Source organism: Leguminivora glycinivorella, chromosome 25 (assembly GCF_023078275.1).
Source record: "Leguminivora glycinivorella isolate SPB_JAAS2020 chromosome 25, LegGlyc_1.1, whole genome shotgun sequence".
Taxonomy (NCBI): domain Eukaryota; kingdom Metazoa; phylum Arthropoda; class Insecta; order Lepidoptera; family Tortricidae; genus Leguminivora; species Leguminivora glycinivorella.
In genome coordinates, this window is record NC_062995.1 from 5,115,360 (window position 1) to 5,259,538 (window position 144,179).

The 144,179-nt window shown below is 38.0% G+C and overlaps 6 protein-coding genes across 7 annotated transcripts in view; 3 read left to right on the plus strand and 3 right to left on the minus strand.

Moving 5' to 3' along the window:
* Positions 1–1,496, minus strand: part of LOC125239391 — a 5,442-nt gene extending 3,946 nt beyond the window's left edge. Inside the window, exons 1-2 of the mRNA XM_048146960.1 lie at positions 1,347–1,496; positions 1–86 (exon numbers count right to left, since the gene is read on the minus strand). The exon at positions 1–86 is cut by the window's left edge and continues 3,946 nt beyond it. Coding sequence (XP_048002917.1) covers positions 1–50 — 50 coding nt within the window. The 5' untranslated portion in view covers positions 51–86; positions 1,347–1,496. The remainder of the gene's footprint in view (positions 87–1,346) is intronic.
* Positions 1,497–1,626: 130 nt separating this feature from the next.
* On the minus strand, positions 1,627–4,362 carry LOC125239339 (RNA pseudouridylate synthase domain-containing protein 1-like). The gene is made up of 5 exons (XM_048146890.1): positions 4,162–4,362; positions 3,324–3,561; positions 3,053–3,229; positions 2,849–2,966; positions 1,627–2,675 (listed from the first exon to the last, which is right to left on the minus strand). Exons 1-5 carry the CDS (start codon positions 4,258–4,260, stop codon positions 2,420–2,422), a joined length of 888 nt encoding a protein of 295 aa, XP_048002847.1. The 5' UTR covers positions 4,261–4,362; the 3' UTR covers positions 1,627–2,419.
* Positions 4,363–4,702: 340 nt separating this feature from the next.
* Positions 4,703–10,652, plus strand: LOC125239338 (protein PFC0760c). Its single transcript, XM_048146889.1, has 5 exons — positions 4,703–4,982; positions 5,305–5,472; positions 7,254–7,413; positions 8,406–8,540; positions 8,712–10,652. The coding sequence occupies exons 1-5, from the start codon at positions 4,761–4,763 to the stop codon at positions 10,589–10,591; spliced, it is 2,565 nt and encodes an 854-aa protein (XP_048002846.1). The 5' UTR covers positions 4,703–4,760; the 3' UTR covers positions 10,592–10,652.
* Positions 10,653–14,898: 4,246 nt separating this feature from the next.
* LOC125239372 (zinc finger protein 425-like) lies at positions 14,899–32,539 on the plus strand. Its single transcript, XM_048146934.1, has 15 exons — positions 14,899–14,904; positions 15,542–15,655; positions 16,963–17,274; positions 19,029–19,209; positions 20,432–20,568; positions 21,185–21,313; positions 23,587–23,675; positions 24,432–24,551; positions 24,730–24,837; positions 26,355–26,475; positions 26,842–26,924; positions 27,587–27,704; positions 28,403–28,507; positions 29,123–29,257; positions 32,424–32,539. Exons 2-15 carry the CDS (start codon positions 15,599–15,601, stop codon positions 32,448–32,450), a joined length of 1,722 nt encoding a protein of 573 aa, XP_048002891.1. The 5' UTR covers positions 14,899–14,904; positions 15,542–15,598; the 3' UTR covers positions 32,451–32,539.
* Positions 32,540–44,518: 11,979 nt separating this feature from the next.
* On the minus strand, positions 44,519–113,313 carry LOC125239227 (putative uncharacterized protein DDB_G0282133). Of its 2 annotated transcripts, none has more exons than XM_048146758.1 (4): positions 113,182–113,313; positions 112,004–112,053; positions 70,235–70,307; positions 44,519–50,221 (listed from the first exon to the last, which is right to left on the minus strand). In XM_048146758.1, the coding sequence occupies exon 4, from the start codon at positions 50,207–50,209 to the stop codon at positions 44,579–44,581; it is 5,631 nt and encodes a 1,876-aa protein (XP_048002715.1). In that variant the 5' UTR covers positions 50,210–50,221; positions 70,235–70,307; positions 112,004–112,053; positions 113,182–113,313; the 3' UTR covers positions 44,519–44,578. The 2 variants fall into 2 exon arrangements, with proteins under 2 accessions (XP_048002715.1, XP_048002716.1); XM_048146759.1 differs by having other exon boundaries at positions 112,815–113,313.
* A 22,898-nt stretch (positions 113,314–136,211) lies between these two features.
* On the plus strand, positions 136,212–139,829 carry LOC125239283. The gene is made up of 2 exons (XM_048146821.1): positions 136,212–136,996; positions 139,795–139,829. The coding sequence occupies exons 1-2, from the start codon at positions 136,591–136,593 to the stop codon at positions 139,797–139,799; spliced, it is 411 nt and encodes a 136-aa protein (XP_048002778.1). The 5' UTR covers positions 136,212–136,590; the 3' UTR covers positions 139,800–139,829.
* Positions 139,830–144,179: the final 4,350 nt, after the last annotated feature.

Here is a 144,179-nt window from a genome sequence, read left to right on the forward strand (position 1 = left end):
GTTTGGAACTTATCAAAGAGACTTTTGTAGTCTACCTGATTAGATGCCATGACTAGTGAATAGTAGTCTGTATTTTCTTCTATTACCTAAAAAGAAGATAATGCATTCATTAATATTTCACATTGACCAAATTAAATAATACACTACTCAATAACAGCAGTTCTCGAAAAGTTTGTACAAAAATTAAGGAAAAAGTTAAATTTGTTTTTATTATTCCTATTTTGTTACCAAGATGAATTGAGATTTTAGTAAGTTTTATTTCGTCATTAAGTTTCTCTAGTATCTATATTTTCTTAATTATAACAATAATCCTGTATATATCTTACGAAAGTCGACTTATATGACTAAATGTTGGTAACAAAATAGGATCAATTAAAATTTGCTGACGTGGCTATGTACAAAGTTGCCGGGAACTGCTCATAAATGGTTTTAGAATGTATAAAGTCAGATCAAGCTGACGCAGCTAAGAGACCATTCAAGTATTACGTAAGCACTTGGTTGAGGTTTCTTTACTTTGCTTATTTTTGATGACATGGGGGGTAAGGGGGGACCTAGATGATGATTACGTCATCTATATTTTTTTTTAACAAATGGCAGGAGGTAAAAGCTGTGCTTACTTTTGCTCACAATACTTGAACGGCCCTTAAGTTATGAGGTGGGTCCTGAATTTGGCAGTTTCTGGTTAGGTTGGTCACCCTGTCATGTTTGAGAACTGCTCCCAAACAATCAATTGCATACTCTAAACTATCTAGAGCAAGCTATGCTTATAGTATGTCATTTTATCGTTTAACAGTGTTTTAGTCCTAACTGTAATGCTGTGTAAATAGTAAATAAAGAAATGAAATGAAATAAAGAACACAATTATATAGTGTATGGTCACCAGTAATAACACTAAAAGAAGGCTGCATTCATTTTGTAACTATACTCAATTAAGTCCCATTTTTTAACTTATTGCGTATTCTAGACAACTTTTGGTGAGCTCCAGACAATTAACTATACAATATATTATGCATTCTAGAAAACTTTTTGTTGCCTCTATACTGACCATTAATTCTATACTGTAGATAATCCTTTGTGTGCTCTACAGATCTCTCTCCTGCTCTAAAGTACGAGCTCTGGTCTGCATTATGTACTAATAAAAACCCACACTTTTTCTCTCAAAATCAGTGCATAGATCTCTTAGCACTTTGATCTTCGTATGTAATCACAGGACACATTAGCATGATTTATTACTTATTCCAATGTTTCTCTTAGTCGCTACTTCGGATAACAGTTTAAATCACAATATCACTGTTTATATTAAGACGAATACGCAATATCAAATAAAATCAGTCACCACTACATACCTTTTCGTTACATTACATTGAAAAAATAATCAGGATTGTGTCTAGTTAAGCTGGACTCGCGTACTGAAATTGCTTAGTTATTATAATTATAACAAAACACTAAATGTGAATTTCTGAGAACCTATTCAAAGTATTCAATGATTTCAATGGTAAAATACCAGGGAATCATTTTAGATAAGAGACATTGACAGTTGGGGTTGCCTGAAAATAAATGGTGATTATAATTTGTGGTAATTAAAAACAGAAAAATATGGTTATTTAAATATTTTTAATTTTTATTGTATACAGAAAAATATAATAGTTACAAGAATACAAAGGGACCAAAGTAACGACACAATATAAAACAGAAAATGAGAAAAGCGAGAAACACTTATCACTGGCAACATTGTACTTTTCAGAACTAGTGAAGTGAAAGTAAGTTACTTCATCGACAATTATAATTATACTATACGCAGTTACCGCATTTACAGCTGCATGTTTTACAACGTAACGTAAGAGATTTATGCAAAGACTTTCATATTTAAATATTTTTTCTAAGAAGCTTAGGGTAAGTTTTAAATACTTTCGTAAAATGAAAATTCAAGTGTTAAGTTCAAGTTTGCTTACGGACTCGCACGGGTCTAAACGTACAAGTTAGAGGCGTAAGAGCTTACAGCTTTTGGTTGTTATTGTGATAAAAAGTTGCATTATTATTAAGTATGACGTTTACGACTCCTACTCAATCTCAATTTTACAGTATATATGGTGGTATTTTCTCGTGTGCGAGTAGTACGCAAAGTAGTACTTATTGTACCTACAATACTTATGTCAAAACTTCAAAGGGCCATGATGTGCTGTAAAACATCGTACGATACATGTAGGGCTAGTAAAACTGTCATTAAGTTGTAAATCACAAAACTTCCGTCAGCATTATTTACGATCAGTTTTTCATAATTAATAGAAATGCAAGCATAAGTTACATAAGTTTTAAGTAACTTACAGGTGTAAAGGCGGTCTTCGATGATTGTAAAGCAGGTATTTATCATTAGGTAAATAATTTCACGAATAATGCCAAATTCCATTTGATGTTAAAACTAATTTTTATCTTGTTTATCAGTAACCGAGCTTGAAAGGCTAGAATCGTCATATGTATGTGGTTTGAATTCCTTATATTTTACACCTATCATAAGTGGCTGATCTGTAGCATCACAAACTTTTATAAATTCATTTTTACTCCAGAACGTGTGTAACTTGCGCAAAGAGCGGTACTTTGAGGAGAACTTTTCATCCGAGAAAAATGGTTCTGATGTTATAATATCCAGTGTCTCCTGTGGTAACGGTAAGACCAATCTGAAAAATATAATATTCTTGTTATTTTTGGGATCTTATGAGTTTATAGCTAATTTATTGTTTTCATAAGTGAAGCAGATGGAAAATATTTATGACATATAACAGTTAAATTCTTCCACATTTTTGTAACATCCTACATATTAAATATATTACTTAATTTATTATTTCATCACCTCATTGCATGTAAAAACATTCGAGGCGGTGCCGAATCTTCTGCATTACTGTAGGTGTAATCGCCAAGTATTGTGTGTCCAATGGCAGCACAGTGTACACGGAGCTGATGCCGACGACCTAGAAAAAATAAATTTGTAATACATTACACATTATTTCATATTTTAAAAGAGTAGAATCAGTACACAAAAATAAGTTAAAATTACCAGTGACAGGTTTCAACAATATCACGCTAACGGGATCGTTGCAATAGTAACCAGTTTCTAAGAGAAGGACACGAGTATGCGCCGGTCGTGGATGCACCGTTGTAGTTAATGAAGTTTCAGGAACCGATGTAACGGCCACCATTTTATGCGATGATGATGCTGTCAAAGCATCAGTAGCTAAAAAATAACATTCATATTTAGACTTCATTAAAATATACGAAGTTAATGAATATAATTATGCAGGAATATCAGATTGTTGATATTGACTTACCAACTGAATACACAATATCACACAATTCAAACTCAACATGCCCTCTAACAACCGCTAAATAATATTTCTTAGTTTCTCGTTTTTCAAATAATTTGCCTGCAATAGCTGATGCTCTTTTATTTCTTGCTATGCATAGAACACCACTGGTAGCATAATCGAGCCGGTGAACGAAGTGTAAAGGATCCGAAGATGAGGAATGGTGGGAGTCATGCTTGGCAATGTGGTAAGTAACTGAATTCTGTAACAAACAATTATTTGTTTATAAAACTTGGATGTATCGAAATGATTACGTAACCAATACATTTATTTAATGAATACATTTAACTTAAAATGAAACTTTAAAGCCGGCAACAGACAAGTCTTAAAATTCATAATCTTATAAAAATACTTGTATGCAATCTGTCAGGTCATACTGAAAATTCATAATCTTAAAAAACAAGAGTGTGTGTGGACACTCGATCAGATTTTTATAAGACTATGATTTTCATTTCAGAATAATTTCAGATTATGAATGTTAAGACTGTCTGTTGCAGACCTAAAAGCCTATAACGAACACAAGAAGTACCAAAACCAAATTGTTGCAAGTCGAATAAAAATTACTTAATTTGACTTTTTATGAACACATTAACCACTGCGAATTTATTTTAAAAATAAACAAGGAGGATATCGATAAAAATCTAAGTAGGCGGTACATCACTACAGTGTAAATAAACATAACCTCAAAATGAGACGATTTGAATCTGAAGCTGAACAATGATATTTATATAATCTACATAAAGTATAGAAACCTATTTTATTTAAGATCATTAGTCACGAATTATTTTCACGACCAATTTACCTTTTCGTTTTCATCTTCTGAGTTTATGTACATGTCGTATGGCTTATTTACAATAATAAAATCCTCGCTTTCATACAATTTAGGAACAGACATTTTCATGTTAGATTTTCTTTGTAATTCTTATTATTTTTGATACATGTAAAAACCGTAAATTTAGCTTAATAAATTATTTTTATTCTATACTTTGCATTTTGTGTCTTTGTGATTGTTGCTTTTGCTCTTGCTGTCATACTGTACGTCACGTTCAGAACATCATTAACGTTTCACTACGAATATTTTTTTGAGAAGAAATATAATAAATATTGATTTATTTATACTATTCTATATTATTTTCCCTTGCTTTTATAATTTATAAAATATAAAATTGAATTAGTCACTAAAATAAACTTTATACCACAAATTGGAACGCGCTCATCAGATGTCATGTTTGACATACCGCTATTGTATAATACGGCAAAATAGAGAAGCACTTGACTTTGCTATTAGAATTTACAATTTACATAACTTTCATAATTACTAGCGTTAATCCTTTTCCTAGGAATCCTAGGATGTGTGTCGGAATTTATTTTATTTAATAAATTTAGGAATATACTTTAAAAATGAACCGAATGAAGAAGCATAGGATCAAAGAGGAGAAAGCTACGACTTCCTCAACTAGTCGAAGACAGGAGGAACACGATTTGGCGTACTTCATTCACGATAGAGTAGAGTTGATGCATCAAGTGTTTTCGGTATTGAAATCGAAAGAACTCAAGTCTTTGGCTCCTGAATGTGTCAGACGTCTTTCTATAGACGATTTACAGGAGTTATGTTTGGAAGAAGTAAGTACCGGCGTCTTTTTTGCTGACAGAAGTAGAATAAAATTGCCATTTTGTAAGCTGAGTTTTCTTGTCTTACCTTTGTCTTGCCTTTGGGTACGGATGGGCATGAATATCTTCATGGTGCCTTTCAAGCAAATTTTTCATGCTTTATAATTTTAGTTATACCAAGTATGTGTGTACATATAATATAAACACTTGTTCAGTACACCAGTTATGAAAGAAACATATCAAAACAAGTTTAATAAGCAAAATACACTGTTCTAATAAAGATATAAACTTATTGGCATAGAATAACACAAAAATCCACTATACTTTGTTTCAGCTCCTTGGAATAAGCTCCAAACGGCTATGCGCTATCCTGGACGGTGCGGAGCCTCCATCCGACACTGACTCCTCCAGCGACGCAGCCGAGCAGCTGGAGACAATCTCGCTGGACAGCATATCTTCTGACGATGAGATACTTAGCCAGGCTAGTGGGAAGAAGAAGAAGGTTTGTAGCTAACTACCCTGCATGTACCTGTGTTCAAACTTTTGAATAAACGTCTTTATTATTATTATTATTATTATTATTAACTAACTAAATATTTATTAGAAAATATTAATAATATTTATAATATTTATTTGACGACCGGTCTGGCGCAGTCGGTAGTGACCCTGCCTGCTGCGCCGTGGTCCCGGGTTCGAATCCCGGTAAGGGCATTTATTTGTGTGATGAGCACAGATATTTGTTCCTGAGTCATGGATGTTTTCTATGTATATAAGTATTTATATATTATATATATCGTTGTCTGAGTACCCACAATACAAGCCTTCTTGAGCTTACCGTGGGCCTCAGTCAATCTGTGTAAGAATGTCCTATAATATTTATTTATTTAAAAAAAAAACACCTTTTATAATATGCAAGAGCTTTTTTGAAAGTTAAACTACATTAAATTTAAAAGAGATCTCATAAATATTACTGTAACTTATATAGTTATAAATAAAGATATATCTAGTAATAAGACTAATAAGTTTACTAATTAGAATTTAGATAGTAAGCTAGCAATAAGGATACAAATTTGCAGTGCCCTTACAGGGTTCATAGATGTTCACAAAATAAATACTGTAATAACTTTATGTACCTATGAATTTGCAATAAATTACTGATTACTGATAGCTTTTTTTTGAAATAAAATTTTATTTCTGGGGAGATGATGACTATGAAATTAGCGCAATGCAATTACACTGATTTCAGATTGATATCTTTATTTATGGGATACGGGCATGATTGTGTGTATGTGTCTTAAATACTAGAAAAAAATCCTTTACTGTGCTGTGGCGGGGGCAATTTTTTTTTCAAAGTTGTCCAACCCACTTTCTAACATGGGTATTTTTTAAGTGATTCATACTCAGAATCGCGAGCTCTTTCGATCCTGATAGGAGAAATAAAATTTCCCAAGATTTCCATACATTTTTCAAAACTTCCATTCCATTACCGCCATACAAAATGTATGAAAAATGGTGTTGGAATGGGAAAAAACCTTGGGACACTTTTCTCCTATTAGGATTGATTCTGAGTGGAAACCACATAAAAATTTCCAAATCCAAAAAAAAAGTGGGAGGGTGACAACTTTGAAAAAAACCGGCCAAGAGCGTGTCGGGCCACGCTCAGTGTAGGGTTCCGTAGTTTTCCGGATTTTTCTCAAAAACTACTGAACCTATCAAGTTGGAAACAATTTTCATTGAAAGTATTTATAAAGTTATATTTTTGTGATTTTTTTCATATTTTTTAAACATATGGTTCAAAAGTCAGAGAGGGGGGGACGCACTTTTTTTCCTTTAGGAGCGATTATTTCCGAAAATATTAATATTATCAAAAAACAATCTTAGCAAACCCTTATTCATTTTTGAATACCTATCCAACAATATATCACACGTTGGGGTTGGAATGAAAAAAAATATCAGCCCCCACTTTACATATAGGGGGGGTACCCTAAGAAAACATTTTTTTCCATTTTTTATTTTTGCACTTTGTTGGCGTGATTGATATACATATTGGTACCAAATTTCAGCTTTCTAGTGCTAACGGTTACTGAGATTATCCGCGGACGGACGGACGGACGGACGGACGGACAGACAGACATGGCGAAACTATAAGGGTTCCTAGTTGACTACGGAACCCTAAAAAAAATGACCCTGCTGGACAGCATAAAATTTCAGGCTGCTGGACAATGGACTTTCAATTCCATTATCCAATTTTATATTTTTTCTCACATTGAATTTGACTTACAGCACAAGCACAGGCATTCGAAGAAGAAACGCCGTAAGAAGTCAAAGTCGGGCGACGAGGGTGAAAGTCGAGCCTCTCGCGCCGGCCTGACCGTGCTCGAGTTGCTTGAGTTACAGGCTCGAGCTCGAGCCATCCGCGCGCAGTTACACAAGGAGCCAGCTAGTGAGTATCATACATACATACATACTTAAAGTCGAGCCTCTCGCGCCAGCCTGGCTGTGCTCGAGTTGCTTGAGTTGCAGGCTCGAGCTCGAGCCATCCGCGCGCAGTTACACAAGGAGCCAGCTAGTGAGTGTTATACATACATACATGAAGTCGAACCTGTCGCGCTGGCCTGACTGTGCTAAAGTTACAGGCTCGAGCTCGAGATATCCGCGCCCAGTTACCAGTTACACAAGGAGCCAGCTAGTGAGTGTCATACATACATACATAAAGTCGAGCCTCTCGCGCCGGCCTGTCCGTGCTCGAGTTGCTCGAGTTGCACCGCGCGCAGTTACACAAGGAGCCAGCTAGTGAGTGTCATACATACATATATAAAGTCGAGCCTCTCGCGCCGGCCTGTTCGTGCTCGAGTTACAGGCTCGAGCTTGAGCCATCCGCGCACATACTGGACTAAGAGCCCTGACCCGCCAGATCTTCATCATTTTCTCAAGCATGAAACTTTGGGATAATGTAGAGTTCGAATTTTTTGCTATAAGATTTTTTTTATTTTTACTTAATAAAAAAAAAACTTCAGCATACAGCACAGCAGCATACTAGGTGCAGCATACTAGGTGTGAGACTAAGGGACCGAATCCGGAACACTACGCTGCGCTCAAAAACTCAGATAATTGATGTGGCTCGGAAAGCGGCCAAGTTAAAGTGGGACTGGGCTGGCCACGTCTGTCGCATGCCGGATGACTTATGGGCCAAGAATACCACGCAGTGGGAGCCTCTCGAGTCAAATCGAGGATCCGGCAGACCTCGTCGGCGATGGCGGGATAACTTAGACTCCTTTTTGAGAGACTGGTCAGTTGTCGCACAAAACCGAGAGGAATGGAAAAAGAGGGGGGAGGCCTTTGCCCAGCAGTGGGACACAATAGGCTCATAATAATAATAATAATAATAATAAAAAAAAAACTTATTTTATAAATTATCGAACAACTTTCTTTCAGAAACCGCTGAGCCGGCAGCGGAGCCCCCGAGCTCGGACAACGACGAAGTCCTCATCAAGGAGGAGCCAGCTGAAGTGGTGGAGATCAGCAGCGATGATGAGAAACCGGATGTGAAGAAGCTCGACCAGCAGATTGGTAAGGAATAATTTTTGAAACCGTTGTAATATGGCTGCATTAGTTTCAATCATAGAGGAATAAGTAAGGGAGGAGTTGTGACTCCATACATCAGTAAATGCAAGTTATTTATAGTGTCATCCACGCGTCAACTAGCGTAAATTATCCTTATTTTATTTTGATTCCTTACAGGAGCGTCCACATCTCAATCGAATGACTCTGCATCAAATCACAAGGATGGCGACTCAAATACTGTGACTAAAAGAATAAATGATCTGGTAATAACAGTTCCACAATCCAAGCCGACGCGGAAAATTAAACTGAAAAGGCAAAAGCCAACTGAAACTGTTACCAAAGAAACAACATCTAATAATGTAGCCGAGAAAGAAAAGGTTGAAACTCGCAATATTGTTATTAGTACAGTAACTAATGTCAAAAATACTGAACCTGAACCTAAAAAAGTTAATAACGCTGAAGCTAAAAACAGAAGTAAGAAGAGTAAGAAGAAAAAGAAGAAGGTTCAAGAGAAAGAAGGCAGCGATGAAGATGAAATAACTATACAGTTGTCGGATACAGAGAAGATGGATCTGCTTGAAGATTTAGATGTAAAGAACTTCGACACTGTTAGCTCTAGCGATTCTGATAGTTCAGATGGTAGTGATAGTGAAAACCAAGATGATGTAAAACAGAATGATACTGAAAAACAAGTTGTCGAAGAGCAAAGTAAAGGTGATGATTTAGAAACTGCCAAAAATAAGGACACTGAAATAGAAATTGTAGCTGAGTCGAAGCAAGAGGGAGAAGGCAAAAAAGATGAACAAATGAATGACAATGAAGAGACAATAGAACTTAGTGATTTGCCAATTATAAGCGATGATACTACGCCATCAAACGAACGAAACGACGAAAAAGAAGAAGAATCGAATGCTACTAAAGTTGATACGACTATTGATGATAAGTGTGATAAAAATGACGAGGGAGTTCAGGATGTAAGTAAAGAAAAAACAGATGATGTTAGAAACGAACAAAATTTTGACCAAATTGAAATAGCAGATGAAGGTTCGAATAATGAGAAAAGAGACGATAAAGTGGAAAGTTCATCTGGTCTAGAAACTAAATCAGACGGTGAGATATCTGACAGAGAGAGTTCGGAAGTTGAAGCCTCCGATGTGCAACCGGAAGTAGTATGTATATCCGATGACGAACACAAGAAGAAGAAGAAAAAGAAAAAAGATAAGAAATCTAAGAAAGAAAAGAAAAAGTCGGGTTTTCGGGAGAAAACTGATGAAAACTTTTATAAAGATAAAGTCGAAGATACAGACACACACACTACTGTGATAGAAACTATAGATGATGACGATGATGACGTGTACGAATATCTAGAAATTTCTGATGATTCATCTTGTTACGAAGTTGAAGGCGTATCAGTTTTATCTAAAGAACCTACTGCAGAAGAAATTGAAGCATTTTCTGCTAGGATGGATGAAATAGACTTAGAAAAGGATGAGACAGTGATACCGATACCTAACGAAAACGTAGCATCGGAACCAGATACTAATGACCTTGAAAATGTTTCATGGAAAGATAGATATCTAGGAAGTAAGAAGGTAAAACGTGTATTGACTACATCGAATATACTAAATGCTATTAGAAAGAAAAATAAAGAGCTAAAAAAGAAGTTAGAAGAAGCTAAGAAGGCAGAGCTAGCAGAGAAAGAGGCACAGAAGGAAAAGGAAGACAATAAACCGACAGTTGAAGATGGTACTATAGAACAATATGAAACTCTTGTAGGTTCTACCAAATATGTAGATCCAGTTAAAGAAGTAAGAACAAAAGAAGACGGTAAAGAAGTAACAGAAGACACAGAAAATAAAGAAGATTCTGAAAACAATGCTGGCTTGAACAAAGATGAGAGTGAAGACGTTACAAGGGAAATGAAAAAAGACGCAAAACAGTTACTTAAAATGTATAAGAGACTATTGAAATATAATGACATTAATAAGCAAAAAGATCCAAATAAGAAGAAAAAGAAGAAACAAAAGAAAAATAAGGATAAAGAAAAAAATGCTTAAGAATAATAATAACATAGACAAGTACATATAAAAAAGTGGTTTTAAAGTAATAAAGGTAATATGTATAATGAATATTTTATTTGACTACTTTATTTTAATAAAACATGGCTCAAGTGCTTGATTTAAAAATAAATAAATAAATATTGGGGACACCTTACACAGATCAACTTTGCCCCAAACTAAGCAAAGCTTGTACTATGGGTGCTAGGCGACGATATACATACTAAAATAGATAAATACATACTTATATACATAAAAACATCCATGACTCAGGAACAAATATGTGCTCATAACACAAATAAATGCCCTTATCGGGATTTGTACCCAGGACCGCGGCTTAGCAGGCAGGGTCACTACTAGGGTATGCATACCGGTTAACCGGTTAACCGAAAAACCGGTTAACCGAAACTTTTTAGCCTCTTTTAAAAACCGGTTTTCAAAGTCTGTAACCGGTTAATAACCGAAACTATATTTATTTCCCAAAATGACCAAATTTAGGCATAAAAAAGGGTCAAAAGTACGTAATTCTTCAATGTTTTGTAACAATAATGATTTATTTATTACTTTTCATTGACAACATTACGCACCTGCACTGAATTTCTTAAAGAAGTCATAGTATAATCATGATTTTATAATCTAACTAAACGTGAAGATTAAACAACAGTCCCGAGTCCACTCAAATATACATTTTATACAGTATAGTCCGGTTAGTATTACGACTCCGCATATACCTAACGTCCAACCGCTTACAATAACCGAATAACGGAAGCACAGGTATTTGTTTGGTTTTCATATGTGATAAATATCTTATACTTTTAAACGAGCAATTCTTGTATATTTATTTATTTATATATACCGACGATCTCGGAAACCGCTCTAACGATTTCGTTGAAATTTGTTATGTGGGGGTTTTCGGGGGTGAAAAATCGATCTAGCGTAGCCTTAGATCCCGAAAAACGCGAATTTTCGAGTTTTCATGAGTTTTTCTTTCGCGTTAGTAAACGTAAAATATGGTCGTTAATTTCGCCGCGCGCACATCGATTCCGCTTAACTCAGTCGTACGAGGTCGTTCTAATGTACGCAGATAGATCGTAGGTGTCAGGGTTTCGAATCCCGGAAATTAAGTTTTTGTCTTTTTTTTGTTTTTGTATTTATAAGAGTTTTTTTATCTAAAGACGTGATATATTAAAATAGAACCGAGCGAAGCTCGGTCACCCAGATATTGTGATATTATGAAAGTACATCCGTTTATTACGACTCCCGTTTTAACAACCAACCGCTTTTTACGACGTAATTTTACGCAAAATCCGTCCGTCAAGTCCGGTAACAACGACGACAACGTTTTTACTAGTAAATTGAGGAAACAAAGCTATTTCCACCCCAAGCACGGCCCCTTGTTTTGCCTACAAGTAGCAAGATGAGATTGTGGCCATGTGACTTTTTGGAGCATTGGTTTTAATAATTTTAACAATTGGTTCGCCTCGGGTCTAATCTTATAAGCTAAATAGAATCCACTTTTTATTTTTCGATTGCGTATAAACTAGTTTTACTTAATAAAAAAATCGATTGTCATATTAATTACGTAAATCGAGGTTCAAGGAATGCGACTATTTATTATTACGAAATACGACAGTAATTTGTCGGTGATGAGCAAGCACGCATACTAAAAAATGACATATCTTTAAACCGAAATGAAATTCGTTTGTACGACGTCCAGTTAGTATGACGTAATATCAGCGGTCCCTAGGGCGTCGTTATATCCGGACTCTACTGTATAATTTAAAATTATATTTTTAAAATAAAGGGAAAATGTAGATCTTGGTTTTCTTACGTTAATTCCTTGTATTACTAGTGTCTCTGCGTCTCTGGGAGCTGTAGACCTCCGCGACATGCTTAGAAAACGCACAACTGACAAATATTTAGTTCTTAAAGTGATTATCACAGTAAAGTCACGACAGTTTTTAGCGCCATATACGCTATGGGCACTAAAGTCCTTTATGGCAACTTCTGCATTTTACAAAATTTCCAAAAACTGGATAAAAATGATCTTCATCGTGCAAGTAATACCTGCTACGATATCATAAACAACAGAATTCTTGAAGGTAATGGTAATATTATTGCGTAGTACGGTAATTTACTAAAAATCCGCAAAACCGGTTAAAAACCGGTTAACCGGTTTTGAAGGTATAGGTTCGGTTATTAACCGGTTTTTAAAGTTAACCGGTTTTTGTAAACCCTAGTCACTACCGACTGAGCCAGACCGGTCGTCTATTGATAATTATCAGAAAAACAAAAAGAAGTATATTTAAGTTTTTATTTCAATAAATAGCTTGTAAAGTTTGTTGGTAAGACTCTTGAGAGTTTGATTACAAGCCGGTTGCGGTGCCGAATGCGGCGTTCTTAAGGGCCCGCGCACACGGATGCAACAGTTGCACGGCGACATTTTTTGTCTCTGTCGTGCGTCTAAGGAGTGACGACAGAGACACGAGAACGTAACAGACTTAGCAGGGTGAAGTCCTGTCTTAGCGACGTCGGTCGGGTTTGCACCACCAGCAGCATTAGGGACGCCGTCAACTATGCCACCAGCAAATACTATATAAACTCTAATACGTGCAGCTTCTGACGTTTCCCATACAATGGAGCGGCAACAATTTTACTAGCGCCATCTAGCGGTACGAGTTGTATAAAATAGTTTGTCAAACTTTTATTTTCAATTTCAATTTCAATGCTTTATTGCAATTCATGTGTACACATAATGATGATGATGATGATGATTTTAGTAAATTAAAATAGAAAATGCGCATACTTTAGAGATGGGCCGAATATTCGGTAAATATTCGGTATTCGGCATATTCGGCAAGTTTTTCAATGTTCGTATTCGGCCGAATAATTCGGTTGCATTGCCGAATATTTACCGAATAAACAAAGTAAATAACTAATAAAGATCTTACGAATTCCACTGGATAATAAGCTCCTATTTTAGCAGCTTTTTAAGGAACTGCAAAAAAGAGAGAAACCTATGTCAAAATATGGTCAAAATATAAATACGATTGTTTTGTAAAAAAATTCAAAAACCGTAGGTAGTTTAAAAGTTGAGAAGAGCTCAGAGTTGTTTTAACTAAGTTTAAGTTATCCTCTAAATGATAAAAAATTAACTGTAGTAAGTAGTAACATATGTAACCATTATCAATCATTTAATAGTTTAAATTAACATCCCCTTTAAAATATGGCGTAACCGAATATTCGGCCGAATGTTCGGTTCGGTAAGAGCTGAACCGAATGTTCGGCCGAATATTCGTATTCGGCAAAGTCCATATTCGGCCCATCTCTAGCATACTTGATCTACTTTAACATTTTTAGACGGCTAAAACAAAAAAATAAGAATGTGTGACTTTTTTTAATTTTAAACATTAAATAAATGTCATATGTATACAAAGAAAAAGTGACCAAGGCCTCCAGTGTTCCGAGCTGGAATCGAACCAGCGTACTCCGCGCTTTTTTCTTTGTATATGACATTTATTTAATGTTTATAACATAATAGTAGTGTTACTACTTAAAAATACAAGTTAAAATATTTTCTATGAAAATAATTTAATTTGTTCTTAGAGTTTTTTTAATTTTATACTGTATGAACTAAACTATTACTGATCAACTCATGCCGCTAGGGGCGCTAGTGCGCGTGTTGCCAACTTTGGCACCAAGCTGCACGTATTAACTCGTAGAGTTTACATAGTATTTGCCACCAGTGCCTGCTCCGGTGCCGGGTGCGGCAAGACGAGAAAAAGAAAGACTCGAGTTTGCAATATTCTTGCTAACTAAGTTACACATCACTGTACCACACTGCCAGGTTTAAGCCAAAGAGCATTCTGAGTATTATACAGCGCATTGATTTGATTCCATACGGGCGTATAATGTAACCTTTGGTAGAGATTCAAATTCGAGGACCATGCGCAGTGTTGACGCAGACCATGCAATTTGTAACCTAACGCGTTTTGGAACACCATCGAAAACCAACATTTTTTAGGCTGGTAACAGTGCTGCTTATGTCACTGTCAACGTCATGTCAACCAATGTTTTGGAGTCTTGGATTTTTTGTTGTATCGTATCGTTTGGAATAAAGGAAATAAGTTAAGAACTTAATCAAAAGTTACAAATCATTCTGAAACTTCGTAACGTACATAATGAACCCTTCTAGCTTAAACAACGTGCCACTAAGTTATATTTGCGAGGGATGCCTGTGTGATGATCGCAAGCTAACTCCGATTCGCGATGAAGAATATAAAAAAGTGTTTATGGAAATTCTCGATTCAATAGTAAGTATTAAATGAAAGCCTCTATTTAAATGTATTTCAATGGTTCTATCTTCATGTTCTACCATAACGATCATTACTGCATTATTAAGTATACTGTATGTTGATGATTTTATGAAGTTTTAAAGACGTAGGTTTTCTTTTAATATTGTCGCTGAACGTAAAGCGCTGGCGGCCTAGCGGTAAGAGCGTGCGACTTTCGATTCGGAGGTCGCGGGTTCGAACCCCGGCTCGTACCAATGAGTTTTTCGGAACTTATGTGCGAAATGTCATTTGATATTTGCCAATCGGTTTTCGGTGAAGGAAAACATCCTGTGGAAACCGGACTAATTCCAATAAGGCCTAGTTACCCCTCGGGTTGGAAGGCCAGATGGCAGTCGCTTTCGTAAAACTAGTGCTTAAGCCAAATCTTGGAATTAGTTGTCAAAGCGTAGCCCAGGCTCCCATGAGCCGTGGCGAATGCCGGGATGACTCAAGGAGGATGATTGTCGCTGAACGTAAACATAGGGCTGTTTTGTTGTTACTAGTTACATATTCCTAATATACTTACCATATAAAACTCATGTAGTATGGCTTGAAAACAGTAAAAACCACCTTCTTTTATATACTTAAAACTTAATAAAAAAAAAGATCTCTTTAGGACCAGGTGAATCAAGATTGGTTGCTGTGCTGGGAATGTATAGCCAAGATACGGTCCATGCTGCGCTTCAGGAGAAAAGTCCGGACTGCCCGTACATGTCTGCTTCAGTATATGGTAAATATCTTTTTTTTTAATACCACATCAGTGGCAAACAGGTATACGGCCCGCCTGATGGAAAGCGGTCACCGTAACCTATGGACGCCTGCAACTCAAGGGGTGTCACATGCGCGTTGCCGACCCATTAGAAACTTGTACACTTCTTATAATTTTTGCATTACTTTAATTTTTTTATTTTTCTGTATTAGCCACTATCAAATTTTTGAAAACGAAATATGTTATAGTCACTACATTTATTTATTTATCTAAACTTTATTGCGCAGTAAAAAAAAAAACAAAAGGCGAACTTAATACCAGAAGGCATTCTCTATTAGCTAACCTTTGGGCCAAACAGCAATCAATAAGAGCTGCAAGAAATATAACAAGATGAGAAATTGAATATCTACTTAGTAAACCTAAATGGTTACATTTAACGGGTCTATCCAATTACTTAAACACTAATTTTACCAATAAATTGCTAAGCTTCTATAATCTTTACTTTCTTGCTGTATCCTCATGGTCATGTGTAGGGCCCGTTACTTTCATGCCGATGACATAAATTTGATGTCACCCTGCATATAGGATGATTCGAGAGTTTTATTTAATAATTAATCATTATTCATCAATCATTTTAATCATGGCTTCAAAACTAATCTATTCATACGTGAAATACTACTACTACTACTTACTAAAAAAACTAAAACTAACTATTGTGGCTCAGTGATCCAAAGTGAATCTTGGCCTCCGAAACGAGAGATCGCCACATGTCCCGATCCATGTCACTACTTACTACTTGTACTTATTTATGTATGTATATTGATGATGATGATGATGCATATAGTATTTAGATAGTGACTTATATCTATTTAAATTTCTGTTTTATTTTCCGCACCAATTGTAAGTTTCTGTTTGGTCCAATGGTTGACTGGTAGAGAATGCCTTAAGGCATTAAGTTCGCCATTTGTACTTTATGTTGTGCAACAAAGGTTAAATAAATAAATAAATAATTAATACCTACTTGATATGTTTAAAGTAAATGTAATTATTAATTAATAAATAGTTTTGTTACCATATATCAATAAATTGTAAAAACAAAACAATTTTTTTCCTTTTCATGTATGAGTAGCTTACTTTTGAAGTCATTTGTACATGATTAAATTGATATATGAATAATGATTAATAATTACAATAAAACGATTTGAATAATTATATATGCAGCATGACGTCAAGTTTATGTCATTGGCATGAAAGTTACAGGCCCTGCTCATCTGTATGTGGTAATGCAACTTACAATCATTTATAATGAATATGTCTCAATTTTACAGGTTTATCAAAGTACACAGATCACGCCACTATCAAATTTAAAAACAATTATAAACACAACAGAAAACTACCACTATCATCATACAGAAGATAAAATCTTATCAATTGAAACTACAACCTTCGGTGACAGTACAAATTTTATAAACATAAATGAACATACAAATGAAACAAATATTGAAAAAGATTTCACCGTCAAAGACGGTACAAATGAAAATGAAAGTCAGTGTTCCTTTACTATAAAAATTGAAGATAATGATTTTGACAATGACAGGTTTTATGATGATAATAGTTTGATAGATGATAAAGATGAATTCGTGAGTATTTTTAAATTACTTTTAGTTGTATGCTTTTGTTTGAGTATTATATTCCCAAGAAAAATTTTAGAGACCATAGAGGAATGAGTAAGGGAAGAGTTGTAACTCCATACGTCAGTAAATGCAAGTTTTTTGACTTATTTGTAGTGACATCTAGCGCCATCCACGCGTCAAATAGCATAAATTATCAGTACCACTACTCTACACTAGGTGTCAACAGTGTCGCGTCTGCCAAAAATGTAATATTAAAACAGTTTACAACTTATCAGCAGTTCTCCAAAAGTTTGTACAAAAATTAAGGAAAAAGTTAAATTTGTTTTTATTAATTCCTATTTTGTTACCAAGATTTTGTTGATGAATTGAGATTTTATTAAGTTTTATTTCGTCATTAAGGTTCTCTAGTATCTATATTTTCTTAATTATAACAATTAACCTGTATATAGCTTACGAAAGTCGACTTATATTACTAAATGTTGGTAACAAAATAGGATCAATTAAAATTTGCTGACGTGGCTATGTACAAAGTTGCCGGGAACTGCTCTTATATTACAAGCAGAAGGAATTGATTAATACTATTGTAATATTATCTAAAAATTGTTGAGCATTAAACTATTTGTTCGTCGCGACATCTATTGACAAGTAGCAGTACTAATAATTTACGCTAGTTGACGCGTGATTGACGCGTGGATGACGCTAGATGTCACTACAAATAACTTGCATTTAGTATGGAGTTACAACTCTTCCCTTACTTATTCCTCTATGGTGGAGACAGTGGTTATTCGTTAGTGGGAGGGTCTTTGCTTATTGATACGGGGGGGGGACTATCTTTTGTTCGTTTCTATGGCGGGTAGCTCATCGCTTGCTCGCTTCTATCAAATTTGAAAACTAAATGATTTGAATGTTGACTAGGCACGCACTGGTCCCACCGCGAGCTAGTAAGCTATGAGCTATCGGCTATAAAAACGAACAAAAGATAATCACTCCCGTGCAAATAAAAGAGACACGGCGATGTTTATAGTTACTCGCCCAGCGGTGAGCTATCAAAATCGCCGTGTCTCTTTTATTTGCACGGGAGTGCTTATCTTTTGTTCGTTTTTATAGCCGATAGCTCATAGCTTACTAGCTCGCCGTGGGACCAGTGCCTTAGGTGGTGGTGTGTCCAGAGCTGTATTTTCTTTTCTATATTCTATACTAGCTTTTACTCGCGGCTTCGCTCGCGCAAAATTTCTAAAATTGCGGAGTGCTCCATAAAAACTTCCACCTTCCATTTTAGGAAAGTGGGGGGTTAGAAAGAGACAAAAAGTAGCCTATGTCACTCTCCATCCCTTCAACTATCTCCAGTTAAAAAAACACGACAAATCGTCGCTCCGTTTTGCCGTGAAAGACGGACAAACTAACAGGCACACACTTTCCCATTTATAATATTAATAATATAGATCAAAGAGGATCGAGTATTAAAGAGAGTTACTGTCAAAGTAAAATGTGTAATCACAGTGCATAGACTGCCATCTCTCGACACAGGCTTAAAACTTTTGAACCTCAGTTTTGACAATTTGGCCCATATTCTTAGTTTGATATGTTTTAAAATGTCAAATATTAATATTAGCGCCATCTAGCTGAGCGTACCCCAAAGGTGTAATGCCATCTAGGCCACCGTACCTTTTTCTGTATGGTACTGAGGTACGTTTTTTTCTTAGACTTTATCTGTCTATACGGAGTTATATATGTCTTTGATATAGATAAATGATTTTCAGACTGAAACTAAGACTGACGACGTACTAGCCACAAAAGAGTGTGCTCTCATTAAAAAAAAGAAGAAAAAGAAAAAACGGAAAAAAGAGGAATTCAACGATTCTGACGATGAACCACTCAAACCTAGTAACAAGCAGAAGAAAGAGATGGAGATGAAGGAGTCTTTGGGAAAGGATGAAACAGGTACAAATCGTCACTACTTTTAAAAAATCTCATATCTCAACCCTGTTCCTCAAAGTAAAAACGCAGTAAGTCTATATGCATTCCATACATACTTACTACAATTTTCTTTTCATTGACAGACGAAGATACAAGTTTTTTTAAAAGTAGTGACGAAATGTAGTGTGAAAAGGGTTTCCTTCGTTTTTTCAATAAGTTTTTATTCAACTTCACTTGTTAGTAATGTTAGTGTGCATCAAAACGTAGAAGCTAAATTTGACCCACTTCCCGGTTTCCGATTGAGTTGAAATTTTGCACACATGTAAATCACGTGACAGTGCAATTTTATGGTATCATGGAGCTGACCTGATGGAGCAGAAAGGTGGTCATAGGAAAAGTCGTATCTCCATCTAGTAAGGGGTTTTTAGACACGTCTCGGAGAGCAGTAGATGTTTTTTTTATACTACATCGGTGGCAAACAAGCGTACGGCCCGCCCGATGGAAAGCAACTCAAAGAGTGTCACATGCGCATTGCTACCCCATTAGAAACTTGTGCATTCCCTTTTGCTGCGTTAAATACACCGTAAAAAGGAGTGCACAAGTTCCAAGGAGGGTTCGGGTTGCCGACGACTCAAAGGTCAATAGACGGAATAAGTCAGTTCCGTAAGTCCTCCCGTCATCAGCACACCGCACCCTCGTTGAGCTCTGGCAGCCTTACTCACAGGCAGGAACACAACACTATGAGTAGGACAACTATGATTGTTGAAGGAAAGGTACAGTCGGCGATTATAACGTTATCGACTTATTTAATTTATTTAGAACCAAAACAAATGAGTTGGTGTACAGTCAAGTGTAAAAATATGGGTGTACACATCTTACTCAAAAATATGTCCTATAGCATCTTAGTCCGGTGTAATAAGAGCGTAGTACCATATTTATGAGACGATTATTTCGATACGTATTTTTGCACTTGACTGTACTACAATGTAGATATTAGTAAATAGGATAAAATAATAAGTTTTTTGCCAAAAGTTCATTTATGGCACATTTAATATCGTCACTACTTTGAAAAAAAATTGTATCTTCTTCTGTCAATGAAAAAATAAATTTAATAAGTATGTATGGAATGCCTATAGACTTAATGCGTTTTAACTTTGAGGAGCAGTGTGAGATACGAGATTTTTTCAAAGTAGTGACGATATGTCTTTGATATCACTAAGAAAAACCCAAATTATTTTTTTTACAGAAGACAAATCGGTGAAAAAGCGCCGCAAACGAGAGAAAGCGCCGGGGGTGGTAAACAACCCCCGGGTCGACAGGAATTTAGCCCAGCTCAATGTGAAAGAAGGGCAGATAGAGATGGTAGTACTTAGTTGGGATGAGGTGAGTAATAACAATTACACAGAATATATAATAGTAGAAATACAAGTAGGTACAGAAGGCTCACTGCTTTGATGTTCACAAAATGCCGCCTTTCATTCTTACCTACATCAAAGAGGATCGAGTATTATAGAGAGTTACTGTCGAAGTAAAATGTGTAATCACAGTGCATAGACTGCCATCTCCTGACACAGGCTTAAAACTTTTGAACCTCAGTTTTGACAATTTGGCCCATATTCTTCGCTTGATATGTGTTAAAATGTCAAATATTAATATTAGCGTACCCCCCCTACATGTAAAGTGGGGACTGATTTTTATTTTTAATCCAACCCCAACGTGTGATATATTGTTCGATAGGTAATTAAAAATGAATAAGGGTTTACTAAAATCGTTTTTTGATAATATTAATATTTTCGGAAATAATCGCTCCTAAACGAAAAAAGTGTCCCCCCCCCTCTAACATTTGAACCATATGTTTAAAAATCGCTGCGGCTTCTTTAACTTCCTCTCAACTCCTTAACTTCCAAGAGTGGCACTTAAACTGGAGCAGTTTCATGTGCTCTGCCTACCCCGTTTAGGACTACATGGTTGAGTTTATTTATATTATGTATCGTTTCAGGTAGAAGCAGAAAGGCAACGCGCACGAGAAAGTATAGTTTTCACCCGCCACGAATATCGCTGTGACGATTGCATACTCGGGTTTAACCACCGGTTCAAACTGGACAACCACATGGCTAAACACGCCCCTGTAAGTATCAGGCACCTAGTATTTACTCATGAGTCTCTGTGACGTAAGTATTTCACAAGTCATCATCATCCTCCTTGCGTTATCCCGGCATTTGCCACGGCTCATGGGAGCCTGGGGTCCGCTTTGACAACTAATCCCAAGATTTGGAGTAGGCACTAGTTTTTACGAAAGCGACTGCCATCTGACCTTCCAACCCGAAGGGTAAACTAGACCTTGTTGGAATTAGTCCGGTTTCCTCACGATGTTTTCCTTCACCGAAAAGCGACTGGTAAATATCAAATGACATTTCGCACATACATTCCGAAAAACTCATTGGTGCGAGCCGGGGTTCGAACCCGCGACCTCCGGAACGAAAGTCGCACGTACTTGCCGCTAGGCCACCAGCGCTTTTAGTTTCGCTAGTATTTTACAAGTATCTAGTGCGAGTCACTGTGACTGCATACTCGGGTTCAACCACCGCTTCAAACTGGACAACCACATGGCTAAACACGCCCCTGTAAGTATCAGGCACCTAGTATTTTCTCGCAGGTAACAGGGACTGTAAGTATGTCTAGTATCTAGTATTTACTTGCGAGTCACTGTGACTGCATACTCGGGTTCAACCACCGGTTCAAACTGGACAACCACATGGCTAAACACGCCCCTGTAAGTATCGGATACCTGTAATATAATTATTATTGTAATACTTATCTGTAATTCTTAAGCTGTAATTGTTAATATTTTGTATGACATGTCAAAAGAGCTTATTTAATTAAGCCTACTTGAATAAATATTTGAAATTGAAATTGAATTGAAATACCTAGTATTTACTCGTAGGTAACAGGGACTGTAAGTATGTCACTAGTATCTAGTATTTACTTGCGAGTCACTGTGACTGCATACTCGGGTTCAACCACCGCTTCAAACTGGACAACCACATGGCTAAACACGCCCCTGTAAGTATCAGGCACCTAGTATTTACTCGCAGGTAACAGGGACTGTAAGTATGTCTAGTATCTAGTATTTACTTGCGAGTCACTGTGACTGCATACTCGGGTTTAACCACCTGTTCAAACTGGACAACCACATGGCTATTAAACACGTCCCTGTAAGTATCAGGCACCTAGTATTTACTCGTAGGTAACAGTGACTGTAAGTATGTCTAGTATCTAGTATTTACTTGCGAGTCACTGTGACTGCATACTCGGGTTGAGCCACCGGTTCAAATTAGACAACCAAAGCTGAAATTTGGTACCAATATGTATATCAATCACGCCGACAAAGTGCAAAAAAAAATGGAAAAAAAAAATAGGGTACCCCCCTACACGTAAAGTGGGGGCTGATATTTTTTTTCATTCCAACCCCAACGTGTGATATATTGTTGGATAGGTATTTAAAAATGAATAAGGGTTTACTAAGATCGTTTTTTGATAATATTAATATTTTCGGAAATAATCGCTCCTAAAGCAAAAAAAAGTGCGTCCCCCCCCCTCTAACTTTTGAACCATATGTTCAAAAAATATTAAAAAAAATCACAAAAGTAGAACTTTATAAAGACTTTCTAGGAAAATTATTTTGAACTTGATAGGTTCAGTAGTTTTTGAGAAAAATACGGAAAACTACGGAACCCTACACTGAGCGTGGCCCGACGCGCTCTTGGCCGGTTTTTTTATTTGAAAGGAGCCACCTCCAAGTTGGTCCCATATTAATCTGGAGCTGTGCTAATGATTCCCATTGATCCATGAAGAGTTGAGGGTACACCTCAATTTTTAAAGGCACATTTATGGTGATTTCGGTGTTTTCTTAAGTAACTTGAGCAGTTTCTCTCGAAAACTAGCACTGTCATAAAGTGAACCTCATGATGATGATTGTTATTTTTTTTATACTACGTCTTACACAATACAGTAGTACACTCCTTTTTGCTGTGTTAAGTACACAGCAAAAAGGAGTGTACAAGTTCTAAGGAGGGTTCGTGTTGCCGACGACTCAAAGGACAATAGACGGAACAAGTTAGTTCCGTAAGTCCTCCCGTCATCAGCACACCGCACCCTCGTTGAGCTCTGGCAGCCTTACTCACCGGCAGGAACACAACACTATGAGTAGGGTCTAGTGCTATTTGGCTGCGGTCTTCTGTAAGGCGGAGGTACTACCCCAGTCGGGCTCTGCTCTAGATTCGAGCGAGATGATATCCGCTGTGCTGTGCCCTACCACACAAAGCGGAATATCATTCGCTATGCCCTACCTCTTTCTTTATGTTGTATTTTTTTGTAATTTTTCTTTATTTTATATAACAGACTGCGGGTTCCGCGGAGTGTCCAGTGTGTCACGTAAGATGCCGCGACAACCACGCCTTGGTCGCGCATAAGAGGAGACACCGGGTCAGGTTAGTATTAGTACTAATACTAACTAGAATGTCTATTGAATTGTGACTAGAAATGTAATGTTTTGCTCGCAAATTATTGTGCACGACTTCAAATATTATAGCTAATCAAAACCTTTTGAGCATTGGAAAATTATGTACTTATCAAAGACATGTAACTCCGTGTAGACGGATAAAGACTAAGAAAAAAACGTACCTAAGAACCATAAAGAATAAGGTACAGTGGCCTAGATGGCGTTAACACCTTTGGGGAACACTCGGCTAGATGGCGCTAATATTAAAATTTTACATTTTAACACATCAAGCTAACAATATGGGCCAAATTGTCAAAACTGAGGTTCAAAAGTTTTAAGCCTGTGTCGAGAGATGGCAGTCTATGCACTGTGATTACACATTTTACTTTGACAGCAACTCTCTATAATACTCGATCCTCTTTGGTACTTATATACAGGTTGTGGCCCATAATTATTCATATATATGTCTTGTCTCGCCGGAAGATCAGTATTTATGCTGAGGCAAGACCATTCAATTTTCGTGATAAACCCTAGGTACTTTAAAAAATCTTATATTCGAATTTATATAATACTTAATGTATATAATTGTGTTTATAATTGAATGAATTGTTGAATTTGAATCTGATTATATTTTACTTGCTTATTTGGTCCGTACTCGGGCTAAAAATCAAATAAGACAAAAACGAATTGATTTTACATTCTTCACAGCCATATGGTTTTTCTCACTGTTGTGTTGTACACACAGATGGCGCTGCGTAGAATGCGGCGAGCTGTCGTCGCGCGCGGCCGTCGCGGCGGATCACGCGGCGCGCGCGCACGGCGCCGCGCCGACGCACACGTGTCGACGATGCGGTGTCACTCTTGAGTAAGCATGGTCTCATATAGTTACATTAGTTAGTGTAAACTATTCATAGATGACGCTGTGTACAATAGCGGCGGATCACACTAAAACTTTGGTCTGGTTAAAGTTCGCGCATTAGCCATTTTCTCATATACTCCATTCTCTTTAATATTACAATGTAGTAATGATGTTGTGTTGTCAGGTCGCTCGCTAGACTCCGCAACCACATGAAAAACCACGCGGAGCGGCAGAAATGCGAGCTGTGCGGCAAAACGTTCGGGGACCGCGCCTCGCTCAGGACGCATTTGTTGTAAGTTTTTAGGGTTCCGTAGTCAACTAAGAACCCTTATAGTTTCGCCATGTCTGTCTGTGTCTGTCCGTCCGTCCGTCCGTCCGTCCGTCCGCGGATAATCTCAGTGACCGTTAGCACTAGAAAGCTGAAATTTGGTACCAATATGTATATCAATCACGCCGACAAAGTGGTAATATAAAAAGTGGAAAAAAATGCTTTGTTAGGGTACCCCCCCCCTACATGTAAAGTGGGGACTGATTTTTTTTTTCATTCCAACCCAAACGTGTGATATATTGTTGGATAGGTATTTAAAAATGAATAAGGGTTTACTAAGATCGTTTTTTGATTATATCAATATTTTCGGAAATAATCGCTCCTAAAGGAAAAAAAAGTGTGTCCCCCCCCTCTAACTTTTGAACCATATGTTTAAAAAATATGAAAAAAATTACAAAAGTAGAACTTTATAAACACTTTCTTGGAAAATTGTTTTGAACTTTATAGGTTCAGTAGTTCTTGAGATAAATACGGAAAACTACGGAACCCTACACTGAGCGTGGCCCGACACGCTCTTGGCCGGTTTTTTATTTATTTAGACATAGAGGTATAAGTAAGGGAAGAGTTGTAACTCCATACATCAGTAAATGCGAGTTATTCGAGTTATTTGTAGTGACATCTAGCGTCAAACACGCGTCAACTAGCGTAATTTTTATCAGTACTGCTACTTGTCAATAGATGTCGTGACGAACGAAGTCTAATGCTCACCAATTTTTAGCTGATATTACAATAGTATTAATCAGTATTCTGTTGTCAATTCCTTCTGCTTGTAATATAAGTTGTAAACTGTTCTAATATTACATTTTTGGCAGACGCGACACTGCTGCCACTTAATATCGAGTAGAGGCACTGATAATTCACGCTATTTGACGCGTGATTGCCGCTAGATGTCACTTAACTATGCCTGTACAAATAACTCACATTTACTGATGGAGTTACAACTCTTCCCTTAATTATCCCTCTTTGCTGATATTACGGGAGTTTTAACTTTTTAAATCATTTTACAGTACAGATGGTGTTTTTTTTACGCACTAGTACGAGAAGTGGTTCATTATATGTCAGGTCAAAACTTCGGATGGCCATCTGTACTAAAAACGTCTTACGATACATGTGCGAAAAGGAAGTTCGAAACGAGTGGCGATAAATTAAAACACGACCGAAGGGAGTGTTTTAAATCAACACGAGTTGTGGGTAGTTTTTCCACATTGTAACTTTTCCTCAGTCACCCTCACTCACCCGTTGATCACGAACACTGTAAAGTGTTCGAAATGTCGGGATGAATTGTAAATTCATTATACGTGACTTAATCCGTTTCCATAGTTTTATTTCATGAGTAACTATCGCGGTAACCGAAACATAATATATATTAGATTTCTATTTTAACTATAATATTTTTAAATATTAGATTTCTACTTTGAATTTAAAATTGTAATAATAAATTTTTAAATGTACTATTTTAACACAAATACGTTTGTCTCTAGCATTCACCGTGGAGAGAAGGAATACTCTTGCCCGCATTGCGACAAACAGTTCCTGTTCAAAAAGGCCATGGAGGTCCATTTGGTGACGCACGCAGCCCCCGCCAGACTATATTGCCTTGAGGTAACTATTACAATTATACTCTGGCAGGCCTTATTAGTAGAAAAATACTGAAATAACCACAAAATTAAAATTTTGAAAAAACCCTCGATCGCGACATAGTAGACCGATTTTCATGAAACATGGATAAGAACACTCCCGACTAACTCAGCTTTTGAACAAAAAAAACTAAATCTAAATCGGTCCATCCGTTCATCAGCTACAGACAGACACACACACAGACAGACAAACAAACAGACAGACAGACAGACACGTCAAACTTATAACACCCCGTTGTTTTTGCGTCGGGGGTTAAAAATTTGAGGCGCGCAATGTGATGTTATGTAATGTATTAATTGTATTGTATTAAACTGCTAAATTATATTTCAGTGCGATATGACGTTCAAGAACCGCATGTCGTATTACCAGCACAAGAAGTATAATTTGAAGCATATAGATCCCGAAAAACTGAAGTAAGTATACATTTGAACTACAGTATGGGGTTCTTCAAAAAAGGAGTGTACAAGTTTCTAATGGGTCGGCAACGCGCACGTGATACCCCTTGAGTTGCAGGCGTCCATAGGTTACGGTGACCGCTGTCCATCAGGCGGGCCGTATACCTGTTTGCCACCGACGTGGTATAAAAAAAATATCATTCTCCTTGCGTTATCCCGGCATTTGCCACGGCTCATGGGAGCCTGGGGTCCGCTTTGACAACTAATCCCAAGATTTGGCGTAGGCACTAGTTTTTACGAAAGCGACTGCCATCTGACATTCCAACCGGAAGGGTAAACTAGACCTTATATCGTCACTACTTTTAAAAAAACTTGTATCTTCGTCTGTCAATGAAAAGAGAATTGTAGTAAGTATGTATGGAATGCATATAGACTTACTGCGTTTTAACTTTGAGAAGCAGCGTGAGATACGAGATTTTTTAAAAGTAGTGACGATATATTTGTTAATGGCATCAGTAATTGCTTCCAGTTTGCCAAGTTGCTATGCTGCTGACGATATGAAGATTTTACCAAAGTTAATTCATTAGATAATTCTGCTCTTTTACAAAATGATCTTACACATCTTGTCGCATATTGTCAAAATAATAAACTAGACTTAAATGTTTTTTGTGACACTCCAGGTACAAATGTCCCCTGTGCGACAAGAAGTTCCTGAAAGCATCGAGACTTGAGGAGCACAACGTTGCCGTACATTTGAAAGTGACGCCTATACGCTGCACGATGCCTGACTGTGATTTTGTGAGTAAATACCCATACATAACAGGCTAGTTTCCTACTAGTCAAATCAGCTTAATTCTTTTTAAGAACTGTCAAAACGATTTGCTAATATCAAAGACATATGTAACTCCGTATAGACGGATAAAGTCTAAGAAAAGAACATACCTCAAAGCCATAGAGAAAAAGGTACGGTGGCCTAGATGACGGGTAGGTGGTAGATAGCGTTACACCTTTGGGGATCGCTCGGCTAGATGGCGCTAATATTAATATCTGATATTTTAACACATATCAAGCTAACAATATGGGCCGAATTGTCAAAACTGAGGTTCAAAAGTTTTAAGCTTGTGTCGAGAGAGCAGTCTATGCACTGTGATTACACATTTTACTTCGACAGTAACTCTCTATAATAGGCTAGTTTCCTACTAGTCAAATCAGCTTCTTTTTAAGGACTGTCAAAACGATTTGCTAATATGGAATTACTATGAAATACTGAGGAGTGACGTCACGGTCAATTTATTTACTTTATATCTTTCTGCTTGACTTATTAAACAGAAATTATGTTTAAAAGTAATTACTGTCCACATTTTACTTTTAATTATGTGGTGCTTTATTTCGTGCACTGCATAAAATATTTTATTTTAAGTATAGCAAGCCTATACTTGAACCTCTTTGCAATGCAACCAATGATAATGATGAAAACATTGATCTATCCTTTTCAGGCGTGCTCGTCGAAACCGGTGCTGCGCACACACATACGCATGGTGCACCGTAACCTACGCTCCGTGCGTAATCACGTGTGTGACACCTGCGGCAAGGCGTACACGGTAACATATCGTCACTACTTTTAAAAAAACTTGTATCTTCGTCTGGCAATGAAAAGAAAATTGTAGTAAGTATGTATGGAATGCATATAGACTTACTGCGTTTTAACTTTGAGGAACAGCGTGAGATACGAGATTTTTTAAAAGTAGTGACGATATGCGACACCACACATTTCTTATATACTTAGTATTAGTCACCGGCATAAATATTGTCCCAGAGCAGTAAGAACCTCTTTTTGACACATGACAGCGTCCACAATACGAAATAGAATTTGATGAAATTTTTTATAAAATTGATAAAATTCTAATGAAATTTTAAATAAAATCCTGTAATAATATTTAAAAAAAATCAAGTACTTAAAAACAATATTTCGCTTGCTTTAAACATAACCTAACACATGTTACATTTTGCGGATCTTCGTTAGCGAGTATTTTACGTTCTTCTGCGCTTCACCACAAAATTTTGTAAGTAAAACTGAGGGTCAAAAGTTTTAAGCCTGTGTCAAGAGATGGCAGTCTATGCACTGTGATTACACATTATACTTTGACAGTAACTCTCTATAATACTCGATTCTCTTTGCTACATCTGTGAGTTTGATCCTTATTTATTTATTTCAGACAAAAAAGACCCTGGAGGGTCACATGCGGAGTCACACAGGGGAGAGACCTTTCCACTGCAGTCTCTGCTCGTCTACCTTCTCCTACGAGGCGGCTCTGTACAACCACAACAAGCTGGTGCACCTCAAGGGCAAGGTCAGTTGTTGACCTTCTCAAGGTCATGGTCATGGCTCATGGTCTGGCTCAGACGACCGGTCTGGCTCAGTCGGTAGTGACCCTGCCTGCTGAGCCGCGGTCCCGGGTTCGAATCCCGGTAAGGGCATTTGTTTGTGTGATGAGCACAGACATTTGTTCCTGAGTCATGGATGTTTTCTATGTATATAAGTATGTATTTATCTATTTAACCCTTTACCGCATATTGTTCCATATTTGGCCGTTAGAATAGAATAGAATAGTTTATTGTTAAAAGAAATTAATACAATCGTACATTATTTGTCCCGTGGCCCCACACTAGGCTAAGCCTGTCACGTGGCAGCCAAAATAAGGTGAACATAACATTTTGGTATTCTAGTAATATTAAAATTATGCGTTAACAATAAGATAGTTGTGTGTGACTGTGTGCGAGTGTGGGTGTGTGTGTCTGTGTGTATGTGTGTGTGTGTGTGTGTGTATGTGTGTGTGTGTGTGTGTGTGTACATTTGTGAGCGGTCAGGTGATGACTTTCAGCAGCATTTCAATTTGTCTATAGTTAAGATCTTTTTCCCCTCACTAGCTAGGAAACACGTGTTTTGTCCTTTAATACCAGCGGGTAAAAACTCATTTTATCCACTAGTGGGTAAAGTAATTTGACCTTAAATAAAGTCAAATTAGTTGTTTTAAAATTGATAAAAGTAGGTGAATCTAGTAATAAAGATGATTTACCACCTGTGGAACTACTAGAAGCAGTGATAAACGCATTTTTTGCGTTGTAGTTTCCTCGCTATAATGAGGGGAAAAGTTTTGTGTTACACTCGGGTGCAAATGTATTTTACTTCTCGTGTGTTAAAAAACTCGCAAGTTCAGGATTCTATTCTCGAACCACTCGCTTTGCTCGTGGTTCAACTATAGAATCCTTTCACTTGCTCGTTTTTCAATTCCACACTCGGCGTTAAAATACAACTTTGCCCCCTTGTATAACAAATAACTATTAACCAGTTCTTAATTACATGTTTAGCTTCTAAAGGGGACTTTTTAGATATGTTACATGATTTAACTACAGAGTTATAAATATGTGGATGGAGAAAGTTAGGGAAACGTCTAGCGAACACTGTTTTTGTGGTGGGAATAGGAATTTTAAAGGTTCTATTACGGATTAATGAGGTGTATTCTTCAGAATTTATAGTTTTTCGATGTGTGTGAATTGAGACGCGAAGTATTAGTAATTTCCTCACACTGAGGACGTCCGCATCCTTATAAAGAGTGACCGTTGGAAACCATCGGGGCTTTCCAAGCATGACTTTAAGCACAAACCTTTGGGCCCTTTCAAGGGGTAGTAGCGCAGAGCTAGAGCAACCACCCCATACGCCAATGCAGTACGATAGGATCGATTCACAAATGGATATGTAAATGAGCTTTAGCAGCTTCTTTGAAGCAGAATTTCGCAATAGCTTCATAATAAAAACGACTTTTCTGACTCTTGACGACAGGACATCGATGTGTTTTTTGAAATTTAGGTTTTCATCGAGTGTAATGCCTAGGTACTTTATGGTTCTGCTGTTACTGACTACATCGCGTGTCCTTTGAGAGAGAGTAGTAGAATTGTCACAGTAAAGCGTGAGGTTTCGTCGAGTACTGGGGGCAGAAGAAGCCGTTTTATGGAAACATAAATATTTCGTTTTTGAAGTATTAAGAGAGAGCAGGTTGTCTGCAAGCCATTTGGCGATCAAAGATAAACCTGCCTCAGCTACAGCAAAGCAACGCTCCCAGGAGATATCGTGGAACAGCAGAGCAGTATCGTCTGCGTAGCAGATAATTTCAGCGTGGCTGAGCGGTAAGGAGATTAAATCATTGAGGTAAATTAGGAATAGGGTTGGGCCGAGGATGCTGCCTTGTGGTACACCAAAGGTTATCGGAGTTGAGTCACTAAGTAGGGTGCCGAGTCTCACACACTGTCTCCGGCTTGTAAGGTAGCTTTTAAACCAATTCCATGCTATACCACGAATGCCCAGCAGTTCTAGCGTTATAAATTCTATTCTACTGACAGCTGTTACAGTTCCAATTTGAACAAATATTGCATACGTCACATGCGGTAAAGGGTTAAGTATGTATATCGTCGCTTAGCACCCATAGTACAAGCTTTGCTTAGTTTGGGGCTAAGTTGATCTGTGTAAGGTGTCCCCAATATATATAATATATGGGTTCCCTCTATTTAGCATACCTTTAACTGTCCGAAACGATTTTCGCATAACAGACTTCGCATAATCAGTTTTCGACAAATTTTAATTTAGCAGAAAACTTATTTGTCAGAATCTGTAATAATTCGAATATTGCTTTGTCCAAAAATAAGTTCGCATCATACTGTTTACGCCGATTGTATTTATGAATAAAATTGATTCGCATAATTGTACTTGGCATATTTCTGGAAATCAGAATAACCACCCATACTAAATGCTGTCAGGACAGTCGGCTAGGTTAGGTTAGAACTGCAACATTAATATAGTAGAATGACCTATGATAAACATTCTGCGTGGTAAATTTCGACTGAACAATGTTATGCACAAATAATGTATGCATAAAAACCATTCGACGAATAACCTTTATGCAGAAAATATATTAGGACAAACAAAAATATGACTAGACAAATTAATGCGTAACTATACTATGCCACAACAAATTATGCGAATGGTAAATTAAGCCAATATAGATTATGCCAAAAATAATTCTTGATTACAAAATTATGCCAAAACAAGGGGAACCATAATATATATATAATGGTTAGTTCTTCCACTGCAGTCTCTGCTCGTCCACATTCTCCTACGAGGCGGCTCTGTACAACCACAACAAGCTGGTGCACCCCAAGGGGAGGGCCAGATGTGTGATCTTCACAAGGTCATGGTCAAGTGTGTTTCTATCAATAAAGTTATTCGTATTCTCCTACGAGGAGGCTCTGTACAACCACAAGCTGGTGCACCTCAAGGGCAAGGTCAGTTGTTTGACCTTCTCAAGGTCATGGTCAAGTGTCTTTCTATCAATAAAGTTATTCACATTCTCCTACGAGGAGGCTCTGTATAACCACAACAAGCTGGTGAACCTGCAGATTGCAGTGATATTACTCACTATACAGTAATGATAAATTATTACATAGTTGCATATTTATTTGCAGGTAACTCGAAGAACAGACTGGGATTAGGAGTCAACGCCATCACACATTTTGTTAGTACTATTTTATTTCGATTTGTATCCATTGATATTATGATAGTTTTCGTCTTTAAACAAAATAGTATCTCATAATTACTTCACATTGGCATCAAAGTTGAACAATTTTAGGGTAAAAAATTGGTTTTTTGGTCATAACTTTTGTTTTAATTACTTTAAAATTAAAATCTCTTACTTAGAAAAGTCAAAGGTTAATCCAAACATGCTGATTTCATGTATTTAACACTGTTAAATAAAATCAAATTACTAAAAAAGTGTTTTTTTAGGCCATGTTTAAAAAATTCTGTCCCCACACGGTTTTCATCTATTTTTGACAAGTTTTGAGTTGAAACTCCTGAATTTGCACTACAGATAGAATCATAAGACCAACGGCCATCAGTTCTTCAATCTTTTATCTCTATTCGTAAGTGTATTTAAAAAAAAAACTTATATTTTAAAGATTTTTTCAGTACAGATGGTGTTTTTTTTACGCACTAGTTCGAGAAGTGGTTCATTATATGCCAGGTCGAAACTTCGAAGGCTCATCTGAACTGAAAAACGTCGTACGATACACGTGCGAAAAGGAAATTCGTAACTTCCTTTTTTACGCACTTGTATCGTAATGTACTATTTTAAACATGGCCTAAAAAACACTTTTATAGTAATTTGATTTTATTAACTGTATGAAACGATATATGAATATCGCTTGCTATATCTAAATGTAAGGTCTGAGTGGACGTGTGAAGCGGGGCGGGGTGGCCCCTGTGCGCGCTACGCAGCGGGGAGTTAGCACACTTGTATGAGCTTCAATTGTTTTGTTTGATATACACGCAGCACGCCCCGTCCCGCAAAACGCCCGATATAAGCGTGCACGAGGGCCGCACACTAACGGCTCAGCCACGACATTGGTCTAAGCGCGACAGCGGTGAGTGCGAATGAAAAGTCCCATCGCTGTGTCTCGCTCCAATGTATGGCCGCCGCTCACCGCTGTCGCGCTTAGACCAATGTCGTGGCTGAGTCGTTACACTAACATAACTTCATTTTTAAAATTATTGAAATCGGACCAGTCTCGGAGTAATAGGTGACATAAATAAAAAAATAAAATAAACACTAACAATGTCTTACTGGCGAGAGCAATGCTAGAGGGCCATGGTTGGTGGACTGTAAATTAAAATTCCTTGGTAGGAAAAAATTGGCTTTATTTAGACATTACGACCGATAGGTTTGGAGAGCAATTTAGAAGAGAAACATTATTGTTTTCATGGAAACAAGTAAACAATCGGAAACTATTTTGAATTAGGAATATTTCCAATACCAATGTTGCCAACACTTACTTAGCCCAATATCAGCATAGAGGAATAAGTTAGGAAAGAGTTGTAACAAATACTATATAAACTCTAGAGTTAATACGTGCAGCTTCTGACGTTTCCCATACAATTGAGCGGCAACAATTTTACTAGCGCCATCTAGCGGTTCGAGTTGATCAAAGTAGTTGTTCAGACTTTTATTTGAGTAAATTAAAATAGAAAATGCTATTACTTGATCTACTTTAACATTTTTAGACGGAATAAAACAAAAAAATAAGAATTTGTAATTTTTTTAATTTTATGCTGTATGAAACTAAACTATTTTGATCAACTCATGCCGCTAGGAGCGCTAGTGTGCATGTTGCCAACTTTGGCACCGAGCTGCACGTATTAACTCGTAGAGTTTACATAGTATTTGGTTGTAACTCCATACATGAGTAAATGCAAGTTATTTGTAGTGACATCTAGCGTCAATCACGCGTCAAATAGCGTAAAATATCAATACCACTCGACACTAGGTGTGAACAGTGTCTCGTCTGCCAAAAATGTAATATTAAAACAGTTTACAACTTATATTACAAGCAGAAGGAATTGAAAAAAGAGTAACTGATTAATACTATTGTAATATTAGCTATAAATTGTTGAGCATTAGACTTTCGTTCGTCGCGACATGTATTGACAATAGGGTGGTTCCCGAATGTATGGAGAGAAAAAAAAGGTTTTTTATTTTCGCTCCCCAGGTTTTTCTCTTGTTTCATTATGATCAAAAATTGATATGTACCAAAAATTAGCTTCTTATTGGCTCATTTAGAGGTTGCGATGATTTGCAAGTAGGAGCTCATTAGTATGGAAGTCGAAAATTTTCAATTGGGGAAGAAGAAAAAATAAAATAAATATTTTTTGAACCACCCTAATTGACAAGTAGCGGTAGGCTGATAATCTACGCCAGCCATTCTCAAAGTGTGATCCGCGGACCCCTAGGGCTCCGCAAAGCCTCTCTGGGGGCTCCGTGTGAATTTTGGGTACCTGATATGCAACTTCAACTCTCTTCCATAAAACCAAATATTCGCCAATTGATAAAAAATAAAAAACAGTTTCATGTAATACCTCACATTAGAATCTAGTGATTAGATTTTACTATCATGATTGCTTATTAAAATAAAGATTGCAATAAAAAAAAAATAATTTAAGGGTTCCGTCAGATGTTTTACTTTCTAAAAGGGTTCCATGGGAAAATAAGTTTGAGAACCGCTGATCTACGCTATTGACTAGTGTCAATCACGCGTCAAATACTTGCATTTACTGATGTTCCTACGCTTTCCTAACTTATTCCTCTGTGATATTATAAGTAGGAACTTTGCCTGACGGCCGGAGTGGCCGGACCAATGTCAGGTATATTTTTTTGGCCTTAATAATTTTAATACAATACAAATTAATGAAATAAAACTATGGAAACTGATTAAATCGCGTATAATGAATTTAAAATTCATCCCGACGTTTCGAACTCTTTACAGCGTTCGTGAATTCATTATACGCGATTTAATCCGTTTCCATAGTTTTATTTCATGAGTAACTATCGCGGTAACCGAAGACAATATTACAATACAAATTAATTTAATTTAGATTTTATAGCAATCGTTTGTACAAGCTAAACTGTAAGATTAATATTGTTTTTACTTTTTTTTAATATTTTAATTCCGACTTGTTTTATATAAATCTCAACTAGAGAAGCCGCATTAAAGAACGATTTGTAAAAATAAATAATTCTTTAAACTTGTAAACTTTTTTTAATATTTAAAACCTGATTTTATATTTTTCTTAATTTCAATATTGAGGACTATGTTTGTATGGAGAATCGATTAATTATCTCTCATTTCCTTTCAACCCTTTTTCAGACATAAATATATCAAACTCAATCAAACTGTATGTGGGTAAATCAACTTTTTCTTGCCTTGCCTGTTATTGCCATGGTTACGGTCCCCTGAGTCACGCTGGTTTTATGCAAAATTATGCTACTGAAATTATGAAAGCTTGCATGTAGTCCATGTTTGTAGGCAAGTTAAGGAAAGGGCTTATTAACACCAGAAAAATGCATGTTTGCATAGTTTAAGTAGCATAATTTTGCATAAAATCAGCGTGACACAGGGGACCGTAACCATGGCAATAACATCCAAGAAAAAGTTGATTCACCCATATATCTCAATCAAACTGTGATTGATGATGACTGTGATGATTTAAAATTTCACTTTATTTTTTCTTGTTTGGTGGTGGGCCATAAAAAGTGAAGAAATAAAATTGCCATTATTAAAAATAAAATACTTTATTATAATAATATATTGTATTATTTGAACAAAGTATACATACATACATATCAAATATTGTAATATCGTAGATACTTAAATGACATTTCGAGTTTCTTTAATCTGAAACTTTAGTACAAAATTAACACTAAAGCAAAATTGACCAATCGAACTGTCATTTAAGTATACACATACAGGGTATAAAAATAAGGGTTTATTACATATAGCTTTTTATCAGGGAATTTTTAAAAATTGGGACCCAACTAATTATCACTAATTAGTGAAACTTGTTAACAAATAACTCGATGTCAGGTTTGTGACTACAATAGGTACTAGTTTGATAGTTTCCTACTAGTCAAATCAGCTTCTTTTTAAGAACTGTCAAAACGATTTGCTAATATGGAATTACTATGAAATATTGACGACACGCGGTCAATTCATGTACTTTATATCTTTCTCTTTGACTTATTAAATATAAATTATGTATAAACATAACTACTGTCTATATTTTTCTTTTAATTTAATTTTACTTTCGTGCACTAAAACACATACAATTAAAATATTTTAAGTATAGGAAACTAGCCTGTTAAGCATGAAATTTCAATAAAAATATGGCTTTTGTGTTAACTACGTAAGGTAAACTATAAGCGATAATCTACATTAAGAACATGAAAAAAGTTGGTTGTAAACAAACATTATTCTTAATTGTCGTCACAAAACTGTCATCGAGTTAATTTTTGTTTACAACTGTCACTAATTTTGGGTCCCAATTTCTGAAAATGCCCACCAGGCACTTTATTCTACTCTTTAAATTCACTGGGTACATATTGTAAGGATGTCTACCCGTTCTAAGAAGTCCCCAACGATCGTATTGTTAAAATAGCTCTTATTACATTTAGGACTACCTTCAGAGCGACGAAAGCATAGCTTTTCTCATCTCTTTTTTAGTGTCTGTAATGGTCAATGTAATAAACCTTAAAACCCTTTTAAATTATATGTCATAGAGAAATAAGCAAACGAGTGTTCCACACACAGATGTCATATATACCATAGATCAAGCAAACGTATCTACTTAGCGTGTCAAATGAACTCAGTGAAATCCACTGAGTTGTCCGTCTTTAATCGCAGCTTGCAGCTTTCGGGCGTCAATTTTTGTAAGTTGAAGTCAATTAAAACATAAAAAATGCCTCGTTACGTGATATTCAATTGCAACAACACAAAAATTATGAACAATCAAGAGCCTGAGACATATTTAAAATTACAGGCAAGAAACAACTTCAGTACAAAATTTGACACGCTCGGTCCCTATACAAATAGATGAACTTGTTTCTTCTATATAAATAAAGTTCTGTGGTTCCACAACAGTTTTTCTTACCAAAATGCTAGACTTTTATAGTCACCATCTAGCGTCCAGTAACGAATTCATTAGTACTGCTACTTGACAATAGACGTCGTGACAGAAGTGTAATAATTATCAATTTTCAGCAACGGTTACATTATAGATGTTCTATCAAATCTTAACACTAAAAAGGCTCGAAATTCGTATATTCTATGGGACAATAAACCTTCGTTTTGACGGTGATTCCGCCAACGTCAAGGTTTAGGAAGGCACGCGATTTATGAAGACGATTGGCCGCTAAAACTCTACGTTTTTCAATTTTTTTTGTGAAAAGATTTGCTTAACCGTCCATAGTTAAACATTGTTGAGCGGTAGACTTCGATCATCACGACATCTATAGTTCAGTAGCAGTGCTGACACCCCACTACAAAGTGGATCACTCTATGATAGTCTATGCTTACTTATTTCTCTATAATTTGGGTACATGTCCGTCACTACTAGCGCTTCCAAAGCTATGGCTGATGAGAAGAAACGCCGGAACAAACTCACCAGCTTTACTATCTTAACCTAAATCTATTCTATTATATTAATTACAGAATGGTAAAAAAGAGTATAAATAAAATTGAACTATTTTTTTTATCATAGCAGCATGTAATATGTGACCGATTTAGTAAAATTTAATGCGCGGCGTTTTTTTATATAAAATTATTTCTAATGAGGTAATGAGAAGAACGTTACATGTTACATACAAGAAACTCAATGTAGATTTATAAAGATACCAAGCTCAGATCACAGACCCGCCGGTGTAAATGTTATTTTAAAAGTTAAACTTGTAAGTATAACGTATACTTAACCCTTGTATAGGCGGGGTTGTTAAAATTTTCAAAATCACTGTCAACTCAGCTTGATGCAACTCTTAAGTATTTAAAAATATTTTAAGCGGGTTATTCACGTATTAAGTCGATATAGCGTTCGACATGTTTCGGTTCAATTTCGAGAACCTTTCTCAAGAGTAGCGACACCCCGCCTTTACATGTCGAGAGCGCGCTCTCGACATGTAAAGGCGGTCGGTCGGTAGTCTCACGGGAGTTTTATAGTTAAAACTCTTAAGTACATTCATTTAACTAAAAATACCTAACTATTTTTTCTTTTACATTGGTAAGAAAAATACTTAAAATAACTTGACTAACTTAAAAACATTTGAGTGTTAATGATATTTTATAACTAAATATGTATGATGGCAATTTTTATACTAAGAATTTTTTTCTCAACTAAGAATCTTGACCTCTTTAGAACCCAATAAAAGACACACTGCTTTCCTCTGAGTTACAAGTTTTAGAAGAAATTGTAATTGAGTGAAAAAAAAAAAAAACATTTTTCTCCTGCGGAATCGAAACAGCTCATGATTTTGAATAAACCACATTTCGAAAAAAGTAAAACAGACAATAAAATAAACATCTGCCAATGAATGTCTAACTTTAACTAGTATAGGTCCTTTGAATTCTTAAAATAAACTATAAGGACTGCCACAAATAAGACCATGTACTAAGTTTACTACATTCTTACCCCTTATTCATAAACGTGCTCTAAGTTATCAAGCCCATAAAGTTCGTTTGTCCTTTTTTATCACACTAATAGGTTGGAAAGGGACAAACGAATTTTTCCTCTCACTAGCTCGGAAACACGTGTTTTGTCCTTCAATACCAGCTGGTAAAAACGCATTTTATCCACTAGTGGGTAAAGTAATTTGACCTTGAATAAAGTCAAATTAACTGCTCTAAAATTGATAAAAGTAGGTGAATCAGGTACATGTACAAATCAGGGAGTTAAAATTAACCCCAAGAATGAGATGCCTTATTTAGTACAAGTGCCTTTTATATAATATTAGAAAAAAACTAACATAAAACAAAACTAAACTCCATCTAACTAAATGTAACCAATTTGTTAAGAGCGACAAGGAATTAACATATACTAATAATTAGGTACTTATTTAAATTACTTAATATATTTCCATAGTCTATTCCAATATTTAAAGGAAATAAGGTCAATATAGATTAAAATATAAGATCATACTCTCCCAGCATACATTAAAATGCGACCGCCTAAGAAGAACGCGCATACACTACACCACACATAGATGGCGCTACAAAAAATGCCTTGTTGCCATCGACTATTTGTAGATTGGCGTTAAGTGTCACTTTCGAGCTATAAATCTATGTCAAAAGTGACACTTAACGCCATCTACAAGTATAATCGAAAGCTACAAGTAATTTTTTTTGTGGCGCCATCTACGTGTGGTGTAGTGTATGCGCGTTCTTAGGCGGTCACATTTCAATGTATGGGATGGTATGATCTTCTTATGTCTAATCTATGATATGGTGAAGAGTGGCAATCAAAACAATGTCGGTTGGTAAAAATATCATATAGACCAGAATCGTTTTGACGTCACCATCATAACATATTGACCATATTGACTTTAAATAAAAACCAATAGGACTTTGTCGATCGGCCAGTGGTATAATAAGGAGGCACACTGACATTTTATCCCGCCAGGCGGCGCCTGTGCAAGTGCCTAGGCATGTCACTGTCATTATAGAGGAATACGAGTAAGTAAGGAAAGAGTTGTACCTATACATCAGTAAATTTTTTTTTTTAATCTTATTTTTGTCGAGGCTTTGGACACTCTGGGTGACATCAGTAAATGCAAGTTATTTGTAGTGACATCTAGCGTCAATCACGCGTCAAATAGCGAAAATTATCAGTATCACTACTTGACACTTTTTTTATTATTATTATATGAGCCTCTTCCTCAGCACATTTCAGATGGATATAGTTTTAGTATTCTAATATATCTCTCTTTCTTATCATCTGAAAGTCTGTTTGCCAGTCGGCAAAGGCCTCCTCCAGCCTACTACTTTCTACTTGACACTAGGTGTCAACAGTATTGCGTCTGCCAAAAATGTAATATTAATAGTTATTTGTTTTACAAGGGGGCAAAGTTGTTGTTTAACCGCACGTGCCAATATTGATACCCGAGCAAGCGAAAGATTCCAATATTGAACCGCGAGCGTAGCGAGTGGTTCAAAAAGTGGAATCTTGAGCGTTGCGAGGGTATCAAGGCACGAAGGTAAAACAAACTTTGCCACCGAGTGAAACACAAAATTTTTCACCACACCAACACTATGAAAATATGAACTGTAAAACATCAAAATAAATAAAAAACTTCAATTTATTTAACGTCCCTGATTCAAAATCATCATTTATACGTGAATTCCAACACCCAGCTTTAGACATCAAGTTAAAATTTGTATGAAATTACTTTGCACTCTTGTGGATAAAATGCAATTTTGCTATCTGTTTTCGAATAGCAAAGAAAGGCTTTATCAGTTGGTGTGGTGAAAAACAGTTTACAACTTATATTACAATCAGAAGGAATTTAAAACTGAGTACTGTAAGAGGTTTCGCATTCAGAATGAAACCTTTTACAGCAGTCATGGTCGCTGACTGGCAGTCCCTGATTTAAAATTGGAACAGTATAAAAACGTCAAGGAAATCGAACACTTCAAAGGGGCATTCATATAGAAGCAGCGATTGAGAGTGAACGGTTGTTACTTAGCTTATAAAATATAAAAAAATATTGATTCAAAGCGTTGTTTAAATGTTTGGATGCTCTCCACTGATAGGCCGACTCTCTTACATGGTGGAGGCACTAACGTCTGAAAGTTTCCCCTAGTTTCGGTTTCAGAGTTTTCAGACAACGAACCCCGACCTCATAGCGCGAGGAAGCACATGCCAAGCGATAAGCTTAAGCGCTTTAAGAAGAAGGATTTCATGGTGACCATCATCGCCACTACAACGAGCTATTCCGGGTGATATACTTCTTATTATTTAATACTCATTATCACCCATTCCATAGTTAAAATATAGCTGTGCAGAATTGACGTAAAAATGGAATGCGAGACATTCAACAGAGCAACGGGCGATCAAGATTGTGTTGTTCAAGAAACTCAACGACTCCTCTTCGGTGACCATGGGCGTCGACGCAAATTGCGTGAACATCAGCTCCATCATACCTATATACTTAATCATACACATATGCAGTAAATCTTCCTAGATATGTAGGTTACATTAGATAGGCAATGTAAATTTAGTTTCAATCTTTTAATTATACATTATATTGTAGAACTTACGGAATAATTGTGATTAGTGAACTAAAATGTACATTATTTCAAAGGAAAAACGACTTGTGACAGAAAATGTCATTTGCCTATCCCTAATGTTAAAAAGGATAATTATTTGTAAATAACCACATAGAACTAATTATTTTGGCGCAATATATAACATGTAGAATACTATACATATTATTTATGCAATGTTTATATTAGAATAAAAACTATTTGATAGGCTTATTTATTCCATAATGTTTTCCTATAGCTACCAATAAGGCTAAGTTATATGAAAATATGTAAACTGTGGAATAAAACACACCCCAAACTGTAAATATTTAATAAATAGATACAATCGTTTAAAGTTATAGAGTAATGTCACAACACCCTTATAATTTCCTGACTACAAAGAACAACGTTCATACACATTTCTTTTACATGTATCAAGACAAGGCCGACTAGATGACCAGATGATCCAGCTGTTCACGGTGTGGCGAGATGGCTGGCGGTCATATGCAACCCCCACTTCGTCGTCATCACCAACGTGCAGCACACTACAGCTGCAGCAATCTTCATGAGCCGTTCGGGCTCCGCTTCACTTCGCAACCGGCGCGGCGGGAAGATTGGCGGCCATGAGAAGCCCCCACTTCAACGCCACCGCCAACAAGAATCGGCATCTTCAAAATTTATTATGTTTTTTCATGTGAAATAAACGTTTTGCCTTGTTTTTTTACTTGAAGTTAGGAGAATTTGCTAACAGCTGTCATGTCAATGTCATCTAGTCATGGCCACAGACAATTAGCTGTCAGAAAGTTCAAAATAAAAGGGTTTAGTCGATGGGCAGGGGTTAGGTTTTTGCCATTGGTTTTCCTAACCATAGTCCATATCTGACTAATTTGCGAGGACCTTGGCTATAGTCCAACTATCCAAATTATGGCGGTCTCAACCGTGGACTAGGCAACCACGCAAAGAGCGTTAGATGTTGGCTACCTTGAATGAGGCTGTCACTATTGGGTGTTAGGAGATTTTTTTTTTGTGTGTAGGGGGGCCTGGCTTAGGTAGGGCCAACCGGTAGTTAGGGTAGAATAGGATAGGATAGGGTGTAGTATTGTGAACAATGGCTGCTTCTAACATAAGGGGGAGGGATATGTAAGAGGTTTCGCATTCAGAATGAAACCTTTTACAGCAGTCATGGTCGCTGACTGGCAGTCCCTGATTTAAAATTGGAACAGTATAAAAACGTCAAGGAAATCGAACACTTCAAAGGGGCATTCATATAGAAGCAGCGATTGAGAGTGAACGGTTGTTACTTAGCTTATAAAATATAAAAAAATATTGATTCAAAGCGTTGTTTAAATGTTTGGATGCTCTCCACTGATAGGCCGACTCTCTTACAGTACTGATTAATACTATTGTAATATTTATAATTGTTGAGCATTAGACATTTTGTTCGTCGCGACATCTATTGACAAGTAGCAGTACTGATGCGCTAGTTGACGAGTGATTGACGCGTTGATGACGCTAGATGTCACTACAAATAACTTGCATTTACTGATGTATGGAGTTACAACTCTTTCCTTACTTATTCCTCTCTGCTGATATTCATTTGTGAGAGAGAGAAAAAAAATAACAACTTCTCGCTCGCACGTATGAAATTCTTTATCTTTGCAATGGACTATTAAAGTGACGCCATCTCTCATAACCTTTGAGTGTGCCTCCTCATTCCATTATTACCAAATATATATCATTGGCTGAATGTCTTTGTCACTGTGAGTTTGAATTTCTTTTTGAAATAGACTATAGTGAGAAGAATCGGTTAAAAACTCAATGAATTTTTACTTATGTAGATAATCACTTAATTATACTTGTACTAATTAAATTAAATTTAGTCTTATACATTAAATTAGCCTAAAAAACAGTAAAATATTATCAAAAACCGACAACGTGGTATAAACTTATAACAAAATTTATAAATCAAGAAGTAAATGTAATTTATTTCTTGATATTTTAAAAAGTATCCACAAATTATACATGAATAAAAGTAAATATACTAAATAATGTCTAATTAGAAAAAATAATAACTATATTTTACCTTAAACATCTTAATTATCACTTTGTTTTAACATTTGAAAGAGAATATAAATTCACTCATTAAGGGTTGATTTTTTATTTGGGACTTATAACTGGGTGAATAACTTTTTCTTGCCTGTTATTGCCATGGTTACGGTCCCCTGAGTCACGCTGCTTTTATGCAAAATTATGCTACTCAAACTATGCAAACATGCATTTTTCTGGTGTTAACAAGCCCTTTCCTTAATTTGCCACCTACAAACATGGACTTCGTGTATGCTTGCATAATTTCAGTAGCATAATTTTGCATAAAACCAGCGTGACGAAGGGGACCGTAACCATGGCAATAACAGCTAGGCAAGAAAAAGTTGATTCACCCAAAGAACGAGGTAGGTAGGTATCTAAAATCAAAATCAAAGGCAACTCTTGACACTAACAAAGGCAGCAAGAATGATGGATTATCATCCCATAGAAAAATATAAATTTCGCGCCTGCTTTTAGTGACAAGATTTGTTCGTCCATCTATAATTTAGCCGATTTAAATCCTAGGCCCTATCCCCTATCTAATTGACACCGCGATCTATTTGCCATAACTGTCACTTTGACGTATACAGTGAAAAGGGTCTACAGTGTCCTAGGCAGGCAAGTATGGCTGCGCGATAAATGATAAAACATCTGGCCGTCCCTATGGCACTGGTCCCACCGCGAGCTAGTAAGCTATGAACTATCGGCTATAAAAACGAACAAAAGATAATCACTCCCGCGTAAATAAAAGTGACACGGCGATGTTTATAGTTACTCGCCCAGCGGTGAGCTATCAATATCGCCGTGTCTCTTTATTTGCACGCTTATCTTTTGTTCGTTTTTATAGCCGATAGCTCATAGCTTACTACCTCGCTGTGAGACCAGTGCTCCAGGGTTCAAATTTCTTGTCATTATTATCAGCACTTATTAAGTTTCTTCGCATGCTTATCAGCGTGTCGCGCCTTTACATGTTTATTAAAATCTTTCTCTATAACTTCAATATTACAAAAAGGACAAGTTACCATTTTCACATGGGTATAGTCTGACGGATCTACTTTGACAATTTCATGGTCGTCAGTCAAATGTTTTTCCAACGCTGTGAAACATTTGTATCTGACGTAACAAGTACTGCAAATGAATTTGTCTGTTATTTTTAATATGGAATCTATATCTTTTTTGTCATTTTTACTTTTATCCACCTTTTTGCCAGGAATTTCTACTTTGGGTACATTATTTTTTTGTATGGCGTTTGTTTTTTCTTTACTTTTGTTAGATGCTTTTTCGTGATTTTGGCTTGCTTTTTTTTCTACGCGATCTCCAAAAAGTTTGAGTATGAGTGATGGTATTTTTTGAATTTCACCATGATTATCGGTTATAGTTTCTGAGTTTGTAGCATTATTCGATATAAGAGTTTGTTTCTTGCTTGAAATGTCTGTGTTCGTGCTTTCCCTTGCTTTACAAGTCGTAGCTATGTTGTGTTCGTTATCTTTGTTCTTATTTGCTAAAGAATCTTGATCATTACGCTTTTCTGTATCTTTATTAGTAGTAGTTTCAGAATCAATGCTTTTCCTTACTTGGTTACTGTCCTTATTATTATTTGAACCCTCATTTATTTCTGAATTGCATGGTTGTTTGCTGCTACTGATTTTCTTATCATTAGATTTTCTCCTCTGTGGAGAATCATTTTTGCTAGCAGTTTCAAGTCTAATGTTTTTGGTAGCATTGGTATGCTTTGTAGTTTTATTTTTTGCTGCATTGTTTCTGTTAGATATTTCTTTGTCTTCTGTAGTAGTGTTTTTAGTCGTTTCCTGCGGCCTTTCTTTGTTCTTACAGTTATTTTGCTGCTCATTTGAGTTGGCATTATTTTTTGTATTTTTATTCTTGTCATTGTTTTCCGATACATTAGTGTTTTTATTTTCCAATTCTGGGGTTTTACTGGGTGCAACTTCACCACTAGTACTCTTCCGTTTTTTGGAGGGTTTGTTATCTGTTATAGTCTTGCGCTTGTGTGCGTCTACACTTGTAATAGTTGCAGTTTTATTACAAATCTTATTCTGTTTCTCCAAGTGCTCGTCTTTGTTTTGATTATCCACGTTATTTGAGGTGTTTGTGTCCTTTTTGTTAATGTCTGAAAATGTCGTCGGTACAATTTCAGCAGTGACTCTTTTCCGTTTTTTGGATTCTGTTTTATGTTTTTTGTTGTCATCGTCTTTGTTTTTGGATACAATAGTTTTATTTATTGTTTGTGAATCGGAGGGTGTTTCGTAACTCATAGTTTTCTTCTGTTTAGGGCGGCTTTCTAGGTCCACGTCGTTACTATTTGATAAAGATGATTGTGAATTAGGATTTGTGCTAAAATCGGTTTCAGTGCTACTGCTTTTCCTCTTGTTAGCGCACCGCTCTTGATTTTTGTTTTCTAGAATGTTAGTGGAATCGTTCTTTGCACTTTTGTTTAGTTTTTTAGTACATGATTCCGTTTCATTTTCACTAGTGCTTGTGGTCATAGAAGCCCCTATATTGCTGTTGTCATGAACTGTGGTGGCACTTCTTTTAGTTGGTAGACTTCCTTCGACTGATTCGATTTCAGGATTGTTCGCATTGTTGTTGCCTTTACTATGTCTATCACGATCAGCAATTTTCGATGTCTCACCTCTGTTTGATTTTTTGTCATCAGACTTGGATTTTTGACAACGTGTAAGTGCCTCTACAGTTGATTTTTTTAGTCTGTGTAGTGATATATTCACCACAAGACTGATTTCACTTATTTCAACTTGTTTAAAACTTGATGATGATGATACGTTAGCTGTTGTTTCACTCTGTTGTTCTGTAACAGTACAATCCGTCTTCTGTTTGTCAGTGTTATCATCTTTCTCATTTTGGTGTGCAGTTTCAGAATGAGTCTTGCACTCATTTACTAAATCTGTTGTCATGTCAGATGGCTGATCATTAATTTCTGAATTTCCAGTAGCTTCCTTTCTAGAAGTAGTAGATGTGTTTAAATTTTTGCCTGATGTCTCCAGCTGGATGTATTTCATTAATACTTCAATATATTTTCTTCGGAAAATAAGACAAAGTTGGCATTTATTTGCACCATTAATAAGACTTGATAGATAGTTTATTCCATTGTAATAAAGTTGGCGTGGTGAATAAGTAGTGATATTATGGCATTCATGACATTCATATTTAATATCGGCTGTTGCGTCATCTTGGTCGCTTATACGAATTAGGTCACGAATAGCAGCATGAAGCTTTTGAGCATATACTTCGTGATTGTTTTCAGTTAGGCGTTCTTGCACAAGTCTAAAGAAATTTATCTGAAATTTAAAAAATACTAACTCGTCCACGGACGTCTCTGATTCTTCATTTTTGGTATCATTTGACTCAACAGTGTCATTTATATCTTGGTTGTCTATTTTTGATTCTATTTGAGGCAATACATTTATATCATCAGCACTTTTATCGTCTGTGGTTTTGTTGACAGAAGAATTGATACTAAATGTTTCTTGTTTAGCGGTAGAACCATCAGATGACGGTATTTCAAGCTGAGCTATATATTCACCTTGATGGCCAGTTTTTACATCGATACGGTATACATTGCAATTGTTTGTTTTAGTATTGTTGTCTGCGAGTTTAGTTTCGTTATTATGGTCTATCATAGCAGACCACCGTGCTAAATGTTGTCGTGCAGTTTTCAGTCTGTCGAAGGTACCATCATTCGTTGTTTTGCCATCGTCCTCCTCAATTCCTTTTGTATAGGTAGCGTCTACAACGTCGTCTATTTTTTCATTTTCAGAACATGATTGTTCCATACGAGATTCCTTTATGTTGTACTGTTGCACGTTGTTTAAAATGTCTAAAAGGGTTTTTGTTTCGGGCAACGAAATGTTCGGATTAGTGATAATTTGGTTTACAATTGAAACCGTGACTGTGTTTTGTTCTATTATTTGCTGGGTGTTGACTGTTCGGTTCGTATGTATTTCCGAATTAGGTGCATCAGTTCTTATTATAACATCATTGCTTTCTATGTTATGTGATGTTGTCGCTGTTGTCACAGAAGTCGTAGACACAAGTTCATAACTATTAATTGATGTAGATAACGCTTTAGAGTTTTGTGTGACATTAGTAGTAGTTTCGTCAGTTTCCGCATCTAACAAAGCTAATGCAGTCTCCAAGTCTATTACATCACTTGCTTCTTGTAAAAGCGTTTCACTTTGTACATTTTTTGTAATAGCATTCGTTGTTATTTGGTTTACGCTAGGTTGTATCGGCGGCTCAACATTGATTTCCATGCTTAAATCTGGCATATCCATTATCAGTGGAATTTTTGATTGATTATCAGTATCATTGCTGGACGTATCTTGCTGAGTGGATGATTTCATCAAGTTTGTTAACGTTTCATTGTTATTATCATTCACGTCCATAGATTTTGATTGGTGTTCTACGATGGAAGAATCTTGTATTAGGTTGATTGTATTCATATTGCTGGTCGTCGTTAGACTAGTTTGTTCATTAACACTTTGTTTAAAAGCCACGTTCACAGTTGATTGGGTTATATCAGTTGTTAAGTCAATGACATGCTCAATATTGACTTGAGATTTTGTAACATTTGATACTTTTGCTTTTGTATGCTTTGGGGTTGGTTGTTTGGGAGCAGTATCTTCGGTTCCAAATTTCGTCCAGTTTGGCACAGTAATGGAACAGGAGGACATATTACTGACATAGACATCATTGTTAATTGCTTCATTAAAAATTATAGTTGCTGATGAACTAGGTATTACGTTATATCTTTTTCTGACGGGTTTAGCTCTTGGTTTCGCAGGAGCACTTGTTTTCTTGTTCACAACGACAGGACCTGGTGGGCCTAGTATATCCCTAGTTGCATTTTGTATTAATTCCTGTGATCTCAATGAAGCTAAATAAGCCGCTCTGCTATTCTGCTCATTATTATATCCAGGATTTTGTGGCAAAAGAGAAGGTATACTATTGTCCTGCCTATAGCCATTCCAAGCACTCGTTTGAGGATTTGGCACTGGAACTGAAGGCTGAACGTTAAGGTACGATGGCATTGCGTTTTTAGCACATTGTTTACCCATAGCACAGGAGTAGCACGGAGGTGACTCGGAGCTATGAGATTGAGGATTCACTGAGACATTCATTGCTTGATGATGAAGAGTTGAAGGAGACATGTTGATTGGATCTCTTCCTCGACCTGTACTTGGTTGGATACTCGTATTCATTAAATTTTGGGAAGTCATTGATTGATGTTCAGAAGCCATGGAAAGTGTCATTTGATGGAGTGAAGACAGGTGTGGTTGAGGATTCAAATAATGCGTTGGCTGATGTTGAAGGTTTGCTACAGGCCTTGAAGTAATTTGAGGATTGAAAGCATTTAAAGATTGAGGATTCATTACTTGAGACTGAGGAGCTGGCTGTACCTGGTTCGAACCATGAGGATTGAATGTAGAATTTATTGGTTGTTGCTGAGGTCTTGAAGAAGGACTAATAAATTCATATCCAGGATTCAAAGGCATACTCGTTACGACACCCCTGCCAGCCACAGGGTTTGAAGGGGAATGTGGCTTTGCACCTCTCCTGCATGGACATGTCTGGTCACAAGTTTTGTAAGGCGTAGCTCCTTGGTAAAGCATCGGCGTCTGGCCATAATATTCCCTGCGCGTTTCGGCGTGATTGTAGATTTGTCTTCCTTGAGCTTCTTGGTTGACAGGAGCTGCACCATTCTGGACTGGATAGCCATTGATTGTTAGTGGAATGTGGTTGACTGGTCTCTCAGTCGGTTGCCTTAAGGTCACAGTTACTCCTGTAGGACTCCCTGGATGCGGTACGATTACACTTGTCGTATTTGCGAGGTTCGAAGGTACTATCGACATTTGATTTGCAACTATTTGCTGACCATGTTGGATATACACATTCGTGTTTGATTGATTGGAAGGATCATTTTGGACGTAAACATTAATGTTAGGTTGAGTTCTAGAAGCATTTTGGACGTACCCATTAATATTAGGTGGAGTTATAGGACTATTTTGGGCTTGTGGTGCCGTAAATGTTTCTATTTGGGGAAACACACCTCGATGCGCAGCTGGTAATGCATAAGGAATAGTCGGTGGTCTGCGTGGTTCGTCTAATAAATGTCTGAGATTCCGATTGTCTTCAGCCGTCACACCATTTGGTAAACCCGTAGATTCTTTATTGTGAGGAGGATTGTCTGTAGTCAGATGATGGTATAATGCGGAGTCTAACAAGTCACTTGCATCAAAAGGTTTTCGAGAGAAATCTCTGCAAGCAATTTTAGGAGTTTGTTTTGGTGTTTCTTTTGGAATGAGTGGAATGTTTTTTAAAATTTCCTTATTCCGCAGAAGGGGTAAGAAGTCGACGTCTAAATCGGGCAGGTTTCTGGTGCCGGTAGTGGCTGTGCTGGCTGGAACCTGTGGCTGATTGGTGGAGCCTGTTTTGGGTGAAGGACCTTCTAGACCTTCGTCAATGTAAAGACAATCGTTGTCGCTGTCATCGTCGTCTTCCGCCATGACCATGGTGAAGCTTTTCTGGAAAAATAAAACACTTATTTTTACTAGTGTTCGTATAAGACATAGATGAATAAGAAGGAAAGAGTTGTAACTCCATACATCAGTAAACAAGTTATTTGTAGTGACATCTAGCGTCAATCACGCGTCAAAAAGCGTAAATTATCAGTACCACTACTCGACACTAGGTGTCAACAATGTCGCGTCTGCCAAAAATTTAATATTAAAACACTTTATAACTTATATTACAAGCAGAAGGAATTGAAAACAGAGTACTGATTAATACTATTGTAATTTTAGCTAAAATTGTTGAGCATTAGACTATTTGTTCGTCGCGACATCTATTGACAAGAAGCGGTACTGATAATTTACGCTAGTTGACGCGTGTTTGATGCTAGATGTCACTACAAATAGCTTGCATTGACTGATGTATGGAGTTACAACTCTTTCCTTACTTATTCCTCTATGGTATAACTCTACATCTACTTAGCATAAGGTATACGACGCAGCATTATAAACGTTTTATTTTCAAGAAAATAATTTTCATACCATAATTTTATTTTTATTTAATACAAACGTCACTATTACTCGTACCTAATCGTAAAACTGTGCCTGGCTTTGTACAAGTTGAAATTACCGCCTAATTTTTAGTGCAGATATCCCCCAAAAACATGCACTTAGATTTAGTTTAATTTAGTGAATTTGCCCTACAATAAACACTAAATAATTTCAATTTTTTTAAGCACAGGCGAACATAGATATATCCTAATCGAAGAAACGGGATTTCACAACATACATTTCAACCGGTTCCTAAATAAACTAGTGTCTCTGTGAGCTGTATACCTTCGTAGTAGAAAGCACGGTGTTTTCTAATGTACTTAGGATATGTTTAGGAAACTCAATGATAGAGGGCGTGAAAAACAATTGTATGCCGTAGTGCAAGTTGTTCGCAACATGTCACTGTTACCCCCACAAACTGGGTAATGACTTGTCGTAAAATGTATAAGTATTTTTTAATGTCCAAATTTTTCGCTGGATGTCGCTGTACCACCCGCAAACTAGCAAACCGCATTCTACGGTTAATGATATGTATGTAATTAAATGGTAAAATTTATTAATGTCATCTTTTTTGGCAAATAAGTCAGTATAGAAATACTTATTTATGTGACTGGTTTATGGATGATTAAAATAAATAAATATTATAGTACATTCTTACACAGATTGACTGAGTCCCACGGTAAGCTCAAGAAGGCTTGTGTTGCAGGTACTCAGATAACGATATATGTATTATAATATACAAATACTTAATATACATAGAAAACATCCATGACTCAGGAACAAATATCTGCGTTTATCTCACAAATAAATGCCCTTACCGGGATTCGAACCCGGGACCGCGGCGTAGCAGGCAGGGTCACTACGCGCTAGGTCAGACCGGTCGTCACATCAAACTTAATTAAAGATCCTACCATAAATACGTGGCGTTCCATGTTTAAAGGGTCCACATCCTTTATGTGCTATAAGGAACCTTTAGGCAAGGGAAGTCACATGAAAAGTTGTCGTAACTTAATAATAGATGGCGTTGCATTCGAAAATCTTGACTGATAACTCTATACCAAAGACATATATAACTCCGTATAGTTAGGCAGATAAAGTCTAAGAAAAAAAACGTACCTCAGTAGCAGTAAATTACCATACAGAAAAAGGTACTGTGGCCTAGATGGCATTATACATTTAGGGTACGCTCAGCTAGATGGCGCTAATATTACTATTTGACATTTTAAAACATATTAACCTAAGAATATGGGCCAAATTGTCAAAACTGAGGTTCAAAAGTTTTAAGCCTGTGTCAAGAGATGGCAGTCTATGCACTGTGATTACACATTTTTCTTCGACAGTAAAAAAAAAACTGTTTATTTTAATAGTACATGTTTGTTCTTAACTACTAATCTTAACTAATAAAGATTTAACAAAGATAAGTAACTCTATATAATTATATATCTCTATATAATTATATAATACTCGATCCTCTTTGTATTCAATATACTCTATGAGAAGGGCCTCAACCGATATTTTTGTGATATTTGTTACCTACTTATAGAGGAAGAAATCCGGATTCCGGACATACAAAATGCAAATCGAGTTAAACCGTATAATAATTATAAAGCCATTCAAACGGGGTCAAACTAATTTATTCGTAGAACAAAGTCGTAAAATCATAATTATATGCTCCTACGGCATCAGAACTGTAATTTTATGTACCTTCTTATGTGTTAGGGTCCTACTGGGACTTATAAATAATAACGCGGACTGTATCAAAATAGGCTGGTTTATTCCGCCTTAATTACAGCTTAAAATCCCGGCCAAACAGTTTATAAATTAATTCGGTATTCGTCCGTTGCCGGTGAGGTAGGTAAAGGTGAGTGTGTGTGCCGCGCGCTGCTCGCAGGCCTGCCGCGATGACGTCGCGATCGCCCGCCGCCCGCGCGTCTCCTCCCGTGCGTATGTCGAGTACTCAACATGCTGCCCGGGTTGAAGTAGTAGAGAAGACTTCAAGAATCTGGAAGGGGACAGATGTTATTGTATGCCCTTCGAATAGTTCCTCTCCTTGTCCTTATTTCAGCCACTCTGCTGATCCCGTCACTGCCTGGGTAGAGCTGAGTTACGCGCCCTAGAGACCATACTAAGGGTGGAAGAGTCCGATCTTTTATAAGGACCAACGATCCGAGTTTTAACTCCTTGCTTGAGGATTGCCACTTCAGCTTTTGCTGCAGTAAACCGATGTACTCAACCGAGAATCGGGACCAGAAATGCTGCCGGATGAGCTGGATTCGTTTGTATCGTTCCAGGCGATTGATGTTCACATCAGGCACTTGTGGTTGAGGTATAGACATAAGTGAGCGGCCAATTAAAAAGTGAGAAGGAGTTAAGGCCGTAAAATCAGAAGGATCAGTGGAAAATGAAGTGAGAGGACGACTATTTAACGCTGCTTCAATTTCAGTGAGACAAGTCGCCATTTCCTCATAAGTGAAGTGTGTAGTTTGTAGCAGCCGCTTAAGATGATGCTTTGTGGAGCGAACGGCCGCTTCTGCAAGACCGTTGAAGTGAGGTGTATAAGCAGGTACAAATTTAAATTCGATGCCCTCCTGCGCTACCTGACTTTCGAGATCTGACTCCATAAGGAGTTGTGCCAGTTCATTACAAGCGCCAACGAAATTAGTTCCATTGTCACTTGTAATGGACAATGGTAACCCGCGACGAGAAACGAAACGCTTTAAAGCGGCAATATATGCCTCACTAGAAAGAGCCGTGACGAGCTCGATGTGACAGGCTTTGGTCGAGTTGCAGATGAAGATTGCCAAGAAGGACTTTATAAGCTTGCAGCCTCACCTTTACCTACCTCACCGGCAACGGACGAATACCGAATTAATTTATAAACTGTTTGGCCGGGATTTTAAGCTGTAATTAAGGCGGAATAAACCAGCCTATTTTGATACAGTCCGCGTTATTATTTATAAGTCCCAGTAGGACCCTAACATATGGGTGGGACAAAAGGTAGGTTTTTGTACTTTTTTTATACTACGTCAGTGGCAAACAAGCATACGGTCCGCCTGATGGAAAGCGGTCACCGTAGCCTAAGGACGCCTGCAACTAAAGGGGTTTCACATGCGCGTTACCAACCCATTAGAAACCTGACTCCTCTTTGCTGTGTTAAGTACACAGCAAAAAGGAGTGTACAAGTTCTAAAGAGGGTCCGGGTTGCCGACGACTCAAAGGACAATAGACGGAACAAATTAGTTCCGTAGGTCCTTTCGTCCCTGTCGCACTATTTTTAAGTGCGATAGGGACGGCCAGATGTTTTATCCTTTATCGCGCCACCATACTTGCCTGCCTGGTTTACAAAAACCACAAGCTAATTTATTACCAACAGATTGCAATTCGGAGAACGCACTCAGACGTAAAAACAAGCTACGAATATGTTCCCAGCCCACTTGAACCTCTTAGAAAGACATCGTACTGTGTTAACCCATAGATTAAATATAAGAAAATCATACCATCTCATACATTAAAATGCGACCGCCTAACCTAAAGAACGCGTCAACGCGCATACACTGCACTGCACCACACTTAGATGGCTCCACAAAAAATGTCTTGTAGCTTTCGATTATACTTGTAGATGGCGTTAAGTGTCACTTTTGACATAGATTTATGGCTCGAAAATAACACAACCACAATCTACAAATAATCGATGGCAACAAGGCATTTTTTTGTGGCGCCATCTATGTGTGGTGTAGTGTATGCGCGTTCTTAGGCGGTCGCATTTTAATTTATGGGATGGTATGATCTTCTTATTTAATCTATGGTTAAGCATAAGTCACAAGTTTTTATGATAATGCAATTTAAGTCATAAGTATGGCATATAAGCGAAAGTTATTTGAACTTGCATACGGTATGACATACGAGCTTTTATCATTGATTTACAAAGATACGTAATTTTCTGTTCATAATACAGCGCGTAAACGTAATAAGGGCGATAAATGAAACCAGGCATATAATTCAATATTGTTATCATTAATTAAGAGGTGTTTTTGAGTTACTCTTAATTTTCAACCCATAATGAATTTTTGAAAAATTTCCCAGCAGCAATGTACTGTAAACGTAGTTGCGATGACAATCAATGACAACTGTCAACGAGCGTTTAACGCGAGTGTGTTTGCATTACGTTGCGGGCCGAATTAATTTGTATGGATAAATAAAATATCTCAATTTTAAGTAAAAGTTATCTAATTCCATTTTTTATGTCCTATACTCACCGCCGTTAAGAGGTTCGCCCGTATTAGGTTTACACCCTGTATATTATGGTACGTTACTACTTTATGAGACTACAATTTTATGTGTCTATGTCGAAACTTCATAGGGCCATGTCGTACGATACACGTGCGAGGAAAAAAATAGTAACTGTCGATTTAGAACACTCCGTTTTCTGTCGTGTTTGATGAATAAGGTACAGTGGGTCAATTTCGACTGGGGGACAAATGCAACTGATCCATTTTTTTCCATGTTTTACAATGTTTGCATTTTATTAATTAGAGTGTCCACCGGTTATATAGGTATTAGGGATGTACCGACTAGTGATTTGGCCGACTAGGCCGACTACCGACTAGTCGGCGCTTGGGTGGCCGATTAGTCGGCCGTCTAGTCGGCTAGTCGGCCAGAGCATAATTTTCGACTAAATTCATCAGAAATTTAGAATTACATTTTTGGTCCTTCGTTCGCGCTTTAAATTTTTTTACAAGTTTAATTTTTCAAAGGTCTATGAGAATATTTATACATTTTCCATTTTTAACAACCGGTTTGGCTTAGTGGGTAGGTTAGTGATCCTGTCTATGACACCCGGTAGCCCTAGGTGGGACATTTATTTTTGTGATGATCACAGATATTTGTTCTTTTGACTAACCAAGGTATAACGAATCGGTACATAATACAATTATAACAGCTGTTAATTTATTTTTATACTATTTTTCTATGACTTATAAAGTGCCGACTAATCGGCCTGTTTTGCCGACTAGTCGCCGACTATTCGCCGACTACAAATGTGGCCGGATAGTCGGCTTTCCCGACTAGTCGGCGACTAGTCGGTACATCCCTAATAGGTATCTATGGCACGCGTGTTCAGTGGATAGTTACATAAGGAACGCAATAGTATAATAATGGAAAAAATGGAACAGTTATAATGGCGCCCTAGTCGGGATTTTATTTTAGTACCTTATATCGCCTTTTGTTCATTTTTTTTATTTTCCGCACTTGTTATGTAATAGTACATTATTACGATACAAGTGAGTAAAAAAGGAAGTTTGAAACGAGTGGCGATAAATTAAAACACGACCGAAGGGAGTGTTTTAAATCGACACGAGTTACGAATTTCCTTTTCGCACGTGTATCGTACGAGTTTTTCAGTACAGATGAGCCTCCAAAGTTTCGACCTAAACTAAAATCCATAATCCTACGGACCAAATTGACAAGTAAGTGTGAACAAATGTTGCCACAGTTTGGCCAGTGTCGTTCTTATCGATATTAAAATTATTATTACACCGTAGATTTAAGGTGCACCCAGACGATACAATCAAATTGGCAATTTGATATTTTAATCAATATACCAACTTTTTTTGTGATTTCGACAGATCGAAAGGTCTGTAGATCCCTAATTAGATATAAAATGTTAATTTCAAACCAGCAATAATGTAAATGAAATTTATATATTTATTATGATAGTTTATTGAATCTTTACAAATGAATTATTACAATAATTATTGTGTTACAGCCGAAAGATGAAAAGATTGTGTAAATCACATAATAAAAACCGAGGACAAAATGTTACAACTCGACCATTTAGTGTACAATGTCTCGGATCGTTTTATTATAAATGTAACTGATGATGATGATGATGATGAAGATGACGAAGTAACGGAGCTTGGAAATGAATAATATTTTATAATAAAGACTACTCATTGTCGGACAACATATTTTTTTTACTTACTGCATGGTTCGGATACCTTTTTATGCTATAAAACTAGTGGGTAAAAACGCATTTTATCCATCCACTACCTCGAAAACCGAACAAACCAAAATGTTTACCTTGTATTTAAAAGTAACATTCGTATTTTTTTGATTTAAACTAGTCTGTTATTTGTAGTTTACAACTTGTCGATATATTGTTATCGACATATACCCTTCACTATTTTTATTTCACTGTTCCTGGTAACATTTCATATGTCAGTCATTTGTCAATTTAGTCCGCAGAATTGTGAATTTTAGTTTAGCATATAATGAACCACTTCTCGCACTAGTGCGTAAAAAAACAGCATCTGTACTGAAATATTCATAATACATGTATGTACTATTTTGGCATGTAGTCTTGTACAAATGTCTGTGAACTCGACCATACAGGCATACATTCCAACATTTCCAAAAAAATTAAGACTTGGACTGACCGTGGGAGTTTGTGTAAAAATGTTTTTTGTTTAACCATTTTCAATACTTTGCAACATTTTTTCAAACCCATTGCGACACAAATGGAGGTCAGACGATATACGTCTTTTGTCGTAAATTTGTAATTTATTAGTTTCTTAGCAGGTTAAGTATTTTTAAGTTGTCAGATGCCATTTTAGGTCAATATTTATGATCTCCTAAAGTTTTGGCTTTTGTAGGAATAGTGGCGCAAAAAATGCGTCTGTCCGCGTAACAAAGGGACGGTTTGACCTTTTTTATGTCCTGCTGTGTAGAGTTACTGCAAGTAGAATTGGCAGTGATTTTGGTAAGATACAGCGGGGCAAATTTCGACCGGGGGACAATTGTAACTAATCATTTTTTTTCATTATTGAGTTCTACATGTATCCACTGAACACGCCTACCATAATCCGATGGACACTATTTAATAATGCAAACATTGTAAAACATGGAGAAAAATGGACCAGTTACATTTGCCCCCCCCCAGTCGAGATTTCCTTATCCCAACATGTGTACTTAAGACGATACGATACAGGTCAATTCTCCATACAAACGCTCTCGACTATTTCCTCCCGTTTTTGAAGATAGAGCAATGATTTTTTCAATACAGATTATTATTATTTTTACTGTGTCGGACCGTTTTGATTTTTTTGCTATTTTTATTTTAAAAGACGCTAGAGCGCATCAAAAATTTCTTAAAACGGCCTTTTTCAATATGGCTCAAAAAAAGGTGTGATACTCAAGATCGGTAACAATTAGCCAAAAAAATCTAAACGGTCCGACACAGATTATTTCATTGTTATTCAGATTCTCAAATTTCGTTCCGTTTAAATAAGTTTTGAAGGAGAAAACAGTCGAGAGCGGAACCTCGATTTTAGATTTTTTTGCAATATCTTTTAATTGAGTTGTTCTTAATGGACATATGTTTTCATATAAATCTAGTTAAAGGAAGGTTGCGACCATTGGACCAGCGCTTTGATTGGACCACTTAAATATTTCAAAATGTAATCGTAGTAGATGGAATCCAGTAAGGTACCTTAGGCCTCACCTTGGACCACCCCGTAACCTCACCCGTATTCACCCGTGCCCAAATAGATATGTCAGAAAAAAACTAGTATATATGAAAAGAATATGTATATTTTTTAATTATAAAATTTGTATAAAATTTATTATTTATTTATTTATTATGAATAGGCTTACTCTTGGCCACAGACTAGTCAAAGGCAAAGACGTGGCCTACGATGGAGTGAGCTCGCCCAGAAGATGCCTGTTCACTCTTGATTTGAAGGTTGCCGGGTTATATGAGCTCGGAAATATAGCCGCCGGCAAGGAATTTTATTTTATTTTATTTTCTTAATAGTTATTTGTTATACAAAGGGGCAAAGTTGTATTTTAACGCCAAGTGTGGAATTGAAAAACGAGCAAGTGAAAGGATTCTATAGTTGAACCACGAGCGAAGCGAGTGGTTCGAGAATAGAATCCTGAACTTGCGAGTTTTTTAACACACGAGAAGTAAAATACATTTGCACCCGAGTGTAACACAAAACTTTTCCCCTGACTATAGCGAGGAAACTACAACGCAAAAAATGCGTTTATCACTGCTTCCAGTAGTTCCACAGGTGGTAAATCATCTTTATTTCTAGATTCACCTACTTTTATCAATTTTAAAGCAGTTAATTTGACTTTATTCAAGGTCAAGTTACTTTACCCACTAGTGGATAAAATGCGTTTTTACCCGCTGGTATTAAAGGACAAAACACGTGTTTCCGAGCTAGTGAGGGGAAAAAAATATTTTTTGTCCATTTCCTTAAGTTTCTTTGATTGGACCATTAGTCTAAATTTCCTAAGTCCATTCATTGATGGCGACTTTGTGGTCCAATGATGGCGACTCTGGTCCAAAGAAGGCAACAGCTTATGAAAACCTTTTCACGATTTTTCTCTAAATTTATTATACTTTTTTTATTGTGAATAAGGTAATTCATAAATAGATGTTAGAATTAAATCTTCTCAAACTAGTTTTATTTTTTGACACGGCTAGCGTCTAGGTACCATAGATTTAGAATTATTAAACTAGATTGTGGAATCACATTTTTTGCCATACTAAATTGAACTTTATCACTGAGACAGAAAGGTGATCGTATCAGACTAGCGAAAACGGTCCACATGAGAGGGCATTGTTTGGGCTGGTGTCCCTCTCGCACGTGTGGCCAGTGTTAATGAGGTTACCATAGTAATAGTATTTTTATCTGTGTATTACCTGACTTTATAACTTCTTATATTATTTTAGTGTTATATTCATTTGGTAGTATGTATCTTTGAAAATTGACTGGTATGCCCAATGTATGACAGTGATGACGTCACTGAATAATGTTGACATTGTCAGTAAGTGCGAGAGGGACACCAGCCCAACCAAATGACCTCTCATGTGGACACACTCTTTGACCTAACTACTCATTCTGGTTTAACTGTAATTCTGTGCTAGGTACTCAATGCGCGACCGCGAGCGAGTGACGTAGGCCTGGTGCCGTAGCCGAATGGCAAATCTGCGACGCGAAACGAAAACGAAACGCCGCGAAAGGTAGTCTGGCTCTATCGCGCCAATAGGCAAGAGCGATAGAGATAGATATCTACGAGCTTTTCTTTTCGTGAGCGTTTGTGCCATTCAGCTACGTACCCTTAAGCGCCATCGACAATAAGGTCCCTTTACCTAGATAACGTCACATTTTATGGCCGATATGATGTTAAACTCTACTCTATTGAGAACTATTAAAGTTTAAATTCCCTGTCACTGCAATGTCACAGTTTCGTTTTCTTTCAACCCCTTATTTCCCAAGAGAGGCACTGAAGCATTAGTGGTTTCATGTGCTCTGCCTACCCCTTTATGGGATACAGGCGTGATTGTATGTATGTATGTATGTATGTAAAGTTTAAATTTCAACAAAAAAATGTTGTATGTAATTCTTCTCTCACACATTCATTTATTATATACTAGCTTTTTGCCCGCGGCTTCGCACGCGTTAGAAAGAGACAAAAAGTAGCCTATGTCACTTTCCATCTCATCAACTATCTCCACTTGAAAAATCACGTCAATTCGTCGCTCCGTTTGGCCGTGAAAGACGGACAAACAAACAGACACACACTTTCCCATTTATAATATTAGTATGGAAGAAAACGAAAAAAAAAAATACCGTAACGTCCTGGTTAATTTAACGGAAATAAAAAAAGCACAGTATATAATTTGCATACTAAACAATAAGCAGGTGTTACACCGGCGGGGCGTGTCATTAAACCATAAATTTAAAATTTGAATTATTATACTCATTTAATGTAACCTTGAGATACGACTAGGCAGTAGGCGTAATCGAATCAGTAAAAAAAATGCCAAAGTGGAAACGACGACCGACTGTGGTTTCGGTTTATGTTCAGTAATCAGCATCATGATAGAAATAATTTATAGTACCTACAATGGGGGATGTCTGAAAATTTTAAAATCGCCTGATATTTTTTCTGGTGATAGGAATAAGCATTTCTATTTACAGAAAAAAGTTACAGATTTTTTGGTAGCACCATACATTTTATAATAAATTAATAGTTTAAAAAACACTATAAAACACGCTTTTATAAATGCACGTAAAAGCTAAAAATAAATTATGGATCGTTCAAGTTGTCTCTATTTGTGAGCTGAAGTTTAAAAACTATGTGCTTTTAATTATAATATTTGATTGTAAAAGCGTGGGGCGCTGGAACAGGAAAGACTTTTTGTATAACTTGCTGATAAATCAAATTATGCTATGTTACGGGAAGGAGGTTACACAGATTGACGCGCTAACTGGAGTTGTAGCATGACTAGTATGTTCTACATTAAACAGTCAAATCAATTAAAAGTCAGTGTTCAAAGTAGGTACCAGTTTGTCGAACTCAGATACCTAAAATATGCGCTAGTAGCGAGGAGAGTCGACAGTCACCGACACTTAGAACGCCGCTTTTTTCCGGTAATCAAAGTACAAAAGGGGAAAGTGTCTACAGTGACAGGATGCAGAGTAAGAGTTCGTGGACGAGATATCTTTGGTTCTCTTTGGTAACCCTTAGGCGGCATATGTAAACGTTGTTCTTATGCAACTTCATTCTCCAGGAAATTCGGATTAGTATTTGTTTACAAGAAAGTCGTTCCTGTTCCAGCGCCCCACGCTTTTACAATCAAATATTATAATTAAAAGCACATAGTTTTTAAACTTCAGCTCACAAATAGAGACAACTTGAACGATCCATAATTTATTTTTAGCTTTTACGTGCATTTATAAAAGCGTGTTTTATAGTGTTTTTTAAACTATTAATTTATTTTTTACTTTTTAGTCATTAATAATGAAATACTTTTAACATTTATACATAAATTTATTTCAAGTAGGCGGATTTTACATGCCATTTGTGGCTTAACGTGTACTTATTGCTAATTGCTACTTAATAATAACTAGCGGCTACCTTCTTATTACGGTATTATCATAAAAATGTTTATACCTAACTAGTAAGTTATCCGTAAAAGATAGACAATATAGACATGTGCCATCGCGGACTTTTTGAAGACATTAGAGAGACATACTTTCGCCATACATTGTTTTGAAACTCTCAGCTAGTGGGATTTTGTTTGACTCGATTAGAAAATATTGTCACATTTCAACTAATTCAAACAAAATTTAAGTATTTCTTTTTTGCCGAGCCCCCCTTAATTTGCTCTTAAGGGTCACAGGAAAACCATTAACCAACTTATTTTAAATACAACGTTGATCTTTCTTTTATGCGGGGGGCTTCGCCCCCCGAGCCGCCCTTTGTTTGCTCTTAAAGGTCACAAAAAAACGCTAACCCAACTTATCTTAAATACTACGTTGATCTTTTTTCATGCGGGGGGCTTCGCCCCCCGAGCCCCCCTTTTCTTTACTCTTAAGGATCACAAGAAAACCTTAACCCAACTTATTTTAAATACAACGTTGATCTTTCTTTTATGCGGGGGGCTTCGCCCCCCGAGCCCCCATTTGTTTGCTCTGAAAGGTCACAAGAAAACGCTGACCCAACTTATTTTAAATACTACGTTAATTTTTCTTTTAGGCGGGGGCTTCGCCCCCCGAGCCCCCCTTTGTTTGCTCTTAAAGGTCACAAGAAAACGCTTACCCAACTTATCTTAAATACTACGTTGATCTTTCTTTCATGCGGCGGGCTTCGCCCCCCGAGCCCTCCTTTGTTTGCTCTTAAAGGTCACAAGAAAACGCTAACCCAACTTATTCTAAATACTACGTTGATCTTTCTTTCATGCGGGGGCTTCGCCCCCGAGCCCCCTTTCTTTACTCTTAAGGATTACAAGAAAACCTTAACCCAACTTATTTTAAATACAACTTTGATCTTTCTTTTATGCAGGGGGCTTCGCCCCCCGAGCCCCCTTTGTTTGTTCTGAAAGGTCACAAGAAAACGCTGACCCAACTTATTTTAAATACTACGTTGATCTTTCTTTCATGCGGGGGGCTTCGCCCCCCGAGCCCTCCTTTGTTTGCTCTTAAAGGTCACAAGAAAACGCTAACCCAACTTATTCTAAATACTACGTTGATCTTTCTCTCATGCAGGGGGGCTTCGCCCCCCGAGCCCCCCTTTTCTTTACTCTTAAGGATTACAAGAAAACCTTAACCCAACTTATTTTAAATACAACTTTGATCTTTCTTTTATGCGGGGGGCTTCGCCCCCCGAGCCCCCCTTTGTTTGCTCTTAAAGGTCACAAGAAAACGCTTACCCAACTTATCTTAAATACTACGTTGATCTTTCTTTCATGCGGGGGGCTTCGCCCCCCGAGCCGCCCTTTGTTTGCTCTTAAAGGTCACAAAAAAACGCTAACCCAACTTATCTTAAATACTACGTTGATCTTTTTTCATGCGGGGGGCTTCGCCCCCCGAGCCCCCCTTTTCTTTACTCTTAAGGATCACAAGAAAACCTTAACCCAACTTATTTTAAATACAACGTTGATCTTTCTTTTATGCGGGGGGCTTCGCCCCCCGAGCCCCCATTTGTTTGCTCTGAAAGGTCACAAGAAAACGCTGACCCAACTTATTTTAAATACTACGTTAATCTTTCTTTTAGGAGGGGCTTCGCCCCCGAGCCCCCCTTTGTTTGCTCTTAAAGGTCACAAGAAAACGCTTACCCAACTTATCTTAAATACTACGTTGATCTTTCTTTCATGCGGGGGGCTTCGCCCCCCGAGCCCTCCTTTGTTTGCTCTTAACGGTCACAAGAAAACGCTAACCCAACTTATTCTAAATACTACGTTGATCTTTCTTTCATGCGGAGGGCTTCGCCCCCCGAGCCCCCCTTTTCTTTACTCTTAAGGATTACAAGAAAACCTTAACCCTACTTATTTTAAATACAACGTTGATCTTTCTTTTATGCGGGGGGCTTCGCCCCCCGAGCCCCCCTTTGTTTGCTCTGAAAGGTCACAAGAAAACGCTGACCCAACTTATTTTAAATACTACGTTAATCTTTCTTTTAGGCGGGGGGCTTCGCCCCCCGAGCCCCCCTTTGTTTGCTCTTAAAAGTCACAAGAAAACGCTTACCCAACTTATCTTAAATACTACGTTGATCTTTCTTTCATGCGGGGGGCTTCGCCCCCGAGCCCCCTTTTCTTTACTCTTAAGGATCACAAGAAAACCTTAACCCAACTTATTTTAAATACAACGTTAATCTTTCTTTTAGGCGGGGGCTTCGCCCCCCGAGCCCCCTTTGTTTGCTCTGAAAGGTCACAAGAAAACGCTAACCCAACTTATTTTAAATACTACGTTGATCTTTCTTTCATGCTTCCCCCTCGAGCCCCCCCCCCTTTTTTTCTGTTCTTATCTTCCGGCACCATCATCAGGCCTTGAAACCTAATCGTAGTCATAGTTCATTACAAGACTTTTCTAAGAAGCCCAAAAACAGCTATGATACGGTGTTCCATCATGTAGTTCCAGTTCATATCTTCCGGCTCCATCATCAGACCTTGAAACCTAATCGTAGTCAAAGTTCATTACAAGACTTTTCTAAGAAGCCCAAAAACAGCTATGATACGATGTTCCATCAAGTAGTTCCAGTTCATATCTTCCGGCTCCATCATCAGGCCTTGAAACCTAATCGTTGTCAAAGTGCATTACAAGACTTTTCTAAGAAGCCCAATAACAGCTATGATACGATGTTCCATCATGTAGTTCCAGCTCATATCTTCCGGCTCCATCATCAGACCTTGAAACCTAATTGTAGTCAAAGTTCATTACAAGACTTTCCTAAGAAGCCCAAAAACAGCTATGATACGATGTTCCATCATGTAGTTCCAGTTCATATCTTCCGGCTCCATCATCAGACCTTGAAACCTAATCGTAGTCAAAGTTCATTACAAGACTTTTCTAAGAAACCTAAAAACAGCTATGATACGATGTTCCATCATGTAGTTCCAGTTCATATCTTTCGGCTTCATCATCAGACCTTGAAACCTAATTGTAGTCAAAGTTCATTACAAGACTTTTCTGAGAAACCCAAAAACGGCTATGATACGATGTTCCATCATGTAGTTCCAGTTCATATCTTCCGACTCCATCATCAGATCAGCTCAACAGTACCATATTATTGTATTGTCATCGGAACTACATATAGCTGCCAATTTTCATTACGCTACGACTCCTGGAAGATGGTTAAATTAGCTTCCTTAGATTCCATTACATACATAGTTACATACACGACGACCTAATAAAAGCGTGTTAAAAATAAAAACGTGTTGCTCGACTGCGCGTACGACCCACTTCGGCAGTTATGAGATTTGTCTTAGTCTTTAAAAAAATTCCATTTTGAATCTGTGCTGGCCACAGACACTGACAGTTGATACTTGATTGTCAGCTTGACATTTTTCTCGGAGAATTCATAACCATATCTGGTGAACTATTTATTACTGTTTTCGACTCATTTTCTCTCCCTGGCCTCTGATTTTGCCTCCTTCTACGACTACCTTCGCTCTCGAACCCCGGACGTTGATTTTACTGGCTTAAAACGACGACCTTTGATATTAACCTCTGGACCTGATTCTGCTTGCATTAACGAAGACGTTTGCTTTTAAACACTGGACCTGATCCTGCTGAACTGTTTACGATCCGTTGTGCCTCCCTGACTTCTGATTTTCCCTGACGATCATCGCTTTTAAGTTCCGGACACTATTTGTTATAATTAATACAAGTACATAAACACGATATAAGGATCCCAAAACATGCTTTATACCAACTAGTTCTAAAACCAACCAGAAAAATCCAGATTTAAAATTGTTCATATTAAGAAAGGAGCTGAAGGAAAGTTGGTGTCAATAGGTTGGCAGGAACTGCCCAACCAGAGTGCGATTTTGCTGTGAAGACCACCTGAGTGTAAGATACCGTGTCTTGTTTACCAACCTTAAAATGCAGTTACACGCTGGCAATAATATCATAAAAAAGAAAGCCAGAAATATCTGACACGGTGGCATTTTATAAAATGTGTATTTTTTGGATAGACCAATAGGAAAAATATGGTAAAATACATTTTTTTTTATAATTTGCAATGTCCTATAATAAAATATAATTGATTTATTGTGTTGTTTTATTTTACTTCTGAGTTACATAGGTGTGTGTCATGTGTGTCGAGTTACTGTCAAGTTACTATCAAATTCAGTCGGCTATGGCTTTCCATATTCTTCTATGGCCCTCCATACTGTTAAAGCATGATTAACAGCACTATAGTAGATTGTGTTACGAGGGAGCAAAATTGCATATTTATAGCGAGGATATAAATTGAATTGTGAACAAAGTGAAGTATTCTATATGTAATTGAATACTGAGTGTAGTGACTGGGATTCGAAAAGAAAGGGTTATTTTCTTCCCTGCACTGTGAGGAGGGTGCAAAGAGGCACTTTTCCTCTTTGCTATTAGGGACCAAAGTGATACTTTTCCCTTCAAGGACACATTTTTTTTACATGGTTACATAACATACCATTTTTTATGTTCATATAACATATCATTATATATAAATTTCCTAAAAGTTGATGTTAATATGTGTGGCAAATTTAATTCCACCTTGTGTCTTAACACTTGAATCCCTCACTACGCTCAGGATTAAATTTAAGAATACCTTGCTACACTCAAGATATATATCTCATTTTTCTCCCTTGTTGCACAATCTACTATTGCTACCATTTGACACATTTTTTTCATATCATATAAGCAAAACAAACACACACCACAACGCACAAACTTCAAGTGTTTGTCAATAAGTCCCTCCGGTCGATCCTCCGTATCTTCTGGCCGAAAACTATAAGGAATGAGAATCTGTGGAGTATGTGCCGACAACCTCCGATCGCCCAGGAAGTGGCTCAGCGGAAATGGAGATGGATCGGTCATACCCTTCGAAGAGGAGCTACCAACAGCGCCAGTATCGCGTTTGAGTGGCGGCCTCAAGGAGGAAAGAGGGCCCGCAAACGCCCCGTACACACCTGGAGGCGGAGCGTTGAGAACGAGCTGAGGGAATATGGACTGAGCTGGAACGAGGCCAAGGCGGTGGCTCAAGATAGAAAGGCGTGGAAGGATCTTGTGGAGGCCCTATGCACCTATGGAGTGCCTTAGGACATACAACAACAACATATAAGCAAAATACTAAAATATGAATCAGGTCTGTTGTAAAAATATTATGCACTTAATCGACACTATTTTTTTATACATAATATTAAAATATGTTACAACATAAAAATGTTCTCATAGCAATATAGGTATTAAGATTTATAAGATTATAAGTATTAAGATTTTTAGTTATTGAGAACTATATTTGCAGTGCCCTTACAGGGTTCATAGCTGTGCTATACCTACTGAAATGTACCAATGATAGCAATAAAGAATTACTGATTACTGATTATTACTTATGTGCAAACACTTTCCGTGGCGTTAATATTTTATACAGGCCAGACAAAGTTATTGAACAAAAAAGTGTCACTTAATTCCCTCCTAACAGGGCCGAAAAGTACCCTTTCTGAATGGGTGATGTGAAAAGCAGTATTAGGCGTCACATCGCAAACTCATTTCCTTTTTGAGCACTAACTACTTAAAGCAGACAATAAACCAACAATCTAAAGTTATTTGTTTAGGGCACAGGTCCTTCTCTAGTTCTCATCTGTAGGCAGGTGCGCTTATGAATCACTACTAGGAGTTAGCCTGTTTTCACATTACCCGATCCAATATCGGATGTCGGAAGGATTTCAATGGAAAAAATCCAAGACGACGCCTGTAATGTATGGGATATCGGTCCAACATCTGGTATTAGATCGAATAATGTGAAAACGTACTTATGGGTGCTAAAATGAGTAATAATGTTAATATAGATCAAGACAAATTTATGTTTATTACACTCTAATAACATGTAGTTGCACATTTCAAAATTAATGGGATACACATTCTCTGTCCAAAATATCTCTGCATCTTTCATCAATTTCTTCTTCACAGGCATTGTGTTTGTCGCTGTTCCACATTTTGGCAAATTAGATGAACTAGCTCTTACAAAATCGCTAGTACCTATCCACGTTTTCCCAATTCAATGGGCTTAAAAATTGTAATCAGGTCCGGGGTTCAACGTAAAGGCCGTCGGCAGCAAGCAGGGCAAGCACACGTCTTCGTTAATGCAAGTAGAATCAGGTCCAGGGTTTAAAATCAAAGGTCGTCGTTTTAAGCCAGTAAAATCACGGTCCGGGGTTCGAGAGCGAAGGTAGTCGTAGAAGGAGGCAAAATCAGAGGCCAGGGAGAGAAAATGAGTCGAAAACAGTAATAAATAGTTCACCAGATATGGTTACGAATTCTCCGAGAAAAATGTCAAGCTGACAATCAACTGTCAGTGTCTGTGGCCAGCACAGATTCAAAATGGATTTTTTTTAAAGACTAAGACAAATCTCATAACTGCCGAAGTGAGTCGTACGCGCAGTCGAGCAACACGTTTTTATTTTTATAAAATGTATGGTGCTACCAAAAAATCTGTAACTTTTTTCTGTAAATAGAAATGCTTATTCCTATCACCAGAAAAAATATCAGGCGATTTTAAAATTTTCAGACATCCCCCATTAAGACGATACGGTAGGGGTCAATTCTCCATACTCCATGCTCTTGACTATTTCCTCCCTGGTTTTTGAAGATAGAGCAATGATTTTTTCAACACAGATTGTTATTATTTTTATCTGTGTCGGACCGTTTTGATTTTTTTGATATTCTTTTTAAAGATTCTAGAGCTAATCAAAAATTTTCAAAAACGGCCTTTTTCATTGTGGCGCAAAAAAAGGTGTGATACTCAAGATTGGTAACAATTAACCAAAAAAGCTAAACGGTCCGACATAGATTATTTCATTGTTATTCAGATTCTCAAATTTCGTTCCGATTGATTAAGTTTTGGAGGAGGAAAGAGTCGAGAGCGGAACCTCGATTTTAAAGATTTTTTTGAAATATCTTTTGACTGAGTTGTACTTAATGGACAATTTTTTTTCGATAAATCTAGTTAATAACACTTGTATATTTAACTAAAATTCCCAAGTTGAAAGGGGGGCTCCTTTCCATTTTAGCATTTTCGCTACCGTATCCTCTTAACCTTTTTTTTTTTTTAATTATAAATGGGCTTACTCTTGACCACAGACTAGCCAAAGGCAAAGACGTGGCCTACGATGGAGTGAGATCGCCCAGAAGATACCTGTTCACTCTTGATTTGAAGGTTGCCGGGTTATATGTTAACTTAATTGCTTTTCAGTACAGATGGTGCTTTTTGTCAGGTCGAAACTTCGGAGGGCCATCTGACTGAAAAACGTCGTTCGATACACGTGCGAAAAGGAAATTTGACTTCATATTTTCCGCACTTGTATCGAAATGTACAGATGGTGTTTTTTTTACGCACTAGTGCGAGAAGTGGTTCATTATACGTCAGGTCGAAACTTCGGAGGGCCATCTGTACTGAAAAACGTCGTTCGATACACGTGCGAAGAGGAAGTTCATTCCTCGTGTCGATTTAAAACACTCCCTTCAGTCGTGTTTTACCTTATCGCCACTCGTTCCGAATGTTGGGATACATTATAGTTATCAATTATTATTTCCTGTTTCCTGACCGCGGTTCTCACTAACTTATTAGTAAAAACTTATGCTATACATTTTTTTATGATTTACTATCGAACTTAACTTTATCAATTTAGGTTCATGAGGTTATGTATGTGTTATTTCCTTTTCCTATAGTTTTTAGTACAAGTGTGTCAGAATATATTAAAAAAAATGAATTTATTTAGTAGTTTTTAACGAACCATCACTTAACAGGCGGCGATATGTACTTAATCTGTAAGGTACAGCGGGGCAAATCTCGACTGGGGGGCAAATGTAACTGGTCCATTTTTTCCATGTTTTACAATGTTTGCATTATTAAATGGAGTGTCCACCGGTTATATATGGTAGGCGGCGTGTTCTGTGGATACAATACAATACAAATACTCTTTATTGCACACCTCAATACACGAAACAACATAGCAAGTATAAACAACAACTTAAGAGGTAAAACAAGAGGCGGTCTTATCGCTAAAGAGCGATCTCTTTCAGACAACCTAGGTAGTGGAGAATAATAAATTTAACCTTGTAAGTAGGTGTACTAAATGTAGACTTAGAGGAAATCTAGCACAAACTATACTACGCAAAACAATATACTACACACATAAAAATAAAATACAATACATAAACATACAAATACATAAATATATAACAAATTACATGCCAGCTATAGGGGACATAAGTCTATCAAGGTATCATTGATCAATACACATAGAACCCAACATCATAGTGTAATAATGGAAAAAATTGGTTAATACAGTTGCCCCCGCAGTCGAGATTTGTCCTGCTGTACCTTGTTGTTGTTGTTGTTGTTAAAATCTCAATATGTAGTTTATTTTGCACTGCCCAATAAATTATTTCTGTAATAAGTATGAACTATATGTTTATAACATACCTTTTTTTAAAGCAGAAATACGAGAGTCAATCGTTGCCAGCAATTAAATCTCTGTCGTTGGCAGCAGCCAGATCTGTAAAGAGAAATTAGATTAATTAAAACAGTACTATCTCTGTAATATTAATAGACGAGCGGCTATCCCCGGCTACGCACGGCACGGGGATCGTAGTATTTTATACAACCGTTGTTTAAAGAGGTAATTGTAGTGTAGTGTGACAACCCTGATGATATATAACTCATCTCATACAGAGTGACAACCCTATGCTCATGCAGCTGTGTGTTATGGATCATAGAGTTTTACGATGTAATTATAAATAATCATAAAGTTTATGGTATAATTAAAGTAATGATTATTGGTCATAAAATATACAATAAAATGTAATGTTAAAACAGATGGGAATGACTATTGACCGTGACCAGGATAGTATATAAGCACGATTTTTATTGAATAAACATAGAGTATTGACTTGACTTTTGAGTTATCATTACACCCGAAGCACCCCACACTTCATAATTATACGATTTTGCAAAAAAATCATTTTTGGCATAAGCTTTTATCGCCGACTGTACCTTTCTTTCAACAGTAATCTACTGTTCTCCGAGACGTTTCTAAAAAACCCCTTACTCGATGGGGATACTACGTTTCATAACAGAGTTCCTATGACCACCTTTCTGCTCCATCATCAGATCAGCTCCACGATACCATAATATTGCATTGTCACGTGATTTAAATATGCGTGCAAAATTTGAGCTCAATAGGAAACCGGGAAGTGGGTCAAATTTAGCTTCTACGTTTTGACGCACACTAACATACTATTTAACAAGGCAAGTTGAATAAAAGCTTGTAAAAAAATAAAACCGCCTTCAAAAAAAGCGTGTTACAAAACACGGAGAAACTAAAAAGCCAAAAATAATAAACCTTCGAATTCAGATTTCTTATCGGATTGCAATAATCTAAACATCCAAATTATAAACAAATCAATTATTTTTGTAGTCGGTACCAGACCTGTTCGTCGCCTTGCTATTTCCTGTTTGCCCCACCCAACCATACGCAGGCTGGCCCCGACTCCAAAAATAATTGATTTGTTTATAATTTGGATGTTTAGATTATTGCAATCCGATAAGAAATCTGAATTCGAAGGTTTATTATTTTTGGCTTTTTAGTTTCTCCGTGTTTTGTAACACGCTTTTTTTGAAGGCGGTTTTATTTTTTTGTTAAAAAGATAATTTATTTGTTGATTTTTAGTGGTTCCTAGTGATATTATATGTATCAGTCCGAATATATGTACAGTAGTGAAAGAATTGTCCTTTAACTCCTAACCGTTGAGGAGTTGACCTTCCATCATCAGCTCAGCCACATAAAATTATTACCATCAGGCGCAAATACTGGTGTACCTTTGAAAAATACACAAAAAACATTACATGTGCCTATAACATTTGAAGGGTTCCCTCGATTTCTCCAAGATCCCATCATCAGACCCCGACTTGGTGCCAATCTCGGGGTTATACCCGTTCGATCAAAAAAAAAATTTTGAAAATCGGTCCACGATTCTCGGAGATATTGAGTAACATACATACAAAAAAAAAATAAAAAAAAAAAAACATTCAGTCGAATTGAGAACCTCCTCCTTTTTTGAAGTCGGTTAAAAAGGCGAGTGGCGTGGGTAAGAATTTGGGGCGAAGCCGTAAATTGTTACGGCTCAGCCACGACATTGGTCTAAGCACGGCAGCGGTGAGCGGCGGCCATACATTGGAGCGAGACACAGTGATGGGAATTTTCATTCGCACGTATGGCTGCCGCTCACTGCTGTCGCGCTTAGACCAATGTTGTGGCTGGGCTGTTATAATGAAGACGCCACGAGTAAGTACTACCAAGGACTATTTAAGTATATAGGATTTACATACTTCAAACTAAGAATCGTACCTCTATTTTTAAGCGCCACCTATTAAATACTATCATAACTACACTGATGATGCCTACAAATTTATATTTTTCAAAATGTGTATTGACGTGATATCATGATTTTAAAATAAAAAAAATTGTCATTTGTTTTTATAAAACATAGAAACACGCAAAAATATTTGGGGAAAATATGATTTTGGCCACTTCAGCCAGGCTACGAACAGCGCCATCTAGTTTTAAGCCTAAAAGGCCCATACATTTCAGGGGTACCTACGTTTTTTGTATAGGCTTGTTAGTCCCGTATTATATCGTTCTTGGATGAAAAGATCTGACATGTCCTATGGTTCACATGTTTTTTGTGGATTGTCAAGTTGGTAGCAATGTAACGCAGTACGTTAAATCCCAAAAACACACTGCTACTACTGTGGTATTAAAATGCCATAGTTAAATGGATTCCACTAATTTGACTAATCCCATGTCAAGGCACATGATTTCATTCGGCCACGTTATGCTAATAAAGTTTACAGTTATGATGACAAGTAAGGTTACACCGTAGCCAACGTGAGCTTGAGGGTGTTACGCATATTAGTGACGATTTCGAAATGACCGATTGTGTGGAATCGTATACCGGAGGGCGTAGCCGAATGGCATTCCTGCGACGCGAAACGAAATCGAAACGCTGCAGAAATGTGTCAGGCTCTGTCGGAGCGATAGAGACAGATAGCTACGAAAGAGATGATAATAATTACAAACACTGTACAGTCTGACCAAAAAGAGAGTATAAATTGAAATAGATATCATAGACGAAAGAAAAAACGGCAAGGCTCACTGGTGGCCGAGCCGGGAATCGAACCCAGCAGCTTACGCGGCTAACGTCTTTACCACTAGACCACACGCCCGCCCGCCGCGGTCTAGGTAAAGACGTTAGCCGCGTAAGCTGAAGACCCGGGAAGTGTGACTACTTGAAAAAGAACAAATCAAAAAATATCCAATAAAATAATTTGATTTGTTCCCTAGTTGCAAAAAGAGAGTAGTTAAAAAGAGACATCGCTATGCTGTCATCCCTTTCTAATCATTATGTAAGAGAAAACGGGACGACACTACGATGTTGCCACTATTTCATTTCGACTCTTTTTGGTCAGGCATACTCAGTCCAGTCAAGTCAGTCTTTGGTCAGACATAGCTACTCCCTTGAAATATGCTTGTGGCGTAAGGCCGTTTTCACATTATCCGATCCGATATCGGATGTAGGAAGGATTTCAAAGGCAAAAATCAAAGATGGCATCTTAAATTATGGGACATTGGTCCTACATCCGATATCGGATCGGATAATGTAAAAAGACGAAGAAGCCAACAAACTACGCTATTTGACGCGTGATTGTCGTTAGATGTCACTACAAATAACCCGCATTTACTGATGTATGGAGTTACAACTCTTCCCGTACTTATTCCTCTATGTTTGTGGCGTAAAATAGACCTACATTCACACGCACACGTGCTGAAAGAAAGGACTCACGACTGTAATGGGGAAACACAAAACGCAAAAACGCAAGTGTTCTTACAATGGCATCTTTGTATTACGTCACACGGGTCCTATTTGATTCATAAGTTGTATAAATACAAGTTTTAATGGGGTACATCAAAAGGGAAAGGAAGGGTTGCCTTATTAGAGGTATGACGTACTAAAACCAGTTCAGTTATAGTTCAGATAAATAAGTCGGTACATAGGTACATTTATCCACGACTCACACTGAGAGAAAAAACAACCAGTTCTCATGTTCGTTCAACAAGTTTTTTGGTTAAAATAGCGCCTATGTGGTTCAAACAACAAGTTAGATTTTGTTAAGTGTAACTAGTACATTTTACAAGTACTCGTCAATTGAATCAACAAGTCAATGTTATAAAAGCAACATGACACATATTTTAAACATGTTTGGCTGATTCAATCAAATATCTTGTACCAATTTTGACCTTGTTGTTCGAACAAATTCGACTTGTATATCAATATTGTGCTTTATTCCGCTTACTAAAATACTTTTGTTTCAATCGGATAAACTCGCAACAAGTCGAACTTGTTAAATTCACAAATGGTATTACGTATTGACTCATTTAAATAAATAACCCATTTTCTCAAACATGCAATGAAATATTGTCTTTACGTTCCTTAAAATGGGCTGGGAAGTATCTCTTTTTGGGCGCAACAACTCGAGAGGACTGTAAAGGGATTTCATATTATTTTTTAGGCCTAGGCCTGCAAAGTAACTTTTTTTTATAAAATATTGTCCTTTAGAGCATTTTTTTTTATTTCATTGTATGTTTGAGAAAAGCACTATACATGCCTCGGCGTGAAAACGGATTCCCGGCCTCGTATCCCTATCCGGCCTCGCTGCCGGAAATCCTCATTTTCCCGGCCTCTGATGTAATGTACTATTAAATAAATGTATAAAAGCTACAAATGTCGTCGCGAAGGGTTGCTTTCGCGAGGAGCTTGATACTGGAGCACTGACTGTCTCGTAGATGATGATATAGATGAATAAAACCAACAGAGTACCTATAGTTTAAAGTTATAATGAACTTATTAATTTATTTACAACTGCTCTGAGAGAGGAGAAGACCCGGAATGACCAATGGAGGGACGCAGCCTCCTTATATACTAATTCTCACAATGAGTGATTAAGAAACGCACCACCAGGATGTGTAACACCTTGGAAATATCACGTATTGCCTGTAAATTGTATATTTTATGACTTTTCTACGTGTAGTTTGGCTTTGACACCGGATTAGCAAAAATTTACTAGAACTTTACGTAATGTCATACAATGTTGAAGATTGTTAGGGTTCAGTATTATAGTGGTGGGCTCCTTAACTAGATTTTCTTTTCTTGTTTCCGGCTTTGTCATTAGTAATCTGTGGCTCTGCCGCACCACTATGGAAGCGAAATAATATTCCGCTTTGTGTGGTAGGGTACAGCACAGCGGATATCATTTCGCTCGAATCTAGAGCAGAGCCCAACTGGGGAAGTACCTCCGTCTTACAGAAGACCACATCCAAATAGCACTCGACCCTGCTCATATTGTAGTGTTCCTGCCAGTAAGGCTGCCAGAGCTCAACGAGGGTGCGGTGTGCTCGTGACGGAAGGACCTACGGAACTAATTTGTTCCGGCTATTGTCCTTTGAGTGTCGGCAACCCAAACCCTCCTTAGAACTTCTACACTCTTTTTTCTGTGTAGGTGCTTAACACAGCAAAAGCGAGTGTACAAGTTTCTAATGGGTTGGCAACGCGCACGTGACACTCCTTGAGTTGCAGGCGTCCATAGGTGACGGTGATCGATTTCCATCAGGTGGACCGTATGCTTGTTTGCCACCGACGTAGTATAAAAAAAAAACCCTGGCTGGCGCCTGAATTCCGCGAGTTCATGGGGTCATGAAAGTCGTAAAATCATTTTGTAAGTTCAAGCTCATATAACCCGGCAACCTTCAAATCAAGAGTGAACAGGCATCTTCTGGGCGAGCTCACTCCATCGTAGGCCACGTCTTTGCCTTTGGCTAGTCTGTGGTCAAGAGTAAGCCCATTTATAATTTTAAAAAAAACAGAGTGTATAAAATGTGTAATCACAGTGGATAGACTGCCATCTCTCGATACAAGCTTCAAACTTTTGAACTTTAGTTTTGACAATTTGGTCCATATTGTTAACATGATATGTGTTAAAATGTCAAATATTAATATTAGCGCCATCTAGCCGAGCGTTCCCCAAAGGTGTAACGCCATCTAGGCCACCGTACCTTTTTCTCTATGGCGTTGGGGCACGTTTTTTTCTTTTATTCCACCAAAAAAATGTCGACCACTGATCGGGGCCTATTTCTCAAAACTGAAAGTTATATACCTTATCCGTCTATACGGAGTTACATATGTCTTTGTTACATAATGTAACAAAAGACATAAGACATCCATAATGTAACATAAGACATCCGTATATTTATAGTATTTTATGCAACAGGCGTTTAAAGGAGGTCAAAAAAGACGAGTGGCGTGGGTAACAATTTGAGGCGAAGCCGAAAATTGTTATTAAGACGCCACGAGTCCTTTTTGACTCAGTTAAACACCGTTGCATACAATACTTTTTCTACGACCATGCAATTAGTTTTTAATAGTTCTTGAATAACTTTCGTGAAATTCACACTATTTCCTGTATTTTGACGCAAAGGTTGGCACTGTCAGCTCAGCTGCCCAAAGCCTTCCCGCGCACGCGCGCAGTATCGATATAACTATGCGTTGCCATGGTTACAGAGCCAAACAATGCGTTTTCAGTTTTTTCGATAATGCGCGCATGCGCGGAAACCCGGCGGACGCTGGCTTTGCGGAATAGACTTTTATGTAGGGTTTTAAAGATCTATGCACGACCCTGTAAATGACGAATAACAGTTCGGGAGTAGAAAAAATACATTATACCATAGATTAAATATAAGAAGATCATACCATCCCATACATTAAAATGCGACCGCCTAAGAACGCGCATACACTACACCACACATAGATGGCGCCACAAAAAATGCCTTGTTGCCATCAATTATTTGTAGATTGGCGTTAAGTGTTGCGAACCATAAATCTATGTCAAAAGTAACTTAATGGCATCTAGGAGTACGGCGAATGCTACAAGACATTTTTTTGTGGCGCCATCTATGTGTGGTGGGTGTGGTGTAGTGTATGTGCAATTGTGCATTCTTAGGCGGTCGCATTGTAATGTATGGGATGGTAAGATCTTCTTATATTTAATCTATGGTATAATGTATTTTTTCTACTCCTGAACTGTTATTCGTCATTTACAGGGTCGTGCATAGATTTTTAAAGCCCTACATAAAAGTCTATTCCCCAAAGCCAGCGTCCGCCGGCTTTCCGCGCATGCGCGCAGTATCCAAAAAAAATAAAAACGCATCGTTTGATGGCTCTGTAACCATGGTAACGCATTGTTATAGCGATACTGCGCGCGTGCGCGGGAAGGCTTTGGGCAGCCGAGCTGACACTGTAAACCTTTGCATCGAAATACAGGAAAAGTGTGAATTTCACGAAAGTTATTCAAAAAAACTATTAAAAACTAAGTGCATATTAGTCGTAGAAAAAGTATTGTATGCAACGGTGTTTAACTGAGTCAAAAAATACTCGTGGCGTCTTAATAACAATTTTCGGCTTCGCCTCAAATTGTTACCCACGCCACTCGTCTTTTTTGACCTCCTTTAAACGCCTGTTGCATAAAATACTATAAATATACGGATGTCTTGTGTTCTTTTCTTTTCGCGATCGGCGACAGTGCTGCGAGCACTCATGCCTGATGAAGGGTCTACATTTGACTCCAAACATATCGCCAATCGCCATATATTGCGTCCATACATCCATCCGTATGGGTAGGGCCAAGCTTTTGTTTTGTTTCATGTGCTCTACTTACCCTTTTGGAGAATAGAATCCGTGAGTTGATGTATTTCTATGTTAAATTTATACGTTATACCTTATCTATGGTTGCTTTACTTTGCAATCTACATATAAGCAAAGAGGATCGAGTATTATAGAGAGTTACTGTCAAAGTAAAATGTGTAATAACAGTGCATAGACTGCCATCTCTCGACACAAGCTTAAAACTTTTGAACTTCAGTTTTGACAATTTGACCCATATTGTTAACATGATATGTGTTAAAATGTCAAATATTAATATTAGCGCCATCTAGCCGAGCGTTCCCCAAAGGTGTAACGCCATCTAGGTCACCGTACCTTTTTCTCTATGGCTTTGAGGTACGTTTTTTTCTTAGAGTATCCGTCTATAGTGGAGTTATATGTTTTTGATATAAGTAACAAAGTTCACTTTATCACTGGCACGCTGACACTGAAAAATAATCGACTTTGTTACACTTAGTAACTTACTGACTTAGTAACTATCGACTACTGTTAATTTATTTTCTCGGCTTAGCGATAACCTTATATCGGTAATATCACATACAAAATGTCAATAAATTTTCTCGCTAGCGACAAACTTATATCGTTATATCGTCAATAGTTTTGTCACATAGCGGCACACGGTATAACCACGGAATATATAATAGGTATAACATCACTAATAATCAGTGATCGGTTTTTTGGATTCACCCTCGCGGGATATCAAGTAGAAAAGTTAATATTGATACGACGAAATTATTTCTAAGGAACTTTTTACTCTTACATTAGTTTAGTTGAAGTTTATAATGTTAATGTTGTTGCTTTATATTTTTGGTTGAGCAACAAAACCATTTGGCATTGTGGCCATTGTAAATTTTTTTTTTGCCTTTTCTAACAACATTGAGCCCGGATTCCCGGGGCATATCCATACTAACATAATGATTGAGGTCGTTCACCCCATGTCGAATCCAAAAAACCGATCACTGCTAATAATATGTATTCTCGCGACTACAGCGGGGCTCAAACTGAGCAGAGGTCAAAGAGTTCTGATAAGGGATCCGTCTCAGCTCAAGTGGGGTTGATATTCCGACTAATGGCGCTCCCACCACGGTGTTTTCAGTCAAAGGAAAAAGTAAATCCAATGCACTTAGGATATGTTTAGGAAACTCAACGATAGAGGGCGTGAAAAATAATTATATGCCGTAGTGCAAGTTGTTCGCTAGATGTCACTGTTACTCCCGCAAACTGGCTAACGACTTGTTGTCGTAAAATGTACTTATAAATTATTTGTTTGTTTGTATTACTTGTTTACTCTATTGTTACTAGTTTTTATATATAGGTAAAGTATTGTAATAGGCTTGTGCCGTCTCGTTCGTTGATCGGAGCGCTCCGATCTTGTTCAATCGCTCCCACGAACTAGTTCGCTCTTTTAGGTCTTTTGCTCATTTAGTTCAGCCAGACCAGCGACCACTGCGGTCAGAAAGATCAGAACGAATGGGACCGAATAGTGTCAAAATGATACGAAGAGTCCGCAGATAGTAACATTCCGGGTCGAAAGGTTGTAAGTAACCGAAGTTTAATATGAAAACTTGATGTTTTTGTGTTGCCCTGCTAAGTAGCTCTCGCTCTCGGTCGGCGCAGTCACACACTCGTTCTCGATCCAAACCGCTCGCGCTCACCGATCCTATACTGAATTAAATGAGCAAAGACTGATTCTCAGAGCACGAAAAGATTCAGTTCATTTCGGTCATTGATGGGATTTTATTTCTAACAGTTCATAGTTCGTGAACGACACAAGCCTATATAATCAATCGTAAACTATAAAAAGTAAAACTAAGAATTGACCTGTCCCCGCGATAAAACTATCTGTGGGTTTTTATTATGCGTTGACCTGTGTACTAAACTGAATTAAAAACATTTTTAATTAAGTAGGTACACTGAATCATACAATGAATGTGTGGTTTACAGGATATGACAGCATGTATATCCATACTAATATTATAAATGGGAAAGTGTGTGTGTCTGTTTCTTTCTCTGTCTTTCACGGCAAAACGGAGCGATGACTGGACGTGATTTTTTATGTGCAGGCAGGCAATTATGGTCGCGCGATAAATGATAAAACATCTGGCCGTCCCTATCGCACTTACTAATAGTGCGATAGGGACGGCCTGATATTTTATCGTCTATCGCGCGACCATGCTACCCGTGCAGATAATTGAAGGGATGGAGAGTGTCATAGGCTACTTGTTGTCTCTTTCTAACACCTCTCTTTCCTAAACTGCCGTAAAATTCCGTAATTTTCGTATTTAACGCGAGCAAAGCCGTGGGAAAAAGCTAGTATTTACTATTTATACAACGTGTTTCCGGTATCACTCAAAACCTCAGACACCCCAACAGATTTTTATTTTTTTAAACTCATCTAGAGTATTCATCTTTTAATCTGATGGTTACTTTTTTTTTTAATTGAATTTTTAGATTTCTGTACAGCTCTACTTGACTTTTAGCTCTACACTCAATAAAATAATTGCTAACTACCATCATAAACCATGAAACTATTTATTTGTGTACGTTACTGCAACGACATAAGGTTTACCAATAGACAGCTAAGATGTCATTGTAAAACACTTTAAAGCTTTGTCACAGTAAACTTCAAATTGGACAGGTAATCGCAGTAAGCAAATTTAAACCCAATATTCAGAATGACAAGGTTGTAATTAGGTAAGAGTTCAATTTATTATGACTTATGATAAACATTAAGATTAAACTGACAAACATGGCAAACTCGTAATAGCGGAAAAGAGAATCGCCCAAGTAACCAGCCAGTATTAATACCCCTAAATACTGAAAAAGGTAAACAACCTCTAGCAATGCGATATACACAATGTTGTATTACGAATACAATAGAATAGGCACGTAAAAAATAAGTAATCATACTAATTTAAATAAAAATATTACCCCCATCAAGATATAGCTCAATCGATTCTACTCTCGATTCTGAACAAACGGTTTTCAGGTTTTTAGTGTGAGGTGAAAACACGGTGTATACATGGAAAACATTCACGTCCCAGGGGGCGATTTTTGAATCTCGCATACGGGATTTCGTCACTAAAATACCGGTTGAAAACGGTGACTTGCTTATTATTTTTGTCAATTTTCTGAATTCGAACGCGTGAGACTCAAAAATCGGCCCAAATATTTGAAAAAATATGGTTCTATACACTTTTTTTATTTGATGGAAACGTTGACCCCTTAGATAGTAAGTAGCCGACAAAAAACACAATACAATTTTAAAATAACCTTATAGTCTAACTAACAAAGTCTACTTTTGCGACTTGGCATAGTCGGAGCGGTGAAAATGTTTGATCATATTTATACGTCGTAAAAGTTTAATAGGTCATTAATTATTAGTATGTTGGCATTCTTCTATTAATTTATGTTTATGACTAATTAGTTTTTCTCAAACATGGTATGAAATATTGATGTTATGTGCCTTATAATTGGCAGCGAAGTATGACGTGCAGGTGCGGCTAGGACGATTGATAGATAATGGAATTTCATATAAACCTTGCAGGCCAAGGCCGGCAAAGTCCTCTTTTTAACACGCTTTTATTAGGTCGTCGTGTATGTAACTATGTATGTAATGGAATCTAAGGAAGCTAATTTAACCATCTTCCAGGAGTCGTAGCGTAATGAAAATTGGCAGCTATATGTAGTTCCGATGACAATACAATAATATGGTACTGTTGAGCTGATCTGATGATGGAGTCGGAAGATATGAACTGGAACTACATGATGGAACATCGTATCATAGCCGTTTTTGGGTTTCTTAGAAAAGTCTTGTAATGAACTTTGACTACGATTAGGTTTCAAGGTCTGATGATGGAGCCGGAAGATATGAACTGGAACTACATGATGGAACATCGTATCATAGCTGTTTTTGGGCTTCTTAGGAAAGTCTTGTAATGAACTTTGACTACAATTAGGTTTCAAGGTCTGATGATGGAGCCGGAAGATATGAGCTGGAACTACATAATGGAACATCGTATCATAGCTGTTTTTGGGCTTCTTAGAAAAGTCTTGTAATGAACTTTGACTACGATTAGGTTTCAAGGTCTGATGATGGAGCTGGAAGATATGAACTGGAACTACATGATGGAACATCGTATCATAGCTGTTTTTGGGCTTCTTAGAAAAGTCTTGTAATGAACTATGACTACGATTAGGTTTCAAGGCCTGATGATGGTGCCGGAAGATAAGAACAGAAAAAAAGGGGGGGGCTCGAGGGGGAAGCATGAAAAAAAGATCAACGTAGTATTTAAAATAAGTTGGGTTAGCGTTTTCTTGTGACCTTTCAGAGTAAACAAAGGGGGCTCGGGGGCAAAGCCCCCGCATAAAAGAAAGATCAACGTTGTATTTAAAATAAGTTGGGTTAGGGTTTTCTTGTTACCCTTAAGAGTAACGAAAAGGGGGCTCGGGGGCGAAGCCCCCGCATAAAAGAAAGATCAACGTAGTATTTAAAATAAGTTGGGTTAGCGTTTTCTTGTGACCTTTAAGAGCAAACAAAGGGCGGCTCGGGGGGGCGAAGCCCCCCGCATGAAAGAAAGATCAACGTAGTATTTAAGATAAGTTGGGTTAGCGTTTTCTTGTGACCTTTAAGAGCAAACAAAGGGGGCTCAGGGGCGAAGCCCCCCGCATAAAAGAAAGATAAACGTAGTATTTAAAATAAGTTGGGTTAGCGTTTTCTTGTGACCTTTAAGAGCAAACAAAGGGGGGCTCGGGGGGCGAAGCCCCCCGCATGAAAGAAAGATCAACGTAGTATTTAAGATAAGTTGGGTTAGCGTTTTCTTGTGACCTTTAAGAGCAAACAAAGGGGGGCTCGGGGGGCGAAGCCCCCCGCATAAAAGAAAGATCAACGTTGTATTTAAAATAAGTTGGGTTAGGGTTTTCCTGTTACCCTTAAGATTAACGAAAAGGGGGGCTCGGGGGGCGAAGCCCCCCGCATAAAAGAAAGATTAACGTAGGATTTAAAATAAGTTGGGTTAGCGTTTTCTTGTGACCTTTAAGAGCAAACAAAGGGGGCTCGGGGGCGAAGCCCCCGCATAAAAAAAGATAAACGTTGTATTTAAAATAAGTTGGGTTAGGGTTTTCTTGTGACCCTTAAGAGTAACGAAAAGGGGGGCTCGGGGGGCGAAGCCCCCGCATAAAAGAAAGATCAACGTAGTATTTCAGATAAGTTGGGTTAGCGTTTTTTGTGACCTTTAAGAGCAAACAAAGGGGGGCTCGGGGGGCGAAGCCCCCCGCATAAAAGAAAGATAAACGTTGTATTTACAATAAGTTGGGTTAGGGTTTTCTTGTGACCCTTAAGAGTAACGAAAAGGGGGGCTCGGGGGGCGAAGCCCCCGCATAAAAGAAAGATTAACGTAGTATTTAAAATAAGTTGGGTTAGCGTTTTCTTGTGGCCTTTAAGAGCAAACAAAGGGGGGCTCGGGGGGCGAAGCCCCCCGCATGAAAGAAAGATCAACGTAGTATTTAAGATTAGTTGGGTTAGCGTTTTCTTGTGACCTTTAAGAGCAAACAAAGGGGGGCTCGGGGGGCAAAGCCCCCCGCATGAAAGAAAGATCAACGTAGTATTTAAAATAAGTTGGGTTAGCGTTTTCTTGTGACCTTTAAGAGCAAACAAAGGGGGGCTCGGGGGGCGAAGCCCCCCGCATAAAAGAAAGATAAACGTAGTATTTAAAATAAGTTGGGTTAGCGTTTTCTTGTGACCTTTAAGAGCAAACAAAGGGGGCTCGGGGGCGAAGCCCCCGCATGAAAGAAAGATCAACGTAGTATTTAAGATAAGTTGGGTTAGCGTTTTCTTGTGACCTTTAAGAGCAAACAAAAGGGGGCTCGGGGGCGAAGCCCCCGCATAAAAGAAAGATCAACGTGGTATTTAAAATAAGTTGGGTTAGGGTTTTCTTGTTACCCTTAAGATTAACGAAAAGGGGGGCTCGGGGGGCGAAGCCCCCGCATAAAAGAAAGATTAACGTAGTATTTAAAATAAGTTGGGTTAGCGTTTTCTTGTGACCTTTAAGAGCAAACAAAGGGGGGCTCGGGGGGCGAAGCCCCCCGCATGAAAGAAAGATCAACGTAGTATTTAAGATAAGTTGGGTTAGCGTTTTCTTGTGACCTTTAAGAGCAAACAAAGGGGGCTCGGGGGGCGAAGCCCCCCGCATAAAAGAAAGATAAACGTTGTATTTACAATAAGTTGGGTTAGGGTTTTCTTGTTACCCTTAAGAGTAACGAAAAGGGGGGCTCGGGGGGCGAAGCCCCCCGCATAAAAGAAAGATTAACGTAGTATTTAAAATAAGTTGGGTTAGCGTTTTCTTGTGGCCTTTAAGAGCAAACAAAGGGGGGCTCGGGGGGCGAAGCCCCCCGCATGAAAGAAAGATCAACGTAGTATTTAAGATAAGTTGGGTTAGCGTTTTCTTGTGACCTTTAAGAGCAAACAAAGGGGGCTCGGGGGCGAAGCCCCCGCATGAAAGAAAGATCAACGTAGTATTTAAAATAAGTTGGGTTAGCGTTTTCTTGTGACCTTTAAGAGCAAACAAAGGGGGGCTCGGGGGGCGAAGCCCCCCGCATAAAAGAAAGATTAACGTAGTATTTAAAATAAGTTGGGTTAGCGTTTTCTTGTGACCTTTAAGAGCAAACAAAGGGGGCTCGGGGGGCGAAGCCCCCCGCATGAAAGAAAGATCAACGTAGTATTTAAGATAAGTTGGGTTAGCGTTTTCTTGTGACCTTTAAGAGCAAACAAAGGGGGGCTCGGGGGGCGAAGCCCCCGCATGAAAGAAAGATCAACGTAGTATTTAAAATAAGTTGGGTTAGCGTTTTCTTGTGACCTTTAAGAGCAAACAAAGGGGGCTCGGGGGCGAAGCCCCCGTATAAAAGAAAGATTAACGTAGTATTTAAAATAAGTTGGGTTAGCGTTTTCTTGTGACCTTTAAGAGCAAACAAAGGGGGGCTCGGGGGGCGAAGCCCCCCGCATGAAAGAAAGATCAACGTAGTATTTAAGATAAGTTGGGTTAGCGTTTTCTTGTGACCTTTAAGAGCAAACAAAGGGGGGCTCGGGGGGCGAAGCCCCCCGCATAAAAGAAAGATCAACGTGGTATTTAAAATAAGTTGGGTTAGGGTTTTCTTGTTACCCTTAAGATTAACGAAAAGGGGGGCTCGGGGGGCGAAGCCCCCCGCATAAAAGAAAGATCAACGTAGTATTTAAAATAAGTTGGGTTAGGGTTTTCTTGTTACCCTTAACATTAACGAAAAGGGGGGCTCGGGGGGCGAAGCCCCCGCATAAAAGAAAGATTAACGTAGTATTTAAAATAAGTTGGGTTAGCGTTTTCTTGTGACCTTTAAGAGCAAACAAAGGGGGGCTCGGGGGGCGAAGCCCCCCGCATAAAAGAAAGATAAACGTTGTATTTAAAATAAGTTGGGTTAGGGTTTTCTTGTGACCCTTAAGAGTAACGAAAAGGGGGCTCGGGGGGCGAAGCCCCCCGCATAAAAGAAAGATCAACGTAGTATTTAAGATAAGTTGGGTTAGCGTTTTCTTGTGACCTTTAAGAGCAAACAAAGGGGGGCTCGGGGGGCGAAGCCCCCGGCATAAAAGAAAGATCAACGTTGTATTTAAAATAAGTTGGGTAATGGTTTTCCTGTGACCCTTAAGAGCAAATAAAGGGGAGCTCGGCAAAAAAGAAATACTTAATTAAGTATCTACAATAAGTTATATTAGGGTTTTCTTGTGACCCTTAAAAGTGAATATAGGCAGCCCACTTCGCGGGCTAGCGTTGATATGCTTACAAAACAAAAATTGATAACAAAATTAAAATGGGGGACGGGGGGTTAGCACCTACAAAGATAGACCAACGCAGTACCTATGTCAAATAAATTATAGGTTAGGGATTTTTCAGTTTTGCGTTCTTTAAGCATGTCGCGAAGGTCTACAGCACAGCTCCCAGAGCAATTAGTTATATTGACTTGTAAACAGTCTCAGTGAGTAGAAGTATTTTACGATATCAATTTATCATGAAGGATTTACTTGTTATGTCATCATTAAAAACTAGTGCTGTGACAGAGTTTAGCACTTCGTTTCTAATGACATTTCCGTTAGTTGATAGAAATCGAATAGTTTATAATATACAATAATTTTCAACTAAGTAAAAATTACAATAGAATCAAATAAGATGATAAACAGGTTTATAAATGATACTAACGAACAAACCATGAACGTATACCGTTTTACACAGCATTTAGCTCCTTGTTCATATGGCCTAATCTATTCAACCAATTCGTAAATAATCGCTAGATTTGGCAACCGATACGTTTTAACTGCATCGCTATTTACTTCAATATAAATGTGTCAAAAATAGGAACTTACAGCTCCCATTGCCCATGTAAACATAATACATTGTATGTTTGTTCACTACTCATAAAATGGCAAAAGGTACAAAAACCGAGACAACGACACAAAGGAAACGTAGGTTATATAAAAAAAATGTAAAGCACGTACAAAAAAACCTAAAACTCAGTAAAAACGAAAAATATCTACAAAAGTACCAGTCAAAAACATATATGGTACAATATAGAGCCAAAGAGACACCAGAACAACGAATAAAACGTTTAGAAAATTTAAGACAATACGCATCCCAAGTTCGGGCATCTCAATCACAGGAAGAGCGAGATGCCCGTCTTCAGCACTTGCGAGACTACGACTCTCAAAAACGAGCTTCACAGTCAGAAGAAGAACGGGCCGAGAGACTTCAATACATGCAAGATCACATCGCTCAATCAAGAGCCTTAGAAACAGACGAAGAGCGTAGTATACGGTTGCAGCACTTACGTGAACATAATGCTGCTACCAGAGCCGCACAAAACGCTAGAGCGAGTACTTTTGAGAAAGACATTTATGTGTTTAGTGACGTAGTATGTGAAATTTGTACAAAGAGATGCTATCAGCATCAAGTCTCCCGATGGATAATTTTGATAGAAAATGCACCATATTTACCTGACGAACTGAAGCAGAAATCAACGTTACTTTTGTGTCATCGTTGCAAAAAATATGTGAGTACAAAGAAAAACTTACCACCATCAACAGCGTTCTGGAACAATCTCGATCCAGGCCCGATTCCAGACGTAATCGCAGATTTATCGCAAGTTGAGCAAAGATTACTATCAAGAATAATTCCTTTCGTCAAAGTCATTAAATTACGCGGTGTGTTTGGGCAATATTCATTTCGCGGCCAAGCTGTTCTTTTTGCTCAGGACATATTTGAGATAACTGAAAAACTTCCAAATATGCTACCTAGATCGACTGGCAATGCTGGAATTATTGTTGTTACGGAGCATCTCGATAATTTGAACGTCACCAGAGAATTCACAATATCTCGAGAAAAAGTCAATAACGCATTACTATGGTTGATTGCCAATAATCCACTATATAAAGATGTTACTATTGACAACAATGCCCAGATAAACGATGAAGATATCATTAGATTGAGCGAAGCTCCTCCGCCAAATGACGCAGTACAACAACCAAATAACGAGCCGCAGTCAAACGGCCTTGAAACTGAAGAGCCGCGACAGGAGATTTCTGCATACACGACGATAAATGTGTCATCACGAATTTTACGCGCTTCGTGGACTCAAGCTAACCCTGCGATATTTACGTCTGGCTTTGCAGGTGTGCAATGTTGTGCAATGGTGCTAGCAAATATCATTCGCGCAAATATGCTTTCTCCGACAAGTTGGACGACTAATATTTTGAATACGAATATGATAGAGGGCGATAAAATGTACAGTATGATTAGGTCACTATCAGCATCAAATTCTGCCGCTTATCCGATTCAGACTAATGGTTACTTGTTGGTTCGTAACTTTGATATAATCAAAAACAAATGTGATATGTTCGGTAAATCGTTTTGCCTGAACTATGATCTGGAATCTGCACTGTTCGGAAGCTTAAATGATAGAGACAACCAATCTAACATTGGACTGACCCTTAAGCAAGCTCTTGAGGAGTTGTTTGACAATCATAAGACAGGTGTGTTGATAGCAGAAGGAAAATCACTAGGAGTCATGCTGTACGACGGAAAATACTATTTTACGGACTCTCATTCATGTGGACCGAAAGGCGCACAAGCAAAGACTGCAGGCAAAGCTTGTGTCATTCAATGTGACAATATAGATGAGTTTGTAAGAATAATCAAGCGAGCGACAGGGTCAAGAAGCACCCAGTTTACATTAGACTACATTGATGTCTACCCCTCTACTTTGCCAGTTCAAGTTAATGCAGCGCCGATAGAGCCCTTTTCTACTCAGATCATGGAAACAGAAGAAACAGAACCCCGACTATTTCCTGAAAACCACACACTTACAGACCTGCCGTTAATAACATCACAAAATATTCCCTTGCAGACGTCTGTAATGGCACCGATTGACGTCGTGCAGCCCAATGTTGAGGAGGAGTTTGAGGTATCCAGTAATCTCAACAGCATAGTGCGAAAAACGACAAATAATATTGTTGATGTTGCACATGAACTCAAAGCCGAAGAATTGGCTTGGTTCTATCTGTTTCCCTATGGCATTAATGGTCTTCAGCAACCGCGACCAGTGTCGATTACACCGCTAGACTATTTCCAAGTAAGAATATTAGGCGATGATAGACGATTTCAGCGTAATGATTATTTATTCTATGCACTATCGCTGTTCGAGTACTATCGAGTCAAAAGTACTATCTCGGCATGTGGTAAAAAAATACGGAATCAAGAAGGACAGATTGAGGACGTTCATCTGTATATCAAAAACCTCAGGGGATCCGCTGCCTATTGGAGAGCCGCTTTAAATGACCTCTTGGCTCAAATCAGAACGTTGGGTCCACCAACATACTTTCTAACATTTAGTTCGAATGATCTAAATTGGTTAGATCAACGCAAAGCACTGCTGATTGCTGACAATCGGCCTGATGAGGACCCCAGTTCATTGAGTATACATGAAACTCAGTGCTTGATTGAAAAGTACCCAGTGGTATTAAGCCGGCATTTCATGGTCAGAGTTAGAGCGTTGTTAAAATATATGAAAAATAACGATGACATTCTGGGTGGCAAATTGAAGGATTACTGGTGGCGTATTGAGTACCAGAATCGAGGCAGTCCTCACCTGCACATGGTTGTGTGGATTGAAAACCATCCAACATTCGATACTGCCGAAGGTATCCAACAGATTGACCGCGTCGCTTCCTGCAGGTTGCCATCCCAAGATGAAGACCCAGAACTTCATGATTTGGTAAAAAAATGCCAGATTCATAAACATACCTCCACATGTACCAAAAACAACACAACAGGAAGGTGCCGATTTAATCTTCCACGGCAGGAATGCAGTGAGACCCGGATAGTTGCACTTTCTTCGGACGATTTTATTCGAAGTGGAGGAAGAATATGTCTGCTCAAACGTCGGACAGAAGATGCGTGGGTCAACAACTACAATCCCGGTTTGTTAAAAGTCTGGACGGGAAATATGGACATCCAACCTTGTGGGTCGAATGAAGCGATAGCTTTCTATATCGCTAAATATTTATCGAAAGGAGAGCCAACTAATTTAGACTCGGGAATAGCTCAAGCCATTCAACAGATACAACGAGAGGAGCTAGACATTTCGCGGCGGCTTTTCCGAATTTGTATGAAAATTCTCCAAGAAAGGCAAGTGTCAGCCCCAGAATGCGCTTTTCGCCTGTGTCACCTACCGCTTCGTGACAGCTCTCGAAGTTGTGTTTTTTGAATACACGGAAACCGGAACAGCGATATCGGGTGTTGCGTTTTGACGAACATGGGCACGCCACAGGATACTGTAACAACCTCTTCGATCGGTACGAAAAGCGACCCGCGGATCACCCGACATATGACTTCTCTAACATGAGCCTGACTGAGTTTGCAATGCTCTTTGACACTTACTACATGACGACCCAGAGCGAAGAAAACATTGATCAAGACAATGAGGACACATCAGTTCGAACACGTCGGCAATTGATTACATTAACAGACAACAGCAAAATGATCGTAAGAACCGTGCCTGCTGCTGTTCGAGTGCCATACTTCATAGCATCCACTGACCCAGAGAACTTTTATTACAGTTTGCTGGTTCAATACATGCCTTATCGCTCAGAAGCAGAACTGTTACAGGGGTTTTATAGTGCAAGAGAGGCTTTCTTAGCTCGGGAAGAGCAGTTGAAGGCAATTAGCGATCACATGGAGCAGCACAGAGAGCGCGACCGGCAGCTGGAAGTTGCATTCAATCAGGTGCACGCTTTTCAGATCCTTGAAGAGCCTCCAGTATTGGATAATATAGAACACGATGAAGACTATCCCGAACAGGCTATGACCAATGATCAATTCGACTCAGCACGACAGGCTATGAACATGGACCAAAGACAACTGTTCAATACTATCACGTTAAACATTCAGTCGCAACAACAAGGCGATCAACAAAGGTTGAAACTTTTCGTAACAGGTGGCGCTGGAACAGGAAAGACGTTCTTGTTTAACTTGTTAAAAAATCAAGTGAACAGATGTTACGGTAAGAAGGTTACAAAGATTGGCGCTCTAACTGGGGTTGCAGCACGACTAGTAGGTGGCTCTACACTGCATAGTATGCTCAAATTACCAGTTCAAAGAGATGGCGTCTTAGTGAACATGCCTCAACTCTCCGGCAACTACTTGAGAATTATGCGTCAACAATGGCAAAATGTAGAGTTCTTGTTTGTGGACGAGATATCTATGGTTCCCTATGAGATGTTGTGCATGATAGACGCTCGTTTACGCCAGCTAAAGAATTCCGATGAACCTTTTGGCGGAATAAACATTATGCTCTTTGGCGACCTTATGCAGCTTCCGCCAGTGCGTGGGAAACAGGTGTTTCAACAGCCGGACCACATGAGACCAGCAACTCATTTATGGCGGCTTTTCACATTAGTCGAACTCACACAAAACATGCGCCAGCGAGGAGATACGACTTTCACCGACATCTTGAACGCCTTGAGGGTCGGAGAGCTGAACAGCGAGCATCTCGCAGTATTGCTGACTAAGGTCTCATCAAATGCTACCTGCGAATTTGCGCTTGAAAAAGCACTGCGTATTTATCCAACAAACGACCAAGTAGAGAAGCACAACAATGAAGTTCTTAAATTTTACGAACAAAAAGGTACTCGAATGTACGACATTAAGGCTCAAGACCAACTAATTGACGCGACCCGAAACCTTGGAAATACTTCATTGGAGTCCATTATTCCCAGCGATATAAATAAAACGGGTGGACTACCGCATAAATTAAAAATTTTCAAAGGGGCTAAAATTATGTTGCGATCCAACATAAACGTGGAGAAGGGGCTAGTAAATGGAAGTATCGGATACATCTCGAACATCGTCTGGCCGCACTTTAGGCGCGACCAGATGTATGAAACCGACATACCGTCCATCAAAGTCAATTTCGGACACGACGGTGAGCACTTAATTCAGCCTATAGGTATCCAGTTCCCGGCCAAGTATAGCTACGGTACGGTGGAAAGGCGCATGCTACCAGTGATTTTAAGTTGGGCGTCCACCGTGCACAAAATGCAAGGCTGTACGGTAGACCACGCAGTGGTGTACTTAGGGTCACGTACTTTCGCGGCTGGACAGGCGTACGTGGCCCTAAGTAGGGTCAAATCACTAAGTGGTCTCCAGATTGAAGAGATAGATTGTTTAAAACTTACTGGTAAAACACCGTGCAACACAGACGCACTGGCGGAGATGGAGAGAATGCGGGCACAATAAACGAATGAATGACTTTATTGCTTTAAACTTGGTTGGTGGTGCATTCTCTCTTCTCTTCTCTACACCTTATAAGACAAAGTCCCCATCGCGTCTGTCTCTGTGTGTGTGTTCGTGATAAACTCAAAAACTATTGAACGGATTTTCATGCGGTTTTCACTTGCGCATAGAGTGATTTTTGAGGAAGGTTTAGGTATATAATTTGTTAAGATTTTGTTTGAATTAGTTGAAATGTGACAATATTTTCTAATCGAGTCAAACAAAATCCCACTAGCTGAGAGCTTCAAAACAATGTATGGCGAAAGTATGTCTCTCTAATGTCTTCAAAAAGTCCGCGATGGCACATGTCTATTTTGTCTATCTTTTACGGATAACTTACTAGGTATAAACATTTTTATGATAATACCGTAATAAGAAGGTAGCCGCTAGTTATTATTAAGTAGCAATTAGCAATAAGTACACGTTAAGCCACAAATGGCATGTAAAATCCGCCTACATGAAATAAATTTATGTATAAATGTTAAAAGTATTTCATTATTAATGACTTAAAAGTATAAAATAAATTAATAGTTTAAAAAACACTATAAAACACGCTTTTATAAATGCACGTAAAAGCCAAAAATAAATTATGGATCGTTCAAGTTGTCTCTATTTGTGAGCTGAAGTTTAAAAACTATGTGCTTTTAATTATAATATTTGATTGTAAAAGCGTGGGGCGCTGGAACAGGAAAGACTTTCTTGTAAACAAATACTAATCCGAACTTCCTGGCGAATGAAGTTGCATAAGAACATAACGTTTACATATGCCGCCTAAGGGTTACCAAAGAGAACCAAAGATATCTCGTCCACGAACAAGAACTCTGCATCCTGTCACTGTAGGCACTTTCCCCTTTTGTACTTTGATTACCGGAAAAAAGCGGCGTTCTAAGTGTCGGTGACTGTCGACTCTCCTCGCTACTAGCGCATATTTTGTCTGAGTTCGACAAACTGGTACCTACTTTGAACACTGACTTTTAATTGATTTGACTGTTTAATGTAGAACCTACTAGTCATGCTGCAACTCCAGTTAGCGCGTCAATCTGTGTAACCTCCTTCCCGTAACATAGCATAATTTGATTTATCAGCAAGTTATACAAAAAGTCTTTCCTGTTCCAGCGCCCCACGCTTTTACAATCAAATATTATAATTAAAAGCACATAGTTTTTAAACTTCAGCTCACAAATAGAGACAACTTGAACGATCCATAATTTATTTTTGGCTTTTACGTGCATTTATAAAAGCGTGTTTTATAGTGTTTTTTAAACTATTAATTTATTTTAATTTCCAAACACAGATAATTGTGACATAACATCCAGGTATTTAGCCAATTAAAAAAAAACTATAAGGGGCTTTATAGACGTGCCGACTGCAACTGGTACGGGCCCTAGACAATATTTGATTTTGGGTGGGTTTTCATACAAAAAAAAATTTTTTCGTTTTTTTTTTAATTTTTTTTTAACTTTTTGTTGTTTTATAAGCGTATACGGGGTATCAAAGGGGAACGAAAATTCGATTATTTTTGCGCTACGACGCACCGTTTAGGAGATACAGCCATCCAAAGTTACTATTGTCAGTAGACTTTATTTATTTCATACCATGTTTGAGAAAAGCACTATACATACCTCGGCGGGAAATGGGGTTGCCCGCCTCAGACCTATCCGTCTATATGTCTTCGGCCGGCAACCCCCTTTGTCCCGGCCTCTGTAGTAATGTACTATTACTGAGAATTGGAACTAAAAATATGAGTAGTGGCCTATATTATCGTATGTATTAGGTAACTGTAAGTGCGCTTTCACATTATCCGATCCGATATCGGATGTCGGACTTATATCCCATATATTACAGGCGCCATCTTGGATTTTTTTAATTGAAATCCTTCCGACATCCGATATCGGGTCGGATAATGTGAAAACGGACTAATGGTAGATGTATCCATAGTATCCATACTAAAATTATAAAAGGGAAAGTGTGTCGTGTGTCTGTTTGTTTGTCCGTCTTTCACGGCACACGGTGCGACGAATTGTCGTGATTTTTTAAGTGGAGATAGTTGAAGGGATGGAGAGTGACATAGGCTACTTTTTGTCTCTTTCTAACGCGAGCGAAGCCGCGGGCAAAAGCTAGTAATATATAAATAACCTAACCTAACCACAAAATTAAAATTTTGAAAAAACCCCCGACTGCGACATAGTTGACCGATTTTCATGAAACATGGCTAAGAACACTCCCGACTAACTCAGCTTTCAGACAAAAAAAACTAAATCTAAATCGGTTCATGCGTTCGGGAGCTACGGTGCCACAGACAGACACACACACAGACAAACAGACAGACAGACAGACAGACAGGCAGACAGACAGACACGTCAAACTTATAACACCCCTCCGTTTTTGCGTCGGGCGTTAAAAATAAAAATTAATTGGACATGTAATATGCATTTGGATAGATTGTATAATTTATTTTAAAGGGTTAATTGTGGGTGAATTCCAGTTTTGATTACAGTTATCGTTGCCGCGTTGGATGCATTAGGGTCGGTTCCATAATCAACAGGCTATTGATGATTTAAAATTATTTATGATTTATGAATAATACTTAAATAAAATTTGGAACAATAAATAGTATAAACTAGGCAATGAAAAAAAATAAGAAAACTAAAAATTTTAGTCTAAAGAGGGCCCCTGAGGCATAGTGCCCAAGTGTAAATTATTATTTTTGGCTTAGACAACAACAGGCACAGTCTTGTAATAGGGTGAATTGCAGAAAATGTGTACCTTTTAGCTAATTTAGTGTCCCGTGAAAACAAGGAGGGTTTAAAAATATATTTTGAGAAATAAGGCACACCGGAGTTACGTTAATTTAATAAAAGCGAATCTTTTGATTCATTTAAAAATTAATCTTAAGACAATTGTAGCTTTTCTTTTTTTTATTTTATTTTTTCGGTGATGCATGCAGTAACTTCACAGCAGTATAATCATGTCCCAATGTTGACCGTACTTCTATCTCAGGAAGGTTGTTACGACTCATATTAGTTTCTTAAAAGTTTAATTGTAAATTATTCAGTCTTTACATGTTCTTCTTTATGTTCAGTACGAAAATATTTACTTAAATTAGGAATAATATATTATTTTGGTAATATTACATTTTGTCCCAACTTATAGAACTTTCGTTACTCAGGGTTAGTTACGGAGGAATATCCCAAAGATTAGTTTAAAAATATTAGTAGAATTACTTCTCATTATTATTATTACACAGAGGGAACAACTGTCAAATTGTTGAACACAGCGGCATCCATTTTGTTTTTCAACGTAGTGGCTCATGGATGGACGCGTGGTGTTTATTGCTATAAAATCTCAGGGTGATTAACGGTGAGTTTCCAAGGTAAATAGTTTGATTATCGTACACAGTTTTATTCATAAATGATTGTTTTTACAATGTTTTCTACAAATTTGCAAGATTTTAAAGCAATATGTGACATGTTTGACGATAAATATTTTTTGAGATTATGATTTCTCATATATCTTTCTCAGTTTCGTTATTTTTCGTTACGTAACGAAACTATTTTCACTGCGATTATGTATGTCAAAAATTTATAATAAATATTGTTGATTAGAATTATAATGTTTCATTGATAATTCTGTTTTATATAGAACCGGGCAACATTTTTATTCCCATGTGTTCCACGCCTTATGTTATCAGTTTCGTTACAGCAATTATCAGTTTCGTTTTTTCTCAGTTTAGTTACTAAATCCAAAAGGTACATATTTTCTGCAATTCACCCAATATTTATAATGCAATAAACAAACACCTTGACATTTATTCCTGCACTACACATGAGTGTAAGCGTAAATTAACAGAATGGCTGAAAACAAAAACCTACAACGATATAGAAAAGTTAGTACAAAATCAGTATAAATGAAAAACATTACATACGTACAAATACACACACACACACACACACACACACACACACACACACACACACACACACACACACACACACACACACACACACACACACACACACACACACACACACACACACACACACACACACACACACACACACACACACACACACACACACACACACACACACACACACACACACACACACACACACACACACACACACACACACACACACACACACACACACACACACACACACACACACACACACACACACACACACACACACACACACACACACACACACACACACACACACACACACACACACACACACACACACACACACACACACACACACACACACACACACACACACACACACACACACACACACACACACACACACACACACACACACACACACACACACACACACACACACACACACACACACACACACACACACACACACACACACACACACACACACACACACACACACACACACACACACACACACACACACACACACACACACACACACACACACACACACACACACACACACACACACACACACACACACACACACACACACACACACACACACACACACACACACACACACACACACACACACACACACACACACACACACACACACACACACACACACACACACACACACACACACACACACACACACACACACACACACACACACACACACACACACACACACACACACACACACACACACACACACACACACACACACACACACACACACACACACACACACACACACACACACACACACACACACACACACACACACACACACACACACACACACACACACACACACACACACACACACACACACACACACACACACACACACACACACACACACACACACACACACACACACACACACACACACACACACACACACACACACACACACACACACACACACACACACACACACACACACACACACACACACACACACACACACACACACACACACACACACACACACACACACACACACACACACACACACACACACACACACACACACACACACACACACACACACACACACACACACACACACACACACACACACACACACACACACACACACACACACACACACACACACACACACACACACACACACACACACACACACACACACACACACACACACACACACACACACACACACACACACACACACACACACACACACACACACACACACACACACACACACACACACACACACACACACACACACACACACACACACACACACACACACACACACACACACACACACACACACACACACACACACACACACACACACACACACACACACACACACACACACACACACACACACACACACACACACACACACACACACACACACACACACACACACACACACACACACACACACACACACACATATATATATGCCTTAAAAATTAAGTTATCTAATATCTATGCCACATTCTCATTATGAGAATGTGTAGTTATAGGTAACAAACTCAAAAATTTTTGTTTATTATTTGTATAAGGTTAAGTAGTATAATTTTGTGTTATTAATCTAAATTTACATACCTACTTATAAGATAAACAGTGTATACCGTGGAAGAGCGGTGCTCTCTTAGCACAAGTGTTTCCTCACTTAAAAAAAAAGAGGCACCAGCGCAGATACTTTGTAAAACATTTGTTGATACAGAATAAAACATTTTTATTTTTTTTATTTTTTTTTATTTTTAGTTATTATAATTCCGTAACACTAAATTACTTAGCAAGGGCATTTGTGTCGCTTAACTTCAAACTTGGGTAAATCCATTCTGCTATAAGGTTGACAATCTTTCAGATCATAATATATTTTTTTATATAATAAACCTTAAAGCAGAATGGATTTACCCAGGTTTGAAGTTAAGCGACACATTTTCTTTAATTAAGCTTGGGATGGGCGCAGCAAAGTTTACGACTGAAGTGATGACGCATTCAGCGGTTATTTAATAACATAACATACATAACATACGATCACGCCTGTATCCCATGAAGGGGTAGGCAGAGCACATGAAACTACTCAAGTTTCAGTGCCACTCATGGCAAATAAGGGGTTGAAAGAAAACGAAACTGTGACATTGCAGTGACAGGTTGCCAGCCTCTCGCCTACGCCACAATTTAACCCATATCCCACAGTCGACTTCTACGACACCCACGGGAAGAAAGGGGGTGGTGAAATTCTTAACCCGTCACCACACGCTACACACGCTACACGTTATTTAATCAGCTAAGTATATAAATACCTAGTACATATACAAGTATGTATCCAGGGTGACTCATAAAACGTGAGCAGGACTAGGTAATACAGCACGTGAACTACGAGTTGTGGTTCACGTTCAGTGGCAAAGGCTCAGGCCCCCCCGAGGGGGGGGGGGGGGTCACGTGGTCTATTTGTATGGCCAACCCAGGCTCCAGGCCCCCCCTCGATCCGCGTATGAATCCGCTTGCATGTGTTGCGTGCGTACACGACGCGCTTGTGTGCGCCCCGCGCGGCGTACATTTGTTAGAAGAGTTATTACTGGTTGTTTATACTGTTCCGAGCGTCCACTTAGGCCTTAGTATACAATAATCTTACTATACAAGTATTTATCCAGCCGGCGTATTATGCTTCCAATTTTATCACTTATCAACGTAGATAAGACATCTGTCACTCTCACACTGACATACTTGCCAAAGCGTGACGGGTGCTTTATCCACGCGGTGCGCAGGGTACGCGTCAGCCCCAACAGCATCCTACAAATGATAGCGGGCAGGGTTGACTGTCCCTATTTAGCGCACTGCGAGGGATTGCATTCCCCAATGAGTGTTGTGTTGTTTTAAATTTAATATTGTATGCACTAACCCCTTAGTTTGTAAGTCCTACTAATAACATATGTGTCCATGGTTGCACGAAATAAAAATATTCATTCATTCATTCATAATACGCCGGCAGGGTGAGTCATGAAACGTGAGGACTAAGGACCCATTAAAAAAGTGCGAGAACTCGCGTACGAGTTTCATTACTTTGCGACTTGCTGTATTTGATTGGTGTGTTTTATCGCGACAATCATGTTCTATCCTTCAGGATCAAATGGCATTCAATTGGGTACTTCTCGTGACCAAAAAAAAACATCTTAATTGTGGGGTGACTTTGAAAGTTTCAAATACTTAAAAAAATTAACTGATCCTGCTGTCCCCTGAATCATCCTGTATATAAAGAGTTCGTTTACGATAAGTGGCGTTAGCACGTGAAAGAACTTTAAACGAAATGAACTAAAACTATAGAAAGTGTATGTACTTTGAATTTGACTAATTAATTAACTATCTGACTGAAGGCAGTGAACACCGCTTACGTTCAAGCACTAATCTTACGCTTGCCATTCCGACAAATAATACACTGTACGTATGCAGTCTTTCACGGTGCGCGCGGTGAAATTGTGGAATGAACTGCCCCGGTCTCTCAAACAGTCTCAGTCTGTGGCGTCACTCAAGACTAATTTGAAGAAGCTTTGGCTTTCCAACCAAGCGTGATCTGGTTATGTGTATACCTACTCCTATTTGAGAAGTACATACTTCTTGCGATATTCATATTTATGTATATATATATTTATATATCGTATTTTATTTGTGTATTCGTGTATGTAGTTTATTTCATAATATTATTTAGTATTTATGTAGTTTATTTAGACATTATTTTGGTTTATTTCTGACCTTTATTGTACTTCTGTAAGTTTGTCTATCTTGCCTACTTTAATGTTCCTCTCATCTAATCTAAGGTTAGCTGGAAGAGATCCCTTATAGGGATAAGTTCACCTTTGTACCTCTGTTCCTGTAAACTGTATATGAATATGTTGTACTTAAATAAAGTGAAAATTACTACAACTACTAATTCTTAGTTAGTTTGGACAAGTCGATTGTTAGAGTCAGAATGATTTTTCATCGTCTATTTTTCTCGTCCTTATCCATAGCTTAATACAAGCGAGATACATGTATTTGGTGCTGGGGACGCGCGATAGCTATTTAACATAATTTCAACTACATATTATTATTTACGAAGTATCAGTATTACTTGCAAATTGATGACACCATTGACATTGACTCAATTGTACTTCGGCCATATTGATAACTTCCAAAATAGAAGCTGCTCAAGAGGTTGGCTTGCCTATAAAATGTTAATGATCAATTGTTACGTCTTTTTTGTAGCGCAAATGGTCTAAAGCGCTCTCCAAGCGGTCTTGTGGAAGGCGCTTAAGAAGGGATAAGTTTAAGTGTAATGTGTCCGTACTCTGGGACTGTTTATTGAAGCTGAATATTATCACAGAATATATAATAGTACAAGTACAGAAGGCCCACTACTTTGATGTTCGCGACATGCCGCCTTTTTAAATGCCTACAAAATTCTAACAAAGAAATGAGCCGCACGTGCGCGGCTTTCGGCGATAGGACTGCCTATGGATTAAAACAAATTAATACTTAATAAAACGTTAAAAACTTACATTACTTATTCTAATATTTTTTTTATATTTTTTTTAAGTTACATAAAGCAATACCTTTCAATTGAAATATGTTTTGTCAAAATCGGACGACGTACGACGTAAATTAGATTTTTTTTTTCGGTTTTCGTAACAGACCTCGCTTCGCTCGTCGTCCTAAGTGATCAAATTATGATATCCTCGAAATTTTTTATTTTATATTGATGTGTACTGTCACTATGTACTTTTCTGTAAAGGAAAAATATATTATTTCTGACTTTCTGGCAAAGGAACTTCAAAGTGGCCATGTAGTGTAGTGTGACAACCCTGATGATATATAACTCATCTCATACAGAGCGACAACCCTATGCTCATGCAGCTGTGTGTTATGGATCATTGAGTTTTACGATGTAATTATAAATAATCATAAAATTTATGGTATAATAAAAGTAATGATTATTGGTCATAAAACATACAATAAAATGTAATGTTAAAACAGATGGGAATGACTATTGACCGTGACCAGGATAGTATATAAGCACGATTTTTATTGAATAAAGATAGAGTATTGACTTGACTTTTGAGTTATCATTACACCCGAAGCACCCCACACTTCAGCCATATAAAGCAAATTTTCAAAATTTTGGCAACTTGTATCTTAAAAAATGCTAATCCGATTTCGATGCGATCTTTAGTTTTCAACTATGAATTTATCTGTCTTTGATTTAAAAAAACTCATATATCGAAATTGTATATTTTGCCTGCCATTCTTTGAAATTATTCAGTGCGAGACGTAAATTTACTTTTTTTAATTTTTTTCTTACTTTTTTTATAATATATTTTTTTTTAAATTACATAAAGCAATACCTTTCATTTGAGATACGTTTTGTCAAAATCGGACGATACAATAAAAAGATAGAATTTTTTCATTTTCATAAAACACCTCGCTACGCTCGGCTTCCTAAGGGATGAAATTTCGATATCCTCGGAAAAAATCGTTTACTTTTATGTCTACTATCACCATGCAAAGCGGCTTGCTTCCATTTAAAAGTGCAGCTTTTGGCCAAAAATTCTTCATAACAAGTATGACTATAAAAGGAAATTCCAAATTCAAAATCGGAAAATTGGCCTGGGACTTGTTAAATAATTCGTTTCGTTTTCTGCAAAAGATAGCCATCTTGGCAGCCCCTTTGTATTCCTTTAACCTTTGTTTAACCTCATTCAATCCATAAACAAAACGTTGAACTGGTTTCCAAGGCCAAGTGTGATGCTAAACCTAAAAATAAATCAGTCTACATTAAAGAATGTTTACTGAATCTTTAATTATATGCAAAAACAATAAAAACTGGTCGTTTTCGTTAAATATTGATTAAATGAATTTATTTGTTACAAACTGAAATAGATACCATACACAGAAAAAGCGATCAAGCTCACTAGTGGATCAAAAAATATTAAAAAAATAATTTGATTTGTTACATACTTCTTTGTTACAGTTTCATGTTATTTTCCTTGCGATTAGTTGATTTATTTTTATTAACCACAATCTGAGTTAAATAATGTCAAATAGAGGACAAACTAGCTAGTAGAGGAAATTGTTATTTATATTCTTAATCAATTTTCCTAATATTTGTCAATAATATTATCCCTAAAGGGAACTTGGTGTTAAATATAGGTAACAACCCATAAAATTATCAGATTGTCCCATTTAAAATAAAATAATTACGAAAAAAAATAGTTTTTTTTATCGTTGTAGACGGTTTGACTAAAGGTCTCATCATAGTAAAATGACGACAAAATTATGATTGTCTTCAAAAAGTGATCAATTACGAAGAATGGTGATAATAAACATAGAATGAAGATACCTTCGAGTAAATTGGTTATTTGTAATTTGTCTTTTATTATTTGAAATCATCTTTGTAGGTAACATTATAATAATAAAGTACAGTACATTTATGTACAAGCAGGAATTTATTTAGACTTCATTATTTGGTTGATTGTCTTATTTGTAATATCAATATTTTATTGATCAGTTGAATGATTGATTGATTCTGATTGGTCCAATTTGTTCAATTTAGAAGAATATTGTCAGAAAAGCTAGTTGATTTGTCTCGTTAGTAGATTGTATAATATTAAGTACATTACGATACAAGTGCGGAAAAAAGTTAGTTCGAAACCTAACTAACTATTAACTATTTTGGCTCCGTGATCCAAATTGAATCTTGGCCTCCGAAGAGATCGCCACCTGTCCCGATCCTGCGCAGCCTCTGGCCAGTCACTGACTTGAAGCCGACGCAGATCCGCCACCACACTGTCCTCCCAGCGATACCTGGGTCGACCCGCCGGACGGCCACCAGGCGGTCGACCCAAGAACGCTCTCTTGTCTTGACAGCCCGATCGTTTTCCATTCTAACACAATTCTAAGTAAGTGACCGAACCAGCGAAGTCTGTGGGCTTTGGTTTCGCCGATGATATTGGGTTCGTTCGGCCACTAACTCCTCGATCTCGGCATTTTTTCGGATCTTCCAGGTGCCATCGTCTCTCTGACGAGGTCTCAGGATCTTGCGAAAAATCTTTCTCTCCGCTACCAGGAGCTGACTTTCTTCTTTCAGTGTTAGTGACCAGTGTCGATAAATTAAAATACAACCAAAGGGAGTGTTTTAATTCGACACAAGTTATTACGAATCTCCGTTTTGCGCGTGTATCGTACGACGTTTTTCAGTACAGCGTACTGAGAGAAATTTGCATTGTGAATTTAACAAGTTCGACTTGTTGCGGTTTATCCGTTTGAATCAGCCAAACGTATGTTTAAAACAATATGTGTCAGGTTGTTTTTATAAAATCGATTTGTTGATTCAAATATATTGCCGATTCAAATGACAAGTAGCTTGTTGTTTGAACCAAAGAGCACGTAGGCGCTATTTTAACCAAAAAACGAACATGAAAACTGGTTGTATTTATAGCCGAATGCACAAATGCTCACGAAACGCTCACGATAATATCTCTTTCGTAGCTTTCTGCGGAGTTTCGGTGGCGTTTGGTGATGGCTCCTGGGAGTTTGGTGACGGCTCATGGGAGCCTGGGGATCTGCTTTGACATCTAATCTCAAAATTTGGCTTAGGCCCTAGTTTTTACGAAAGCGACTGCCATCTGACCTTTCAACCCGAAGGGTAACTATTGGAATTAGTCCGGTTTCCTCACGATGTTTTCCTTCACCGAAAAGCGACTGGCAAATATCAAATGACATTTCGCACATAAGTTCCGGAAAACTTATTGGTACGAGCCGGGGTTCGAACCCGCGACCTCCAGATCGAAAGTCGCACGCTCTTACCGCTAGGCCACCAGTTTCCTACGATAACGATATTATATAAGAATTTTACTTATATCATTTGGCTACGTACTTGTAGTCAGGTCAAGGTTGAACTCTATTTTACGACTGTAATAGGGGATTGTGGATTTAATAGAGTCATAAAAACTCCACCCCCGGGTGTAGTGCAATTCCCGAAAAGTTTGTACATTTGGATCACGTCTCCGATTTTGATAGAGTCCGTGATGCTGAGCAAGATCTACTATGTAGGTTTCCCAAAATGTCCTATGTAGTTTGTATGAAACCTTCCTTTTTTGTTACCAGATTTCTATACATTTTCGGTAACAAAAAAGGAAAGTTTCATACAATCAACCTAGAACATTTTAGTAAACCTAATAGTGGATCTTGCTCAGCATCATGGACTCTATCAGCCTACCAATTTTTATCCAAATCGGAGACGTCATCATAATGAACAAACTTATCGGGAATTGCTGAGGTATTCTATAAAATAATGCTTGTAGTTTTTATGGATGATGTTGTATGGCTCTACATTCGTTTTATAATCCATCCTAATATTATAAATGGAAATGTGTGTGTATCTGTTTGTTTGTCCTTCTTTCACGGCAAAACGGAGCGACGAATTGACGTGATTTTTGAAGTGGAGTTAGTTGAAGGGATGGAGAGTGACATAGGCTATTTGTCTCTTTCTAACGCGAGCAAAGCCGCGAGCAAAAGCTAGTGGCTAATAGAAAAAGAAACCAGATATTTAATTGGCTGTTTGACCCAAAATGACGTCATAGGTTGGTGAGTCACATACACACAAGGGTCTTTGTTTTATAATGTGTTTTCACAGGAGCGACGACCGCGATATATCTAAAAGTTTTATACAAAAATAATCTAGAGGATGCTAGGTTATCGCAATGCATTTGCGTGTGACCCTCGCCCGCGATAAATTCAGTAAAAATATTCCGCAGACAACATTTATCAGAAACAGGCCAGAGGCCTAGTCAAGGTGACATCCCAGAATTCATTAATAAAATAAAGTGTATTTTGAATACATAATTAGTAGGTATTATAAATAATATTTACTTATGTATATGGACTGAGCAATACGAAATAAAAGCTATTGATTTGAGTTAGAAACTTTGTAATTTTAAATTCAGCGGGCCGATTTTCGAGTCTCACGCGTTCGAATTCAGAAAATTGTCACTGAAAATAATCGTTATTTTAGTGACAAAATCCCGTTTGCGAGATTCAAAAATCGCTCTCCTGGTGATTATTCTCAAATTGTCAGAACCATATTTTAATTCAGATCATATTAGTGTCTAGTTACAATTTCACAGAATCAGAGAGATTAGAAAGAGAATTATTAATATTAGTAATCCATACTATATATTATTTATAAATGGGAAGTTGTGTGTGTCTGTTTGTTTGTCCGTCTTTCACGGCAATTTTGCCGAGACCGATGAATTAACGTGTTTTTTTAAGTGGAGATAGTTGAAGGGACGGAGAATATCATAGGCTACTTTTTGTCTTTTTTGCCCCCCCCCCCACTTCCCTAAAAAAAAGGGGGGGGGGCGTTTGTACGGAGGATACCGCAATTTTCGAGTTTAACGGGAGCGAAGCTGCGGGCAAAAGTTAGTTACTAATTACGACTACTGTTTCAAGTGTTTCATATTAGGTATCTCGAATAAAAATTAAACAGAAAATGTAACCCGAGCAGTACTTATATATCATTTTAAAGAGTACCTACTCAGCTTTTCTTTAACTTCGTCAACGAATGACAGTGTTGCAAATATCTTATATTATATTACATGTATCAGTTTCCAATAAGTTTCCATCGTCAAATGACTGATTCTTTCATTTCAACAGACGTCTACGCAAATGATTCACAATCAATATCATTGTACATTCTAGAAATATGTAAATTCATCAGAAAAATATTGGCATGTTTAAAAAACGGGAAGAAGTCTTATCTAGGGCCCACTCAGTCAGACGTAGAAATATGCTTATGCTGCCATCATCAAAATTAAAAATTCACTCAAAAAGTACATATGTAATGGCAATAAAAAATTTTAACAAACTTCCAGACGATCTTAGAAATGAAGAACTAGACTCTACTTTCATAAGGCTCTTAAAACAACAACTTATTTCAAAATGCTATTATACAATTACTGAGTTCTTTGATGACAATTTTACTTCCTCGCTCTAGCACTAATTAATTGACTTTTTTATTAACATTGACATTTAAATTATTTTTAATATTGTTTTTTATAGTAATAATTTTAATCTGAAAGTTGGAAATTGTAAACTAATATTATTAATTATTGACGGGAAATAAGAAATGTACGAGTAATGTAATACTTTCACAGTTTGATATTCTATTATTTATTGTACATGATTTTTTTTAGTTTTAAGATAGTTTTTTATTTTTCCCCTCACTAGCTCGGAAACACGTGTTTTGTCCTTTAATACCAGCGGGTAAAAACGCATTTTATCTACTAGTGGGTAAAGCAATTTGACCTTGATTAAAGTCAAATTAACTACTTTAAAATTGATAAAAGTAGGTGAATCTAGTAATTAAGATGATTTACCACCTGTGGAACTACTGGAAGCAGTGATAAACGCATTTTTTGCGTTGTAGTTTCCTCGCTATAGTGAGGGGAAAAGTTTTGTGTTACACTCGGGTGCAAATGTATTTTACTTCTCGTGTGTTAAAAAACTCGCAAGTTCAGGATTCTATTCCCGAACCACTCGCTTCGCTCGTGGTTCAACTATAGAATCCTTTCACTTGCTCGTTTTTCAATTCCACACTCGGCGTTAAAATAAAACTTTGCCCCCTTGTATAACAAATAACTATTAAGACACTGCTACGCCCTTGCAGGGTGACCATGCACCTAATCTATGTTATGTAACACCTCTTGTAACCATGGTTTTGCATGAAATAAATGAAATGAAATCCCGAACTGAATGTGGTCGAGTTGTTTACTGCTTTCTCGGTGTTTTATAGACTCATCAACAACTTAATATTTTATGTGTTTCTATATTTGGCTTTTTATGATTTTATACAGAAAACAAATATATGTACATACAGTGTGTTACCACCACCCGGACCTTTATTAAAACCAATAATAACAATACAGTCAATTAGCAATCGTTTTGCGCATATCATGTAGCAAATCATAGTTATTTAAATCTACTGAAATAGTACATTACGATACAAGTGCGAAAAAGAGGAAGTTCGAAACGAGTGGCGATAAATTAAAACACGACCGAAGGGAGTGTTTTAAATCGACACGAGTTACGAATTCCCTTTTCGCACGTGTATCGAACGACGTTTTTCAGTACAGATGGACTTCCGAAGTTTCGACCTGACATATAATGAACCACTTCTCGCACTAGTGCGTAAAAAAAACACCATCTGTACTGAAAAATATTTTTCCGAAATCCCAACATTGAATATAAGTTATAACGCGTGCACTTCTTAAGGCCTGATTTAGACGGGGTGCGAACTCGCATGCGATTTTAGTTACATTGCGGGCTGTTGAGGTTACATACAAGTTTGCACAGCCATCAAATACCGCAATGTAATAAAACTCGTATGCGAGTTCTCGTACCGTCTAAATGGGCCCTAATTGTCATTACTCACATCGTTCAGAATACTTATGAGCTGTCATTGCCCTCACTTGGCAAGTGTGTGCGCTGTACTGTCCGCGCACGAGTTCCGTGCACGCGGAAAGAATGTTAGGAATGTTGGGTGACATGACCGAGAGCTGTGAATTTGTCGATATAGTTGTCGATGATATGCAACGGATTTTCGTAGGGCAGCAGATAGCTACAAGAAAATTTACAATAGTAAATGGACTCAATCGACAAGATTCGATAAATTTGCATTAAATTCGTCCCCAACACTGTTTTCGGGCGAGCGTGGGGTGTGATGCGACGCACGGGCGCGGGGTACACCCTCCCTTTACCTCAGCCCCCGAATACACGGAACTCGTGCGCGGACAGTACATTGCTGGCAATAAAATTTATGTTTGAAAGTTGATAAAGTAATTTTTTTTTATTAATTAAATTAAGGGCATGGTTAAGTTAAATAACTAGTTAAGTTAAGTTAAGGTTAAGTTTAAGTTTGTTAGTTAGTTTTATTTATAGGTTAAATTTTAGTTTTCATGTTATTTAGTTCTTATTAGTTTTTATGATTTTGTGTTAAATAAATATTATTTAAGTTGAATAAATAATAAAACTTGTAGTGTGCGCGAAGCCACACACACTCACATAGCCTTAGTATTTATTTTATACATATAAACGTTAGCACTTAGGAACAATATCCAGAATAAAGGCGTAGTTACATACATACATACAATCACGCCTGTTTCCCATAAAGGGGTAGGCAGAGCACATGTAACTGCTAAAGTTACAGTGCCACTTTTGGCAAACAAGGGGTTGAATGAAAACGAAACTGTGACATTGCATGATTGCAGTGACAGGTTACCAGCCTCTCACCTACGCCACAATTTACCCCATATCCCTTAGTCGCCTTCTCAAAGGCGTAGTTAAGTATAAAGTTAAATTAATAATTATGTAAGATTGCGTTCCTTTAAAAAAAAAACTCACTTGTTATGTCACTCTCTTGAACTATACCATATACCAGAGAAAAGAGACTTATTTATCTCACTAGACGGCACTTTTAAACATTGAAAATAGCGCCATCTGTAAATAACTCGAAAACTAAGAGGTACCAGCGACGATAACTCGCGTTAAGTAGGCCGTGTAGCGATGTACTGAGTTACCAATCTTTCTTGATTTATCTATGCATATACTGAACTACACTCGATATTCAATCAGTAGGTACCTCGTTTTCTCTCCTTTATGAAAATTGAACTATATATATATATCAGTGAGCATCTTAATATGTAATAGTAATCTAATCATAAAACAAGATTCAGTTTTTAAATGGCGAGATAATTGGCTAACCTAACCGCGTATCGATAGCTTGCTCGAGGCAAATTGTGTCTCAGAAATACAATGTTGCGATGTCCTTAAGGCTTGTACCTACCGATTTCTGACTAAATAATTATGGTCAGTTTGGTCGATCGATTCGAGGTCGTTATTTTTTTACAAAACACATGTGATTTATCGGTGATGTATAGTCAGCAGTATTATCATGTTACCTACTCTTCGAAGGCCTCAAAAATACGTGACTATTAAGGCTCTGCACATAAGCTCGAGTCAGATATTTCTGCGGCCTTCAAAGAGTAACTTGTTATTGTTTCTGGTACCTGGTACCTACGTACGAGAATCTTACGATGGTTTTAGTGTAACGAAGAGCAATCCGCGCGACCAATTTGTATGAAGTTGTCGTCCGCGCGGATCCGTCCCGCCACTCTAAATCGCTCCCTGAAGTTAAGACGATACGGTAGGGGTCAATTCTCCATACAAACGCTCTCGACTATTTCCTCCCTGGTTTTTGAAGATAGAGCAATGATTTTTTCAACACAGATTGTTATTATTTTTATCTGTGTCGGACCGTTTTGATTTTTTTGATATTCTGCTTTTTAAAGATTCTAGAGCCAATCAAAAATTTCCAAAAACGGCCTTTTTCATTGTGGCGCAAAAAAAGGTGTGATACTCAAGATTGGTAACAATTAACCAAAAAAGCTAAACGGTCCGACATAGATTATTTCATTGTTATTCAGATTCTCAAATTTCGTTCCGATTGATTAAGTTTTGAAGGAGGAAAGAGTCGAGAGCGGACTAGATATATCGAAAAAAAATTGTCCTTTGAGAACAACTCAGTTAAAAGATTTTGCGAAAAAATCTTTGAAATCGAGGTTCCGCTTTCGACTGCAGTTACCTCCTTCAAAACTTTATCGTAACGAAATTTGAGAATCTGAATAATAATTAAATAGGTAATCTGTCAGGTGTCAATAATTAAATAGGTAACGGTCCGACCGTTTAGTTTTTTTTAGCTAATTGTCACCAATTTTGAATAAAGCATAGTTAACATAGTATTGGCACGCGTTTAGCGACGAATAAAAAAAATATATTTAAAAATAAAAAAAAACTGATAATCACATCTTAATTTTAATACGTTGATAACTCTATATTAGAAATTTGGTTGATCTAACTTTTTGCGTTTGTAAGTTATTGATGATGGACGTTGACCGGCGAAAATGCACTGTGAACAAATACGTGAAAAATCCCCTTGGTCTGGGTCAATGATTGCTAAATTGTTGAATTTCCAGAAAACTACTAGGCAATAATTATTGCCCAAATCATTATTTCATTAAAGGACAATTAAATAATAGTGGCAAAATAATTCAAAATATCCACTCCTTGCGGTCCACACGGAATCAACAGACAAAAAAGATGGATGAAAATCTTGTTCAGAGGATGATGAATACTATTTTCAGAAAAGTCCGTAATTTTGTGCATAAACATACTGAATGATTGAAATATATGTGACACGCTATTTAAATTAATACTTAAACGATCTTTTATATTCTGCAATAAAAAATATTGTTTACTTTTTTCTTATCATTTAAAAATTAAATTCCTCCCATCGCGTACCAATTCTAAATTAACTATGCTTTAAGTACCACACCGTTTTTTACGCCATAATCAACAACGCCGTTTTTGGAAATTTTACACCGTGTTTTTATTGAATCCGATGACTTCGGTGTACATTTAGGTCCATTATAGAAAGCAGAATAGTTAGTTATTTTAATCGTAATTTTTTTTCTAAAAAATACCATACGCCTGCGATAGACGTTACATCAATTGCTGTTGAAAAAATATGAAACCTCAATTGGTTGTTAACGTCTTGTACAAAAAAGTTATTCTGACTAAGTACTACTAGTCAACGAAAAAGTCGCTGACAAAAGCTATTTTTAAATAAATCCACAATTGCCTACTTTAATTGTGATTATAGCACGTTTTAATGTATTGTATGTTCCGCTAAAATGTTGTAAATCCGTACTAATATTATAAATGGGAAAGTATGTGTGTCTGTTTGTTTGTCCGTCTTTCACGGCAAAACGGAGCGACGAATTGACGTGATTTTTTAACTGGAGATAGTTGAAAGGATGGTGTGTGACATAGGCTTCTTTTTGTCTCTTTCTAACCCCCCACTTCCCTCAAATGGGGGGTGGAAGTTTGTATGGAGCATTCAACTATTTTCGAATCTAACGCGAGCGAAGCCGCGGGCAAAAGCTAGTATGTAATAAAATCAAGCCGGTGCTCTTTGGAAAGTCAAGGTTAAGAATTTTAAAGTGTAGTTATATTTTTTTCCCCTCACTAGCTCGGAAACACGTGTTTTGTCCTTTAATACCAGCGGGTAAAAACGCATTTTATCCACTAGTGGGTAAAGTAATTTGACCTTGAATAAAGTCAAATTAACTGATGTAAAATTGATAAAAGTAGGTGAATCTAGTAATAAAGATGATTTACCACCTGTGGAACTACTGGAAGCAGCGATAAACGCATTTTTTGCGTTGTAGTTTCCTCGCTACAGCGAGGGGAAAAGTTTTGTGTTACACTCGGGTGCAAATGTATTTTACTTCTCGTGTGTTAAAAAACTCGCAAGTTCAGGATTCTATTCTCGAACCACTCGCTTCGCTCGTAGTTCAACTATAGAATCCTTTCACTTGCTCGTTTTTCAATTCCACACTCGGCGTTAAAATACAACTTTGCCCCCTTGTATAACAAATAACTATTAAAGTGTAGTTATATTTTTTTCCCCTCACTAGCTCGGAAACACGTGTTTTGTCCTTTAATACCAGCGGGTAAAAACGCATTTTATCCACTAGTGGGTAAAGTAATTTGACCTTGAATAAAGTTAAATTAACTACTTTAAAATTGATAAAAGCAGGTGAATCTAGTAATAAAGATGATTTACCACCTGTGGAACTACTGGAAGCAGTGATAAACGCATTTTTTGCGTTGTAGTTTCCTCGCTATAGTGAGGGGAAAAGTTTTGTGTTACACTCGGGTGCAAATGTATTTTACTTCTCGTGTGTTAAAAAAACTCGCAAGTTCAGGATTCTATTCTCGAACCACTCGCTTCGCTCGTGATTCAACTATAGAATCCTTTCACTTGCTCGTTTTTCAATTCCACACTCGGCGTTAAAATACAACTTTGCCCCCTTGTATAACAAATAACTATTAAAGTGTAGTTATATTTTTAAACACGTTCTGTATGAAACATCATTCTACAATGTAAAAGCAATAATATTTTATGATTGATTCTCAGTCACTCTTGTACACTCTTTTTTGCTGTGTACTTAACACAGCAAAAGGGAGTGTACAAGCTTCTAATGGGTTGGCAACGCGCATGCGACACTCCTTGAGTTGCAGGCGTTCATAGGTTACGATGACCGCTTTCCATCAGGCGGACTGTATGCTTGTTTGCCACCAACGTAGTTAAAAAATTTCTTACATTATTGTTATTGCCCGTGTGGAGAATTTTACCACCCTCCTCGTCCCGTGGGTGTCGCAGAAGTTGACTGTAGGATGGGTTCAATTTTGGCGTGGGCGAAGGGCAGCAAGGTTGCTACATAGCTAGTAAAGGTGTACGTACAGCAATATCACAATTTTAAATCATTTTTCAACCCCTTCTGCACTGAAACCGGAGAAGTTAATTTTATTGATTGAATGTGCTCTGTTTTTTTTTTTTTTTTTTTTGAATAGTTATTAAAATAACTTAACAATAACATAATTTTTTTTTGCAATTCTAAGATATTTTTTCCTGTTCCAATCTCCATAGGTATTTATTTAAAAAAACTGATTTAAAAATACATACCTTTAATGGGGCTGCCAGACGAAATTTGCCGAGAGTTGAGCCGTTTTTATCTGAGAAAATAAAAAATATTTTTAGTGTAGATGGATAGAGTCTCTGTAGGGAGAGACTAGTGTTAACATTTAACATGTATAGGTTTATGTTTTAATACCGACGAAATAATATGTCTAGCGGATCTCTATACTACAGGCAAATTATGATAGGTATGTTTTTTGAAGTCAGAAAGAAAAGAATACTAATTTTAGATAAATACAAAATATATACATATCTAGATTAATTAACCCATAAATGCATAATTATGTATAATTGTATATATGCATCATGTACAGTGATCGGTTTTTTGGATTCACCCTCGCGGGATATCAAGTAGAAAAGTTAATATTGATACGACGAAATTATCTCTAAGGAACTTTTTACTCTTACATGGCAACCAGTTGAGACAAAAACTTCTATTCTTTTCCTAATCTCTACACTCTATTAAGCAAAATATATTAGAACCTCCACAAAGTATTACCTTACATCTATCATGATATTCATGATGGAAAAAATACTTCAAAATTTTGACATTGACATTTCATTATTTTCTTTGGATTTCAGTTCTAACAACATTAAGCCCGGATTCCCGGGGCATATCCATACTAACATAATGATTGAGGTCGTTCACCCCATGTCGAATCCAAAAAACCGATCACTGAATTCATGTATTATTGACAGCATGTCAATATTCAAATTTAAACAAATCTCTGACAAGGGTTATAACATTTAAGGGTTAAAGATATAAAGAGTAGTTATTGAAAAATTAAAAAGTACTTACTTTTCGTTGAACACTTCTTTTATTATTAAAATAAGAACGAAAAGTACAGTGAAATATAAATCTTTATTTAACTCATGAGAAACCAGTAAAAATACATATTATATAAAATACATACAACCTAAATATACAAAACAGAAGTTGATTACTCTTCTTTAAAAAAATCCACTGAATTAAAATTGCACTTCTGACGAAAACAACATTAAAAATAAGTCAACACACGCTCACGTATTTCTATGAATATTTCGTCGATAAATATGTCATCCAGACTTATAAACAACACTATTTTTTCCTCTATGATATGTATTTTTGCGTATTATTTCGTTTGCAACGATTGGCATTTCATGCATCTCAAAATATCATTACTCACTTTCCCAATCAGAGTAGATTCTACGCGCTTTGGCGTTCTTCCAAATTTCACTGCAGTTTTTTTTTCGTAACTCCCGACGAAACTTTTTAATTTTACTTTTTAATTCCGAGGACACGGGCGCGCGCTTTAGCGTCCGCGCGCAGACTGACAGTGAATATGTCTGAATTGAACCTGCTAAAATGAAGGAACAAAGGGCATTGGGGGCAGGACTCCTTTGTGATGTAACAAACGCGTACGGACTTGAAAGCTTGGATGAACCAACTTAAAAGCTCTGTTGTAGGAACTTTTATAGGTTATTATTTTTGTACACAATAACCATGCTTGTACAGCAGTATTTTAGCCTTGAATGACGTTAAAAATATGTTTTAGTTTATTTGTGCATTCCAGACGATCTGCTATTACGAATATAGATTTTTTGTAGCAATAGGTATAACAAGGCCAAGGCAGTTTTTCTGTAGAAAAAAAAATGCGTTTTTACATTAATGTCGTATGACTTGTACCTATGGGATTTCTTTTCTACCTATTTTTATTTTTTTATACTGAAAAAATTGGCATTCAAAAGTTACAAGTACTTACATATGTATATTCCCAGAGAATAGGTACTTACACTCACACAGAAAGATAATCCAGTTTTTATTTTGATTAGTTTTTGTGATCCTACAATATTTCATTATTTTTATTTACATACTTTTAATATTTAAATAAGTTTTAATTATAAAGACTGCGTACCTAATATAATTTATATTACTTTTCTCTCACACTATAGGTAATTATGTTTCAGTTCAAAAGCTCTGACATCTTACAAAGAGTAATTTTATGATTATATGTACATTAACTTATTGCTATTACATTATGATTTCTTCATATAGTTATTGGATTACATCATTTTAATTAAATGTTACGCGAATAAGTTCAAAGGATTAAAGCGAGTCAGGCTGCTATTGTTGTCTCGATCTGGCGCAGGCAGTGAATGATCGTGGAATGGCCTCTCAGTTTCTTTTTAATTTGGACCAAATTTAAAAAGCGATAAGATTTAAATTTCAATGTAATGTATTCGAGATAGGTTAGTAAGCGTGTCGTATTCAAAACAAGTATCAACTTGTTTATGGGTAATTAAATTGTTAAATGATTGTATCAATGTTGAAATAAAACATTAATGGGATCTCGCTTCGTTACACAGATATAACTATTGTTTAAAATAGTACATTGTAATGTACAACAAGGGGAGGAAGTTGAATATTACAATATCACTAACGAGAGTAAAACGCGACGGCTTGCCGGGGCGATTTAAAGACTCGAGTTAGTAATATTCATACTCCCCGAGTTACATGTTTTTTATCACACTCGCAATGTAAAAAAAATGTAAATAGATGTCAAATAATAACCGGCCAAGAGCGTGTCGGGCCACGCTCAGTGTAGGGTTCCGTAGTTTTCCGTATTTTTCTCAAAAACTATTGAACCTATCAAGTTCAAAACAATTTTCCTAGAAAGTCTTTATAAAGTTCTACTTTTGTGATTTTTTTCATATTTTTTAAACATATGGTTCAAAAGTTAGAGGGGGGGACGCACTTTTTTTTCCTTTAGGAGCGATTATTTCCGAAAATATTAATATTATCAAAAAACTATCTTAGTAAACCCTTATTCATTTTTAAATACCTATCCAACAATATATAACACGTTGGGCTTGAAATGAAAAAAAAAATCAGCCCCCACTTTACATGTAGGGGAGGGTACCCTAATAAAACATTTTTTTCCATTTTTTATTTTTGCACTTTGTTGGCGTGATTGATATACATATTGATACCAAATTTCAGCTTTCTAGTGCTAACGGTGACTGAGATTATCCGCGGACGGACGGACGGACGGACAGACAGACATGGCAAAACTATAAGGGTTTGTAAAAGCAATAAACCTACGGCTTTAAGAAATAATTTATTTAACTATTGACCTATATATGTGTGATCGTCTAGATCAGTGTTTTTCAAACTTTATGGCGCCATGGCCCATTATGACCTCTCAAATTTTTTCGCGACCCCCGTAACTCGTTTCTAATATTAACTATAACTTAGTGCTGAAAGATGTAATAAAAGTTGTAAATTCGATCAAAAAAAGGTAAAGATTTGCAAACTCGTCTATTGCGAATAGTATGCGTAGATATGGGTGTACTTTATCACTTATCACTCAGAGGTGAGATGGCTTTCGAGAGGAAGGGTTTTGATACGCGTTATAGAGCTTAAATCAGAATTATTAATGTTTTTATAATATTGTTGCTGATTATGTTACGATATTGAAAGTAGCATATCTTGCCGGTATCTTTGACCACTTAAATGTTATGATCGCAAGTCTGCAAAGAAAGGGACGAAAACATAATTACAGAAAAAGATAAAGAACGGATTTCTAGCAAAAATTGAGTTTTGGACAACATTTTTACACAGCATGCAGTTTGCGTATGCAGTTTGATTATTTCCCTTGCATGGCTAAAATCATTCAAGAAATATCATCAGATACGGTGGAGGGCTTGCAAAGTTTAAAAAACCAACTCCAAAGTTATTTCTCAACTGAAACATTGACTGGTGATGGAAAGTTGGATTTTGAATATTTTTTTTTAATATTAAGTCCGTTGAGCTGGCCGATCTCAACGCCTCGGTGAAAGAAGCAACATTTCAATTGATGCGTTCTGGGCTAAAAGAATGGCTGAATATCCACATTTAGTAAAAGAAGCCCTTAAACTTTCGATCCCATTTGCTACTTCATATTTATGCGAGCTGACGTTTTCAACAAATAAACACAATTTATTTATTTATCATAAAATAAGTTGTTTTAAGGTTCGAACCCCGGCTCGCACCAATGAGTTTTTCGGAACTTATGTGCGAAATGTCATTTGATATTTGCCAGTCGCTTTTCGGTGAAGGAAAACATCGTGAGGAAACCGGACTAATTCCAATAAGGTCTAGTTACCCTTCGGGTTGGAAGGTCAGATGGCAGTCGCTTTCGTAAAACAAGTGCCTAAACCAAATCTTGGGATTAGTTGTCAAAGCGGACCCCAGGCTCCCATGAACCGTGGCAAATGCCGGGATAACGCAAGGATGATGATGAAGTTGTTTTAAGATTAACCTTTTAATTTTCAAGAATTTGACTTTTTTAAGTTAAACAAAAATTTAACCAGCCTGTCATAAGTTTATCTTAAAGCTGAACTTCGCGACCCCCCTGGATAAATGCCCTGGGGGTCGCGACCCACACTTTGAAAAACACTGGTCTAGATTAAAATGTAGAACCCTCTACGTTATGATAAAATATCGTTAGAATTACGATAAATTTCATTACCGTGCTTATAAAATTGTACGTATAAAATGAAACAATGAAAACACAATAAAATTCCCGCAGTCATAAATTATGAAAAAAATAAAAAAAATACTAACTACTTACATAAATGAACATGCAACTCACCCGAAACATCATGGGGCTTAAAACTAAGAATAAAATTAGTGAATCGACTTAATTACCTGATTTTACAAATACATTATATAATTATATTACAATTAAACAACTAAGTACTTTTCTAACTTAAATAAATTTAATATCCATATCAGGGATGTAACGGAGCTCTGCTTCTGCTTCCGTTTCTGCAGAACTTCCGTTTTGTTTTGCACATCCGCTTCTGTTCCGGTTCTGTTATTTTTCAAACGGAAGTTATAACGGATGTCGGAACCTAGCGCGACGGTGGGACATGAGCGGCGTACATCAAAGACCAACAGGTCTATACCTGTCATTAGCTCATTTCTCTGCTTGCCACGTGCTGCGATACTAAACGCCAAGGCGGAAGGCCAAGCCAGTTCTTAAATTCTTAGTTAGTAAACAGTAAACACCTAAAAGTTCTAGGTAATTTAATTAGTTTTGATTTATGTTATATCTATGTGGTATTTTTTCACTAAATTTCTGGCTATTTCTTATTTAGATTTCTGGCTAAATGTCACGACGCGTATCCAGCCAGTCGTTTCGGGCTCCAAATCTTGACTAACTCCTGTAGGTCTATATTTTAAAACCATAACATTCACACGAATAGACCTTCATAATTAAAAAGACTTTTGTACATAAGTTTTGCATTAACATAAGTCATTTCATAATTTCGATCATTACAATTTCTAACTAGATGACGTATGTGTCACCTTATTAAGATTAACCTACGCCCTTTTAACACGCATCTGAAATCTTTGAGTAATTATGTTACGAAGTAATAATTACTCAATGTCTGAAATAGAACTCTTGTATTTAGCTATCGAGTAGGTAAGTAGGTATGCGATAGTGTCAAGTAGGGTCGGATGTCCAACAATTAACCAGTAGTACACATTTAACCATTGCTTTAATTTGAATATGCGACGTTGTCAAACCGTGCTAATAGCAAAAAAATGTTGCAAATTAGTCTCCTTTGACGTTCCCCAGTCGATGACAGTCCAGCACAAACATTACTTGAGAAGTGAGGTGATTAGTGATTTTTGATAACATAACGAAGAAAAATCTTTCTGTATTTTTTCGTTATTTTACTTGCTTGTTATGTATTGAAACCCTGGAAAATATATATTCTGTAAAATAACTTCTTGGGTACCAATGAAACCTTCGCAAATGCCGCTACCCTGCACTGATTATTTTTTAATTATTTTTAAATATACAGTTTGGTAGGTGGTGCACAATGAGTCAAAATGATAGGGTACACAGTTAACCAGGCAAATGTATTGAGAAACTAGTGTAACTTTTACCAAGTTAAGATATCACGTATTTACTTGTACTATATTAAAATACCAATAATACAATAATATGTAAGTTTTTCAGCACGTGATTTCATGCATTATAAATGGCATAAATTAAAGTATTAAATAAGAGCAGCTTTTATATCCGTTTATCACCATTAATATACACAATCATAACTTTTTCACATAATAAAAACATTACATAATTTACAAGCGTAATATTATCCTATATTGGTTGTCATAAATACATATATTTAAGGTTATTAAATGCAATGGTTAATTGTAGACTTCGCTGTGGTTGACTGTGTACACAGTTATCCATTTCTCTTTTTTTTCTTAGCCGTACAAAACGTCAACTTCTTTTAGATTTCGATTTAAATTTTGAATGCCAAATTAAAGCCAGATAACCAAGGAATACTCCAGCAAAAACATATTTGCATACGTTTAAATATGACTGATTTATGAGAGTCCGAATTTTAGGTGGTTAACTGTTAAACACGTCACCCTACCATAAGAGCGACTCGCCGAAAAAAAGGTAATAAAAAGCAAAAATTATGACCGTGTGTTTAGTTAGATTAGGTCGATTTCAAGAGCTTGCGACTTGTGAATATATTTTTAGGGATCCGCATTAAAATACTAAGTAGCTAGTTATAAGGAATTAATACCTAATAACCCTGTAACACTGATGTTACAGGTTCCTAGTTGACTACGGAACCCTAAAACTTTATGTACGGTACAAGAAATTTCATTATTCCCCTGGGAGAACGATTTGATGGAAAGTGACATAGGCTACTTTTTGTCTCTTTCTAACGCGAGCGAACCCGCGGGCAAAAGCTAGTCATTAATAAGAGGTCAAAAGGGGATCGAAAGTTTGTATGGGGATCAAATTAATATTTTTCACCACACCAACTGACAAAGGCTTTCTTTGCTATTAGAAAACAGATAGCAAAATTGCATTTTATCCACAAGAGTGCAAAGTATTTTCATACAAATTTTAACTTGATGTTTACAGCCGGGTGTTGGAATTCACGTATAAATGATGATTTTGAATCATAAACGTTAAATAAATTGAAGTATTTTATTTATTTTGATGTTTTACAGTTCATATTTTCATAGTGTTGGTGTGGTGAAGAATTTTGTGTTTCACCTTCGTGCCTTGATACCAATAGATTCCAATATTGGAATCATGAGCGTTGCGAGGGTATCAATATTGGCACGTGCGGTTAAACAACAACTTTGCCCCCTCGTAAAACAACTATTAAAATATTAATGAACTCGCAATGTTGTCAAAAAAGTCAGGGCTATTCGAAATTCGTTTGGGAAATACATCCACGCGAACGAAATTGTTGGAATGTAGGATGTAGGTATAACTTTAGGTATCCTTTGCGTTAGAAATATTGTAAGAGGACCCACGTCCATATATGGGTTGTAATATGGTTGTAATGTAAGAATTGTAAGATGACTCTATTCTAGGTATTTAAGGCCCCATGTATGGTGGAATTTAGGTTAAGTCATGTGACACCAACCACGTTTTACCCCTCTACTTAACCACATGTAACCTAAAGACCGTCAACCAAATCTTGTCACTAGAAAAAGGCGGCAAATTTGAAAATTCGCGGGCTAGCAACACTAGTTTTGAAAAACGGTGGAAGTTCGCGTGTCATTTGTATCTTATCTGTGGAAATCTCCGACCTACCAAAAAGAGAAATAACTAGCATATATCCGTCCCTTTTTAATACATTATCTAATTCGTAAGGAAGGAGCGAGCCCCTTGAAAAAAAATATCTGTTGCTGTTCGACGTGCATTGCTGGTTTTTGTTCGTTTCGTAGGGATACCATACTTTAGTTTGATGTACATTGCTACTGCCAAAATTTGGTTGACAGGCTATAGTTAATTAATCCTATTATATCTACATACATACACCATAAATACAATCACGCCTGTATCCCATAAAGGGGTAGGCAGAGCATATGAAACTACTCAAGTTTCATTGCCACTCCTGGCAATTAAGAGGTTGAAAGAAAACTAATTTTTGACACCCTACGCCATTGCCTACGCCACAATTTAACCCATATCCCACAGTCGACTTCTACGACACCCACGGGAAGAAAGAGGGTGGTGAAATTCTTAACCCGTCACCACACGGGCAACCTATCCATACTAATATTATAAATGGGAAAGTGTGTGTGTCTGTCTGTTTGTCCGCCTTTCATGGCAAAACGGAGCGACGAATTGTCGTGATTTTTTAAGTGGAGATAGTTGAAGGGATGGAGAGTGACATAGGCTACTTTTTGTCTCTTTCTAACGCGAGCGAAGCCGCGGGCAAAAGCTAGTATTATATAATCCCGTTAAAACTAGCCAGCTGATTTTTTTTCCGATTAAATATTTATTAAACAAAAAAATCTAAAATTAAAATTTAAACTAAATATAAAACCTAGTAAGTAGGTACAGTCAAGTGTAAAAATATGGGTGTAGGTACACATCTTACTCAAAAATATGTCCTATAGCATCTTAGTCCGGTGTAATAAGAGCGTAGTACCATATTTATGAGACGATTATTTCGATACGTATTTTTGCACTTGACTGTACATTAAATACACCAAATATCTACAAGAAATACGCAATAAGGAATTCATTCATCTCTTTCGTTCCCCACCCCACGTCCCCTTGCCGGGTGAATGACTTGTACGCATTCCCCGGCAAGTTACAACTGCGTAGTATTTGGAAGCCTACCGCGTACATTCTGACCAATAACCTAACCTAACCACAAAATTAAAATTTTGAAAAAACCCCCCGATATAGTGGACAGATTTTCATGAAACATGGCTAAGAACACTCCCGACTAACTCAGCTTTCAAACAAAAAAAAAAACTAAATCTAAATCGGTTCACCCGTTCGGGAGCTACGATGCCACAGACAGACACACACACACACACAGACAGACAGACAGACAGACACGTCAAACTTATAACACGATTCGGTTGATCCGTTCGGGAGCTACGATGCCACAAACAGACACACACACAAACAGACAGACAAACGGACAAACAAACAGACAGACAAACAGACAGACAGACACGTCAAACTTATAACACCCCTTCGTTTTTGCGTCGGGTATAAGGTAACGGACCCAATCATGGACAGTTTAAGGAAAATTTTCGCCTGTTTTTGATATTTCACTCATAAATGTAAAAATTCTACCTCTAAGCGTGTTAAATCTTGAATGTCCTATCCTTCTTTTACTTTTCAAGCGTATTGCAGAATGGATACTCCTAATAGGTTCTTCGTACTTAACAAATCAAAACTAGGTGTTTTTTCTCCAATTATGGACGGCAGTTCTCCAGTAATGGATCCCCCATTATGGACAGTGAAATAAGTTTAAAATTTTACTTTTAAAGCCAATTGATACTCAAAGAGTTAATTTTATACACCACAAATAAAATTAGTTTGGGTTATTTTAACATAGGATTGTTTCCTGTAAATTTTGGTTTTGTAAATTGTTCCTTGTCCATCATAGGAGGTAGGCAGTTTTTCGGTTCCAGTAATGAACACTCGCAAAATAACGCCATTTCTTTATATCTTTGGAGCAACAAACTAGTATGTTTTATACCTTATCTCATGCTTAATGCAGTAAGTAAAACGCATTCAAGTTTACACCGAGTATTATTTTTTTATTATTTTATACATGAACTCAACTCTCTTAGCAACATTACTAAGAATTCGTCTTGATATTTTTTTCAGTAAACTGATGAAGTTTGTCTTGTCGCCAAATCCTTCAGAAATAACCGAATTAATTGAAACTTCAAAATGAAACAGCTCTACAACTCTAGTTTATGGTACATAGCCGTCAGTTTTTAGAAACTAATTTTAGATACTTATTTTTAAGGATTTGTGTTTTTTTGTCCATAATGGCATCACCGTCCATTATGGGGTATTTCACCTTAGTTCAGAAATTAAAAACCGGCCAAGAGCGTGTCGGGCCACGCTCAGTGTAGGGTTCCGTAGTATTTCGTATTTTTCTCAAAAACTACTGAACCTATCAAGTTCAAAACAATTTTCCTAGAAAGACTTTATAAAGTTCTACTTTTGTGATTTTTTTCATATTATTTAAACATATGGTTCAAAAGTTAGAGGGGGGGACGCACTTTTTTTTCCTTTAGGAGCGATTATTTCCGAAAATATTAATATTATCAAAAAACGATTTTAGTAAACCCTTATTCATTTTTAAATACCTATTCAACAATATATCACACGTTGGGGTTGGAATGAAAAAAAATATCAGCCCCCACTTTACATGTAGGGGGGGTACCCTAATAAAACATTTTTTTCCATTTTTTATTTTTGTACTTTGTTGGCGTGATTGATATACATATTGGTACCAAATTTCAGCTTTTTAGTGCTTACGGTTACTGAGATTATCCGCGGACGGACGGACGGACGGACGGACGGACGGACGGACGGACGGACAGACAGACATGGCGAAACTATAAGGGTTCCTAGTTGACTACGGAACCCTAAAAATAGGCAACATCGTAGTGTCGTCCCGTTTTCTCACAATTATTGATTTGAAAGGGATGACACTACTGCCACTTTTTATTTTCTACTCCTTTTGGTCAGACTGTAGGCTCGGAGCCACTACTGTAATTTTGGGGTGAGAGCGGTTTCGCACTTAAATCCAATCATAGTCGCAGACACAGAACTAGATTTAGGCTGGCAACATCATCATCCTCAATTCCTCACCATCCTCCTTGCGTTATCCCTGCATTTGCCACTGCTCCTGGGAGCCTGGGGTCCGCTTTGACAACTAATCCCAAGATTTGGCGAAGGCACTAGTTTTTACGAAAGCAACTGCCATCTGATCTGGCCCCGTAGCCGAATGGCATTTCTCCGACGCCAAACGAAAGCGATACGCCGCTGGCTCTGTCGCGCCAATACGCAAGCGCGATAGAGATAGATATCTACTAGCGCTTCGTTTCGTGAGCGTTTCGTGAGCGATTGTGCCATTCGGCTAGCCACCCTGATCTGACCTTCCAACCCGAAGGGTAAAGTAGACCTTACTGGAATTAGTCCGGTTTCGTCACGATGTTTTCCTTCACCGAAAAGCGATTGGCAAATATTTTAATGAGGCTGGCAACAGACAGTCTTAAAATTCATAATCGGAAAAAAATCATAATCTTACAATAATCAGATCGAGTGCACGGTAGGCTTGTGCCGTTTCGTTCGTTGATCGGAGCGCTCCGATCTCGTTCAATCGCTCCCACGAACTAGTTCGCTCTTTTAGGTCTTTTGCTCATTTAGTTCAGCCAGACCAGCGACCACTGCGGTCGGAAAGATCAGAACGAATGGGACCGAATAGTGTCAAAATGATACAAATAGTCCACAGATGGGCCGAAAGGTTGTAAGTAACCGAAGTTTAATATGACTTTTTTTGTTGCTCTGCTAAGTAGCTCTCGCTCTCGGTCGGCGCAGTCACACATTCGTTCTCGATCCAAACCGCTCGCGCTCGCCGATCCTATACTGAACTAAATGAGCAAAGACCGATTCTCAGAGCACGGAAAGATTCAGTTCATTTCGGTCATTGATGGGATTTTATTCCTAACAGTTCATAGTTCGTGAACGACACAAGCCTAGTGCACGGAGTTCCATACCATTTCGCGACTGTCCACACACACTCTTGTTTTTTAACCCCCGACGCAAAAACGACGGGGTGTTATAAGTTCGACGTGTCTGTCTGTGTGTGTGTGTCTGTCTGTGGCATCGTAGCTCCCGAACGGATGAACTGATTTAGATTTAGTTTTTTTTTGTCCGAAAGCTGAGTAAGTCGGGAGTGTTCTTAGCCATGTTTCATGAAAATCGGTCTACTATGACGCGGTCGGGGGTTTTTTCAAAATTTTTATTAAGATTATGAATTTCCAGATTGATCTGACAGAATTCATACAACACTTTTTTACCCCCGTCGCAAAAACGAAGGGGTGTTATAAGTTTGACGTGTCTGTCTGTGTGTGTGTCTGTTTGTCTTTCTGTCTGTGGCATCGTAGCTCCCGAACGGATGAACGGATTTAGATTTAGTTTTTTTTGTTTGAAAGCTGAGTTAGTCGGGAGTGTTCTTAGCCATATTTCATAAAAATCGGTCGACTATGTCGCGGTCGGGGGTTTTTCAAAATTTTAATTTTGTGGTTAGGTTATTTAAGATTATGAATTTTAAGACTGTCTGTTGTCGGATTTAAATCTGTGGTCGCAGAACTATTTGTACGAGTCAATAGTAAATAAACTCTGTCAAACAAGTCTGTCAGTAAATAAGAACAAAGAAAACTATAGGTATCCTTTTCTCTAGCACCCTAAAGAAAAGGATGCATATAGTTTTATTTGTTCTTATTTACTGACAGACTTGTTTGACAGAGTATAATAATAGTTATACCTTCTAGGTGTTACCCTTGCGGTACATCAGACCTGCGTAAACGCAAAACGAAAGTAACTTATATTTTTTCCTCTCACTAGCTCGGAAACACGTGTTTTATCCTTCAATGCCAGCGGGTAAAAACGCATTTTATCCACTGGTGGGTAAAGTAATTTGACAATGACAAATTTTAAAATCGATAAAAGTGGGTGAATCTAGTGATGAAGATGATATACCACCTGTGGATCTACTAAAAGCAGTGATATACTCGTTTTTTGCGTTGTACTTTCCTCGCTATAGTGAGGGGCAAGTTTTGTATCACACACGGGTACAAATGGAATTCGAATTTTCTATGGGACTTATAAGTTCGCCCCTACATCTTCAATAGATTTTTAAGTGTTTGACGACCGGTCTGGCGCAGTCGGTAGTGACCCTGCCTGCTGCGCCGCGGTCCCGGGTTCGAATCCCGGTAAGGGCATTTATTTGTGTGATGAGCACAGATATTTGTTCCTGAGTCATGGATGTTTTCTATGTATATAAGTATTTATATATTAAATATTTCGTTGTCTGAGTACCCACAACACAAGCCTTCTTGAGCTTACCGTGGGCCTCAGTCAATCTGTGTAAGAATGTCCTATAATATTTATTTATTATTTATTTATTTAAGTGTTATGGATCGTCGATAATTCCGCCAACAGCAAGTTATTGCTGCAAGTTTTGAGAAGCAACTATAGGTAAGAGTGAGTGGCAAATATCTGCATCTCTTTCTTACATATACTTCTGTATGCTTGCAGCAATAACTTGCACGTCTAAACTCAGCTTAAGGTTTAGGAAAAGCGCGATTTATGAAGACAATTGACTGGTGAGCCTTACGTTTTTCAGCCGCCTTTTTAGTTTCAAGATTTGGTTGACTGTGTACCTAAACCACACCTAAACTGAAATCAACTAAAAGAAATAAATATTTTTAAAGAAAAACCGCCGCCTTGGGGTTCTGGTGAAAGCTACTTGCGAATGTTGGATTATGTAGAAATGTGTAGGTATTTTTTTAAACTGCTTTTAATGCTTTAATTATTTGATGGCAACAAAAATCAATATACGTATACCGTTAAGGTTTAAGGAGGAGGAGGAGAATCTGACTATAAGAAATCGAAGCTTGACAAAATTTGACTTGAAAACTCAATATGCTTAACAAACATAACTAAATACATGTTACTGTTCTTGTAGTGTAGTGTGACAACCCTAATGATATATAACTCTCATACAGAGTGACAACCCTATGCTCATGCAGCTGTGTGTTATGGATCATTGAGTTTTACGATGTCCTGCCAGGATCGCCATGAAGTGTGGGGTGCTTCGGCTGTAATGATAACTCAAAAGTCAAGTCAATACTCTATCTTTATTCAATAAAAATCGTGCTTATATACTATCCTGGTCACGGTCAATAGTCATTCCCATCTGTTTTTATTGTATATTTTATGACCAATAATCATTACTTTAATTATACCATAAACTTTATGATTATTTATAATTACATCGTAAAACTCTGATCCATAACACACAGCTGCATGAGCATAGGGTTGTCACTCTATATGAGAGTTATATATCATTAGGGTTGTCACACTACACTACAGCTTTCCCCTTTTTTTTTGAGTCAAAAATAGTTGGATTATACATGACAACTGTTTTTGGCTTTTTACTTTTTTTTTTTTTTTACTTATTTCTACTGGGATACATTTTTAATTGATTATAGATTCTTAATTAGGTTCTGAATATAATAAAAAAATCTTATTGCTATTTGGATATACAAAAAAAATCATAATACCTAAGGAAATAGGGACAGATAGGGGAACCGAATTTATGTCATCAACTATGCGCAACATCTGTAAAATATTAGATATAAAACAATTGCAATCAACCGCTTACCACCATGAGACACTGGGTTCATTGGAAAATTCACATAAGGCTCTAGGTGCCTTTTTAAGGATACAAACAGAAAACCAGGCTCATCAGTGGTCAGATTGGTTGCAATATTGGTGTTTCTCGTATCTCGGAACTTAAATGTATGATGTTCTTATAAAAATACCAAAGTCACTATAAGTGTGCCGTTCTCATTTGAGGAGTTCGGTTCTGACCATCATCAGCAGTTCCACTGCACCAAATGTCACTATTCTGGACGTAAGTGCATGCTGTTCTTATAAAAATACCAAAGTCACTATAAGCGCGCCGTTCAGATTTAAGGAGTTCCGTTCTGACCATCATCAGGAGTTCCACTGCACCAAATGTCACTGTTCTGGACGTAAGGGCATGCTGTTCTTATAAAAATACCACAGTCACTATAAGCGTGCCGTTCAGATTTGAGGAGTTCCGTTCTGACCATCATCAGGAGTTCCACTGCACAAATGTCACTGTTCCGTACGTAAATGCATGCTGTTCCTTTAAAAACACAAAAATCACCATATGTATGACTTTCAGATTTGAGGATCGAGTTGCCTCGATTTCTCCAGGATCCCATCATCAGACCTGGGTTCTGAGAAAAATGGCACCAATCTGTATGCATATACATTCCATAAAAAAAATTCACAATCGGCCCAGTAACGACGGAGATATCGAGGAACAAACATTAAAAAAAAAAACAGACGAATTGAGAACCACCTTCCTTTGAGAGATTTGAGGCGGCGGTTAAAAATTACCAAGGTCTCCAAATGTCCAAAGCTGGGATCATTTTCTATGAAGATACCTAATAATTTACTTTGTTCTAAGCATGTTCTAAGAGTACAGAATAAGTATGCCCAATGCCCATGGTTCCCGTCATTCGCTAAAAATGCGGACCGGGCCCCTACCCACTGCCCAGGCGCATTTGAAGAAGAATAATAAATAGGTCAATGCACCAAAATACTGCGTAGTAGTCTGGAGGTTATTCGGAGCTAAAGGACAGGGAACTCGTAAAAACGTGGGATCTGAGGAGAGTTTTTGTGAGGATTTTATTTATTTTCCCCTCATTAGCTCGGAAACACGTGTTTTGTCCTTAAATAACAGCGGGTAAAAACGAAGTTTACCCACTAGTGGAGAAAGTGATAAAGTAATTTCACCTTGAATAGAGGCAAATTTTCTGCTTTAAAATTGATAAAAGTGGAATAAAACTATGGAAACGGATTAAATCGCGTATAATGAATTTAAAATACATCCCGACGTTTCGAACTCTTTACAGCGTTCGTGGTCAACGGGTGACTGAGGAAAAATTAAAATGTGCAAAAGCTACCCACTTACAAGAAATATTAACGAACCATGACCACAAATAATATAGATTTCTAAGGCAGGTTCACACACTATTAATAAAGCTAGTTATACAATATTCAAAAAATTTTACCATTACTCTGTTAAAAAATAATTAACCAATTAATCTACACAAAATTGACAAAGAAACAAACTGCAAATGTCCAACACCATACAACACAAATGCCTCACAGCCTTCGTCGTGCTTGTTCCATTATCAGATGTACTACTGGATCCCAAGCCGGTGGTAAAGTAAAGCCATCCTCTCTATTAAAGTTTGGATATTTCTTGATCTCAATGGCCTCTCGCAACATTCTGGGTATATATCGCTTCTCCTTAGCGAGAACCAGAGGCTTGTCAAACTTTATAGCATGATTGACTTTATCCATGACATGTTCAGAGATTGCAGACCTTTGCCGACGGTGCTTGACATCCGCTATGTGTTCCTTCACCCGTGTGGAAATGCTTCGTTTCGTCTGTCCCACATATGACAGGCCGCACTCACAGTCTAGCCTGTACACTCCCGCGCTTTGTAGAGGAGTTTGACATTTCACAGGCCTCAGGAATTGGGACATCTTCTTCATAGGCTTGAAATAAGTTTTAATAGAAGCCCGTTTCAAGATGTGGCTGATCCTGTCTGTGACCCCTCTAACAAAAGGGAGAATTGCAGGCCGGCGCTCGACTGTAGGGATCTTCAAACGGGCCTTCTGCTTGACACGCGGTATCTTGAGCTCGTTCGCCAACAGCGCCTGCCTGGCATGTCGAAGCTCCGCGGTCAAATGTTGGTCGTCACATATCCTTTGGGCTCTCTGAAACAAAGATTTGCCTACAGTAGCTAGTTGACTGGGATGGTGGTGGGATTTGCCATTTAAGTACCTATCAGTATGAGTAGGTTTTCTATACACAGTGCGACCTAAGCTATTATCAGGATTCCTCAAAATGAGAACATCCAAGAAGGGAAGGGAACAGTCTTTCTCCAATTCCATAGTAAATTGTATTTCCCGAAGATTTGTGCCTCCGAAGTTGTATGGATTGCCTAAAATACACAAGCCGAATGCTCCGCTACGTCCAATAGTGAGTCAGATCGATGCTCCTACGTATAAATTGGCTCAGCACCTAGCGGGAGTCCTTTCACCATTGCGAGGTGGCACCAGCTCTCATACAAAGGATTCTTACCATTTCATCAGTGAAATTAGAGATCTCACATTAACTGATGATGAAATCATGGTCAGTTTTGATGTTCAGTCGCTATTTACGAATCTACCGGTGAAAGACTGCATTGAAATTGTCAAGAAGAGGTTGAGAGAGCAGAACATGTCTGAGAACTACGCCAAGTTGTTGGAACATTGCCTCACATCGGGCTACTTGCTATGGAATGGTGAATTCTACCTTCAAGTGGACGGCGTGGCAATGGGGTCTCCGGTGTCTCCAGTAGTCGCCGACATCTTCATGGAGGACTTTGAGGAGAGAGCGCTCTCATTGGCTGCCGTCCAGCCGAAGATATTTAAAAGATACGTAGATGACACTTTTACTATACTTCCTAAAAGTAATGTTTCAACTTTCTTAGACCATTTAAATTCTATCCATAGTAAAATACAATTTACTATGGAATTGGAGAAAGACTGTTCCCTTCCCTTCTTGGATGTTCTCATTTTGAGGAATCCTGATAATAGCTTAGGTCGCACTGTGTATAGAAAACCTACTCATACTGATAGGTACTTAAATGGCAAATCCCACCACCATCCCAGTCAACTAGCTACTGTAGGCAAATCTTTGTTTCAGAGAGCCCAAAGGATATGTGACGACCAACATTTGACCGCGGAGCTTCGACATGCCAGGCAGGCGCTGTTGGCGAACGAGCTCAAGATACCGCGTGTCAAGCAGAAGGCCCGTTTGAAGATCCCTACAGTCGAGCGCCGGCCTGCAATTCTCCCTTTTGTTAGAGGGGTCACAGACAGGATCAGCCACATCTTGAAACGGGCTTCTATTAAAACTTATTTCAAGCCTATGAAGAAGATGTCCCAATTCCTGAGGCCTGTGAAATGTCAAACTCCTCTACAAAGCGCGGGAGTGTACAGGCTAGACTGTGAGTGCGGCCTGTCATATGTGGGACAGACGAAACGAAGCATTTCCACACGGGTGAAGGAACACATAGCGGATGTCAAGCACCGTCGGCAAAGGTCTGCAGTCTCTGAACATGTCATGGATAAAGTCAATCATGCTATAAAGTTTGACAAGCCTCTGGTTCTCGCTAAGGAGAAGCGATATATACCCAGAATGTTGCGAGAGGCCATTGAGATCAAGAAATATCCAAACTTTAATAGAGAGGATGGCTTTACTTTACCACCGGCTTGGGATCCAGTAGTACATCTGATAATGGAACAAGCACGACGAAGGCTGTGAGGCATTTGTGTTGTATGGTGTTGGACATTTGCAGTTTGTTTCTTTGTCAGTTTTGTGTAGATTAATTGGTTAATTATTTTTTAACAGAGTAATGGTAAAATTTTTTGAATATTGTATAACTAGCTTTATTAATAGTGTGTGAACCTGCCTTAGAAATCTATATTATTTGTGGTCATGGTTCGTTAATATTTCTTGTAAGTGGGTAGCTTTTGCACATTTTAATTTTTCCTCAGTCACCCGTTGACCACGAACGCTGTAAAGAGTTCGAAACGTCGGGATGTATTTTAAATTCATTATACGCGATTTAATCCGTTTCCATAGTTTTATTTCATGAGTAACTATCGCGGTAACCGAAGACAATATTTTGATAAAAGTGGGTTAATCTAGTGATGAAGATGTTATACCACCTGTGGAACTACTGGAAGCAGTGATAAACGCGTTTTTTGCGTTGTTTTCCTCGCTATAGTGAGGGGAAAAGTTTTGTGTTACACACGAGTGCAAATGTATTTTACTTCTCGTGTATTGAAAAACTCGCAAGCTCAGGATTCTATTCTCGAACCACTCGCTACGCTCGTGGTTCCCCTTTCGCTTGCTCGTTTTTCAATTCCACACTCTGCGTTAAAATACATCTTTGCACTCTTGTATAACAATCTTGTATAACAAATTAACAAATAACAACTATTAAACTTTATTGCACATAAGGGCTGAATAGGTATGTACTCGTAGTTGGGCCAGTTATTTCAAAGTTGTCCCCCCACTTTTTTTTTGGATTTGGAATTATTTATGTGGTTTCCACTCAGAATCGTGAGCGCTTTCAATCCTACTAGAAGAAAAAAAACCGGCCAAGTGCGAGTCGGACTCGCCCACCGAGGGTTCCGTACAAACTTTCAATGGTTAAAATAATCATACTACTCATACTCAGTAGTGTAATATGGTCCGTACTGGCACAGCGCGGGGTATGTACAAACACACCTTACAAGCACAGTGTTCTGGCACACCTCGATTAAGGTTGAGTTTCGCGTTCGATTCGACCTCTTATCATTAAGGTTGAGTTTGGCACATTGTTTAAAAAATCAAGTTCAAGGCGTAGGTTTAAGATTCATCTGATTGTAATTTGCATAAATCATAGCAATTGAGTGATGATTTATGTCGTATATTTTAATTATGTTACCATATGGTTGATTTGAATTTTTTAGTCGTTTCCAAGAGCAAGGTACTACATTGATGGTTACTATAAGGATGAAATTTGTTAGTACCTCTATACGAAATACCTCTTAGAGCGTCAATGTGACGTCAATGTGGTACCTTTCTCTTGAGAACGATGTGAATATATAATTATGTTTTTGTTTATGTGAGGGGGAGGAATGGAAATGAAATAAAATTGTGTATATGCTTAAATTGTATTTTATTTCTTAAAAATACATTACGCATTGCTATTGTTTATACTATAGTGTCCCCAGAGTAGGGTCTCGACATGATCCGGTGTGATGTATCGCTTGTTGTCTAAGCCGCTAAGCGTTTTTTTCTTAACTACCCTGGTGAAAAGTTTGTGGCGTGAGCTCACGATGTTATACATTTCGTCGTACAGTTCGCTGTCTAAATTTAAACAGTTTCTGTACTCGGAAAAATGTATCCTTGCGACCACTGCAGCGGTCACACCTTTGCTCTTCTTCACACACTGCACTTCATCTTTTTTTTTCTTCGCAGGCACTTCGTCATCATCATCATCATCATCATCATTATCATCATCATCATCATCATCGCTATACGACTCTAATGAGTACGCATACATTTTTGATCTTAGTCCTACGAACTCCGTTATGATTCTCCCCTTTACTTCGTCTTTCATTACTCCCACCACTTTTTTATTTACTCTAGGTAGATTATAAATATTATTATCTGCAAGATCGGAGGTGTCGAATCTCGTGCTTACATCGGGTTGAATGTCTTCATAAAAATCATTAGTGTCAATTTCGTAGATGAAAGAGGCAGTATCTGTATATAATAATTTACACTTGTTGCTGTCGTATTTTTGCATCATATAGTCGTAGTGAAACTCGTACATTAGAGTTTTTGATAGTTCTAATATTGCAAAGCCAGCATAAGTTGGTTTATTATATTTAATTTTAAAGCTGTTCAACTGTACTGCGACCAAATCATCAGTAAAAATTGTACAGCTGTGGAAATGAGGTTTTGCTATGTATCTCTCCAACCCAAAATGTGGTTTACTAAAAGATTCAACATCTTTCCAAGTCTTGCAGAATTTAACATTTAATCTCTTTTCGATGTTTTCGATACTCTTTCCAAAAATGCTGTTTACAAACAGCTTGTACAAATCCTTTTCGAATGTGCTCGTCGCTTGTGCTCTTTTTTTAGAGTTTAGTTCAACGTATGGTTTTAGCCATTGCTCCTGACGAAAGGAAAGTATCCTATGAATTTTTTTAAAACAAGTCCTTTCGATATCGCCTGTTTTAAATTAAGTCCGTGAATTACATAATTGACCTTATCATCCAGGGTTAAGAGTAGTTTTCTCGTCTCGGATCCAGGAGGGCATTTGGTTTCAGCGCAAAAAGGATAGTCGCGATGTGAGTCGTGAAGCTCCTTGGGGTATGATAAATCCACCTCCAATATGTAGCCCACGAGCGAGTCGGGTTGGATCATGCCCACGTCAAATGCTTCAATTTTGTCTTCAGATAACCACTTGAAATTACTAATTGGTAGGTATTGGGTCATCGCCCAACCATATAGATTGTTAACGTCTAAATATGTAATAAATTTATCCTCCTTCTTAGAATCATATTTCTTCATGTATTTATTATTGGCTAAAGAATGACGCTTCGACACCTGACTGACGCCGCCCCTAATGCCGGCCTTTATGAATTGGATCATTTCATAATCCGTCATGAGTTCTAGTTTAATACCCGTGTAGCGTAGCATGGCGCTCCACGAGAGACCGGGAGCTGTGTAAAAGTGACAGGGGTCCAGTTTGTAGGCTTCGAGACACACCAGTCGAAAATTTTCAAACACCTCAGCCAACAGGAGCACGTCCGTTTTCAGATATAAGTCACTGTACTCTCCCAAGGTTTTTATTTTAAACTTCTCCCAAACATTGAGTGCGTGATGGTAATCTACCTTTTCGATATGAGAATCGGTCAGTTTGCTGTAGAATTCCTTCCTTGTCGGCAAGGTTTCTTCATCCAACTTTGCCCAGCTGTCTAGATATTCATATGGGAACACTCCTTTACGGGACAACAAGTCGAAAGCGGTGTCCGCATCAATATCCTGCGTATACGTTGGGAGGTGTTTGGGTAGAATTTTGAACTGTTCTCGAGTTAGATTTTTCACAAGTTTATCTAGGCTGCTACCCAGAAATTTGTAAGAATCTATGAAGCGCAATTGGAATTTTTTTCTAATCTTTTTATAAAAGGATATGTACTTCTCCTTTGTGTGGGGTATGCAACCAATTTCGCCATCTTCTTTGGCCAGCTCGGTGATAAACAAGTGACTGTCATACCCGCTCAGGTTGTGAAAAATTACTGGTAGAAATTTGGGTATCACATATTTGAGATTACACTTATTGTGCGCTTTTCCACGTATTCGGCCTGTTAGGTGGCAGTGATCAATGACGACGCTGTCAATGTCCAAAGGCTTTTCACAAATGTGACACTCGGTGGAATTTTTGTCTCGTTCGCACATAGTGTTCAAGTCCATACTAATTGGGGGAGCTGTGAGAATGTTATATATGATGGCGGCGTTTTCATAGAGTGTTTCCGCAAACACTTCTACGCAATCTTCCCCTCTATATGAGACAAATTTACACAAACTTTCGTCATAGTCGCAATGGATGTACAATGCAAAACTGCACGGTATGTGTCGCGCGACATTGAATGTATTTTTAGACTCATTCTGTTTCCTGGATACTGGTGAAAAGATCGACTCAAAATCTGCATAAATTACAAAAGGCACCTTGTACTTGCGTTGGTATTCGTCAAACTCGATTATCTTATTGTTTTCGTCAGGTAGTATTGGCAATTTTTCTCCACAGCCCATTTTTTCGTGTAGATTTAATTTTTCTTCGGAGCGAAACTTTTGCAGACAACCATCGCAATAAAACATTTTCGACGTTTTCCCACCCGTTTTCGAACACATATTTAGCAGTCGCGACATACTGTTTATGGTTGAAAAGTGGCAGGTTTTAAGATTTTCGTGAAAAAGTAAATGGACTTGCCTGGTGGAAGCATTCTTTTCCTTGCGTGATATGCGTAAGGGGACAATTAGGTGCTGCTCATCCTCTTTGTCCAGCCCGTATACGTTGATTCGAATGTTATTATTATTTTCAAAAGTTTTAATGTCCTTTAATTGAGTGGGGAATGTGACCCCTGTCCAATCTAAACAATCCTTGTATTTCAAATATTTCGAAACGCGAAAAGCATTCTTATCCTGGGGATATAACGCTGCAAGTACCGCCCACATAAAGCACGAGTCGTCATTATTTTGTACATTGACACAAGCCTTTTTGACGGTAACCCAGTCGGGTAGACTTATATGTTTCGCACTTCGCAGTGGGGAATAGTGGTTGATGTTTAAGTCCAAATACTTAATTTTCTCCAAGGCCCACCCACTGTCTCGTTCCTGAAATTCTTCCATCTTAGCCGTAATGGTTGTGAGCACCGTGTGAAAAAAGGCTTCGAAGTCCATCGCGCAGTCCAATGTTGTAGTTTTCATGGTGAAGGATTTCGTGTCGCGTATTATCTCATCGCCTTTCTCGCTAACGAGACATTTCATGTAGTCCCCCATTACCTCAACGTGAACCTTGATTTGGTTACATGTAGAGATTTCGTATTCTAATAGCTTCTTCACAACGTCTCTGGTTGACCCGATAAAGCCCTCGGGGTCGAGCGAGTTTTCTTTAATTGCTTCAAATCGATATGTTATGATTCGACACTTGAACGCAGATTGAACCACATATACAGCACCTTCAGATGGATCTCGTTCTGACAGCAGCCGATGACGGGGAAAGTCAGTATGTTGCATAAGCTGACCCGCAGGAACATCTTCATTGCAATACTGGCAGTGATGCATGTTGCCGATGTTGATGATGATGATGATGATGATGATGATGATCACTACAAGTGCCGCGTGTGTCTATACAAGCACAGACTTTCTAGTAAACTGAACTACGATTGCGACAGAGTATACCTTTTATTCATCTCGACGTTGTTCTACGAACTATGTTTTACCAGCAGCGGGGGTGGTGGGGAGTGGGGAGAAAATTATCTCTATTTTATGCAAATTGCTGTATCGATCGTGGTTATTTTTTGCAAAATGAAATTCGCGTTTTGGGCGTGTATAATAACAAAGCGGTTTGTAGAACGTGTTTTATTACTCATAATTACATATTTAAAAAATAGGAGTGAAATCCGGATACAAACCGAGGATAATTAAATTGTTATCTCATGTACGATCGAGCCTATAAAATAAAGTGGTTTGATTTTAAAACTAATTTAAATGCTAATGCTAGTAACTGTGTGGGTTGTGGGAAATTACAATAAAAGAAAAAAATATACAGTTCAAGAGTTTTATTGTGAGATAAGTAATTTAAAAAAACAATGACGCATTAAATAGAATATCAGCAGCGAGGCACTTGAGTTCACAATCCACCACAGAGTTAGGATCGCACAGAGTGTCCATGAAAAGAAAGGCTTGTGTCACAGTATCCGGTTTTTTCATTTTCAAATGCCTCTTGAAAAAATTAAAACGATTCTCGTATATGGTTTTGCTCTTGTTCAATTGTCTGATTTGCGCAGTCACACATGCTATAATTTTTTCAATATTCCACCAGTCGGCGCGTCCAATCAACAGTGTATGCACAACTGCTACACGATTGTTCATAATCGTGTAGTATCAATTGAGGCCCCGGTGAGGGGGCGGCGGCGGTGGCATCGGCGGTTGTCTCGGTTTCGGCTGTTGCTTCGGCGGTGGTAGAGGAGGTGAAGGATGACGTGTCAACAGCGTGTAAACACTTATTGGTGGAGCGTATATATTCAGCGGTTGAAGTGGAAGGGTTTATGAGAAAGTTTCTAGTACGTATGCATGGCAGCGGCTGCGCCCGCGCACCCCGCGATAGGCCTATTCTTATTAAACCAGTGTGCAATTAGCTACGGTGCGTTTCACTCGTGTCCTCACAAACCTACCAAGTGGCGGCGATGGCTGGGACTTTTGGGTTAATTTCGGTTTTTAATCACGAAACCCAGGAATGGAGAAGCTACAAAAATCGTCTATCTCAGTGGTTCATAGCCAACGATATTAATGACAACACAGACAAAGCCCAAGTGAAACGTCGAGCTATCTTGATAAGCGCACTCGCCGAATCTACCTACCGGCTAGCAAGCAATTTAGCATTACCGGATACGTTAGAAGAAAAGGGATATTCGGATGTGGTGAAGATTTTAGATGCACATTTCACACCTAAACGCTGCGGGTACGTTGAGCGATTCCATTTTTATTCGGCCACCCAGCAAGCGGGCGAAGGTCACGTGCAGTGGGCTGCGCGTCTGAAAGGCCTCGCCGCGTACTGCGATTTCAAAAATATGGACGACGCTATTCTCGACAGATTTGTAATGGGCATGCTCCCAGGTCGAGAGCGTGAAAAGCTGTTCACGCAGAATGTCGGCGAGCTCACGTTGTCTAAGGCGATAGACTTGGCGGAGAGCATCAGGGTTGCTCGCACCGGTGGCGCTGCCGCCGGCCCCGCTGGAGCGCCGGTGGCCACAGAGGCCAGCGGCCAGCTGTTCCAGATTGAAAAAGCACCTGCGCGCTCGTCTGCTGCGGCGTCTGATGTACAGTGTTCGGTGTGTGGTAGATTCAAACATAGTGCTACAAAGTGTCGGTTTAGAAATTATAAGTGTAGGAAGTGTCAAACAAAAGGCCATCTAAGTAACATGTGCAAGGCTGTAAAATATATCGAGTCGGAGGAGGTGAACGAAGGTGATGACGGTGAGTTTTTCCATATTCGTACTGAAGATGGGGCACCTATGGTCGAATGTATGAAAGTGAACAACATCTCCATTAAGTTACAAATAGACAGTGGGGCAGCAGTATCGGCTATCTCAGACAAAACTTATAAATGTTATTTTAGCGACGTGCCATTGTTACCCCCAAAGAAAAAACTGTTTGGATATACGCGGGAGTCGTTTACTATTACGGGCGTAATTAATGTACCTATATGTTATGACGGCCAAGAACAATATTTAGATATATATGTGATTTCTAATGGTGGACCCCCAATCCTAGGTCGCGATTTTATTTCGAAATTCCATCTACAATTAGCACGAATTCCCGACGCACCGATTAATTATTGTACGGATACAGATATGGTACAACAAATCCTATCTGACTATAAGGATATATTTGTAGACCGGCTGGGCTGTTTCAATAAATACAAGATAAATTTAAACTTAAAAGATAACGCAAAACCTGTATTTATTAAAGCTCGTCCGATTGCATTTGCGCTTAAGAGTAAAGTCGAGAACGAAATTGATCGGTTAGTAGGTTTAGGTATTTTGCAACCTATTGAATACTCAGAATTTGCTTCGCCTATAGTGCCCGTGTTGAAGCGAGATGGGTCCGTGCGCATCTGCGCAGACTACTCGCGCACTATCAACAAACAGCTGATCGCCGAGACCTATCCGCTCCCGACAGTAGATGAGTTATTCGCAAAATTACACGGCGGAGTTCAATTTTCGAAGTTAGATATGTCTATGGCCTACAATCAGTTTCCGATAAATGACCCCGATAACATAACCTGTATAAATACCACCCGTGGTTTATATAAGTATAATAGGTTAATATTTGGGCTAACCAGTTCCCCGGCTATCTTTCAGCGTGCCTTGAATACTTTGCTAGCAGGAATAGACGGTGTTCTATGCTTTTTAGACGACGTATTGATAACGGGGCGCGATAAGACAGAACACCTTCATAGATTGCACGAAGTACTTGCGAGGTTTAAGGACGCCGGTTTAACACTACAACGAGAAAAATGCGAATTTTTCAAAGATGAAATATCATATTTAGGGCATGTTATCAATAAACACGGCATTTCAAAATCGCAAGAAAAGGTAGCAGCAATTAGTAAGGCACCGCGGCCTGAAAATGTGGCTCAGTTACAGTCCTTTTTAGGTCTAGTTAACTATTATCGTAACTTTGTACCTGACGCATCTAGCATCTTAAGTCCTCTATACGACCTGATAGAAAAATGTTAAATGGTCCTGGACGCCTACTCATCAAAATGCATTCGAGACAATTAAGCGACACTTGTCCTCCGACCAGGTTTTAGCGCACTTTGACCCTTCGGCTAAAATAATAGTTACAGCTGATGCGTCGCCGGTCGGCCTTGGGTGTTTATTATCACAGATAGGTACTGACGGGATTGAACGGCCAGTGTCTTTCGCTTCGCGAGTATTAAAGGATGCCGAAAAAAATTATTCCCAAATTCAGCGGGAAGCAACGGGAATAATTTTTGCTATTAAACGGTTCCATCATTACATTTATGGTAGATCACAGCCGTTTGTCCTCCGAACAGACCACAAACCGTTACTGTCTATATTCGGGCCACAAAAAGGCATTCCGGAGGTAACGGCGAATCGGCTACAGAGGTACGCAATTTTTTTATCGGCGTACAATTACGTTATTGAATATGTACGAAGTGAAAATAATAGTGCAGATTATCTCTCGCGCGCGCCGCTTGCACTTAGTAACAGCACGTTATCGCAAGGCTGTGACGTCACCAAGGGTCAGGAATTCGACGACCGCGCGGCGTATGTAAACTTTGTAGTAGATGGATGTTTACCTTTAACAGTTGAAGATTTATGCCGCGAAACATTAAAGGATATACAACTGCAAAAGGTATGCGAATTTGTTAGGACCGGTTGGCCGAAAAAATTAGCGATATCTATTTAAAACCGTATCATTTATGCAGAAACGAATTGTCAGTCGAAAATGGGTGCTTAATGAGAGGGCACAAAGTTGTTATACCAATGGCGCTTAGGGAACAGATTTTACATGAAGTTCATAGTTCACATCTAGGAATAGTTAAGTGCAAATCTGAAATTCGGTCAAAATTTTGGTTTCCTGGTGTGGACCAAGCAATTGAGAGAATTGTTGGCGCTTGTAACGTATGTATCCAGCTACGTCCTTCGCCGCCGCGAGTGACGATAGCGCCTTGGCCATATCCTGAGTACGCGTTTCAAAGGTTACATATCGATTTTCTCGGTCCAATAAATAACCACTCATACTTTGTTATAGTGGATGCCTACAGCAAATGGGTCGAGTGCTTCGATATGAAATCAAACACAACAACGCATAGTGTTATTGAGAAACTCTGCGAAGTTATGTCTCGATTCGGCACCCCCCAATGTATAGTGAGTGACAACGGCACGGCGTTTACGTCAGACGATTTTAAACAATTTTGTTTGCTAAACAATATAAAACATTTAACCAGCGCGCCATATCAACCAGCTAGCAATGGGCAAGTTGAGACATATGTAAAAGTGGTGAAAAAGGGTATTAAATCGCTACTTATGTCAAATGTTCCCGATGCAAAAGTTAATTGTAAATTAATGAAGTATTTATTTGACTACAGAAATTCTATTCATTCGACCACCGGTACTTCACCCGCTCAATTAGTGTTCGGAAAAAAATTAAAGTCCAGATTAGACTTATTAACCACCGCACACTCGCCACCATCATCATTCACCGCCTCCGCCTCGTCCGTTAAAGATAAACAGTCCTCACAGGTTAATTATCACGGAGGCGCTGAGAGAACTGATTTTAATATCGAGGACCAGATATTATATAAAAAATATATAAATAATAACCTAACCACAAAATTAAAATTTTGAAAAAACCCCCGACCGCGACATAGTGGACCGATTTTCATGAAACATGGCTAAGAACACTCCCGACTAACTCAGCTTTCAAACAAAAAAAACTAAATCGAAATCGGTTCACCCGTTCGGGAGCTACGGTGCCACAGACAGACACACACACAGACAAACAGACAGACAGACAGACAGACAGACAGACAGACAGACAGACAGACAGACAGACAGACACGTCAAACTTATAACACCCCGTCGTTTTTGCGTCGGGGGTTAAAAATAGATTTAATTGGGTAAGAGGAAAAATAACAAAAAAACTAGGTCAAAGGTTGTACCTAATAGAAGATCGACCGCACAGGAGCCCACCATATTCCTGCCCGTACCGGGCCCAGCAGCCTCCACGAGTGTCAACGCGACATCCACGACGCCTCCCGGAGAACCTGATGGCTTGGATACTCTTCATCCAGCGGAGAGGGAAGAGGGTGATAGTAGGCACCCAGAGGGCCAGAACCCCCAGACATCCGAGAACGTGGATGATCATCTTGTCTTCGCCTCCCCGGAGGCCCAGTCACCTCAACAACCCGGAAACTCAGATCCTCAAGGCACGAGTGACTTAAGACCCTTGCCACCACGGCAAGCTAGACTTAATTTAGATTTTAAGAAATACTTTTAAGATATTGTCAAATAAAGGTGGAGGGATATAGTACGTATGCATGGCAGCGGCTGCGCCCGCGCACCCCGCGATAGGCCTATTCTTATTAAACCAGTGTGCAATTAGCTACGGTGCGTTTCACTCGTGTCCTCACAAACCTACCAGTTTCTTATCGCTTCAATTTTATTCATGTCAGCAATGAAGTCAAACCATTCGTTTTCACTTATTGTCACCCGGTCATCGAATGTGACAAATGGTTTAAATTCGACCTGTGTTCCAAAAAGCTCCAGTTTAAGATATACGCACACATTAGAGAATGGTCTTGTTGAGAGTGGTTGCGGTGGTGTAGGCGAATGCTGCTGCAGGTATTGGTGTTCACTCACGCCGCCTCCTCCTCCTCCTCCTCCAATCCGATGAATGTTATACACACTCTTGGCCAATTGACAGCTGTTTGCAACAATGGAGCTCACGTATGAAGGATAATAATAGTGATAGTGATGCTGATAATCCATTTTTATGGTTTCTCAAACTGAGACGACGACGACGACGAGTGTTCTTGTCAAAATCCACCAGGAAACTGACTGACTGTTTAATTGTTCTTTCTCACTTTTCCAGTGAGAGGGCTATACTCAAACATGGAGTCGTGGAGGATGAGACAGTAGGCTGCCACGTTGGTGGGGGTATCTTTTGTAAATTTCATTACCATTACCACACGTATGTCCACAATGCCAGAGTTGAAGGTGTCAGGCTGTCGTGACGTATCTATGACAACGAGAGCTCCATGAAACTTGTAATCATTTATACTCATCAATGGCGTAGGTACTGGTTTTCCATAATACGATCGTTGGAAATTAGCATACGCATTGTATTGCAGAGCCATAAAATCCTTGGAAAAGTCTGTGTTGAATGAGTCATACGGATAGCATTGCAAGTTTAGATATACACTACAATTTTGCAGATTGACATGGTCGAATTTACACGATGCCTTCTTTTTGTCGGTCTTACGTTCTTGCTGCAAGCCTATAATGCGCGGCTTCTCTAGCATGGTGCTCATCTTAATCGACCACACATGTTCATCGACGCCGGCGGGTAGTGAGGGGTACTCATACAGTTCCCAGGTGTGAAAAGCTATGGGTATGGGTATGTCGTTTTCAACATATTGCATTAAGCGCAATTTCTCTCTATCCGATACCTTCACAACCGGCATACGCCAAACTATGCGCGTAATCGTGACGTCAATCGGTGTAGAGTCCGCCGCTACAGTTGCGCAGTGTTCATTGGTGCTTGCCCTGTTCAATATCAATTCGTGCTTAGCGTTGACAATAACCTTTTTATAATCCTCAGCAAATCCCAATAGGTGAGACAGGGGTACGGTGTAGCTGAAGTCGTTCTTTTTATCCACAATCACTTTATGCTTGCCAGTGTTCCAAGAAGAGCTTTCCAAAGAATATTCCATGTCTGTCCCGTACGAAACTAGACCCTTCATTGTAGTAGTGATACCGCAGTTTTTAGTTCTATCAATTTCCACACCGTTCAACTCGTAACGCACATCTTGAAATAAAAACGCCATTGCATTGTTGATGATTTGCATGTCTTTTTCGAATTTGCCCTCAATCAGCAAGTAGCTTTCATGTGGGTATACAATAATATCCTGTCTATTGATGGCAATTCTCACCTCGTCATTGGTTTCGAACGAATTATTGTACGGGAGGTATGGATGAACCTCTATAGATTCAATAGTGTCATCCACAATGACCCTCTCGCCAATGTTTAACATTGCACTCGCTTCGGACATATTTTATAGCCCAATTGTTGTAAAAATTGAGCGTTAGATTTAGTCAATTTTAGGATATTCCTGTTCCTTTGGGAAAAAGAAGTCGGCTGTGGTGTGTGGTGGTGGTGGTGGCGGAGGTAGTAGTGTTGATGTGGGTTGAGGTGGCAGCGACGGTGGTAGTAATGTTACCTCGTTGGGAACTTGAACCCTACTAATATCATTAAAACCTACACCAAAGCTTTTATAGACAATCATATTTTATTTTTCCACAGATATATGTGTTAGCCGCCTACTGCTGCTGCTGCTGCTGCTAGACTTTTCTAATGTGAAGTCTGAGTGAAATGTTTTCACCGGCAAAATTTACCAAATTGCCGCGTTCGTTCACTATGCGCACTTCGATTCTCTGTATGTTGCTCAATGAGCGCTTCAGCGGTAGGTAGATAATATTGGTGGGGCACTCGATAATCTGAAAGCCGGGCGGAACGTTTGGGGAGAATTTGTGAAGCACATGCGACGGCTTATTGTTGGTGAATGATCCTTCGACAATGTTGCACTCTATTCTTATAGAATTAGTGGTGAGAATCTCTATAGGGCGATCGGACTCGTACGTAGATCCCGGTTTGAGTATTCGCTTGGAGAAGCCGAAAAGTGGTGCGATGCTATTCGGTTTTGTGAAATCCACCCCAACATTGGTCGGTGTTGTAATGCTAACCTTGGACGTGTTGGTGTTTGCTTCAATGTCCACAATGCAATCGGGGTCTAGGGGGCAGTTTTTTAAAATTTTCCTCTTTAAAAACTTAATAATATCGGTCAGCTCGTAAGCGCCCTCTTTTACGGCGATCGTCTTTGTGCCGTAGTGAAATAGATTATTGCTCTTGTCCACGTTAGGTATAGAGTTGAAAGTTTTAAAATAGATTAAAGCACACTCGTACGACGCGTCCTTGACGAGCTCTAGCGCTGGTAAATAATCCGCGTACAACTCTGACTTGTGACCGTCCAAACTGATTGTGAACGAAGAGAACTGCGATGAAGCGGATAATGATGATGATGACATTGCACCGTCCACAGTTAAAACCTATATGATTGTGAGACATGTAGAAATGAGGTATTTATAGCAGTGGTAGAGAGAGAGAGAGAGATAGATGGTAAACTTACAAAAATAACAAACACATACTTCATCATAATTAATCATTTAATGGTACATTAATTTAGCAGTATCGATTAAAAAATTCAAACACAAATGTCCACACTTTTGCGCGTTGGACCTTTGAAAGCGTGTATAATTATACAAAATATGAACTGGAGGCTTCTGTTGAGGTGCTGCTGCTGCTGCTGCTGCTGTTGCTACTAAAAAAGCGTTGCGTGCCAACTCACTGACGACACCACCACCACCACCACCACCACCACCGGCAGCAACGTCAACGTCAACGGCAGCCGTTAACGGGGGCCGTGAACGTGAACGGGGGCCGTAAACGGGGCCGTTAACGGGGCCGTTAACGGGGTCGTAAACGGGGCCGTTAGCGAAAACGGGGCTGTAACGGTTGCCGCAGCCACCGCTGCTGTTCATGTATCGCACAAACTCTATTGGAGGTCTCAAATCACCATAACTGTCAAAGTAGACGCATTCGTTGCCCTTCTTCACGTACGCAGTCCAGTGAGTGCCTTCGTCGGTGTCCAAATTTAAAACGCCTGTTTCATTGATTCGTGGCCCAGTAGTCATTGGTAAGGTGTCTCTCATGAAGATACCTCTAAAATGGGGTATTTTCATTTTTTTCACACACTTCATTATGTCAATATCCGTCAGAGGGCGCTTTGGTAAATTTAGTTTTTTTTTTTTTTATAAGGTGTCATATAGAGTCCCATGCCGGTTCTGTA

Coding starts and splice junctions, on each gene's coding strand:
- LOC125239339 (XM_048146890.1), bottom strand. CDS start 4,260: ATGAAAATGTCTGTTCCTAAATTGTATGAAAGCGAGGATTTTATTATT. Junction 3,230..3,323: donor TGATATTGTGTATTCAGTTG/GTAAGTCAATAT, acceptor GTTATTTTTTAG/CTACTGATGCTTTGACAGCA. Junction 2,676..2,848: donor ATGTTTTTACATGCAATGAG/GTGATGAAATAA, acceptor TATATTTTTCAG/ATTGGTCTTACCGTTACCAC.
- LOC125239338 (XM_048146889.1), top strand. CDS start 4,761: ATGAACCGAATGAAGAAGCATAGGATCAAAGAGGAGAAAGCTACGACT. Junction 5,473..7,253: donor CTAGTGGGAAGAAGAAGAAG/GTTTGTAGCTAA, acceptor TTTGACTTACAG/CACAAGCACAGGCATTCGAA. Junction 7,414..8,405: donor GTTACACAAGGAGCCAGCTA/GTGAGTATCATA, acceptor ACTTTCTTTCAG/AAACCGCTGAGCCGGCAGCG.
- LOC125239372 (XM_048146934.1), top strand. CDS start 15,599: ATGCTGCGCTTCAGGAGAAAAGTCCGGACTGCCCGTACATGTCTGCTT. Junction 20,569..21,184: donor TAGTACTTAGTTGGGATGAG/GTGAGTAATAAC, acceptor GTATCGTTTCAG/GTAGAAGCAGAAAGGCAACG. Junction 21,314..23,586: donor ACATGGCTAAACACGCCCCT/GTAAGTATCAGG, acceptor TTTATATAACAG/ACTGCGGGTTCCGCGGAGTG.
- LOC125239227 (XM_048146758.1), bottom strand. CDS start 50,209: ATGGTCATGGCGGAAGACGACGATGACAGCGACAACGATTGTCTTTAC.
- LOC125239283 (XM_048146821.1), top strand. CDS start 136,591: ATGGACGACGCTATTCTCGACAGATTTGTAATGGGCATGCTCCCAGGT.